Below are 144,179 nucleotides of genomic sequence, written 5' to 3'. Positions count from 1 at the left end.
CACCATCTGTTGCTTAAATTTGAAACTAAATTTTTTTTTCTTCTGCCGTACGCCTTCCGCCTTCTTCAATAACATGCCGTTCAAATTTGACATCATTCTCATCAGTGGTTCTTTTCTTATAGCGTTTTGAAACTTAAACTTTAATTATAATCACCCTGTACTTTAAAATTATCACTGGTTGTCATATTTCTAGCTAGGCAACTGCCTCATTAAGAGAACCGCAAGCACATCGGTTAAAAAAAGTTATTTTACTGTTACGAAATACATAAATATTTCCGTGAATGATAAAATATTAAAATAATATTTATATTTTAATGGTCACATATAAATCGTTGCTTTCATTTTGTTATTAAAATATTTATGCAAACCAATAATTTGCTTCATTCATATTGCATAGAATTAAAGTTGTCTGGAGTCATATTAGAGAAATGGAAACAAATATTCAGAGAGTAAATCAAATAAAAAGAATATTAACCTAAAATAGATGTTTAATATAATAAAACAATGTTGAAATATGAAACCAAATTGACTCTCTTATTCAAAGTGGGATCTCATAATCTGCACTGCCGATTGTCGCAAAATACCTAAATCCGCAACCATCAGAGTTATGAAGCCAATAAACAGCTGACAAATCAAAAGGGGAAAACCAACTGTTATTAATTTTAGCAAACCTACCAATCTATTATCTTTAATTGCAGGCCACCAGTACCAATCTTGTGGGGAAGTATACAAGAAAGTTTTTAGTTTCCGTTTGTGTCTTCGTTTTGTAATTATTGTGTTCCGTCGTATTCAGATAACCGGACAGACAAACTTTCCTGGTCTGTATTTTATTCAAAATTTTCTATAAATCTACAAATTTGGAGTAGATATTATATACAAAATTTCTTTATGCAAGAGACAAGCGCCTGAATAAAATACAATACAACCATGACAATTTTTGAAAGCTATTTAAACAGCTAGTTCCTCTCGCTATATAATCTATTAAAATAGAAATAATCTAAACATCTAATTTTTGTTTCAGATATGGCATGCATTCTTATGAATTAGTAGCCATCTTTGGAGACCAGTTGTTTCTCCTAGAATATTAGATGTGTTTGCTTTCAATTAAATCTCTAATGTATAACTTAATGTTCATAACCCTCCTCCTAAGAAAATATTTTTAAGCATCAAATGACACATTAAATCCGTGTTATTTCAATAGCCTTACTCCTGTTCTGACCATTGTACGTATGAACAATCCTAATAGAGATAAGTGTCAATGGAGTTATTAAGTACCACATAATGATGTAGTATATACATATATTACTATATAACCATCATAATGCTATTGAAACCATAAATGTTTGGATAATCAATTGAAGGAATAACGAAAATGGTTTGAATTTCAGGCCTAAAATGAAATATATTTTTTAAAAATGAGAAAAAAAAATCAAAAAAATTGCCGGAATCCAGAAAAAATTCGCATGACAATTAAATTCATATAATTAAAGAGCTTTTAAATTTTAAAATAGTTTAAAAATTTGTTTTGAAAAGTAATATTTTTGGAATTTAATGCAGAAAAAAAGTTAATTCTTCACTTAATTTTTAATTAAGTCAAGTTTTAATTAAAATTTCAGAAGAATTTCTTCTAGGTGTTCTCTTCTACTTACAGAAGTATGGCTGTGCCAAATTTTTTACTGATTTGTCTTATGAAGAAGCAACAAATCACTTATTATTTATAGAAATTTGGATTACTACAAATTATTTACTCAGTTGTCAGAATATTTTAAACAAGATGTATTCAATCATGCAAAATACAAATTTTTTCTAACTTTTAAATGCCTTTTTGAGCTGGAGATTTGGACACTCTTGTTAAGTTTGATGAAAAAATCAAGCAAAATATTCGATGCCATTATTTATATTAGAATTGTATTATTGTATACCAAAACTGTATAATTTTGTAATTTTTTTATATCTATAAAAATGATTTACTAAAAATTTTTTATTGAAATAATTTTATGCATATTTCTTTTAATATTCTTTAATGTTTAGAATTATCTTAGTCATTGTCCAATGAAACATTTTAGAAACCATTTAAGATTGCTGCAAATTAAGAGGTTTTATCCACTTTTGCAGCTAATGTTTCAGTCCTCTTTCCTAACCTCTCAGGAGTTGTCTATTTTAAGACTGTTAAAGCTCAGATCACGTGTTTCACTAGTTATATTTATATAAATATATCGTAATCGGAGTATAATGAAGACAAGCCTCAACGAAATTTCTAAAATTAGATATGCCGTTTGAGTAGGTTTAATATACATTAAATTTAATTGAAAGTTGATACGATATGGAAATTTGAGGAGATTGCTGAATAGTAAGTAATATAATAGTATTTCGAAATAACCGAAATTTATGAAAATTCTTTAAGTCATTCTTATTATTCCATAAATAATTTCAAAGCTTTAAAGTGGTATGGGGGAACATCCAGAAAGTAAGTTTTCCTAGGGCTGTAAACAGGAACAGAATATAATTACGTGAAAACTTTTATTGAAACAGATTCAGCTATAACGTAATACCACTGATTTTGTATCACTTGTCATACTGTGAAATGAATTTTTATCTTCTTATGTCTCAGAAGCCTACCGCTTGATGAGTGTCATGCATGTCTTTGTCACTGGTAAATTGAGCTGCTTCAGACTGAAAATTCTTCAGGGGAGAATCTTCATTCCTTCTTCAGGAGGTTTCAGAAGAGCAAGAGCGTGACCATAAGCAGGACCATCAAAAAGATCCCAGTAGATTGCATACAGTAGATATTTTTTGTTGGTTGTATTTAGTAGTTATTTAGAATAGTGCAGGAGATAAATTTTAGACTTAGATATGCCCATTCACCATACACACAACACTGCTTCATGCCCCTGCAACTATAACCCCCTGGTTGTTTAAACAATGTAATGAGACTGAAGCCCTTCACAAATACAGTTGTTCTGTTTTTATGCAACTGTGTGTTTTTTCCTTTTTGTTCCCCAGTGTTTTTTTTTTTTTTTGGCCTTACTTTATTGGCGTGCTACATATTATCAAGCTGATGTTGCTTTTATTTGAAGCATTTTGAATTTACGCGGTAACCACAATGTCTACTTCGCCTCCCCCAATTAAGGCTTTTGGATTAAATTTGTTTGACTGGGCTGTCATGACAGCAACACTATCATGAACTAAGGTTGAGTCCTAAGGGGCGTCACCAGCCACAGTATAACCCTTCCCGTTTAGAGCAGGTCCCGTTATCGATAGGAGGTAATCAACCCCATCATTTCTATACCCACCAGGGTGAAGAGAACCAACCACAATACCGGAAGCTTCTCATCCTCATTTCTAAAGTGCCCCCCCCCGGTGGGAAGTATTTAAACTGTAGTTATGAAAAACAGACCTATTTAGTTAATCTGCAGTCATGGAATAAAGATAACGCAAGGACTTTACATTCAATCTCTAACACTATATCAATTTAAGAACATTAGTTTGTGTATTGCAAATTTGGCCTCCATCAAGTCTACCGCATATCGAAATTTCGGTAGATTCGGAATTTTAATACACCACCTTATCATCCAGGATTTGGCATTTTGTCACCAGGAAACCTAAATTCTTAAAGAAAATTTTGACTATAAATTGAGTGTTAATTTCATTTTAAATTTTCGTTTTATTTTTCCTTCTAAAATCCCGTTTAGATATCTATTGTTTTTTTAAATGAAACTAATATATTCGAATAATAAAGTGCCAAGTTTTTTTTTTTTTTTTTTTGCAAATTAGAAAAGATTTTTTTTTAAAGTTCCTGTGAATTGTAAATATTTAAAAGCTTCGAAAATAATAAATGGAACACATTTTTTACCGAGGTCTGATGACTCCACTGGGTGGGTGCAGCAAGCCTGACAACTCCTGAAGGTTCTCATTGTTTAAAAATACTTATATTCTAATCAACAAGAAAACTTATAAAGTTACCTTATAGATAAAAATTAAAATTTCTGTGAATTCTAAATTTTCAAAAGATTCGAAAATAATACATAGAATACGTTTTTTTACCGAGGTCTGATGACTGTACTGAATGGGTGCAGCAAGCCTGGCAACTCCTGAAGGTTCTCATTATTTAAGAATACTTATATTCTAATCAACAAGAAACTTATAAGGTTACATTATAGATAATAATTAAAATTTCTGTGAATTCTAAATTTTCAAAAGATTCGAAAATAATACATAGAATACGTTTTTTTACCGAGGTCTGATGACTGTACTGAATGGGTGCAGCAAGCCTGGCAACTCCTGAAGGTTCTCATTATTTAAGAATACTTATATTCTAATCAACAAGAAAACTTATAAAGTTACCTTATAGATAAAAATTAAAATTTCTGTGAATTCTAAATTTTCAAAAGATTCGAAAATAATACATAGAATACGTTTTTTTACCGAGGTCTGATGACTGTACTGAATGGGTGCAGCAAGCCTGGCAACTCCTGAAGGTTCTCATTATTTAAGAATACTTATATTCTAATCAACAAGAAACTTATAAGGTTACATTATAGATAATAATTAAAATTTCTGTGAATTCTAAATTTTCAAAAGATTCGAAAATAATACATACAATACGTTTTTTACCGAGGTCTGATGAATGTACTGAATGGGTGCAGTAAGCCTGGCAACTCTTGAAGGTTCTCATTATTTAAGAATACTTATATTCTAATCAACAAGAAACTTATAAGGTTACATTATAGATGATAATTAAAATTTCTGTGAATTCTAAATGTTCAAAAGATTCGAAAATAATAAATTTTTACTGAGGTCTGATGAATATACTGGATGGAGGAAGCAAACCTAACAACACCTGAATAATTCTTCATTCTTTCAATCTGAATAATTCTTGATTCTTTTAAGATTTTTATATTCTAATTAATAGGAAACGTATAATGCTATATTATAGATGATAATTAAAATTTATGTGAATTCCAAATCTTCAAAAGATAAAAATGTTAGAAAAGTTTAGCATAAATTAAAAGAAAAAAAATAATTTCTCTAATGTCATTTTTTATCATTTTGCAATGTATTTCCACAGAAGAAACGCAATATCCAAAATTGATGAGCAATTTAGCTTCTCTGACAATTTTAACGCTCATAAGGTAAATTCATTCAAGAGAAAACATGAAAAAGATTCCTTCTTTTGAAGAATCTTTCTCGAAATCCCCGTTCAAATAACTACCTGAAAGAAAAGAAGAAACCAGACCGCGTCTCTTTCTGAGAAGATTTTCGCTAAAACAGTTTACACAAAAAAAAAGCGCCAGAATCGAGAAAACGCATCATTAATCTGAGTGAAAGAGTAGCCAAATCATCGGATTTTCAGCCAAATTAGGTATCCAGAAAGTAGGAAAGGCGGGCCTTTTATCCTGCACGACGGACGTTGCCGGCGAATATTCGAATTATGGGCGAATTCCAAAACAGAAATAACTGGCCTGTTGTTAACGCAGAAGCTCGCGAAATCGCTTTGACTCTTCTTCTTCTTATCTTTAAAAAGGGGGAGGGCATTCCGTCCTAAACATTTCCCCAAAGTGAAGAAATGTTCGCGCTTTATTGCAATTTTGCCGCCGCTTCCAATAAATATCGCTCGAAACAAGAAATTACACTTAAATTCCAGCGGCACAGAGTTCCAGAAATTCTCTTTTCCATTACCCGTTGGGTGGAGTTGAGAAGTTTCGGAATAAATTGCGCCTCTCTCTTTTGGATCGTCTGCTTGTAATTTCCTCCAGTGGATACTTTAAAGCCCGTTGCCAGGGTTATGCAAAGGATCGTAATTCCCTACTGCTTGATTAAATATGGCTGGAATTTTCCTTTGCACTGACCTGCAAAGTTATTCTTACGGGAGGACGGAAAGAAAAAAAATGTTTTCAAAATAAATTTCTCAATTTTTATTCTAAAATAATCGTCTGGTTATGATGAGAAAACATTCTTTAATGTATCACGAAAATTTTCGAAGTAATTTATTTTTTCTCCTCTTAAGTCAGGTGGCTTTCGCTTGTTGAGTATTCAACAAAAACTCAAATATTACAGAATAGTTTTGAAACTACTTTGGAGATATATTAAATTGTAACGACTATATTCAAGTTTATTATTTTCGAAGAACCATTGAGTTTAATCTGATTTCTATATTGAGCAATACTGTATCAGTCAAAATCACTTTTATTCAACGAATTCATGTTTCAAAATCCTAATTCAGGAGAACATAAATTCACCTAATAGAATAATTGCTTTTATATTTGAAAACTTTGATGTTACTGAAATTTTTGAATATACACATTACATTATGAAATCTGCCTGATATTATATTTTACAGTTACGAATCCATTCTATCGAATATATTTAATTTGTTATTGTTTCCTCTTTAAATCTTCTTTCTTCCTGGATTTTTATTTTATACATTTCTGATATGTAAGGTTTTAAAGAAACTTAAGTCAAATGTTCAATCCTTGATCAAATAATGCTGGAATTTTTATTATTAACTTTATTCATATCACGGTTCAAACATTATTTTTGCATACTCAGAATCAGTCTGTAAATAAATTTAAGAAAATTCTTAAATTTGCGTAAAAGAAAAACCCATCAGAAATCCTCGGAAGGTATTAGCACACATCTGGCTTTTTTTATCAGTATAAAATCATATAACAAATAAGAGCGTTATGGAAAGAATATGTGCGATAAATTTCTGATTTTTGGCTTAGAAAAGAAATGTACACTTATTTGCTGTTTATTTAAGAACAGTAAAGCTAGTAATTTAGATAATTTAACGATTTTTTTCCTTATCTCTTTCTATTCTCTTCTATGTTCTCTGAATATATAAATCTAACAAAGGTGAGATAACATACAGATAAAAGCAGCAAATTCACGAAGGTCACGGCAATCCCCAATCGTGCCCCCCTCCTTCCGACTCTCAGTTGGAAGTGAAGCGAATTTTGCGTTGATAATGCATTTTGGATGTCTTCCTTCCTACAGACTGGATCCGAAAATTTGGCACGATCTGCAGTTTTGGCTACAGAATTGCATATCAAATTTTATTTGTCTGAGACATTGCTTTATTGAATTATTGCGTTCATACGCATGGGGATACACTTCCCATTTTAGACATACTTTTAACGTTTTAGACAATCCAAAATTTATAACACATCCATAATTCTGATGATAAATACGTATACTGAATCTCATCCACAAACTTTTTTGAATTTTTTTGTATGTTTTGTTTATATACATACGCAGATTTTCGATAAATATTTACAAATTTGGTATTATGAATACATACCAAATCTCATTGTTTTACTCAATCCGTTTTTGAGTTATTATATTCATATAGTATAACATAGCCCCATCCTGCGCTCCGATGCCTATATCACTGAGTTATTTAACCAGTTTGATGAGCAAACAAAATGGAAGGAAAAGAAGGCTGAAGAATAAAGACTGAAAGATACGACAAACCATCCACTGGATTTCCACAGAGAATAACATCGAAGTCGCCTCCTAGAAAGCTATATTTAATGTTTTAGAAAAGTAATAATTAAAAGAAGGGAGCAAAAATATTTAAAAACAAATGGCAACAATGGGTTGAACTTACAGATATTTACAGACGTAACCTATTTACATTTTTTGAGGCCGATAGCTGTGAGTAAACTATATGGAAATTACTAATTGAAGAGAGGGAAAAAAATTGAGAGTTGATAACAATTGATAAATAACATTGAGAATATCTATATGACATATATAAACATATAAGCAAACATTGTAGGAAGAGAAATCTGTAGTTACTGTCTGCGTAATCTGGGTTGGATTTCTGCTAATTTTCTAAACAATTTTTCGTATTAGGAACTCTAAAATAATGAAAATCTGTAGGTTTAATTTTTTTTTTGATGATTACAAAATGTAAGGAAAATGTCTCTTCTAATATTTATTGTACGAGAGAAAAAAAGTCGCACTACACTAGCAATATGCATGCACTGTTGCAATTTGGAAAAATACATGAACTAGCATGAACTCGTCCGATTATGCGCGTCCATATAATGCGTTTTCCTATTACGTGAAATATATATCTTCCACTGTATGTGAATTCACCATGTTACTTTTGCATTACGATAACAAAAACATCTAACGATTTCTAAAACTGAATTATAAAATACTATATTTTACTTTTTCATATACTTTCCTACTTTCTCGTATTAAAAAAAAAACATTGTGAAACTGTCTAATTTTTTTTAAATCGACATTTTGATGAGCCTCCACGTTTTAGACCACCCCAAAATCGAAAAATACATTTTTGGAATTACGTCTGAATGTGAATGATTCCAAAAACACGATAACCCAAAAAGTCTTTGAGCTAAACATATGAAATTCGCTATGATTTCTGCAAACCAAATTTATAAGTTTTACCATATTTTGAACAAAATACATTCACTGGACGTTTACCAGTCCGAATGAAAGTAAACACGTTAGCTACATAACTTAAAGAACTAGATAGATAAAATTTGGAGCACAGATTTAACATTTAAATGTAGATCTGTGTCACATTTTGATCCAAATTTGCTAAGAAACTGACTTAAATTCGCAATAGTTTAAAGAAATGATATCTGGTATGTGATTTTCTAACTAAAATTGTAGGTATTGGTCAAATTTTTTTTAAATAATATTAAGAATAAAAAGCTGTCTATAATTCATATTATTTTTCTTTCAATTCTATTAAGTATAAAATGCTCAGTGGTGCAGGTTAAGTATAAGACGGTGCAGGATTCTTAGAGTAAATATCTGGCCACTCGTGGTGTTCACAACCTTGCCCAAAATCCCCAATATTAGACGAAAAAGAGGTGGGGAAAGGGACTACGTCTTTATCAGAGGAAAGAGATATCTTCCGGGATACCACTTCCGCCGGTTTTGATAGCGAATTGAAACGTTTGACAATTTCTATTACAAAACTTTCAACATGTGAAAACTATAATATCTGATTTTATGCAGAGTTTCAGTATTATTCGGAATTCAGAGTTTATTCAGTATAATAACTGATTTCATTTTGAATGAGTCTACATTAATTGATTTTCTCCAGAATCTGTCTAAGGAAAGGGAGGTTACTGAATGGCGTAATATAATGTCACTTACTTACAAATAATAGTTGTGTTCAGATATAGCATTAAACGATCATTGTTATTAATGTGTAATCGTAAATAAATTAAAACACTGGATTATTTTTTTATTTATTAAACTTAGAATTCGTTTAGAACCAATACCTGTGACTTCTCTGTTATTCGAAATCTAAATGTTTTTACAAAGTCATGTCATATTTTAGGAATGAAAATAAATTAGAAAATTCAGCATTTCGAATTTGTTTAGCCATATTAAAGAGATTATAAATGCTCATTTGTGGAAAGATAACTCGTTTTTATACTTTTTTCTTTGTTTGTTAATCAAAAATGTCTCATTGTTTCGCTATTACATATTAAGTAAACCTATTTACGTATAAAAAACATTGGTACATAAATACATAAAAACTGTGTGATTAAAAAATAATTTTTAATTATTTAAAATATTCCAATTTTTTTTATAAAAGTATATTAATTCATTTTTGGGTTTTTTACTGTACTAAAAGATTTAAATACTTCTCGTGCCGGAACTGCGAAAAATTGTGTTTCCCTTTTTAAAGTTTTTAAGCAGTCCCCCCATCAATAAAATTTTTTTAAGTTAATAATTTTTCTTATTACAAATTTATTTTCTATCTTTGGTACATTTGCTTGTATTGCTAAATATTGCTTCTGTATTTTAAGAACCATGATATTTGAATTTAGTTTCTGCCAATTATTAAAAGCTTTCTTTTACGTATTTTTTTAAAGACATTATTCTTCTGTTTATGGAAATACGGATTAATTAATTTATATAATATAAACGACATTAAAAATAAAATAATTACTGAATAAGAAAATACATACCTGATGTAAAATATTTTCAATAATTTGTCCACGCTAACATTTTAATGTTTGCAAACAATTTTCTTTTTTCACAAAAAGTGAATAATTACAAAATAAATCTTACCTTGTCTTTGTCTGAAAGTTGTCATTAACTGTGCGATCTATAAAATACATCCTTTGTTAAAAAATTGTTTGCATTAATATTGTATTTATTATATGATCAATATTTCCAACTTTAAATTTTATGAAATTTAAATTTACTTACGAGGAAATATCAGATACTGACTAAATTTTGTTCGATTCTTTTCAGTTTAGCTTTCTCAGAGTAAGGTTCAAAGCTGCTAGCTTATGTTCTTTTTGAACAGTTCATTAGTAATTTTTTTTTTTTTTTGAAATGCAAATTCGTCAAAGAATTAGGGAATTAAGACTTTTAAATTTAAGTGTGGAACCGTTACATTCCCAAACTGTTCTAAGAAAGTTGCCGAAGACAATGATGCACCTTGTTACTGATAGTGCACGACAAATGATTCATTTTTCACTAACAGAATTAGTTATCCAAAATAGATTCTGGCTTTTCTTTTGTTTACATCGCACGAGGAACTCCACATCTGTTGGATATTTATCTTGATTTGATTCTGCCAGTCAGTCGGATAATGCCAAAAACTCGTGGAAACATCAGCACAGGAGGAGGAGGGCACAATTTTGTCCCTCATCTAATTAAAACATTCTTTTCCTTCTAATTAAAACATTCCTGCTCTATCGGATCTTCGAAACATGTTGCCAAATACCAAAGAGAAACTCCGACGATTCATTTGCCGGCCTACTTAGTCGAACGCTTCGATGCGAGAGAGAGACAATTTCAAAAGCGAAAATGTGCTTGCCTCAGCGGAAGTTTAGAGTTTCGGAATGGCAGGTTACAAACAGCATTTCTCACTTTTTTTTATATATATAAAGTATGAAGATCGTTCATCTTCTTTGAAGACGCTTGTTTGGCAAAACGCCGTCGAATACCGCAAAGAAATGAGCTATAGTCTTGTTTTAGAACAAATATTAATCGTTATTCTGCTTTTTTTTAGGTATCTTCTTACTTCCTAGTAATTTTTTTTTCAACTTACAATTATGAGTATTTTGGCATGATTTTATGAATGTAATTTTATTAATCTTTAAAATTTATTTATTTCACTACGTTGAAGTTGATTTTTAGAAAGCGAATTATGATCAAATCTTTAATATAATGTTATAAAACTTCATGCCTTAATATTTATAGAAAAAGGAATCGACTTTCACAAACTTCTACAGGCAACCCAAATTTTTATATAATTTCCAGTTTTCAAATGAGAATGTTAATATTAAAATTAGTTGTCATTTTCTTTTTTAATATATACGTTATGGCTAAAATTATTAATTGATTATTATTGGTAGTAACTGGCAAAATTGATTAATTAGTTTGTGACAATTTTGGGTTATTATTGATCATAACCAATTAATCATAATAATTGTTACATACGCAAAAAAACAATAGGAAATAAAAGGCACGAAGCCAAGCGGGTAGCAAGCGTCGAGTCTTTAAAAAAGTCCTCAAGATTAGTTGGCGGCTGTGTTTTATGCTTTGACGGATTTCCAGCAAGGCATAGTATGCAACTGTTTAGTTACGTTAAGAAGGACCTCGCGCATATGAATTTAAAAACTTGATTTTCCGAACTGCCAAATACACAAAAAGTGTAAAAAATACAAATTCAATTAATGATGGAATATTAGGATATTATTAAAATTTTATCAAATATAATTGGCCAAATTCCGATAAATTTCATCACGCTCCATTTATTATTGAAGTATTTATAAATACCGAACTTCTCCTTCAATGATATTTTGCATGACCGTGACTGTCACGAAATTTTGAATCATAATAAATAAATAAAAACAAATTCATTTCCAAAAAGTTAAAGAAATAAAAAAATTAACGTAAATCATCACTATGCTGATTAATTTTAAAATATGCTAAAATTTTGAATGCTATTGGCAAATTCATTAAAAGAGGGGCCTTATAATGTTCACTACCTAGGGGCGCCAATGTCTAACAAGGGGAGGGCACAGGTTGGAAAATTAACTTCAGAATAGGATTTAATATAATGGTAGTATACTATAGGATGCTCATTCATTAAAATATCAAAGCGTAATAGCTAGCCAATTCCGAGTCTTCAGACTTTTGATATACTAAATACTAAAAAACAACATGCCTGTTTTGAAGCCCGATGGCGCATGATTCTAGGTAATTACTTCATACGTAGAAGATCCGAGTTCTGTGGTAGATGTATCTTACCTTTGCTTTTAAACTTTTTCAAAAATTATTTGAAATAAATAGATTATTTACAAATAATTTCAATTGATATACTTTCATCTTTTATACAATAAATCTGGGTTTATAACAGGGTCCGCTCAACAGGTACAAGAATTATAGTTTAGTATTTAAAAGAAATATAACTATAAATAATAGATGCATTTTTTAACAATGAATTTTCAAAATTATTTCAATTAATGATTTACAGAAGGTTTTAATTAATTTGTTACTCATTTTAATGTATTAATGATCCTTCTTCTAATATTTGAATTATAATATAACTTTTTAAAGTAATTAAAATTAATTAATTTTAAAGTAATTACTACTGAACAACAATATTAAACAGAATATTCTGTCTATATTACATTTAATTAATTAAAGGGCAGTATAAAACTTAAATATCTGTATTTCCCCATCCTTCGCCTGAGATGAACGATAAATGAATTTTGGATCAGCTGCCTGCACATTCAATAACTTAACGTCAGCTTTCTGCTATTTCTTTTCAATGTTACTATTGGAAATGTTTGCTTATATATTTAATGAATTATCAGCTGCTACCTTTAATGTGTGATATAAATACGTTTTCGGTGAGATAAAAAAATAATTTGCCACTATTAGAATCCAAAAAAATAGTGAAATCAATTTTTTTAAATGATCATAGTAATTTAAAATATTTATAACCATTAAAATTACATTTTAATTCTTTTTGAAATTAAATTATGAATCAAGTATTAAGAGAATAAGGATTTACTTTCAATAAAAAAGAAAAAGATTTCAACTAAAACTATTCGCATGTCGCTACTTTAATTTGAAATTATTTATAAAAACGCATCCATAATCCTAATTACTAAAGAATGCATTGACGACTGCGCTACTCGGATGTCGAGCAATGCGAGAACTTTAAGTTATAGTAAAAATTTGTAGGCAATTTTTCTCAGATTTGGCTTACTATTACACTTTGATATTTTAAAGAACAAACATCTTAAAGGAACTAGTATTATACTAAATCTGATTCCGAACACAATATTCCAACCCGTTCTCTCCCTCTTGTAAATCCGCCACTGATTTTAAGCAACTTCATTAATCTCATATCGAAATTGAATCTCATTTAATCTGAGCAAGTAAATGCTTCTGTTGAGTTTACATGATCACTCTAGAGGCGAATGGATCTGTAGGAACAGGTTGTGAGTAACGCAACTCTCATCGCAAGTTATTGTGGTTCGCACGTAACTAAATATTATAAATAATTATTAATGTTTTGTATTTGTTTAATTGTTATAATTGTTCATGTTTGTTTTTGAAGTAATTGCATCAAAAATATTTTATATATTATTTTGTGTTAAATGAAACTATTTTTTCTGCTGTTGCATCTAGCAACGAGATTCACATTGTAAAAATAAATAGAACGAGTGAGATGCTCACCGTTGCTTGGATTTGACGTAGTTTGTGTTTTTATTTTAATTTCTTTTAAATACTTTAAATCGTTGGTCGTAATATCCTAAAATAAGAAATGTTTATTTTATGTATCGAGCGTTTACAATCTGCACATTAAAACGCAGAGTCATACGCCGATAAAGTGGTGACCCGGAAACAGAACTGCAATGGCGACCAGCGAAAAACACGAACCGAAACTAAGTGCAACGGAAACTGCAGCTAATGGTGAAGTAGCCAAGGTTAGTATAAAAATACCTCCATTTTGGACAGAAAAGCCAGAAATTTGGTTTTACCAAGTGGAGGCGCAATTTTCCATTAGTGGTATTAAATCGGAGGAAACAAAATTTCATTATTTAATTGCGCAGATGGAACCAAGATTTGTTGAAAATTTATGGGATATAGTCACTGATGCTAATGAAAATAAATATACCGCTGCGAAGGAGAGATTGCTGAATACCTTTAAAGAAAGCGAAAATAGACGTATTCAGCGTCTCGTGTCAGAAATGGAGTTAGGCGATTTACGGCCAACTCAACTACTTCAAAAAATGCGTAGTTTGGCGACAGATGGGATTTCGGATAATGTGTTGAAAACTCTATTTCTTCAAAAAATGCCGGATTCCATCCGAAATATCCTAATCGTCAGCAATGAAGATATCCGGAAACTTGCCGAAATGGCTGACCGTATTGTAGAAATGCATCCGAATCGGGAAATATATGCTACATCTAGAGGTGATATACAGCAGGATAGTGAAATAAATAGTTTACGTTCACAAATTGTTTCTTTAGAGCGTAAAATCAACCGCTTACAACTTGAACGCAGTCGTTCAAGGAGCAGAGCTGCTAATCAAAACAATCGGGGGCGCAGCGCGTCTCGTAAACAATTTAATCCTGCTGGTAAGTACTGTTTTTATCATTATAAATTTGGAGCAAAATGTCATCCCGATAAATGCAAGAAACCTTGCGAGTGGAAAAATGCAAATTCGGAAAACTAGCATCAGCAGCAGACTTAACGGCGAGTTCTGCTGCGGAAGTAAATCAAGATTGCCGTAAATACCGTTTATTTGTCTTTGACAAAACAACGGGTTTGCGTTTTCTTGTGGACAGTGGAGCTGATGTTAGCATTTTTCCCAATACCGCAAAACAAATTTCAACTAGTGATTATAAATTATATGCTGCAAATGGAACTGAAATTGAAACATATGGAACGAAAGTATTAACCCTTGATTTGGGATTACGTCGTGAATTCCAATGGCCTTTTGTCATAGCAAATATCAAACAGCCAATTTTAGGAGCAGATTTCCTAAATCGTTTCCATTTGTTAGTTGACGTTAAGAATAAAACATTAATTGATGGAATAACTAACCTCTCTTCTGAAGGTAAAGTTGCACCTGCCTTAAACGTCAGTGTAAGTACAATGTACAGTGCCTGTAAATATTCAGATTTATTGTATTTGTACCCATCTATTACAAGACCTAATTTTTTTATTTCTGATGTAAAGCATACTATAAAACACCACATAGAAACTAGGGGACCACCAGTGTACTCTAAGGCAAGACGATTAGATCCGAAGAAATTAGAAACTGCCAAACAGGAATTTAAGTTTATGCTGGACAATAATATTATTTGTCCATCTAAATCAGAGTGGGCCAGTCCACTGCATATGGTCTCGAAGAAAGATGGATCTTTCCGACCATGCGGGGACTACAGAAGGTTGAATGACCAAACACTCCCAGATAGATATCCAATTCCTAGACTCGAAGATTTTCAGCACATTTTGCCAAACAAAGTCATATTTTCTAAAATTGATCTTTTTAAGGCCTATTTTCATATTCCTGTTGCAGAGGAGGACAAGAAAAAAACAGCTATTATTACTCCGTTTGGACTTTACGAATTTAACAGAATGAGTTTTGGTTTGCGGAATGCTCCGGCAACATTCCAAAGATTTATTCACGAAGTATTTCGAAATTTAGACTTTGTGTTTCCTTATTTAGATGATGTATTGATTGCCTCTTCTAGTCCAGAAGAACATCGTTCACATCTCAAAATAGTTTTTCAACGCTTAAATGATTACGGGCTTCGCATAAATGTCAGCAAATCAGTTTTCGGAGTTGATTCACTAGAATTTTTGGGCTATAAAATTTCGGCTAAAGGATCAAGGCCTCTGCCTGAAAAAGTAAAGGCCATATTAGAGTATCCATTGCCAAACACCCTTCAAAAATTGCGTACATTTTTAGGTATGCTAAACTTCTATCGTCCATACATAAAAAATGCTGCGGCAACTCAAGCCCCTCTTCATGAATTTTTAAAAGGTGCCAAAAAGAAAGATCAGAGAAAAGTGCCTTGGAGTGAGGCAACTGTAAAATTATTTGAAAAATGCAAAATGGATATAGCAGAAGTTGCAATGTTGACATATCCAAATTCCGATTATCCTCTGTCTCTTCACACAGACGCATCGGATTTGGCTATAGGAGCAGTTTTGCAACAACACGAACCTGATGGGTTGAAACCTATCGCATTTTTTTCAAAAAAGTTAAATGAGGCACAAACCAATTATTCGACGTACGATCGTGAACTTTTGGCTATTTATTTGTCCGTAAAACATTTTAAGCATTATTTGGAAGGTAGAGATTTCCAAATCTTCACTGATCATAAACCTTTAGTTTTTGCTTTTAAGCAAAAGAACGACAAAGCGTCGCCAAGACAGTTGAGACATTTACAGTATATTTCTCAATTTACCACAAATATATGTCATGTAAAGGGTCAGGAAAATATTGTCGCAGATACATTATCGAGAATTGCTAATGTTAACCTGCCAACTATAGATTATGATCAAATTGCTGAAGCCCAAACTGATGATGACGAACTGAAACAACTGCGACTTTACAGTAAATCCTTGAAATTTAAGCAGTGTCAACTTCCATCCGGAAAATCTTTATGGTGCGACACATCTACATCAAAGGTTAGACCTTTTATTCCAAAGCCTTTCCGTATGCGGATGTTTCAACAAATCCATTGTTTATCTCACCCTGGAATTCGTACAACAGTTAAAGAAATGTCATCACGATTCATTTGGTCTTCACTGAAACAGGAAGTTCGCAACTGGACACGGGCATGTCTACATTGCCAAAAAAATAAAATTTCGCGGCATACAAAATCCGAATTTGGAACTTTTAAACCGCCTGATGATCGTTTTAGTGTAATTCATATTGATTTGATTGGGCCGTATTCTCCATCGGATGGATACATCTATTGTTTGACATGCATCGATAGACACACATCTTGGATGGAAGTGGTTCCTTTACGGCAGATCACTGCTGAAGTTGTTGCACAAGCTTTTTACGAATGCTGGATAACACGATTTGGAGTACCTTCTCTCGTGGTTACGGATCGAGGAACTCAATTTACTTCAGAATTATTCAGAAAATTAGCAATCATTTGTGGTGTAAAATTACGGCATACGACGTCTTATCATCCCCAAAGCAATGGAAAGATAGAACGCCTACATCGCAAGCTAAAAGCAGCCATTAGATGCCACAACTGTATTCGATGGACTGAGTCGTTGCCTACAGTTCTCATGGGTTTACGAGCTTCTCTTCGAGACGATTGTAGTTTTACAATAGCCGAAATGGTATTTGGTAAATCTATCAAATTACCTGGTGAGTTTTTTGAAGATTCGAAAACTGTGTCCATTACAGATTCTTTTGTTGATAATCTGCGAAAACAGATGCAGTTAGTAAAACCAAGAATACCCAAGCAAAAATGCAAACAACACATTTTTGTTCCACAAGATTTAAATACAGCTACTCACGTATTTCTTAGGATTGATCGCGTAAAAAAACCCTTAGAACCGCCATATGAAGGACCATTTTTAGTATTACAACGAACGCAAAAATTTTTCACGTTATTAATAAAAGGTGAACATGTAAATATTTCTATTAATCGAATTAAACCAGCCTATAAATTAACACATTTTGACACTTCTGATGCTCCATTGCCATCAACTGTTAACAGTCCTGCATCTTGTGAACCCAAAAGAAGTGACTCAACTGAAAGGATGCAACATAAGAATGCATTAAGTGATTCAATAAAGGACGAGAAACTGCCTGCTTTAACCACACAAACGCGTTGTGGAAGGAAAATAAAACGACCTGTGCGTTTTACAGACGATGCATAAAATGTTGTTCTAGTGCATTCTATTCATATTAAATTTAAATGTCATTTTCAATTTTTTTTTCTAATTAGCGTAACTTCGTTACTGGCAAGGGAGTGATGTAGGAACAGGTTGTGAGTAACGCAACTCTCATCGCAAGTTATTGTGGTTCGCACGTAACTAAATATTATAAATAATTATTAATGTTTTGTATTTGTTTAATTGTTATAATTGTTCATGTTTGTTTTTGAAGTAATTGCATCAAAAATATTTTATATATTATTTTGTGTTAAATGAAACTATTTTTTCTGCTGTTGCATCTAGCAACGAGATTCACATTGTAAAAATAAATAGAACGAGTGAGATGCTCACCGTTGCTTGGATTTGACGTAGTTTGTGTTTTTATTTTAATTTCTTTTAAATACTTTAAATCGTTGGTCGTAATATCCTAAAATAAGAAATGTTTATTTTATGTATCGAGCGTTTACAATCTGCACATTAAAACGCAGAGTCATACGCCGATAGATCTATCTCTACAGGAAGTTTGGAAACTGAGTCATCTCATTCCGTATGATTACTCTTTTCACTTGCTATGTCCGGAGGTTAAGAACGTTGTCATTTGTCGGCAGATGTATGTCTATTACTAATGGTTTACAAATTAGTTGTTTGGACCTGATTAAAGTGGACATCCTGTATATATATTAAACCGTGTTGTGCCTCAGATAAAACTTATTTATTGAGTAAATAGTATGTATACATATACTGTAAAAAAATCATACAAAATTTTTTCATGTATTTATTTTTTAGAAAATACCATATTTCATAGTTATTTTATTTCATACAGAAAATTACAAATTTCTAGAGTCAATTTGCAGTAAAAGTTAACTTATTTTTTAATTTGACTTTTATTCAGTGTGATGGCAACATGCTGATAAAAGCTATTTTTTTTTTCATGCAAGCCTAATGCGCTCGTGCAGGTAAAAATTTTTTTTTTGTGCGAAATAAATTGTTGGAAAATTTGATTAAATTTTTAAAATCCATTACAAATATAAACGTAATTTATTGTTTTATTAACATTGGTATTATTGAAAAGATAATTTTTTAAACTTTATAATGTAAAAAAAAACATTTTTGTGCTGTAAAATTCTTTAAAGTAATCGTGAAAAGATATCAAAATTTCGCTTAAATTTTAACTAATGAAAATTCTGTACAACGCCAATCATTACATTAATATTTATTAGAATTAAAGATGGATGAAGTATGATTGTACATTGTTGGTACACAATAATATTTAAGAGAAGCTCGGTGTTTACAAAGCTGTAATAATTAAATGAACATTAAAGAAAGAACAGAAACCTTACCAGTTGTTCACAAAATGCTTTATTTCATGCTAATATTTTATAATTCATATTTTTTCACAAATTTATTTATTTGGCAACAAGGTTAATAGCATTAGAAAATAAAAGGCCAATGCCTCCTGCATAAAACTCAAAACATGATAGTGATCTTTGTACAATATTATATGCAAAAAATTAATCCCCGATGTGCCTACTTCTAAACTTTTAATATACAAGGACACCAGAGGTGGATTTCCAAGAAGATTATGCGGCTGCTTAAAGCCGTTAAGTTAAGATAGAACCATTTTTTTTTGGAATTTTATTTTTTTGCTAAATAAGTAAGTAATTTTGTAAAAAAATATAAATTGAATGAATAGTAAAATGTCAAAATAATATTATCACATATAATTAGCCAAGCTCCGATATGTTTCATTTATTATTATTATTATTATTACTATTATTGAAATGGATAAATTAAGATCTTCAGTTACAAAGGCTGATTCATTATTTTTATTTAATTAATACAACATTTATGAACACTAAGTGTTTGCTTTAATAGTACACATAAAAGTGGAAGTCGGCTGTCTTAAGTTTTAATAAATTAATAAAAACACATGCATTTTCATTAAATTGATAAAGTAAAATATCAATTTAAAATTAATTTTTATATGTTAATTAAATTAAACATGTGTTGAAATGTGAAGATAAACTGACTAAATATTTTAAAGAAAGGCTATAAAATTTCTAAATTTGGACTGATGTCTACTCAAATCGTATTCCAGTAGTTAATTACTAAACTGTAAAAGTTTAATTGAAAGATCGATAATAAAACTAATAAGATGACTAAAGGAATTACATATTATAATCTTTTAGATAATAAATATAATGTTGAAAAAATACAAATTCTATAATTTTATACAATTACTCAACCTAGTTGGTCATACTTAATAGAATATCTTCAGCGAAATATTTTTGGCATACTACCATTTTAAAAAAACAAAATTCCACTCTTCTGAGAATAAAATTGTCCTAATAATAAAGCTTTGAATTGCATTATTTTAATGTAATGAATAGAAGACTCGAGAAAGAGCTGTCCATTAACTGGCGGATAGTCCTTGATGTGGCTATTGAAAGAATATAAAACTGTGATATTTAAAGCTGTAAAAATTATTTTAATGTCACAAGAATGTAATTTTAAGTGGACCACAGTTGTTATCTTTTTATATCTTGAAAAAATTAAAAGCACATTTTATTTCTGTATTAAAATTTCTACCTAAAAAGAAGATCTTAAATTCTTTTTAACTGTATAGATAAATATTAAATTTTGAAAACGAAAAAATCGATATGACAAATTATGCTGATAATAAACTTATTGCCTTTTTTTTTTTATTTTCAAGCAAAAATTAAAACTATTTAATCAATACAAATGCACCCCATCGTTTTTGGTGCTTGTGAATATAGCTCAAAAATATAATTTTAAATCTCGTGATAATCATATATTGTAGATAATCATATCTACTTCGACCCGCCCTGAGGCGCACGGATAAATCTGAATTACCGGACCACCAAGACAGCATTAAAGGAAACAGGTTAAATCCTAAGTGCCATCACAATTACAGTACAACCCGTGGGTAGTACATCCCGTCATCGGTAAAGGGTAGGCGACCCCACATCATTTCTGTACACACCCAAGTTTCGAGAACCAACCACCATACCAGAAACTTCTCATCCTCTGTCTGAGATACCCTTCCTCTCCGGTGGGAGTCAACCTTGTGATATATAAAAACGGATCTTAATTTATTCAACGCAGTTTTGCACAGTACGAGAATCGATACTTTATAGGGAACAATAATTTTCGTTAATCGCAATTATTCAAGTTTTCGTATCGAATAATTTAATTTCAGAATTAAATACAGTTTTAATTAAATCTGCACTCATATACAGTTTTAATTGAATGCCACTCATATTCAATTTCTTGTCAAATTAAAAAATGAACAATATAAATGGCCTTATGATTAACTTGATATTTTTCAATAATCAATTCTTTGAGTTTATTAAAAAATGATCAGATTTATTAACGCTGTTCGTAAATACAATTAAGAAAAAATCATCCCAATTCATGTTTTATTAAAAGTTATGAAACGAATTGCCTTCTTTTGATTGATATCAATTACTGATTTCCATAAATATGCTTTTCTGTCTGAAAGTACATTTGCAATCATAAAATGATTTTTTTTTCATTCAAATGGTATGAATAGGAAATGAATGAGAACAGGAAAGGCTTAAAATTCAATTCAGAATACAAATTCAGGAATTCAAAACATATTGACATACGAATAGGTATGAAATGAACTTTTTCAATACAGAAAAAGTTACAGTACACAGATAATATATATATATATTTTTTTTCAGTTTAGGGAAGAGTCATATACTGATAAAAGCATAAATTATGTTTGTATTAAATAATGAGCTTTTAGATATGGCAACAGAACCTTTTGCCGATTGAATGAAGGAAAAACAGATAAATTAAAACGAAGATAGTAAATGTTTTATTTTGAATTGATTTTTAGCAAACGTCAATACTCCCAATTCAAAAGGGGAAATTAAATATTCTTTTATCTTCCATGGAATGAAAAGGAAAATGAAGGAGAAAAAAAAGCAAATGACGAAGAGATACATGACAATCCTTTTATCCATTAACATTGATTTTTTGCATCAAGTCAAAAGAATAAAACGTAATTGAAATTATATTGATTTTCTGTAAGGCACTAAAACAAGAATTTCAATTATGCATTGTATACATGCAATAAACTAGCATTAAAGAGGAAAAGTAATCAATTCTAGCGTTATATCCGAGCCTTGGTTGTCCCTCGTATTATCTTTTTTGATGATGGATCATTATGGCGCGGATTTTATGCATAGCATTTTCCGATATTTGCTTAACTTACGATTTTTCTTTCATAAGAGTAAAATCCTTTTAACAAAGAAGATAAAAGAAAGCAATGAATGTTCCTTTTCTGTTCTAAATGAGGTAGATTTACTGAGTGAAAACACTACAGAAATAATTCGACGTAAATTTTTCAATAAACCCTATTAATTCAAAAAATACTGCTGGATGCTTTTGCATTGTTACTCGATATTCTGAGTATTTATAATATCGCGAAAATATTTAGGGATATTGTAGAATATCCCTATAATAGAATTTTGTTCGTTGGGCCGATTGGGTATATTTTAAATTGTAACTTGTAAAAGTATGAATAATTTTGAAAGAGATATAAATGTAGGAAAAATGGAAAAATTCTCTACTTCTAATAAAGAAGAAATATCTGAGAGACCGAAATTCGCTCGGAAGGTTTCTTTTCTTTCTTTTTTTGTTTGTTTGTAAAATCGTGTTTGGATCGGAGAAAAAATTTAGATACGAATCTTATATTGATTACATACGAATATTTTTCAATCTTACAAGCATATGAATTGGTCATTTAAACTAATAAAAAAAATTACGAATGCACTTAGTTTAATATGTTATTCGAAACAATCTCCTATATTACAGTATCCATTATACAGTTTATCTGTCATTACTTATATTTTCGAACTTACACTCAGTTTTATCATCCTGAAATCAGGTCCGAGATGGCGCTATAGGACATTGTCAGCATGAAAACAGATAGAAAAAGGGTCTAATAGTTATAAAAAAAAGTGTTTTTTTGTGTATAAAATCGCGCTTTTTCAGAAAAGATACCTATATAGATAAACTTATAAAGGCGCTTTGCAAGCAGACTGTTTGACCAAGAATCCAATTTTATCCCAGATATATTTTGAAAAATGGGTATGTGCATGATTTTTTGAAATTTAAATTAAAAATTAAAAAATAAGATAGAGTTTATGTTTTTCCTTTATAACTTACAAAAATATTCCCTCACAAGAATGATTTTGGCAGTGTTTTGAAGTCTAAAAAATTACCTTTCCAATAATGCCAGTTTAGTATCTATAAAAGTGTTTAATCTTGTTTCATTTTTCAAATATATTTGTAATTATATTTCACAGCAATATTTTCATTGTTGCGAATAAATACAAATCGTTTTAATCGAATTATAAAGCAATGTATTTCCTCCAATACCGTATAGATTTTAATTTTTCGACAAAATCTAGGTAAATCTATTTAACTAAATGTAAAAATAATAATAATAATAATAATAATAATAAAAAACGACGAAATTCAAAATGTTGATTTTGATTTTAAATTTTAAATAAAATTAATTAATCATTCATCATTTGATTAAAATTTACTAATCTAACATTAATTTTAATTTAGCAAGTAGTATTCCTAAACTTAGTAATTCATTTAAGATTAATTAATTAATATAATAATTGCTTAGTTAAATTAAATTAATTTAATCAACAATAACTTATTTAAAACTTCCTTATTAAAAAACTTTCATCTTCAAACGAAAAACGTAACAAGTAAATAATTTAATTCATTAATTATTAAATTGTTCAAAACGAATTTTTAAAGTAATTGATAGTAATGATGGAAATATGAATTGCCACCAGGCATTGGTTTTATAAAAACCATGTAAGCCATTTTTTTTTCTTTGATGCAGCTTCCTTAAACATAGGCTAAGAACATAGTTGTGTAATATAGGGGGAAGAAACTAGATATTGTAATAGCTAACAATACAGCCTCCTTTCAGATTTTTCAACATCTGCCTCAAAAACAATTTAGAAACTTTATTGTCCTAAAAAAATTTACAAAATTTCGATCTCTCTTTCTCTCTCTCTCTCTCTCTATATATATATATATATATATATATGTTTAATCTGAATTTATTTTTTATTATATAATGCTTCATTTCTAGCCTCAAAATGAAATAAAATCTTTTCCATTTAAAAAGAGATTGCAAGAATTCCATATAAAAAGAGATTGCAAATTTTACGAATTTTTTTTTATTTCTAAAATATTTTTGCTAAATAATCTTTTTAAAAATGTAATTGACTTTTTTTTTATTCCTAGTCCTACAGAACTATTTCATTAAATTTTTTTCAAACTTAACTATTTATTAATTTTTAATTCTGTAAAATAAAGAACAGTAGCACTTACAAAGTAAACACTTAGCAGATTCTTAATATTGCTATTTGAAACGAACTTTCGTGGGAGTACTCTCAAACTTCAAAAAACTGAAAATGAAACGAGAATCACCCCAAAAAGCACTTCAGAACTGTCATCCGTCAATTAAATGACATTCATTTCCCGAACAGTGCACAGTCTATATTTCAACTGTCACTGCAGAAGGCTTTTCGCAGACGATTCTACAAAATAAATAAACGACTTCCAGAGCCTTTTTTTTTCCACCCACCCCCTCTCCTAAACGGAAACTCGATCTTCCGCTCATATTATGAGAAAGTAAGGAGGAGTAACCGTGACGCGAAATGAAACGGTTTCGCTTCGAGAAAGTAACATTCGAAAATATTCTAGTTATTTCGTAGGAATTTCATTTCTCCAGTTTTGTATTACTTCTTTCGAAGCTGCTCCTTGCATTTCGTAACCCGAAAACCCCTTTTCCGACGCCTCTGTTCTGAGCGACAGTATCAAATTTATAAGATTCATCATTTCAGCGCTTAGTTTCTTTTCGCCAAGTTTTTGCATTTAACGACGAATACTTTCTATTGAGGAGGAGTTTTGCTACATTTGGCGCCTTAGCGAAGATTTCACAAGAATTTGCTGAGATGGTATGCTAGGGTCTAGAAGGGAGTTTCTTAATTTGTGGGCTCAATCTTACAATAATGATGGCATGCTTTTTTTTTTCGTTAATCTTCCATAATTGTCAGCAAAAATAATTAAGACTAACGTTTACAGAATTTATTTAAAATTCGTTGGCTAACAATTTTTATTTTCATTCTTGTAATTTAATATAATGAAATTTAATTATATAACTAGTTGATAATCCTAGCATTACTATAAAATTTTCATTGAAATCTTTCTTATAAGTCAGATTCCTACCACCGGGGAGGGGGGTGCAGCTCATATACGAGAATGAGAATGGCATGGTGTTTCATTCTCGTCATCCGGATGGGTACAGAAATGGTGGGATTTGGCTACTTCCTACTTCCCTACTGATGAAGGGACGCGCTACTCTTCATCGGTAGGAAGTGGCGTTGTACAGCTGCTAATGATGGCCCTATTAGTACTCAACCTTAGTTACCACCAATGCTGTCTTGACGATCCGATCTGCCAGATCCGTGTGCCTTAGTAGCGAATCGGAGTGTTCAAGTTATGGCTATACGTCAAATTCTAGCGGGTACATCTCAGACATGAGATAAGAAGCTTTTAGAATGGAGGTTGGTTCTTGATATTCTTATTTCTATAATAACAATGTAGGGTCGAATCACCTCCTGCCGATGATGGGATGTGCTTCCTATGGGAAGGATTGAAACGTGACCGGTGATGGCCCTCAGAACTCAACCATAGTCCTCATCTATTGCTACCGCGGCATTCTGAGCATTCAATTTAGCCGTAGGCTTTCGTATAGGTCTGGGTAGCTTATGCTTATAATTCATAACATAATTAAGCTATCCTGGTCGGTGCCCACTACCTGGTCGATATAATAGGATGGATGGAGTTACATTCTTTTCAATGATGAGTCATATTTCCGTATACAGTTTTCGCACAAGCTTCTCTTAATGTGGGATATAGAGTGTTCACGACAGCTTCTATATAAATTTTCATGACGATTCGACTATTCAAATTTCTCAGAGCCGGTCTTCTATATGAAGGGGCCCTAAGCCATTTGGTACCCTATTTTTTTTGTGAAATAAAAAAAAAATAGAAACACGAACACATATTATTAATGTGTTTATTTAATGCGTGGTTTTATTTTTGCAATTACTTCAGAAAAATTACATTTTTTTTTTTTTTTTTTTTTTTTTTTTTGCAATTTCTTTTTCGATGCTTAATATAGAAAGTGCATTTAAGCGTTCTGAACACATGTTTGATCGAAGATTATTCTTTATTAATTTTAATTTACTGAAAGAGCTCTCAGCACTTGCTATAGTAACTGGCAACGTAAAGAAAAGTTTTAAAACAGTTAAAACATTTAGAAATAACTCATTATAATTATTATTTAGTATGTATTGCAATTTGTCTCGTACGTTATTTACATCTCTTTCAAAATCAAATCCCGTAGCAAAAAAATTTCCTGGATTAGGTTTTCATCCACATCTTTGTTATAAAACTTTACAAATTTTTGGAACATTTCTCTAATTCATGTTTTTCTAAAATTTTTATATCAGTGATTAATTTGAAATCAGAAATAATATTTGGTATACTTTTAAATCTATCTTCTATTTGTACAATAACAGTATCAATTACAGTGTTAAAAAAATAACACCTAAATTCCTCTACTGGGGTTTTTATAATTTCGTCTTCTGCTAATTCAGAATATAATCTTTTTCTTTTTCGAATTCGTTTTACAGGAAAATGTTCCGAAATGTTCCAATTATGGGCTAGCACTTTTGCTTCTTCTAAAAATGTTTTAAATTTTGTTCTTACATTTTGGATTTCAGTTTTAATTTTATCGACTAAATTGAAAGCCGAGTCAAGAACAAATGTTTTTGTTTGAAATAGTTTATTGATAGTATTAATTTTGGACAATATTGCAAACCATACTATTAAACACAAAATAAATGGCATTTCTTGTATTGCATCTAATAAACTTTTAGCTTCGGATAACGCTGTATTATCGTTACTTACATCAATAAATTCTTCTAGCGCCTCACGAGTTTGTTCAAACTGTGTATACACCGCTTTAACCGAATCTATTTTGGCTTCCCAATGATTGCCACATAATGGTTTAAGAGTAATGTTTAAATGCTTTTGTAGAATTCCCATCTTTTTGTAGATGCAGAAAATAAGCAAGATAAGCGTCATAATATCCCAAAAAAAATTTTTACAGTATATACTGCTGGAAGCGGCATCACAAATTAATAAATTAAAGAAGTGTGATCGGCAAGGCACATAAATTGCATGCGGGTCAAGAGAAAATATTCTTGACTGTACAGCTTTATATTTCCCTTTCATGTTGCTGTCGTTGTTGATGCTTGCCCTCTACAATTCATAATAGCTAAATCAAGTTCGCTTAATCTTTCCAATAGTTTTTGCAAGTCCTTCACCAGTCAGATCAGTTACTTCAATAAACCCTATAAATGACTCATTTATAATTAACCTCTTCTCTTCAAAATTTACATATCTAATAATGATTGAAGTTTGTTCCTTATGGGAAATATCAGGAGTCAGGAGTCTATTTGGATACTATAGTACATGGCTGCTTTTATATCGTGTTTAATTTTGCTACGGATTTCATTTCCTAACGCAGAAATAATTAGTTCTTGTGACCTATGTGCTAAATAATGCACAATTCTGTTTTTAGTATTTATTATTTTGTTTATATGATCCATTAGCACAGGATCGTATTTACTTAATAATTCGAATTAAAAGATTTTCCTTTATTAGATGTACTTATTATTTCGTGGGTTTCTCGAAGGGGAAGATTATTACACGCTAAAAATAGAATCACATCTACAATTCTTTGAAATAGTAATTCGAGTCGTGTCGTTTCCTTACTTATATTAACTTGATTTGTTTTATCAATAGTCGAACATAAATTTAGTCGTTTTAATAATTCTTTCCAAGCAATAAACAAATTAATATGACAACTAGAGAGTTCATGATCTTGTATTACAGTTTCCTCCAGTTATTATAGCCACCTATAAATCGTGTAGTTTGGTCATTTCCCCTTCTTTTGGAAAACAGTAAACAACAAAAACGAAATACGGAGTCTTGCGTTTTTGAATAAATTAACCAGCTGCGAAGTAGAGTTTCACCATTTCGAAATTATTAAAAGTAGTATATAGTGGAAAATGATCTACCTTTAGCATTTTTAGCAAAAACATCTTTGTGTTGCACAGGTCCGATTTTAATGCAAAACATTCTAAATTTATCAGTTGTAATACTTTGCCATAAACCAGGGTCAATTCTACACTCTTGATCATATTTGTTATTGTTATTTCCGTCATTATTTTATTTTCTGATTCGGTCATATTTGTATAAACACACGGTTCTTCAACAAATTTCACCGTTTCAACATTTTCATTGAAAGACTGTGTAGTTGGAGTAGAAATTTCTTCCCCAGTTGAAGTTTGAATTGTAATTTCTGAAGTTGAAGCAATTTCTTTTCCAGAATTACTTTGAAACCAAGAAAACTGATCTACTTGTGATTCCTTGTGAAGTTTAGCTTTTCTTCTTTTTTCTTTTCTGATAATTTTCGTTTTCGACACCCAGAGCGATATTTCATTGACATGGACATGGTTATATCTAACAGTATTAATGAGTTTATAGAATGAATTATCAAATTATTATATGCTATATTATAAGCTATTATCTAGTAGGTGAGGTAAGTGATTGTAAATCTATTTATCTTATATTAACAATATTTTACACACTTGCACAAGACTATAATATATTCTATTAACTTCGTATATATCCAAATCCGCCGACTGTTACATTTAAACTTCTTCCTTAATTCTTTTCATTCCGGTCAAGGCATGTGAAGCAGTAATGCAATGTGCATTGCTAGGAGTTGATCGTTTAATTTATCTTCGTTTTACTTTTTGTTTGAGCAACTTAATATAAACAAATTTAATAGCAAGCATAAAAAAATATTGCATTAAATGCAGAAAAAAGCATATAAAAGTATAAGCGCCCAGAAGTCGCACCGCTCTGTCTTAAAATGTGTGAAAGGGATTTCTTTATTCATAAATCAACTCCCCCCCCCCTTTTATAGGTATCACTGCGATCATTGCCTAATAACGGCGTCAGTTGAAGCTTAGTCAGCCACGTGGAAACAAACTTGTATACTTTCAGTACGTGTAAACGCTATTATTGTTCAAAACACTATTTTAATTCTTAATCACTGTGCCCCCCCCCTCAGTGAAGGGGTACGTGTGCATAGCCCCCGCCGCACCCCCCAGACGGCCGGCCCTGAAATCACCCCGAGTGGTTTGGCAGAGCTGCTGGGTAATTTTCTATGGTTATGATTATGCTGCAGTAATTACGAGTAACATCAAAAATATTTATATTAAAGGTTAAGCCATAGCATATCAAATAAATGCTTGAAAATTATATTAGTGTAAACGTCTTAAGCAAGAAAGTAATAATGTATTTTATATAATTATTCGATGGAGCTTCATCTTCATTAAAGTGTGAAAATATGTTGTTTCAAAAAATTTTAAAATCTCAGTTTTTCGAAAAGTTAAAAATTAATTTTTTAAAGAAGCTCAGAAGGCTGTTTTTTTTTCAAACGTTAATGCTAATTAAAAGAAAAGAAAAAAAAAAAAACTAAACTAAATTTAGTTTTAAATTTTCATTAGAGAAAAAAATGACGCTTAATTTAATTTATATAAATTTTAAAGACGTAACACATTTTTATAACAGAAATGCGAACGGGAGAAAAGTATAAGAAGCACTGAATTACAGCCGTAATTCAAAATTACTCAAAGTTTTCACCACAAATTCCAAAATTTAAATTTAGCAACTACTTTCTATTAATAGCCACTTACAAAAATTAATTTTCTCAAAGAAAATTAAACTGAAATTTTTAAAAATTCCAGGCAACAATTCAAGAGAAATTTCTGCTTTAACTATTTTAAACAATGATAAAAATGTTTTAACCAAGTTGCCTTTTTGATTACTGAAATATTTTGCAGTTGCCTTTTAATGTAAAAGTGTTTTAAATTATGTTTAAAAAAAATAAGAAATTGATGTTTAATAAACTGAAATGCATTTTACATAAATTACCGAAATGCATGCGGTAACATAACTCTGCTACCTTCTCTTTTGATACAACAAATGTTAACTTATTAACGTTAATAAACTGAAATGCATTTTACGGAACTGTAGCGGTTACAACAGGATCCCTCTTTCTACTGTCTCTTTTGATATAACTTTATTTTTGATATAACTTTTGATATTAACTTATTAACATTAAGGTATATTTACCGTTACCGTTAAACCCCCGAGGTGGGCACCTCGAAATGAGGATGAGATGCTTCCGGTATCCAGGGTCCACAAAAAGGTGCGGGATCTGGCTCCTCCCATCGAAGATGGGACGTACTTCCTTCGGGAAGGGTTGTACCATGGCCGGCGATTGTCTTTAGGACTCCACCACAGTTCCCGCCAGTGTTGCTGTTGCGGCGGTCCAGTCATTTAGTATTTTTTTCCGTGTGCCTTCGGGCGGGTCGGAGAGTCAGATGTATGACTAACCGTTACCGTTACTTTATTAACATTAAGGTATATTTCCCATGATCATTCTGGGGGGGGGGTCATTATTAGATTCGATTCTAAATGAGTGTTGTGTATTTTCGTGTTCGTGTTTGTTTGTTTTGTGAAATGTGGAATTTAGAAAATAATTAAATAACTGTTCCTGAAACTCATCTATTATTTTCATTTACCTCATAATGAGTTTCGTCTCTCTACAGAACTAATTTTGTTCTGTATGGTATATTTTTCAGATACAAATAACCGGGCAGATGCCGGGAATTATAATCAATGGAGAATTTAATTATTTTGCAACTTTAGACAGTACACATTATGTGACCTTTTTTTTAGAAAAATGTTTTGTGTAGTTATACATTTCAATACATTTAATGATTAATTTAATATGTTATTGATTTATTTTAGGTTAATATTTCCTTTATTTTTTTAAGTATGTGAATTTGTATTTGTTTTATTTATCTAATATGATTCCAGATTTCACGGCATCTGATTTTGAACACAATATTATAGAAGTTCTGTTTGTAAAATTTTGTATCAGAATCTAATGAAATATGTAGGAATTTGCCTAATTGTTCTTGATAAAATACTGAACAAATATTTTATCATTAACAGAGTTTGTATTTTTTGGGAACTTCTTTATTTGAAAACTAGAAAAATAAAGTTTTTTTAAATTGACTCGTTTGAGGATCTCTCTCAATTTAGCGACTCTAGATATTTTCCTAGACTGTCCATATGGAAATCCGCCATAATTTGTAACCAAGATTGGACTGCCTAGAGCCGACCTGAACTCCAGAACAAAGCCTGGAATGAACATTGCCCACCACCATTCTATTCTAAGTATTTTTGATAGTAAAATGTTCTACACCAATATATATATATATATATATATATATATATATATATATATATATATATATATATATATATATATATATATATATATATATATATATATATATATATATATATATATATATATATGTGTGTGTGTGTGTGTGTGTGTGTGAGTGTGTGCATATGTTAGTACACCAATATAGACGTGTTTTAAAAAACACTTCATTATTATTATTTCTTCTACATCTGGATGGAATAATATGTACAAAAAGTATAAGCATACTGTTAAAGTAATGAATGTTAATCTACAAGATATTCGGCATTATTTAAAAAGAATTAAATTTAAGCTATAATTGAATTGATTGCGGACGTCAATGTTCTTAATCCTAAGTAATTAAAAAAATCTTAATTTTTAATTCTCCTTTTATAACTTAACTTTCTACAGTTTTTTCTTAGAAAAAATTTAAGGCAGCTTATTGTAATAAATTGGAAAGGAATGTCAAAAATTTAAATTGTCAAGGTGTTTTTTAAAAATTTTATCCCCTAAAGAAACGAGATTAAAAGAATCAGAACTTTGACTGTGAAAATGAACTGAAATCTCATTTAAAAGCAATTAAACATTTTTTTTTTCATAAAAAAGCTATTGTGTGCAATATACAAGCCCAGTTTCTAATAAAGAAAATACAGGTGCAGTAAAAGAATTTTCCCTTTTAATTGTCTGACATTTCTTAATTTTCATAAACATAAAATAAATTAAAATTTTATAAGTTGCTGAAATCTGCTTTTTATTTGAGAATAAATTTTGCAGAGCACGGATTCAAAAAAGTGCCATTTTTTTAAAAAAATACAAAAATAAGGAAATAATCAAATAAGATAGAAGAATGGATAAATTTACATATAAATGCATAAATTTTAATGGTTATCGAAAAGATAATCATGCTCATGAAAAAAATGCTTCAAAATAATTCGCTTTACATTTCCAAATGTTAATATTATTATTATTCATGGGAATAGTAGATCTCTATTAAGTAGCATTTTATCGATTTACACTCTGCATTGCATTGGGTGCTAGGTTGGCATAATTTTTCATTCGCCAATGGCGAATTAAGGCGTTTTGCGATCCAAGAACAGCTCACATTCTGAGATCTTTCTTTTAATTGATAGGTCGATTTATTTTCATATTACAATATATTTTTAAATTAATCAAAAAAATATATATTTTTATTTTAGTTTGTTTGATTGGATACAGATTTTACAGTACCTTACAGAATCTTTAATATTGAAATATAATTCTCGCACCACTCTTTCAGTTTTTTCATTTCTTGAGAACACTTTCGTTTAGATGACTGAATTTTTTATGCCACTTCTGTAATTCATAGAGTTGCCGCCATTTCGACTTCCAGTTTTACATAATATAAATCTTTTTTTGCGGATTGTTGTCATTAGCACATTTCCATCAGATTCAATAACTCTAATCTCTTTTTCGGAGAAAATAACACATCTGTTGACTTTTGTTGTTTTAGAGACACAAATTAAATTGCACTTTAATTCAAGAACGCCAAATACATTCTTTAGAAGAATTGTTCTGGTTTCTTTTGCATTTTGAGCTTAATCCGAATAGTACCTTACCGAATATAACCGAACCATTACTTCAAGAACTCTATTCACGGCAAGTGCAATGAAACAGTTTGTTTTCTTGTTCATATCATTGAATAGTTTTTAATAAGAGAACATTTTTCGCTGTTTTAGTTACACAAATCAAATTGCCTTTTAATTCAAGAATGCACAATACATTCTTTAGAAGAATTGTTCCAGTTTCTTTTGAATTTTAATGCGAATAGAACCGGTTACTTCAATAAGTCTATTCGAGGCAAATGTAATGAAATAATTCGCTTCCTTGTTTATATTGTTGAATAATTTTAAATCGTTGCACATTTGAGAGGTAGCTCCGCTGTCTAAACACCAGAAATTTGTATTATTCTGGTTTATAGCCGTTATTGAAAGAAGTAGCACGCATTGCAATTGGTCATGTTTCACAAAGATGAATGAATTATAATTTCAACATGCATGTTTTCTATTTGCTATTTTCTTACATTCGGAATCTTTTATATCTGGGCTTGGAATAGTAGTTGCACTTCAGATTTCGGAAAGAGTTTTTGTTTTATCCTTTAGTTTAAATTCCAGTTTTCAGAGTTCATTTTATTCTTTTTGATTGAAGACTATAGAGGGCACTGTGATGTAGGATTTATTTTTCCTTTTCGAGCTGTGAATTCTTCCGGCAATTTTATTTTCAGAGCTTCAGGATTAGGCAATTCATCTCTGAATTCAGTGGCATGAGTGGCGGATTTCCGCGCAGGCGTTGGAGGCGATCGCCTCGTGACTTGAAATCTGGGGGGGCCTCAAAAACCTATATCGTAGTGCTGAATCGGCAAAATTTTTTTAATTGCAAATTTTCTCAGAATTTTTTTTCCCCTTTTACTCAGAAAAAAAAAGAAAGGAAAAAAAGAAAGAAACTAAATGAAAAGGAAAAGATTACACCAAACATGGCTGGAAATAACTATGAATGGAAAAAAACTTAAAATAAATAATTTCAAAAGTAGTGATATTCAAGAAAGTTCTAAGTTATATAAAAAAAAATTCTAAAACCTTGGAAAAAATCTCGAAATATTAAAACCATTTGTTCCGAATAAGCTGCAATATGATTAGCAAAATCATATGATTTGAATATTCTTGTTAACTGAGGGAGATACGGCATACCTGGACGACAGACGATCTAAATGCTTTCTTTTTTTTTCGGGAACAAATGAGCAACTATGTTTTATTTATTTGATTTAAAAGAATATCAAATGCATTATAATTAAAAAGAACTTTCTGTCAAATTTCAGAATATTTCTCTCGTGATTTATTTCAAATTTGTTTGCATATCCGTGAGATCTCTTTTTTGTTTCTTTGACTAATTGGCTCACAAGTCAGCAATTCTCAACTAGCATAAGATAAGGGGGGAGGAAAGAAAGGAAAAAAAAAAAGAGTTCTCTTTTACAAGAAATGTCATTGCCATTCCCTGCAGCTATAAAAAGTTGTGATATTGATCCCACTCTTGACCTTAGGCCGAGGGGATGACATTGTTTCGTAGAGTTTATGTATATTTTCGTTTCTGTCGTTTACATTTCTATTAAAGTATTTTATTCTCCCGTGGGTTTTTTTTCTTTTGGCGAATTTTTGAAGATGTCAGCTTTTTTACACATTTTTCAAGCATCGAGACAAACAAACGCCGTTTTTTTAGAATTAAAAATATAGTTTTTTTTAGCAATCATAAATATTTATTCAGTGCCATTTTTTAATGATTTAAAGATCATTCATTCCATAGTTTTCTGTATGTGTTAATTTTTAAAAAAAATTTAACGTATTTGATAACAAAAAATAATAACAAGTGAAATGATAATTTAATTTTGTGGCTTGCCATTTTCTTATTAATTTAATATTTTGAAATAAACGAAAACATTTATGAATTTTTTTCTAAAAAATCTCTTTAATAAACAAGGAATATTTAACTATTTGAATTCTCCCAGTTGAAATTTTCTGAAAACATACTTAATAACAACAACAAAATTTGAGACATTATTTTTAGGATCTATTTCCAACATAGAAAAAAAAGCAATTAAAAATATTCTTCATGCAATATTTTTCCTCAAAATATATATTACAAAAAATGGTTGCAAAAATTTTATTATTTTGGTATAAAAATCAAGCGAACGGTATTTATTACTCAGTAGACGAAGAATTACTGTTAACTAAATGGTGGAGTTTTTTATTAAAGTGAACTCAGTTATGGGAATGCTAACATTTATTAAAACCAAAAAGTTCACAATTAAAGTCTCTCATTTAAACCTTTTCTCTGCTGTGCTTTTTAAAAAAATTAGTTAGGTATTTTTTCCTTCATACTAGATCATGAGATTTTTTACTTCCTCTTTTTTTCCCCCATAAATATTATTTAGATTCGCCGGGGGTGGGGGGGGAGGGACCTGGCATGTATTTAAATCTAGCGAATTACATATACGTTCTTGAATTATTAGCCTCTTTAAATGCGTTATAATTAAGTGCATGTTGTGTATAATAAGTTTGTGTTATGTTTGTCACTTTAATATTTACAATATTCAAATCATAGATTGTTTCAGGAAATTTAATAACTGTCAGTCTTATGATTTAATGCGAACACTTTCTTCCTCGGAAAATAAAAGCCTGGGATTTTCTTAATTAGCAAAATTAAATGCTTTATTTTGATTATTTTTTAAATTTTAATTCAATGCTATAGAACGTTAGAAAAAATATATAGTTCTGACTCTTGTGTGTTCGTCCTCCTAAGTAAAATGTGCACACTCGGCGAATAAATTCTTTTTAATAATTAGCGTTCGGAAGCATTGACAGTAAAAGAAACTGAGGCAACATGAGCATTTCTTCTTTTTACACAGGGGCACATTTACGAGCTGGAAGGGTCCTGCAATTTGATGATGTCTCCACATCTGTGAAAAAGGGGGTTAATGTAGGCTGAACTTCCTAAATTTATATTTGAGGAAAATGAGGTGTCTTTATACCGCTCAATCCCATCAATTCTCATTGGACAAATATCTCAAACCATTGCCAACTTTTCAATAAAGGAATGAGAACAAAGATTTAGGAACAAAGATTAAGAATAAAAATTTAAACGATAAGAACAAAGACGATGCGAATTGTTGAAAAATAGCTAAAACTGAAACTGCTTTTAAAGAGGTAAGAAATCTTATTACTTTACACAGATTTATAATATTAATTATTTTCTTATAAAAACATAATTTTTTTAACTATTTCTAAGAAAGATCTGCAAACATAAATTAATAATAAATGTTCTTTATAAAATAGAAAAGTGCATTTAATGTATTTGAATATCATGAACATTTTAATTATGAATATCAATTCAATTTCAATTGGATATCGAAGCAGTTATAAATATTTTAGTCGTCATACTTTCTTGTCTAATATAACAATTTTAACTGTCAGAAATAAAAAGATTGTACTCTTTCCCGCATGATCATTGAAACAATTACTGCGATTTTGGTTTGTATATAATTATTGGAATTTGGTATATAAATTTGGTTAATGTGTATCAAATGTACGATTAATGAAATATTTATTCATTAATCGTACATTTGATACATATTAACTCCTTTTCTTTTTAATAAGTTAAATTCCATGAATATTTTAAAACGATTATTTTAGTTATAAGTTTAATAACCAGAGCAGAACCGATTGTTAATATAATATTAATGAGCTTACATTGACATGAAATATTGTGTTTCGCAATTATTTTATTTAAAACCTTATAACCTTTTAACCTTATATTATTTAAAACCTTGAAAGCTTTATTAGCTTATTTTAAATTTTAAGTTTTAAAATTATGTTTGCCGTTTTTTCAATTTATAACTATAACTTACAAATTTTTCGGTGTTAAAACTATCACCAAAATAACACGTTAATACTTTATATTAGTTTTCCTCTGGTAATTATATCGGTAGTTTATTTTAAACATTTTATTTCATTTTTAATCTTCTTGAATTGACAGCTGTATGATGCTCATCTCTCCTTAAATCCTTATCAGATTTCATATTGGAAGTTAGGAAAAACTTCCAGGATATTGAAACTGAAGCCAATCAGATTACTGATGATAGGAAATATAAAGAAAGTAGAAAAAGGAAGATAAAGTACCATTTTGATGAAAAGAAAGGAGAAGAAGCTTGTTTCGACAAAAAACAATCATTCATAATTAATGTTCATAATGTAGATACTCTTATTTCAGAAATTTCACAAAGGAGCATTATATATAATAGTATTTTAAATGATTTTCAAGTCTTGTTTGACGTCAACTTTGAAGAAAAAGCTTTTGACATTTGCATAAAGAACTTAATGACAAAATGGGGTGATGATATTGAAATACATTATTTCAAATAGGAAGTACAACATTTTATTAAATATGCAAAAAATGAAATAATTTCAAACCCAACTAATATGTATAAATTGATTGTGGATGGCCTACAGTCAACTTTTCGAACGTGGAAACAATTTTAAGAATTTTCCTCACCATGCCAATTTGCAATGCAAGCGGGGAGAGAAAATTTTCAATTTTAAAATGCATCAAGAACTATTTACGAAATGCAATGATTCAACCGCATTTAAGTAAGCTTTCACTATTATTCATTGAAAATGTGGTAGTATACCTGAATTAGATTATGAAAAACTTATCTACAAATTCTTCAAATTAAGAAAAGTGATATTTTAAATTTCTTATGGCTTTCAATACTTGTTTCTGTTTTTGTAGAAATTTTATTGCCATTATTTTTGGCGTCTGTTTCTTTTATTATCATTTATCATTTTAATACTTCTTAATACATAGTTTTTTTCTTCCTAGAAAAATATAATTTTTTTGTTATTATTTAGCATTATAATTTTTATCATCACCGTCCAAAAATATAAACCTAATTTTACTTTTTATATCAGAAAATATGTGAATAAACTGATTTTAGAATATCAGTGCATTTTGTGATATATATATTTTTTTTCGTTATATTATTTTGGAGCACAATGCTTCTTTTTATTATTTTTATCATAACTTTTTAAGAAAAAGACTTTTTAAAAGAAAAGGTGAAAATGTGCTTAATGATATGTTTTGTAGATTTTCAACTACATATAATATTTTTACTACTACAATACTAATACAATCAACTACATGTAATACTTTACTAATACAATCAACTACATGTAATATTTTTAAGAACTATTTTAAAATTTCTCGAAGTATTATTTTAAAAAAATTCTTAAAAGAGATACCATTCAATCCTTCCGTCAAAGGATGTTGACACTATTTATATCAATTCAAAGTTTTGTAGGAATGTAAATAAGAATATTTTCTCTTAATAGTTACTGAATAAAACTGTCATTTTATCCTTTTATGTTAACAATTTTTTATATAAAAACAGTGTCAATTTTATATATACATATAATGTAGGAATTTCTAAAAAGAAAGCGCAAAGTTAAAATTAAAAGCTAAAATAAGCTAATAAAAAATTTAAATAATTAAAAGATAAATAAAATTTTGATAAAAAATATTCACTGAGTTGTCCATCTTTTCCAGGTAACGAGAAAGAATTTCTAAAGTTATCTTCCAACAATTTTCTGTGTTATTTATTACATTTTTGCACCAAATTTACATTTTGCATCAAGTTTACCAGGATGTCGTATGAGTTAAGAAATTATCCCTTAGGGCTAGTTCACCTGTAGAATAATTTGAGATTCATTAATTGTATCAATTCCATTCATTAATTTTTCATGAAAATTTTTTTATTATTATTATTGGTTTTACAAAATAGTCTGATGTAAAATTCGTTTCTGTAGCTTTTAAACAAAATCTTAATTGAATAAACGAGTAAATTCAAATTCAAATTTTCTCTTTCTTTCTTTCTTTTTTTTCTTCTTTTACTTTTCAGTGTTCTTTATAAATACTATTAAACATTGCTTGTAATATTAAAAAAATACCAGTTAGTACATGAACTGCTTCCGGATTCTCAGCTAATAGCGCTTTTTTAATTTTTTTTAGTCAGATTATTTAAAGCTAATAAAAAGTAAAGAAAAACTAATAAATCCTGTAAAAAAGAATTTTTTTAAATGGGTAGTTTAAAAAGACATTACATGTTTACATGTTATTTGCTTCATGCTCTTGAAGATAAGAATGCTTCATTCAACAACAATAGTATTCCATGAAACAACAGCAAAATGCTACTGAAGCTTTCACGAAGACAGTGCTTGTAGAAATCTTCAAGGCAACAAATCGCTAATTAAATAACAGCCCAGCGTTCTTCATAAAAACAAATACAGAGTACGATAAGTGTTCAGTACTCTGAGAGAAAATTCACTTAATTGATTAGCTTAGTTCTCTCTCGCGTTTGTATAAGTTTTCATTACTGGGTGTATAATTTCCTAGAAGAATCTCATGCCCTAATAGAGATATCGCAGTAGTTCTTGTATTTTCTAGAATCTTTATTTTTGATGCCATGTCACCTAATGGTCGTTAAGGACGAGGTTATTGCTTTCACATCTATTTAGCATCCATTCAAATATTTCCAAAGCTCCCTTCCTTATTATGAGACTAACTGCACAGGGACGCAATATCACAAATTTGTGACAGCATGACTGTTTCTTTGTCCTTTTATGCGATCGTTTTTCCAGAAATAAATATAACATGAAATTTTTGGAAATAAAGAGATAGCTTCAAAATTTACATATGCGCGATGCTACCTAGACAATGAGCTGGGGGATGGCTGGGGGATGTTATGCAGCTTTAAAATTTTAATTTTCAAATATTTGTTATTATTTTCCAGAAAATTGAAACTATTTCTTTTTTTTCTGAAGCAAATCTTCAATTGAAAACTATCTTGGAAATGGAATCGTTATATTGCAAATCTGCAATATCCTGTCGAATATTTTTCAACTAATTAGTTAGCAAATGCAAAGGGTAAAAGAAGGCAATTACTGTTGCATGTATTGCAATCTTTCAGGAAACATGTTCCTTGTTATTCTCTGTGGATTAGAAGATAGCAAATCTAAAAATTTTCAATCATTTATATTTTTTCTTTTGATTAAACAACGCGGTGCAATCTCAGAAATAATGATTTGAAAAACATTAAAAAATAATTTCTTTTTCTGCCTTTGAATAAATAGAACTGTTTTGTGCAAATTTCGTGGTACTAAAAATATAATATGCAAGAAGCTGATTATCCAGTTAGTGAGTTTTATTGAAATGAAGAGTTTTGTGAAATTAAGTTAATCTTAAGAATTCAGCTGGTTTCTGTTTAAAAAAAACATTTAAGACGCCTACATAAATTTAAAATTGATTGAATTCGTGTCACGAATATGTTAAAGCTCATGGATTTTAAAACTACGGTTTACAAAATTAGACATATAAGTACAAAACGGGGCACTTAGTGAAAGTTACAAAAATCGATAACTGGTGGTAACCAATGCACTTTAATGCTCTAAAAGTATTGATTTTTATGCCATTAAGCGACCTTCTTAAGTGTTCAAATTATAAAAATTCTATTCTTTAATAGCTATTATTAAGCGCACTATTTTATGGAAATACCGAGCAATACATTCCAGGTGATTTTTAAAGAAGCAGTTACATAATGAAATACTAATTTTTCAACTTTGACTATGTGCTGTGCTTTTAAAATCAAAACTTTTTTGCTTGAATTGTATTCCAAACAATTTCTTTTTTCATATTACTTTCTTTGTGTTTAACAGGAAATATCCCGCCTCGGATTAGACAAAATAACTTTTAATAAATACTTGATTAGTATTAAATATGGTTTCCTGTATATTAGTCCGTGCTTGGAATGAAACTTTTATTTTCTTACTTCTGGACTTGTACACGGTAAAGCAAAAACCCATATTTTCTCCCCATCTATAAATACAATGGTGGGAAATTAAAATTCTTGTAACTAGTATTATTAAAATACGAAAACTCCTTGATCGAAGCGACTGGGAAAATGAAAATAAAGGATACGCTTTGTAATTATTTTCATCAAAGTTTTAATTTCAATTGCTTTTATTTAATGATAAACCATAAAATATATAAGTGAGATTGAAAAAACGGCCTTTCAAAGGAAATGATATATAGTATGAAAGTAGTGTGCTTTTTGTTAAAATATATAATAGATTTCCTCAGCATATTGATGTTTTTAATTAAGTAATTAATATATAGTTCATATTAATTCCCAAATCTGAAATTGGTATTCAGAATTTCATAAAATCTATTCGTAATATTATCCCGGATATTATTTTTTATAGCAACTTTAAAAAATTCACTTCACATCGTTATCGCATACAAATCAGTCATGCATGAATAAAAACATTATTTTGTAGAAAATTTATAGAAGTTCATTTCGGGAAAATTGTTTCCAGAATGATTTGCGGGAAATAATAGCACAAACTTGGATTGCTCTTCGATATTAGTATTTTGCTTAAGATCAGAAATTTCTAATGATTACCATTTCACATACGTTTACTGTTTGCAAAAGAAATTTATAAACAAATTGTTATAAAAAACCAATTCAGTTCATGAGAAACTAACTCAGTCTTCTCTTATTTGTTCATAAACAAACAAATGTTTAAATGTAAATTAATAACAGTATTCCAGAAATTGGAACAAAATATTATTCATTCAAATCCTATTCATCACAGTAGACTTCACATCAAGTGAAGTCATATCACTGACTCTCCGACCCGCCCGAAGGCACACGGATAAAAGAAAACTGAATGACCGGACCGCCGCAACAGCAACACTGGTGGGAACTGTGGTTGAGTCCTAAGGGCCATCACCGGCCACGGTACAACCCTTCCCGAAGGAAGTACGTCCCGTCATCGATGGGAGAAGCCAGATCCCCCACCTTTTTGTGTACCTTCCAGTGTGGCGAGATCCAACTACCATACCGGAAGCATCTCATCCTCTTTTCGAGATGCCTCCCGCGGGTTTCACATCAAGTAAAAAAAAAAAAAGGATGTTGAAAATAGAAAAGATATATAGGATAAGATGGCTGTGTTTATAAACATTGACGTTATTAGAATAATTTAATCGGCAATGTGTGTTATCTCTCGAATTTTTTTCAACTTAAATTTTGAACTAGCTGGAATGATCTCGCCGAAATTTTTTCGGGTACTCTCTAATAAATGTATTTGTGTATTATTTGTAGTAGGCCATTCGCAAAAATACAAAGGGTTCATTAGCGTGTGATTTTTTGGTGATTAATATACGTGGTATAGTTTGATGATATAGTTAATATACAAGCACCCGAACCTCGAACATATATTTTTTACGCGTTTTTTCTGACCGACTGAAATTAAAATTTGACAAAAGACTATGCATTGAATTTCATCTATCAAGTGCAAAGAATTTTCGAGTTATGCTCACAGAGAGACACAACTCCAAAAATGTGCTCTTCAGATGTGGGATTTCGAGAAATCTGAAGAACGGAAATTCGACAACATTTCGAGTTTCCATTTTTTCGACGATTTACAATATTTCATTTTTGTATAATTTGTATACAACGATGTAAAATTAAATAAATAAAAAAAATTAATTCTGCATTTATTATCGCCTACAATGAAACAGAACTTTTTTTTCTCATTAAAACATGAAAGTAGAAATCAAATCTTAAAAACTCAAGAATCTAATAGAAATTCTGTAAGCAAATCGGAACTTTTTCGTATTTAGAATTCGATTTTAATTTCAAATAAATATTTTGGAATCTTTATTTTTATGATAATTTTAGAGGCTTAACATAGTAATGTTTTCTAAGTCTTATGCTTTTCAAATTTAATTTTTGGAATCCATATTTTTAAAAATTTGTTTGACTTTTTTAGATGACAATAAAGGATATTTTTATTTAAAAAAATCGTTCTTACCTTCTGCTTTATAACCTATAACATATTTTATGATTAATTACTCTGAATTTTATGAATTCTTGTTTTTTTCAAATATTCTGCTAGATGGAACTACTTAAAGGGAATCAAATTAAAATAAATCGATCAATAGACAATTAAGTCCTAAAGATAAACAACACTTTGTTTTTATCGGGTTAAAAAAGTTGTTAAACATATCAGAGTTCTAGTACATCTGTTACAAAACTCCATCATTACAAGCATCAAGTATTAATAAGTTAAATATATATCTCTACTAATAATGAAGATGAATGCGTGGGTGTTGGCATTCTACAGGCCAGACCGTTCGACCTACAACTACACCCTTTCGCACATATATACTCTGGAGGAGTGAAATATTAGCATTTTGTAAATCTTAATTAGAATTTTAATTATTTACAAGTTAAGCCTAATTTTGGCGTTTTATCGCGATATCTTCCGAAAATATTACAGCATAAACTTACTTTTACATCGTTTCAAAATTTTTTTTAAAAAAATTGTCTTTTAATGACACCAATTCAGTAGCTCTGCAAATTTTTGCCGAGTTTTTGGCAAATTATCTAAAAATATTTTTTAGCCTAATTTCCAACAATAGATTACATTGTTGTTCTGAAATGTAAAACAAAGCAAAATATTGTTTTAATGCATTATTTATTTCCATTGTTGGAAGCCAAAGAAGAAGGATTCTGTTTAATACCTGAGTGTTTTACAAGATAAATAAAATAATGAAGATACATTATCATGGAATTAAGAAGACAGATGAGCCGGACATTTACATTTTTAATAGCACTATGATGTTATGGGACTGATTTCCATTAGAAAGATTCATGTACACAAACAGAAGTTAAGTAGGACTCTTAAAATGGGTTTAATGTTTGATAGTTTGGCAGAATCATAAATATGAAGATATGTCCAAACGATATAAATAATATTAAATAAGAACAATATATCCTGTTAACAGCTGATCGCCAAAAGTGACTAGTATTTTATAACAGCAGCATTCTAAAATCGTACTTTTTTAGTATACTAAATATACGTTTCTTTAATTTTGTTATTTTCTGCTTTTTCGTCTTTAATTTATAATTTCTTATAATAAATTAATTCAATTTCTTCTCTAATTCACTTTCAGGTGTCTGCACTTAAATGGAATTAGGATTTAATTAAATGATTAGCTAATCATTAAAGTTTGAAAATAAGAAAACAATGCACTGTCATCCATAACACTCAAGCATACAAGAATCCAAAATAGTAGAGCATCATGAAGTGAAGGAAAAATCTCATCTTCACAAGTTTGAAGCAAATCAAGTTAAAGAAAAGGGTATAAAAAAAGAAAGGAAAGAAAAGAAAGAAAGGAAGAAAAATAGTATCAAATTTTTATTTTCGATAATGGTTACCATAATCAGCAAAAATATAAACATGATGAATATTGTAAATGCTTTTATCCCATATTTTTCAAAGATATGATTCGAGAAATTTTTTTTTTGAATAATAATTATTTTCTTATAATAATTATTGATGCTATATATCATTAGCCATTACATGTAGGATCATTTGAAGCATGTTATAACCGCACATAACGTCATTTATCTCATAACACATCTACATTAGAAGTATGTTCTAGCTGTTGTATTTATTTCAAATGCTAAATAACCAAGACTTTGTATCTGCAGCAAATTGTGTATATGCAACTTTGTATCCGCAATTCAAAGTGTTTATATTTGTTTTGGACTTAATTTTCAGGAAAGCGAAAAATTGAAGAGTTATATTGAGGAATTAAATTATATAATAAACACGCAAAAATCAAATCATTTTAATAGGTTATTTTATTGAAATATTATAGGAATAAAACTATTTAAACTAAAGTTTATTAGTAAAAATACAATATCGTATCTGTGAAACCCTTTATAAAAACTTTTTTGGAAATATTTCATACATTATCATTTCTATAAATTTTATAAATTATATTGTGATTTCGACTTTCATTCAATTGGTTGTTGTAGTTTATTTTATTTTAATATTTTAGAAATAAAAGCGTTTAAGCTAAGTTCATTATTCAAATGCAAATCTGTATTCCCTGGCAAACTTCAGTTTTCCCCCTCCTTTTTCATAAATATTTAATATAACATCAAATTTTTCAGTTTCATAAAATTCATTCGCGCTTTTTATGAAAATAAATTAGTTTAGTCTTCAGTGATGAATAATTATCCAAGTTGTTTTGCATTTAAAATGTAGAACAATTCTGCTATAAAATTTTGTAATCAAAATAAATTATTCTTAGAATTAAAAAAATCATATATTCTTATTTTAATATCATTTGAAGCATAACATTAGGGAATTAGATCATTATTTTAAATAAATAGGACAGAATTTTTTTAATTAATGAACTTGTAGCAATATTTTAGGATTAAATTGTTAAGTTTCAGTTCTATAAAAATATTAAATAAAAAGAATAAATTTTGCATTACCCAACTTCTATAAATGTCTTTTCTCTATGAGATTAGTTTTCTGTCAGTGAAGATACCTTGAAATAAATAAATAACAGTTAATTGAAAAGTCAGAAGATTAAAAAAACGCAGGCAGCTTTCAAATGGTTCGATAAGTTATTACGATTCATTAAAATTTAACATTAAAAAATTAAAAACACGACTGATGAAAGCAGTAATTTTATTTCAGTTCAAAATTTAAAATAAAAGTTCTCTTTACACTTTCTCCAAGCACTTTACCAATTGGCAAACATTCTAATGTAGCATTAGTTTGAAGATAATTGTTCTTTACGGTTATATAAGCTTCTTCATAGATAAAATTAATTAGATAAGATGCCAAATATTATATAAAAGAAGATGATGAGGAGGCAGTTTTAATTACACATTGGTTACAGTGGCTGCTCGCACATTTTTTGACGATTTTTATGGCGTCTGGAGAATTGTCTAAATTTTTTTTTTTAAACTTCAATTTGATAACCTTTATTTTTAACTATTCTTCTACACTGTAGCACTTTCATGACGATAATGACTATTGTAGTATCCGAAAAGTTATTTTGTCATATTCATTTTGAATAGTTTTCAGTCCAGTCTCAAAAGGCTGTAAGTCGTCCAAGAAGTTTCCCTTACCTTTTAAAAAATAATTAAAAACTCTAAAATTCATGGGTAATGCATTAAAAGATTTAGCAGGAATATTAGTAAAATATATAGACTTATTATCCATTTTTTCCTATTTTTTTCCAGAAAATTAACAGTGCATTGTGATGAGGGGTTGATTGCCGTCTCTTGATACGTTTTTACTGATTGGCATTGTGAATGAAACGATAATATTTCAGATTTGAAGAAAAGGGATAAAATATGTTTCAAATAGCATAAGAAATCCATTTTATTATTTTTTTTCACTTTTCTTGCTTTTATTTTGCCATTATATATATAAAAAAAATATCAGCGAAATCAAATATCATTGGGAAAACGTTTTAAATATTTTTTTGGACTATTTGTTAAATGTTTTTCCTTTTTGTTGATAATAAATTGTCATTTAAATAAAGTAATTCCTCAATTGTTGCAACATCTGCCCACTTTTTTCCGGATAAATGAAGAAAGAGTTCAACCACATATTTTGGATTCAGCGATTTAATGTACAGAAAAACTATAAATATTATACTTTTTTCTAGTCTTTTTAAAATTATAATAAATGTTAATAATTTTTTACAGTTGATGCAGAACATTTTAATGATTTTTGCACAAATCTTTGGCTTGAGGATACTTTTTGGATAATAAGTATCCATTTTTTTCAATTAAAAAAGTGATCATTTTTTTTTCAAATTTTATTTTATTTTTGATTAAAAAATAATCAGAATTTCATCATGTTTTTAGAATAACTATCACCTTTTCCCTCTTTAAAGAATATTATTTCACAAAAATCTATTTTGAAATTTTATTTTCAACATTATAAATTTTATTTCCACGTAACTGTTTCTTTGATTTATTTAATTTTCATAATATTTTTAAATATATTCATAATATTACTTTGCATTATTTCAACTATAAGTTCATAAGAATTTGTGTAGCAATGATATTAAATACATTTTTTACAGAATTACGAATCCTTACTTTCATTGAAGACAACCTTGAATCACATCAAATGCAGCATCGATAAATCTGAGTAAAATATGCCATTAATAATTTACAAATTCATCTCTTTCACTAAACAACAAAGTTTTTCTTTCAAACAAATCCTACTCCTCATTTCCACCCACGCTTCATTTATCTGGGGCCGTGCTGCTAAAATGTATCTTAAGAAAGTTCAAATTATGAAACAAATTTCTCAGAATCCTCACAAATTCACTGTGGTTCATACGCAGCGGATTTAAAAATAACAACAATTGAGCATCATATTAAAGAGCTTTCTAGGAAATTTTTCTGCCAACCATGCAACAGTAAAATCCCCTACTATCAAAGATCAAATCCTATTTATTCACAACTCCCGAAAATATTCCTATCCATAGCCTACTACTAAACGGAGCCTTCTATTTAAACCAACTTAAAACGGTTTTCAATATTTTTGCTTCGACGCATACAAAGAAGGATACTTTTGCGGGTCATACGCGGATATCGTACCATAAGTTACGAGTCTGTTTATGCAATTTCTGGCTTCCCTCCAATTGATATTGTTATTCTTCATAATATTGCCTATAAGGAAAATCTCTCTGCTTCTTACATCTCTAATTATGATTATATTCTTTTCTACCTCATCCCTCAGAGAGAACCGCTATCAATATTGTTCAATTTAGTGATAAAATCAAGGATGTTTTTCCTGTTATTTGCTATACTGATGGCAGTAAAATTGATGGTAGAGTTGGTTTCGCATTTGTTGTTTTCAGGGGTGGTATTGAATCCGAGCACTTTCAATTCAGAATTCGTGATGAATGCACAGTTTTTGTAGCTGAACTCTTATGCTTAAACTTCGCCATCAAATGGATCGCTGAACAAAATAGTGTAATTTCAGATTATCTTATTTGTACCGATTCACTATCATCCTTGGATTCTCTGAAGTGTATTTCTTCGTCTAACAACATAATCGTTGAAATCCAAAAGCAAATTAAAAGCCTGAAAGATAAAAATATCTCAATAGTTTTTGCATTTGTTCGTGGACACACGGGCATTTATGGAAATGAGCGGGCCGATTGGCTTACTAAAGCTGCCACTAAGCGCAAAATCGACATTGACGTTAATATTCCTAAATCCTTTTACAAGAAGATTACGAGAGAAAAAATGGTGGAGTCTTGGAATCAAGAATACCTCCTTTCAAATAAAGGGAGCTTAACAAAGAAATTTTTTCCATCCATTAATAAGAGACTGTCATGCCATCATTTTTATACTAATTACAAAATAACCCAATTTCTAACTGGTCATGGTAACTTTAAAAGTTACTTGTACAAATTTAATTTGTTTCCGTCATCTTCCTGCGATTGTGATATTGGTGGGGAGGAAAATGTTGAACATGTGCTCCTTCTATGTTCCACGTTTGTCAAAGAAAGACAGATCCTAAGACTGGCTCTTAAGCACATGAATTTAAATTGGCCTACAGAGTTTCACCAACTTATTTCCACTAGAAGTGCTTTTGAAAATTTCTGTAAATTTATTGTTGACATATGTAATCCTTCATAACTGTTAAATTTTCTTATTTTTCTTTTTGTAATGTGTTACATACTTACTTCTGCAAGACCCGTGTGATACTTTGTGGTGCACGGGGGATTTATAAATGTTCAATAAAAAAAATAATAATAATATTTTTGCTTTATTTTACCTGCATCTCTTAAAACATCATCGTAACTACATAACTCTTTTGCTACATAACTTTCTACATTGCTACATAGCTTTCTACATTGCTACATAGCTTTCTACATCGCTACATAACTCTTTTGCTCTTTACTGCTTCACCACTGATATTGGTGCAAAATGCTATTATCTTTGGTGATCTTATTATTATTACTGAAATGAATAAATGGGGATTTTTAACAGCAAAGACTGTTATCTCCTAATGCCAGTGAGTCAGTATTAACAAATATTTTTAAAAATTCAGCGAACGAAGAAAATTTTGAAGATAGGGTTTATGAAAAACCGTTTTTTGGATCAAAATTTTAAGAGACGAAATTTCATGGTGATTGAAAGTGAGCTTGTTCCAAAGGATATTCTTTTAGTCGAATATTTCAAATAGTGCCCGAGAATACGTTTAATGTCATTTTCTGTATTACAGAGAGATAGTAAGAAGATAATATTAGATTTCTAAGTCCAAATTTATTCAATAGAACTGGGGTTAGTGATCATATTTTGCAGTCTATCTGAGTAGAAGTGCTCTGGCGCTAAGATTGAATCAAATATCCAATAACAACAACAACATAAAAAAACACTTTTTTGCGCGTTATCTTTTTCATCGCTTTTAATAATTAATAAGTTTGTAAATTAATATTAAGACAAACGAATAAGGACTAAAATGTTTTCCTGTAGTGGATGGGCAGCAATAAAATTGAAAAATTCTTTTAAACTCATGAACTGTTTGTTGACTGTATTATTACTTTTTTACCGAAGTTGCATTAACTGTATTATTAGTATTTCTACTTAAATATCAGTTGAACTGCGATTGTCACACAGAGCGTTTTACTTTCTTCAGCTTCACTTGTATTTTCTCACCCTCAGTGTTTTCTTGCAATTGGTTAAAAATAAATATTTATGTATAGTTAAGAAGAGGAGAACGTGATTTTCTAATCGAGTTAATACCTTATTGCGAACTAGATCTTAAGATTCTAAATGCCCAAATTCCATAGTGGGACATGATTTGAACACGCCTATGATGATCAGTTCAGGTCATGACTATGGACTGTAGTTATGATCTTCAAAATAAACATAGACATTACCTTCTTAAAATCTAAATCATAATTAGAAATTAACTTGATTTAGAAACTTGATTAACTAAAAAAATTATTTATTCTTAATCATTTGCCGAAAAAAGATTGTGCACGAGAAAATGCAAGAGGAGCTGGATAGAGTAACGCGTTCCTCATTACAGTCGCAGTTAAGCTGATATTTAAGTAGAAATTAATAATACAGTTAACAATGCAAATTAGTAAAATGAAATTTATACAGTTAATGAGTTACAAAGAGATTTTCAATTTTGTTGCTGCCAATCCACTGCACATTCAAGCAGAGGTTTGAATCGCTTCAAAAGAAATTTATTTAATAGTACGCTCATTTCACAGTTTTAAAATCGTCCTCTCTTGAAATTAATAACCAAGCAGTATATCATTTTTGCCATTTTTTGAACATAATTTTGTTATTAGCGTCTTTTATAAAGTATTTGATATTATAAATAATGGAGGCAGGCCGAAGACAAGCAATGGGGGAAAACCTACAAATAAAATATAGCAATAAATAAAATTGCCAATAAAAGTGCTTATGTATAAAAGTAATCTGATCAATCTAAAACGGAAAGGAACAAATTTTCAAAACTACAGAAAGTGTTCTTTTATTAAAAGAATGGTGGAAAATCTTAGGAAACAATATTGCACTGCTATAAAATTATATAGAAGTAGTCTGTAATTTCATCCTTTACTATCTATTCGTGGCACTTCTTTTCCTCTAAACATTTTGAAATTATTTTCCCACTTTCTTCCTGAAATGTCACACGGACTATTGTTGTGCTTGATCCGCAGATTGAATTTCGTGAAGGAAATTGAAGAAAGCGTCTATTTCGTTTCCAATGAGATTGCAAACAGTAATATTCTTTATTCCTTGCCACTCGCATCCTTTCATTCAATCAGGAGAGTGAAAGGTATGATTTGGCGAGGTTTCTTGGCGGTGCAGATTCCCGCCGCGCCAAGCAACCCTAACACAGCTGTTTCAGATCTCAAGCGGCACGTCTTCCGATTACAAAGCTGTTCTAGTTTTGGCTTCGTTGAGAAGTTGATTTCTCGCAGTGGGTATATTTTAAATCCATAATTTGAGCGCAACAAGTATGAGATAAATCAAACCAGTAAGTAGTTTGCTTTTACTTTTCTAAAGAATAATGTTTTGATTTGTTTACATGTAAAGAGCAAACGATTTTTTTAAAAAAATTCTTAAGTGAATAGTTGCGAAGTTTATGAAGTTACACATCACTTTTTAACTCATTTTTATAATTTTTACGAATTCCATTTTATGTTTTATTGTTATGAACAATACACTAATTTTTTTATTAATTATGTAAAAAAAGTTGTTAAACTGGTTTCGAAAATGATTATATTTTCCCATTAATATTGTAAATTATACCAATCTATTTTCTAAAGATCGATTGCAAATATTCATTTTAATATTATCATTGTGTGTAAAGTTTAAAATTAGTTGATATTCTTAATATTGTTGTCATGGTTTTAAAACTGCATGACAGTTTTAGAAGGGAATTCGTATTAACATAATAATAAGTCATAAAATAATTCCAATTACCTATATGTACAAAGAATGTAACATATGCATTCATTTTAAATTCGTTGTGAAATGTAAACATTCTTATTTGAAATAATATGAAGCAAAAATGTTAGATTGAATTTTTATTAATAACCAAAAACAAATAAATAAAAATATACCACATTGTTTATATATAATGTTAATGTACAATGTATTTGATGTCGGCAACTGTGTTTCAGTTTAAAAAATAAAAAAATCCATTTAAAAAACGTTAAAAATTTAAATAAGATTTACATTTTTATTATATGGCCTCTTCAAGTTTCCCGCATGGCCTCTGGCTAGGTCGGGGTATTGTTTGCATTACAATATGTTACATATTTTTAATATCGATTTTTTTTTTATTGAATTTCTCTTGAGTTTTTTTACAATTTTCTCAAAGTATTCTAAATTTTATGCTTTATTTTAAGAATGAAATGTTTTAAAGTGGAATGATTTTGCTGGAAGAATATAAAGTTTTTCCTGATAAATTCTATGCATGAGTTTAATTTTTTAAATTTAGTGATCTATTTTATTAAAAGTAATTTAGTCGAAAGAGAAAAAAGGAAGAATTAATAAGATCTCGTTTTTCTAAAATGTCGTTTCTTTGAAAGTAAAAATTGTACATATCGATATATGAACAGAAAACAAATTGCAAACTGACAGTACATTGATGAGAGAGATTTTTCCTGTCATAGAGATGAGTTTAAAAACAACTAAAATGCAATTATTATTATTTTTCTTCCTTTTCGAATCAGTCACATTTAGATGTATATTTTTAATATATATATTCTGTGATCTATTAATTAATAGGTATTTTTAATTGTAAGTTGATTATTTATTGGTTGAAGCCAAACTATGGAATTTTTTTGACTATTATATTATAGAAAGGAATTTTGTAATAAGATTTTAAATGGGAACTTTTGATCTTTCCTTGATTATTATTTTCGATTATCAACCATTTTAAATATTTTCTATTTTAAATTGCATTTCCAGTTATAGAAATGTGCAACATTGCTAAAAATATATCATCATAAAGTGAGTGGATAATTCTTTATCCTGCTATTTTTAACTTTTTAGTATAATAGAACTTTTCCCCCTAAAGCATTTTTTTATCCTCACTCTCTTGCAATGATTTTTTGCAAACAGAATAATTATTAATATGCCTTATGCGTCCCTTATGTATATATTTACCAGTGTTAAAAGTAATTTTTGAATTTGAATAAATAGAACGTATCTTCCTTCATTTCGGTTTTTCAATAATTAATTTTGCAGGATTTTTTTAGATGGCTACTCTCTCTCTCTCTCTTTTTCCCCCCCTCATATACAAAGAGAAAATATTGTAATCTCCGAGAATTCTGAATTCGAGATTTTTATGAATTTACATTTCACACTTTCTCTCGAGTCCGACAAACATTTTTTTCTAATTATGCCTGTCTGTCTGGGAACATGATAATCACAAAACGCATTGAAACAGAAGATTATTTAGTGATCTTCTATTTCAATGCTTTCAGAATTTGATGTACCGTCTCTACTCCAAATCTGTAGATTTCTTTTGAGTTTCGAAAGAGATTTAATAAGTCTGTCTCTCTGGTTGGCTGTCCGAATACAAGTAAACTTGACAACTATATAACGAAAAGAGTTATATTGCTAAAATTTGATGCACAGATTTAGCATCTAAAGTATAAATCCATTACAAATTTCGAACCAAATCCGTCAAGGGATTCAAGGCATAAGTCCTCAAATGAAATAAAAGCCGGCGAAATCATTTTAGTGGTTGTGACAGGAGAACTGGTTCCTCGTCCCCAACTAATTCATTGTATTGTGCATTTCCTAATTATTTTAGGAAAATATTTCATTAAGCAAATTTAAATTGCGCTGTAATTAAAAATGAGCATGAAATAAGTCCAAAAGATGTTTATTACTCGTTAATGGATAGAATTTAATAAACCAATAAATAGATACAATTTTTTTTATTTCAAAAAAACGTGACTTTGTTTTGGAACAATGATTGATGCTACTCTTAAAAGATTAACAGTTAAAAAAAGAAAAGGTTTTTTTTTTTTTTGTTTTTTTTTTAAATCCTCGCAAGAATTTGTCCGTTTTTTTCCCGTTATTTATGGTCAATCTGCATTGCACAACCAGGCAGTTTCTACACATTTTCTAACAATTAATTTAGTTTCTTGTTTGCACTTTTATCTTTTTCCCTGTTAATGCTTTTACTATTGGTTGGTATTATTAATTCACCGATTTCTTCATTCTTTATTTATCGATCGTCATTTGCGATTGAATCTTTGATTTTTTTTTCATACCTGAAAGTACTTCCCAGCTAATTATTACTTTTGCAATTTGTACGATTTCTTTCCCCCATTTTCAAAACTCTGGCAACGCAACCAATATTCTGTAACTTCCCGAGTATGAATGGATTACTAACATCGGACTGATTTAATGGAAACTGTTTAGATATCGGTTTGTTCGAAATCGTTTGCAAATCTATATCGTCTGCGTCTCTTATTTGCAAATCAATGCTGGATAAGAGTTCAATTATTAATATAGTGAAAGAAATCTTTAACAAAAGCTCGTGCTATTTGAAAATATCCACTTAAAACCAAACCGTCTTTTTTAAAATAACAGCTAACCGTTATTCTCTCTTAGAAAGGTAATCAGTTACTGTTTTTTTCTATTGACTGATGATTAGATAAAACGTTGCCGTTTGTTTTAACAGTTTTTCCTTACAACTGTTATACATTTTAACGTTTATTAAATAATCTGTTATACTGTAAATATTATCTTAGATATGATTGTCATAAATTTACCAACGCAAATATTAGTAATAAACCTCATGTGCATCAGTAGAATAAATAATAAATAAATAGAAATTATTATTTGTATTATACTTTAGATGTAAAATATATAATGGGTTGTTTATATTATATGTTTATTATAATATAAATATATAATGTTTCTATTATAGTAAACATATATTATATTATATAACTATAATATAATAAAAATATATACATATTATTTTTGTATGTATAGTATACAGTATCTCCTTGTCATATTGTAATAGTGAAAAGGAGGAGGTATTATGGAGAGGATATATAAATAGTCTATTCCATAGTATTGAATGTTCTATATCTCCTTGATGTGGGATCTTCTGAATCTATATTGTTCACACATAAAGCAAAACCAATCCTAAAATAGAATTGAAGCAAATAATGTTCTATTAACAGAAAAAATCTCAATGCCAAATACAAAATAAAAATAATTCTGAAAGAGAATATAGGTTAGAAATAGCATACATAATATAATAAACCAGCTAAAATATAAAATAATCAGTGGCATTGATCTTCACGACATTTCCTCTCATATTTTTTTTTAATATAGGTCTTCCCCTCTAGTCCCGTTTAAAATTGTAGGCTTTGGCCACAAATGCTTGTGGAACACTGCGAACAATTGTTATGAAATGTAGATCTTTGGCGCGAATCTAACATTTTTACTTAATCTATCTTGCGAATATGTAATTAAAACGGTTTTTTTTTGATAAATTAAAACTAAAATTTGAAAGGAACTACATTTATAGTCACAAAATCGCATTCCGAATTCCATTCATTTAAGTCATGTTTACAAGTGTGCAAAAGATCGATAGAGTGTCAACCTTTTGACAGATTTTGTTCAAAATGTTTTAAGAATTTGCATTTCAGATTTTGAATCTGTGTAAAATTTTATCTATCTAGTTATTTACATTTTGTTGTTATCGAGTTCATTTGTACTCGAACAGTAAGACGAACAGATTTGCTCCATATAGATCTCACTCAAACTTTGATAGAAATTTACAGATTTGGTCTTATGTCCATATTGCAAATCTCATCCATCTAGTTGTTGAGTTATCTTGTTTACAGATAGACACTCAAAGAAATAAATTTCAAAACAGTGTTTTCCGAATTCACAAAGATATGAAATGTGGTAATGCGGTGTTCGAATTTTTTAAAGTTTACAGTACTTTCTCTGTATTTCATACATAAAAAAGTAATAAAAATTACTGATTTCAGGTCATTGATCTTTGCTACAATGCAGCATTAAAAGTGTGTATAAAATTTGAAGTTAAAATAGCTAAGCTACCGATAGCTAATTTTATTCACTCTTAGATTTATTCGCAGACCAATAAATCAATGAATCTAAGCATTAAAAAATTGTCTGGGTTGATTAAAGTCAAAACAAAGGTGGTATTTGCGTATCTTATAATGACGCAGACCAAAAAGGCGGAATATGTGACCAGCTTTACGAATTTGATGAACTTTTTTTAATTATAAATCGTAATAAATTTACTACAAAAAAAATCTTTAACATTACTTAATTGAAAAAAAAAAAAAAAACAATCAATACATGCATGAACTTAAAAATGATGAAACATTGTCTTGTGATCAATAATCCATGGCAACCCTAAAAGAACATTGTCACAACTAAAACCATCGGGAATGTTCCTCCCTCGACTTTGTATATTTAGGCAATACGGCGTTTTCTATTCTTTTTCTATTTTTTCCCCCTTACTGTATAACGGAGAGGGTGTGATAATTCCTTAAGATCACTATAGCCCGTAAGCGTGCCTCTCCATCCTACATATAATAAAGCAGTACGGCATGTTTAGTGCTTCGTAATATAAAGAATAAAATTTAATAAAAATTTTGGGTGCCTTCTTTTCAATCAATTAGAACCAAAATTTGATACAGGCTTTTAATTTTAGCCATAAGACCGCATGCCGCATTTTATTTATCTAAGTTGTTGCGTTTTTAAGCGGTGGCGTTCAAATATTTGTACATGCAAATATTCATAGCAGCAAATGATCCTCCCTTTAATAGAATTGGTCAAAATTTGACACATACTTGTAATTTTGATTATGACTTTTTATATTAAATTTCATCCATAAAGCTGTTTGCGCTATTGCATACGAACAGACAGACAAACTTCTTTTGGACGGATTTACAAATTTGATGTTACTTGATTTGATTACTTATGACATATGGAGAAGAAATAAATATCTTTATGTTTTGTATTTTTGTTACTTGTAAGAATCGACAAGTATTATTTGCTAATTCAAACAGAGAGAATCAAATAATTTTTGTTTGAAAAATGGCACAATATGGGACAATTATAATAATGATAAAACCTAAATAATTGTGATAGAGAAAGTTTCATGTTTCTAAATTTTGTATGATTTCTATTGTTTTCAACACGAAGTACTTGTCATGATTCAAGCATTGTAGTCTCGGGAGAGTTACATTTTATTGCGCAGTGATGCATTTCGTCATAGCTTAAATTTTGATTTGTTAAAATTAACTTCTTATAATTATTTATTTTAAAATAAAATAAATATTAGATATTTGTTTTGGTGTTGTTGTAGCTAATAAAAGTTTTTAATTAAATCTGTTTAAAAACTTAATCTTAAAATGAAGTTCTTTTGTTATATATCTTGCATTAATTTAGGAATATTTTCTACGTTTTTCGGTATTTTAATTTATGAAAATTTACGCAATTGCAGTTGGGCAACGAAAATGCCGTGATAGTATTAGCAGTAGCGATTCGCTTATATGGACTACAGAGTTGCAGCATCTTCTGGGATAATTTTTTAAAGTTGCATTTTTGTTTTTTCGTGTAATTTGTTTCTTTTTTACTAAGAAAGTTCGATCAGTTTTCTTATCTCTTCTCCTCTATGAGTACGTTGACCAACAAAAAAAGTAGAAATGTAATAAAAATGTGAAAATAAGGAAAGGAATGAATCAACAAACAAGAGAAGCGCAAGGCAGGGCTGGTTTTAGAGAAAATTACGAAAAAATCGCTGCTCAAGCAATGATTGATTTTTTGCAGACATAATCAAATCTTTCAATTTAGAAGCGCTAGAACTGCAATCTGACCAGCCTCAGCTTGGAATGTTGCAAATGAACTCCTTTCTTTCACTCTCATTCAAGTTCACTTTTCTTCTCTCGTTTTTTTTTTTAAATCTTTTATTAAACTTTTTAAGAGTTTTGGTTGCAATTTTTGAAACAAATTTGATTTAATGGATATTCATTTTCTTTTGTTAGAGATCAATCGTTGAAAAAAAGTACGTGGATTATTTTCTAAACTATTATTTAGATGAGTATTTTTTATAAGGAGGTAACAATTATTATTAATTATTACATTTAAAAAAAGCGACGAACGTTTATTGCAGAGCATTTATTACACATTTTATTTGATATTCATTTTTGGGTTAGTTTAATTAAGTGGCAAAGGCGAAGTAAAAAGTGCGTGATGAAGGGGGGGGGGGCAGGTTTTGGTCTTTTTTCTGTTGAATCATCAATTCGCCATTCGCATAATTTTCAGTTTTCAAATCTACAAGAAATTAATATCGCACATCGGTTATTTAATATTTTAAAAGGCAACAAACTTCATATCTGGCTATAAAATAAAAATTCGTTGGATACGGCTGGGCAGCTTTTTACATTTTCTTATACGCAGTATAAATAAAGTATAGTTATCATCAAAATCATAAAGAAGAGAAAGAACAGTGATCGTCAAAGAAATCGTTCGAACTCGAGATTTTGACGAATCTTCACGTTTTAGAACTCCCCGAGTTCGAAAAACGCATTTTTAGAAAATGTCTGTCTGTCTGTCTGTGATAAAGATAACTCAAAAACGCTTTGAGCTAGACGGTTGAAATTTAGTATACTGTCTTTACTTTAAATTCGCAGATTTCTATCTCCAGCCATTCGAATATAAGTTAACGCGATAACTACAAAACGAAGAAAGCTAGATAGATAAGATTTGGCGCAAAGATTCAACATCTACAGTGTAAACGCCACTCAGAGTTTGAAACAAATACAACTGTGGGTTGACTGTCTGTTTGTCTGTACTTTCAGAAGCAAGTAAACGCGATAATTCAAAAACGCACTGACTTAAATATATATGGGATTTTATGACTAAAAGTGCAGTTTTGTGTCAAATCTTTGTTTCTATCAATTGAGAGAAATATGTCTAAAGCAGAAATTCAATTTTCGGATATTATTAACGCTTGCCAGGGATTAATCGCCAAGTATGGCACGATAGATTCAGTAAAAATAATAAATTCTCGCCAAAAGTTAATATTCCATAACTATTGTACACCAATGCCATGTAATGCTTTTTCTGGCCTGACAAGTTTGTTAGAGAGTATGCGAGAACGTTTTGGGGAGCCATTCCCTCTTGTTCTAAATTATAATTTTCTGATAAATAATTTTTGAAGCCCTGCTAATTTCTGAGTAATAAGTCACCACTAAGTGTTAGATTAATATATATATATATATATATATATATATATATATATGTGTGTGTGTGTGTGTGTGTGTGTGTGTGTGTGTGTGTGTGTGTGTGTGTGTCATTTCTGTAATTATTCTCAAGAAAATTTTTAAATTAATTTATGCATAATTAATAATTATTCTTCATACATTTTTTAATTTAGATAATGCTTTAAACGTATCTTTTAACATCTGTTACATTGTATTTTCGACTTATCATCTCTCTTTCATAAACTGTATTGAAAATTTCTTATTTTTTGCTTTTCTGAAACAGCAATAGAAAATTATTGTTGATTTAAAAAGACAATATTTTGAATTTTTTTCGCTATATAATATTTTTTGTCCTTTAGAAGAAATGCAGGAAAAATAAACAATATAACTCTTTTCGTATAAGTAGAAAAGAAGGATTCAAAAAAAGAAATCGCATTACATAGTTAATGGATTTAAATATTACATGCGAAACCGAATGACAGTAATTATATTTATGAATTGGAAAAGACAGTAGATGCTACTGCAGTTTCATACTGTCTGTGCACTGGTCATCCCGGCTGACACTTTATTATTTTGTACTCTTAAGATGGATCGGTGTAAATAGTTGTTGTTACTTATGGCCTTTTATAAGCCGGCTGACGAACTGTCAGCGATTTAAGCCGAGTGCGCAGCAGCTTCTGAGGACGAAGGCCCATAAGCACTCGAGTTCAGAAGTCGGACTTAGAGGATATAAGATGACATACACATTCGCTTGCACAATCTCTTTTCAGGGTTCATTCACACACCTCACAGATAGAACATAGGGTAGAGAACAACCACGCCCGAACCAGGACTCGAGCCCGGGACGCTCAGATCATGGGAAAGACGCGCTACCCCTAAGCCAAGTCGCCGGCGTTGTAAATTGTATATTACATTTCAAAATGTCTAAAAGGCAAAGAAGCGCTAAAATATGAAACACATCGACAAGAAAAATAATTATTAAAAACTAAAAAAAGAGAAAAAAAATTAAAAACTAATAATGAAAAAAAAATAAAGATAATTTCTACTTATGATTTGATATATCTTCAAGGAGTGATGTGTCAGCCTTTTACTACAAATCAAAACTGATTTTCTATTAATTTATAGTTTGTCAGCTAAACTCAGAAGTTTTGAAATGTTACATTTGGCATGAGGAAAGAGAGAAGGGGTGTAGAATCGGCAATGCATGGAAAATATTTAATGAAATTTCGTTGATGAATTAGAAGTTGTATTCTATAGGGATGCTTGTGGGATCTGAAAAACAAATTTCTCATCTATTTATGCATGTAAAATCAAAACACTTATTCTCAAATTTTTAATTACACGGCATACTCAAAAACGAGATGGAAGCATTCACTCATAAATGGAGGAAGATCTTAAAGGGCGTTAAAGGGTGTAACATTTAACTAGATCTATTTATTTCCCAAAAAATTAATTTCAATTTTTCGTGTAATTTAATAAATGGTTATAGTAAAATAGTAATTAGTTACGGTCTTGATTAGATTATAATTCTGATTGATTATTGGCAATATTAGTTCATTTATATTTCTTTACAACAGTTAACGTTTTCTTTCTCGTGACGATTGTGCGACCTCACCGAGTCATATTGTGTCTTTCCTAGCCCTGACTAGCATAAAAGCACTTTCAAAAAGTTGAGATACACAAGTGCGAATGATTTGATGACCTTGATCGGATTTTGTCTGGACTTCGAAAAACTGGTAATTAATTAAAAAAAATAACGGGATTTTATTTTAATGTCACTGAAATGGAAATTTTCTCGTTTTAAATGTTCTGTCTAAATCCATTGCTTTAAATTGTTTTAAAATAATTTACCGTAAAATAATCAGCATCAGAATGATGAAAATAAAAAATTCATCTGATCATTCAAAACATATTTTGTTCAGAAAAATTATAAACTGATTTCTGTATTTTTCGTTATTTTAAACAATGATTTTCAGATTAAGATTTTAAGCTACCGCACGTATACGAAAAAAAAAAAAAAAAAACCCTACCTTTTTTGTCAATACTATTTAAAGTAGCGTTTTTCTAATGCTACTAAGAGGAAAGAAAAAGGAAATTACCTCCTTTGGCGTAAGTAAAATTATATTTTTTGAAAGAATCATAATTAAGTTAGAATCTAAGTCGCGAAATAATTATTAAATATTTAGTCGAAAGAAGAGAAATAAAATTTAGAAACTTAAGAGATTGGGACATTTTTCATTATACTTAAATCTGTGTATATTAAAAAAAAAACACTTCAAAATATGAAATGAAGGCATTTTCATGCAAAACCAATAAGAGGATATTTAAAAATTATTTGATGTAGTTGATATTCTATTCTGTCACTTTAATTAAAAATAAAGTTGCAGACAATCAAAGATGTTTTTATAGCAAAACATTATATCTCAAACTATATTTTACATTTAGTTTTCTATGTTAGGAAAACTTCATTTTTTGCTCATGAATATTGAAACATAAGAACAGTTTTTTTTTTTTTTTTTTTTTTTTTTTTTAAGTTTCGCGGGGATTTATTAAACGATTAACTTTTTGTTAATATAAAACATAAATACATTTTTATTCTAAATAATGCCGAGCATATCATTTAGCAGGTAATTATTTTTTATTAAAAACTGATTATATAAAAAATGAAAATCAGTTAAAAATGGAATCCTAAACAGAAATATATACATATGTATTGTCAGGGAGTTTAGTCAGACCGAAAATCAAAACGGAATAAATGATGATAGAGTGAGCGAAATACTTTTGAATAGCCATCTTCTAAGTTCAAATGGTGATAGATCTGGTAATCATGATGGCCGTAATACAGTGTTTATATTTGTGGTGGTGCATCAGATTACAGTTAAGTTATGAAACTTAGTACATGCTGTAACGATGGATTGTTTCAGCATTGTAAGACGTTTTACATTATGGGTTGCAGAATGCGCTAATAATTTTTTTAAATTTTATTTTATATTTATTTATTTCGAAATAAAGATTAAGAAAATTTACTTTTTACATTGTACCATCAATAATATGTCACAGTTATGCATGTGATCCAAAGACTATGATATGCAAGGATCTCCCGAATTTTGCACATGAATCTCATTATGTTTGTAGATAGGTAATGCCAACTAAATATATAAATATAAATCATTATCGAAAGTGCTATTCTTTCTTTGCAAGAAAGGATCCAAAATTTATTGCAAACATGAAACATCGAGTTTTTTAAATATATGATTCGGATAATGTTCACAAACTTACTGATGACGATCTTCTCAAATGATTCAAAGATTTAAATGCAGCTCTGCAACACTATTTGATTACATTGACTTATTTAATGGAATTGAAATTTGTCTAGACTTTTTCTTTTTAGGATCACAACATGAGAGGTATTGTAATATTCATCAAAAAATTATTTATTTGAATTGTATCTAAATTATTGCTCTTAACAATTATTGTTGAATCTGTCGGAAAGCCTTTCTCAAAATTGAAAATAACAAAAAAATATCCTTGAATTCAACCAGAATGATTTAATTTTTTTTGACATTTTATCTATGGATCCGAATTAAAAAATGTATATATGACGAAAGGTTATTAGTCTAGAACCATTAGTCTCCTTAGATATATTATCAATCATATTTGAATGAACCAAATTATTAAATTATGATGAATATTATCAATAAATTTGTTACAGAATTTGTAAGAAAATGAGACAAAAATAACATATACTGTTAACTGAATTTAATCATTTATGATTTTCTTGTATTAGTTACGGTTACTTTTATGATTGAAATATTAATTTTATAAGTAATATAATTATTAATTATATTAGGCAATACAGTGTTAATTATATTAGGCAATAAGTAATATAATTATTAATTATATTAGGCAATTCAATTATTTATCATTTTAAGTTCTTATAACACAGATTTATATAAAGTAATAAATAGCAAAAAGCAATAAATTATTAGTTTGCTGTATAAAATTGGCTTCCAGGTTCCGCAAATTATTTTAGCTCCATGCCTGTTTAGATCCTGCATGTTTCTAATTTTTCCATACTAATTCATACTTTTTAAAGAATGATTTAAAATATAATTAAATATTACGAGTGGTATTTCAGAGACAAATAAATAAAGATGTTTCGTAATATTATTATAGATTTATAATATCTTTCTGTTGAAAAATATAAATGTATAATTTAATGTATCTGTAATGTCTAATAGGAATGGCGACATTACTAATAAAAGGAGTTTTTTTTATATTATGATCCTTTCTAGTTTTTAATTCAAAAAATTAATTAGTTGATTCATTTTACCGAAACCTTCATTAAAATCTTATTTTCATATATTTTCTAATATTTCTGAGCAATATTTGAAGAAAATCTATTGAGTAATTGGAATTTCAATAGCGTACAATTTATGAATTTTTACTTTTATTTATAATATATATTTAATAAAATTTTAGTACAAAGTTGACAATAACAATTTCTATTGTATCATATGTAGGCATGTACTATATATTATCTTTAAATATTATATGTACTGCAGAACACTATATTTTCTGTTATGCAATTTCTATTTCCTATGTTTCAAGGGACAGTCATAAAATGGCGTATAAATGACGAAACGCATAATGGAATTTCTCAGGAATATTTTTGAGTATTACAAAGTTATTGTTACTAATAAAATGAACATGAATATAATAAACATAATGAACACTTGAAATATAATGAACTAATATAATGAACATGAATATAATAAACATAATGAACACTTGAAATATAATGAACTAATATAATGAACATGAATATAATAAACATAATGAACACTTGAAATATAATGAACTAATATAATGAACACTTGAAATTTTTAAGTTTTTAAGATAATACAAATACATTACTATATAGTATCGAAAATATTAATTAGATTTTAAAATAAAACAATTATCATAAAATGAAATTGCGCATTCTGATATTTATTGCATTATTATCAGATTACTTTATTGCATTATTGATTACTTTATTGCATATTTTGATTATTAATTTTACATTTCTTTTTTTTAAAGATTTATATACATGCTGATAAAGGTTTAAATTTGAAAAATAATTATCATCTGACGTATTGATTGTCTGTATGTATTAAATGCAGCATTAAGAGACGAATTATGGTCATAAAATGCTTTTTCATTAGCGTTTTGATTAATAAAATAAATGAAGTTTTTCATTCCGTCCCTAAAAGGAGAAATATTTTATTCACATACTTCTTCTTCATCACTTAAATTAATTAAACAGTAGGGAAGAGAAGCTTTCTGGGCCCCCCCCCTCTCTCTCTTATATAGAAAGGAGAAATAATGACTGGGTAAGAAAATCGACGAATTTTACAAAAGAGGGAGAGTGGTGTATTACCGATGCTTTACCAGCTTTGCTTCGCTGATGCTTTATCTTAGCTACGAATGAATCGAGACTTTGATGAAACGATTTATTAATGTGAAATTTATACATGGTGCTTTATTGCACATTATTGCTCTTTTTGACAAAAGTTCAGTCTGTATATTTAAAATAATTAGGAAACCAAAGATCTACTCTCCCAGCACCAAGTGCATGTTCTACTCTACAGAAGTGATTTGCTTAGCGAGAAATATTTAACAGAACGAGTGCCGAAGAGATAATATGACAATACAGCTGGATTGACGTGTATCAGTCTGTGCTGAGCGCTTGTTTGAAGAGAACCCCTTATTTCTGTGTATAAGAAGCTTTAGCTGGATAGCGTTGTTGAACGCGACCTCGAGGGGTTACAACAGTGCCTGCAGAACCTTGATCATTGAGATTGTGTATCTCATCAAGATCATGGGGTTAGAAATAGATAGCAATGACATTGATGATTTGGTGGACGAACATAACCAGAGATCCCTAAGAACTTATGGAGCTGAATTCTGTGTCACCGCAAGAAACTGCGGAGGCGATTTGATCAGGAAAGGAAAAAATAATAGATTCAACAAAGCAAGTCTTCCAGCGAAATAAGAGACATGCTGAAAATATGAAAAATTATTGCATCATATGTTGAGCAGTACCTAATAAGTCAGTAGCTATGCGTACTACAAATTTATTTAACAGTAATGTTGTGTTTCATTTGTCCATATATTGAAGCAAAGGCAAATATCTTTAAACAGTTTTCGTTAAAAAAAAAAAAAAGACAGCTTGAATTATAAATAACAGAGAACGTTATTTATAAAGTTGTTTGAGTATTTCTTTTTCAGAATGGAACAAACGCATTGTCTTATTTTTCATGGATTCTTATATAAATAATAATTTCGTATAACAAATGTTTCGCATTACGAATACGATTCTGGTACAATTAAGGTACATAAGGTTATGCTTGTTAAACGAGAAATTACCTCGCTGTACATTCTATATGAAGATAAAAACTATGACAGTATCTTCCAGCCCCATATATTGATATAATTTCACTAGTTTTTATTTTATTTGAAAGATTATAACGTTTAGATATGTCTTAAATGGCACCCTGTCTCTCTTCATTTTCCAGATATATAGAAAATAACATTTTGTCAGTGCCTTCAATCTCAATAACTACAGCGATTTTGCTAATTAATTTCGCTATTTTATATGAGTAGCTAATCAATCAGAATGCTCCATGTTTATTATGCATCACTTAAATATTATTTGTTGGTTGCCGTAGACGCTAGTATTTATATGTTTTATGTTTATTAATTATTAATGAAGTTTTAATAGACACCATTGACTTTCCCCTTCAAAAACAATCAGACACGATGATAATGCAAATTATATTGGGACACGAATGATTTTCTGAATACTTCTACATATTCGGAAGGTTGCAAGACAACACGTGTATATGTGGGGAAATAGGCTCAGTTTAGCACTACATAACAGAATGTGTCTAACTCAATGAAATTAGAGGAAAACTCATTATGGATAGTAATTTGAACACAGTATTACAATACCATGGAAATTTAAAAATATTAAAAGAAATGATGGAAACGATTTCTAGGCTTTTACCAACAGTTTGAAAATTCTTTCAGCTTTTGTTGACCATTGTTTCTTTATGCAAAAATTTGGATAGTTAATGAGTATAACAGCCAGTCACAACAATCTCTATTGATACGGTTTAATTCTGTGGTAACGGGGTGACTGCCTGTAATTAAAAAAAAAGAAAGAAAGAATTAGATAATGGAATATAGCAACAACTCATGTCTGCTGTGAACAACATGCTAATGGAGCAGCATAATGATACACCAAGCAATTTTTTAACACCGATTTGTCCCTGTATCTGGAAAAGAAATCCCTGCCAGTTTCGGAAATATATAATTTTCTAATGATTTTTAAAAAATCATCTTTATTTGACCGATCCATCGCATGGTGCCTACTCTTAAATTTGTAACAAATCATGCATTTATCGAGAACTGCTCTGCTTGGAAAGGGCGTCATGGCCTTTTACTGACAGGCCATGACGCCCGGTATCTATATCGAGATCTTGCAAGAAAAACAGGTGCTGAGAACTACAGATTTAGGTCTCGGTGGGTCGTGACGTTTCTTCTAGAGGGACAATAATTCCAAGAATGTCACCTCATTACTCGCGTTTACGACAAAGATTTGTCACATAACCGCAGCCTCTAAATCTGAACCACAGGGAAGAATTCACGGAATTCGAGGGTGTAGGAAGTGAGATAGAAATGTTTATTTATTTTTGAAAAAAAAAATAACCATGCATTTTCAGTTTCTAAAAAGTTTGGGAAATTTAATACTGGGAAAATTACAAAGACTAGCACGATAAGGTTAAAAAAAAATGAGATTCGAACTTTTTATCTAAAATAAGATCATAGCATAATTATGTTTCTTCTACATGTATATTATTTTTACAATTTTATTCTTAATTATATATCAAAGATAATGTGCTCACACATAAAAAAATATCTATACTATCATCTGCTATGGCTTTGCCTCCTTCCTTTGTGTCCTTCCTTCGTGTCTCTGACATTTGGAAGGCTAGAGATCTAATGACGTCAATAGCCAATCAATCTTCTATGAATTTGTAATAAATAAATAAATAATAATTGTAATAAAAATAATAAAATAATGTTAAAAATAAATAAATATCTTATGTGTGTATAAATGTGGTAATTTATGCAGTAAAAAGTACTGTTGTCAAATTTACTTAAATTTTTTTTCAATACTTATTAAAATTAGAAAAAAAAATTGGTAAAATGTGTAAAAATGGCTTTTACGCGATCATATATTTCAAAATTACTGAGGAAAAACATAAATTTCGATTCATTTCTAATTAGAAATCTAATTAAAATTTTGAAAAAATTAGTGTTTATTTTCTACTCAAGAACTAACTACGTGACAAATTTTGTAGCTCTAACACTAACAGTTTGGCTCAGTAATTTACAGATAATATCCCTTTATAAATATTATTATGTTAGGAAGAGCATGTTATATTTGGACTTTTCTGCAATGCGTTTGAGGTGATTCTGGTAACCCTTAGTATGAACTAAACCTTTTCCATAGGACGGTTTTTAGACTCGCGATGGCTTTTTACTTAGATACTGGCTTCAAGTTTGTAGACTTCTAAGACTGGAAATTCCACAAAAGCTTCACCATATGTATACTTGAATATACAATACCTTAAATCTGATGTTTAGGATCAAAAGTCTTCCTATTGTCGTGATTTGAAAGTTTGGAGAAGAAGCTCCGGCTCAAGTATCGCTTTCGTCATCTGATCTCTGTTCAAAATTACGAATCCTTCCTCAAAATAGATCTAAAATTATTCCGATTCGGTCAGTTAACTCAGTTGTACAAAATTACGGAAAGTGCAAATGTTACAATAACAGAATCTTTCTCACCGTCTTTTCATAAGGGTGCTATATCCAACATGCTACGATACCAGATGTTTTTAACTTTTTCTAGACTGTCATTTCCTTTCACAAGAAAAAAATTCCTACGCCCCTTTTTCCATAATAATTCATCATACCAAATATCAAAATATTGCTGTAGATCATCTAAACCTATTTTGTTTGTCCATCTATCTCAAATTACAAATAAGAAATGAAAGTGACCATAAAATGCAGTAACGCATTGTTTATTAAAAATTTAAAAATGAATACAAAATCAATAATAAATGAAAAGAATAAGGAAACGGTTGATATTTAACAATTTGTTAATGTCGATTCCCTTTCCGTTTACATCAGCCACAAATTGCCGCATTAATTGATGTGTGGTCTGTTTATTTCCTTAGACAATAAATAAACTGTTAAATTGAACCGCTCTCACCCAAATACGATGAAGGAAAAACAATTAAATCTCTACCGTCTCCATGGGAGGCTCCAGCACTTATTGGAAGGGGACACAGCTCCCTTGGAAACATAGGTACTGTGTTCAAAATTTCTCTTCCCTTATTTAACTAATATATGTTCAGTTCAGTTACATTAATGTCCCGTTTTAAAACAACATTAAGGCTATTTTGGGACGAATCTCGGTAGTTTTCAACCGCGGTCAGATGACGAGGACAACACCTGAGCTGGCACCCCTTCACCAAGCTTGCGTACTATACCAGTGGAGGGGGGGGGACGTTTAGCCCCTGTGGATTTAATGTCACCACACATGCTTGCAGGATGGTCTTTCGGTGGAATCGGGTCTCGAACCTGGAACCCACCGGTTCCGAAGCTTTACCATCAGGTCACCACAGACTTTAACTAGTGTATGAGGACTCTAATGAATTTTCAGACTATTTAATTGCTCTCTTCTCCTCTGATACTCTTTTTGCATCATCACATATAGGATGGTTTGGTTGATTGTTAATAGAGGAGACAAATATAATTATTTTATGCACAGGCTATCAAAGGGGACAGCTGGTTTTATTTATTTATTTTATTTTAAAAATTCAAAAAGGAAAGAAAGAAACTGCTTTTTTCTTAATCGATTGCCATAATGTATCTGTTAAATGGAATATTTCTTTTTACAAGTAAAATTATGTAAATTGTTTTTAGATTTAATTATGCAGATAGATGTAAAATGCTGCATTCCTTCTAAAGATTCTTGAATAATTTGGAGATAAAACCATTTTTGTATTTTATTTGTGTTTAACTCTTTTATAAACTCAAATCTTCAAAGAATCGGATTCGAATTCAGAAGGAAATCTGAGTTAGATGAGGCGATATACGCTTTTAATATAAACTTTAGAAGCAAACTCGATTGCGGAACTTTATTTAAAAACATGAGTATTTTGATCAGAAATGAAACACTTTTCTATTCTTACAATGCACTTAAACAAATATTCTCAGTAAATTTTGAAAAGCCATCAACTTTGATGAAAAGTAATATAATTTGAAAAAATATCATAGTATGACAAAAAATAGTATTATATTGCTTTAGTAGAAAAAGTTTTAACTTATTGATTATGGGTCATTTGATTCTCTCAGCGGAGTTCAATTTTTTATATTCATTTTTTATGTGTGTCGTCAACTGATATGTATCGCTCACACGTCTTGCTTTTCTTTTCGGTATAGGTTATTTTATCCCTTTATCTTTTTTTAAATCTAGATGCATTACTTATACTGAATATTTTGAATTATTTTGCAACCGCCTTTTTTTTTAATTACAAAAGTATTTCATGACTCGGCATAAGAAAGTATTTTTTTTTTCCTCGTGATCCCACGTTTAATAAAAATTAAAACAGATGACGATATTAATCTATATATATCTCTTTCAACTTATTTTTATCTTCGTTATGCACGGCCAAATATTTTCTCGTTTTTGGACCAAATTTGGTACAGTAAATGGATTAACACGAATGAAGTTTATATTGTAAAAATTATTTTAAATTCGAGTTAGTTTTTACTTATTTAATATTAAATATTGGCCCTTTTGTGTTTTTTCTACGATATTTCATCTATATTCTCATAGGAGAACTATAAATTTTATATCTTTTTAATCTCTTGCAAAATAATATATTTCAAAATATAAAGAAGAGAATTCGGAAGGAAATCATGTGCCTTGAATAAGTTGTTTTTACTATGTAAGTCGTTATAACTATAATTCCAGTTTTGCTTATAACATTGAAAGCATTATCAATATAGGATCAGTACAGGATGTCAAGTGCTTTCAGTTTGCCATATAAACCAGTGGGAGTGGTCTCTAAAACTTTCTTGCATCCTTTCTAATAAACTTGTCATGCCAGAGAACGTTTTACATGGCATTGACGTAAAGTAATTACGAAATGGTTTAGTTATATTAACGTCCCGTTTGAAGCAACACTTGGGTTATTTTGGGACGGACCTCGTCATTTTGAACCGCGGTCAGATGACGAGAACGATACCTGAGCTGGCACCCCCCTCTCCACACCACACTAGCGGTAGAACGTTTGGTAAGGACGGATTTAACGTGCAACAGACCCCCTTAAACGACGGTTCTTTCGGTGGAATCGGGTCTCGAACCTGAAACCCTCCGGTTCTGAAGCCGAGACCTTACCACCAGGCCACCGCGGCCAAATAATTACGAAATATTAACTTTTGGCTTGAATTTAGCACTGATACTGAAACTATCGTGTTATCCTTGGTGAGTTATTTGGTTTATTAATCCCTGGTATGCGGTTAATAATTTCCGAAGATCGAATTTGTGTTTTAGTCGCGTTATTCTCATCCAATTGAAACAAAAATTTGACACAAAATTGCACTTGTAGGTTACAAAATCCCATACCAAATATTATATATTTAAGTGATTGCATCGTTGAGTTATCGTGTTTACATGTTTCTAAAAGTACAGACGGTGAGACAATCAATTCTTTGTTGGATTTGGCTCACAATTTCATAGATGTCTAGACTATAGATGTTAAATCTGTGTACCTAATTTTATCTATCTAGAATTTTATCTTTTTGTTTTGTAGGTACCATGGTAAATTATATTTGAATAGCCAGACAGACAGACTTCCTCTGGACGGATTTTACTCAAAATTTATAGAAACCTACTGATATGGTGTAAAGATCGTACACCAAATTTCATCTGTCTAGCTCTAAAAGTTTTTGAGTTATCTTTGTCATAGACAAAGTAAATCAAATGTATTTTCCGAGTTCAGAGAGGTCTAAAACATGGAGATTTGTGAAAATCTCTAGTTCAATTTTTTTGATAATTACTATATTTCCTGTATACTACGTATACGAGAAAGTAAAACGGGGCCGAGACAATCACTTGGTAGAGGTTGCACTAATAAAAAGAAATGTAATTGCTTCTGCTTCTAGAACTATCTGTAATTTAAAAAAATATAATTGCAAACAAGACATCTTTTTATTTAGTACAGCAAAAAGATTAAGCAAAAGAAATTTCCGTTTGGTTATAAAAATTAGTGACTATATTTGTTGGGGTGGGGGAAAAGAGAGATAAAAAATTTGGTTCTTGAAATGAACCAAATTTCATCTAATTAGTGATAAACAAAATGTAATTTGCCTAAATAAAAGATTAAAATGTTTCAAATTGAGTTCAAAAGAAGTTTTGGGGGCTATTTTGTTTTGTTTAATATATTAAATTAAATAGCAGAGAGCGCTATCATTGTGTTCATAGCTTCGAAACTCAATTTCGCGATCTTTCTTGAAAGCTGGATCTATAGTTGAGCAATTCTAATCCATGGTTAAAGAAAACTCAAGCTGATAGAGAAAGTTTCTCATTACGCTAAATTAAAATTTCTAAATAAAGAACCTAAAAACAAACAAACGATGATTCCTTTAAAAAAAATCCTTAGAAACAAACAACAGAATTTCTAATCTCTCTAGAAACTACTACTTTTACCAATTGTCCAACACTTAAAATGCGCAATTCTAACTATTTCTAATTGTATAACTACTAGTATATATCATTAAACTATATTTATTGCACTAATTGAGATGAAACCCCAAAATCCGAATTAAAAGAAAATAACTTCCATTGGACCCTTCAAATATGATTTCAATTTAAACGTAGCCGATATATATTTTAACAAAATTTATTTTAAACAGCAATACTTGACATTTTTCTGTAATGCATATTTAGTTTAATTTTTAAGTGATTATGTTTTTGAATGATCGCGTTTACATGTTTCTGAAAGTATAAACCAACAGACACGTAGGCCAACCCACAGTTTAATTTCGCCCAAAATTTAACAAATGTGTGACGAATTGAATTGAGCGAGGATAAAACCTGAAACCTTGTGGTTTGCAGCCCAGTGACATGACCACGATACAAAAGCAATTGCTCGGGTAGCGTAGCTGTTAATTGGCTTATAAGCTATTCACCACATACTCTCCCTCCAGTGAATTGGAGGTGAAACGAGCGATATGGCTGTTGAGTGGTGATTCTAATGCGCCTGCACCCATTTGAGTAGCACCAAGCGTTATGCGAGTGTGTGTGGTTGCTGATGCTGTTGCTGCGTCAAGCGAGTCTGACGACTTTGGGTTGCTGTCGGTAGATGGCGCCACAAAAGTTGTACGAAGGATGAAGATTCATCGTCCGAGGTCACCAATATGGTGGATTGGATGTGCGAGGATAGAACCTGGGACCTTGTGGTTTGCAGCCCTGTAACATGACCACAATACAAAAGCAATTGCATGGGTAGCGTAGCTGTTAATTGGCTTATAAGCTATTCACCACAAATGTCTCTGCTATAGATATTAAATCTGTGTGCGGAATCTTATCTGTCTTGCTCTCTTCATTTTGTAGTTATCGGGTTAACTTATGTTGTTTTGGAGAAACTTTTTGTTTTGATATTCTTATTTATGTTCTCTTCCCTTTTTAATTTTCCGTTACCGTACAGTCGAATAAAAACGCAGTACCCTAAATTATGTCGTGTTTTATACATAAGGCTAAATAAATTATTTAAATTATTATTAATTATTATTATAATTAATAATAATTATTTAAAAGATGACGCAAAAGCAAAAGGATGATCATACGCTCTTACTGCAAATAAAAATTACCGTCTTTTCAATAGTATTAATGTTCAGTCCCATTTAAAATGTATGATGCCATATTCATAAAAATATTTGATGCGTTTTTAATGATCACTATTGTTTATCTCAATGATAAAATCAATAAAGACAGAATAATTCGATAAATAGTCATATGGGATTTCTCCAATTCACATATGATGTGCACTGAAAATAAATGTTTAACCCTGCGCTTAGCACAGCGGTCATAACATTATTTTTAATGCGAGTTGAACTGAAAGAGTGAGCAAATCAAGATTTAGTAAGGTATTTTATTTGAAAAATTTATAAGTTCCAGAAAATAAAAGAGATATTTTTATTTAATTATCACTCTAATTCATATTAAGGTAAACATGATCTTTTAACTGGAAGAGCTAAGAAACACTACATATTAATGGCTCAGTGTAATTTAATAATCTCAAAGTTGAATGACGTAGTAAGGAGTTAGTGGCGCTTCCGAAATAGTATTATTTTTTCATCTCCAATTTTTATCACTGACTCAACAAAGTAGTAAATGATGCTCTTATTTTCTCGCCCCTTCCTCATATTTTGCTTCAAAAAGTGGTGAAAATGCACTAATGTTTTGTCTTTATAGCACCTCTTAAAAACAGCGCCCGGCCACCTCGGTCGTAAGGATCTAATTAAAGGTCAATTTTAAAGCGACAGAAAGACTATTTTGGGACTGAATTTTGAATTGTGATCAGATGACAAAGACATCATTTGAGTCAGCAGCCCTTTCATCAAATTTCCAAGCCACATAAGCTGGAGGAAATTCAAACTTCTGCACCATATTTAACATATATTAAGTCCAAATACACGACGTATATATAGGTGGAATTGAGGTTTGAATATGGAATACTCTTGTTACCAGATCTTATCACCAAGTCATGAATGGATCAGATCTAAGTTTAAAAATAATTTAACGTATGTCAATATATAAGAGCTAACATAATTGTTCTTTTGTAGGATGAGGTTGTAAAAATCTAATTACTAACCTAATTAGTCACCAACATGAGCTCACCATCAATAGATGTGGCTGAGACGAAAGAGATTGCAGCAGATAAAGACATTGACCCAAAACCAATGGTACCACTCCGCCAACGTAGATTCCCTGCATCTTTTTGGCAAGAACCTTCGATAGTTCCTACAACCACTACTCAAGACGTTCCTCACCAGATGACCTCTCCATCTCCTAGTCAGACTTTTCCAATGCATCCCTGGACAATGACCACTTCCACTACAAGTCCATCGACGTTTTTACCTCAGCGGCTCTCAGTTCCCAATAATTTTGCACTGGTGCAATACCCTTCTCCGATGTGGATCAGGAACCCCGTGAATTTCTGCAGCTGCCCCATTTGTCTTAACTATTCGTATGTGATTCCGCGCTTTCCAGATGCGTATAATGGATTACGATATAGACCAGCACTGAATATGGCACACTGTTCCAGGTCAAATTGCTCTGATCAGAGTTGCAAATTATGCAGCACATCAAACAGTTGGCATCCAGATAGAATTAGACAAGCACGTTTGAGAGCAGCGAGATATAATGCTCTTTTGGACTAATAAATGTAACATAACGTAAGTGATTTATTTGTTTTATTAGATTACCTACCGCACTGTAATCGTGAAAAACAAAGCAGAAAAATTCTACAGGTTATAAAAAGAACTCTAAATTAAACGAAATATTTTTATACTTGAGTAGTTTTTCTTAATGCCATCTCCATTTTTATATTACGGAAAAAATAAATAAAAAATATAAAAAATTCCAAAGAATTTAAATTTTAGTAAAATTTTTAAAACTGATTTTCATTTCCATTTCTATATTGATTTTTTAATCACTCCAAAAAATTTTAATTAATTTTATCTTAGAACATCTAATTTGATTGAAACTTTTATTTAAATTATTTTTTAATATTTAGGTGTTTTAAAAATGAACCAAAATTTAATTTGGGTTCACTTTTAAATTATGTACTTTTATGCTTAATTGAAAAAATTAAGATTCAAAATATAGCTTGAGTAAAAATAATGAAATCTATATATTATATCAATATATATAATTAATTTAAAAAAAAAAAAAACCTGAGTTGCAAAGACTTTTTTCAGGATTGAAAAATGAGGTTCAGAGTTCTGATCAAATATAAAAAAATGGGATGAAATTCATAATTTTACTAGAATCATTTATGTCATTTCTTTCCCAATTATTTATTCTTGGTTATAATTGTAGAGTATTCTAACTACAATTTCTTGCAATGTATTTCTACACATACCAGTTTGAAAAGGAGAATTTTCCCAATTTGACATAAATTTCAATTAGTTCTTGGAGATACATATTGTTAAATAGGCTTTTGTTCTTTAAGAGTTTGCATTGTGTGAGACCAAATAATTTTATGAGTTGTGTTTGTATTCCAAAAATTCTGTTACTACTATTTCTAAAAGAAATCAAAATCAGAAAGAATAAGAATTAAAAGAGTTAGTTTCATATTTGTTTTAATGCAATGGATGTATTTATATTTATGTTAAAGAAAGTATATAATTGTGTTAACTTATAATTTTTGTATATACTCAGTGTAAATATCATTACTGCTAAAAGTTTGTTTTGCAATTTTTGAAAAATATATGTAAAACTTATTTATTTATTAGTAAATCATTTATCATAATTATGTAAATATATGAAGCATTAGCATTATGTACAGTGTATATTTATTAATAAATGTTTATGAATGTTACTTATATTTAAAAATTAAACTGAAACGTTATTTGTAATATTTGCACAATTTTTGTTTATTAAAAGTACATTCTGATGTTTACTATTAGAATAAAGAATGCAATATCATGGCTATTTTAAATTTATTTAAACCATCTCTACTGAAAAAAAAATGTTAAAGTAATAGGGAAGTAAGAAGTAAATTATATATGTTATACATGAATTAATAGTGTAAGGGTAAAATAAATTGCAAGTTGGATTTAGCAGATACACTAAATCCCTCAAAACAAGCTCCAGATCATTCAAAGAAAATTTTTCAAACAATAGTATAATTCTATCAGATTAATATTTAATTACATTAATTTTAAAAATATTTTTGTTTCATTAAAAATTTCATTATGGATCTCAATTCATTAAAATTGCTTCAAAGTTATACATTAAGTGTAGCACTTTAAATTTTGTATGGAAAATTTATGAATTCTCATACTACTAAATGTTATTTTAAAGTGTTTTGAATCTAAAAAAATAAACTAATACTGGATATTTCAATTCAATTTTTCGAATAACATGATATTTTCCTAATTTGTTTAATAGCATGATTACTAAATAAATTCAAATTCTTGCACTACAAATATTCATTTTGTAAAACTTGTGGCTTATTGTTCACAATTGTTTCGCCCAGACTTTTCCCTCTGAATTTATTATTGTTTTTAAATCTTAAATTTGATATATCGAATTATTAGAAAAAAATATTATGAGAGTTTTCATTACAAACAATGGCTTGCTTTTACAATTTAGTTTGATAAACCACCAATAAAGAAAGAAAATATTTTATTTTCTCTTTATACAAATGTAATTTTCAGTATACAATCAATAGCTTACTTATTCACATAAGCAAGGATACAGAACAGATTTCTTGGTTTAGGAGTAATCACGATTCGCACTGAGTAAAAAATAATTACGACATCAAAGTTTACAAATTAAGAGTAGTTGAACATTGGCACTTAAAAGTATTTGATGTGTCTGTAAAAAACGATTACACTAGAAAAATAATAACTATTACACATATTTAAATCATAAAAGTATAATACAGCATTAGTAATACATTATCCAACTGGATGTTAATTATGATAAGAAAAAAAAAAAAAAAGTGATTGGTGCAATGGTATGCAAATTACTTGGAATGATTATCATACTTTCTGATAATGTATTAGAAATGCATAAATCCTGAAATCAATTCACATTTTTGCATAAGATTCGAAGAATTTTTAATTATGAAATGCTTACTCATTTTACTTTGAATGGTAATACTTAAGAGAATTTAAAAAGCTGCTCAATTTCACAAATAAATTAACTTTACAAAATTCTATCTGTTAAGCAATGCAATATAAATATAATTTACATAAAAAGTGTTGATTATTGTTTAGTGTATCAAATACAACAATAATCATCCACTAAAATGAACTATTAGTAGATTCAAATTTATTTAAATAGAAAATCCTTAGAATGTGCAAATTATCTAACAACTTTCATTAGTAAATACAATTAGTAGGGAAGTTTGTTTAATAAGAATTAATTTGCAATATAATTTAATTTGGAAAGATTTTAAAATATAAAAAGTTTTGATAGAAGAAATATACTATGAAAACTTCTAACAGAAGTACCAAATTGATCAGCATTTGAGAAGAGGAACAGTGCACTACAATGTAGAAATGTGCCACAGAAAATTTCGGTTACTTACATTATAATCAGAAAATTTTAAAGTTCATTAATTTTACAGGGATGGAATCACATGAAAATTTCCAAGATTTCAGCAATTAAAATATTTCTAGAAAAAGCTTCCCATGATAAAAATATACAATCTAGATGAAAAAATATCTTCAGCATTACAAGATTATACATTTTATATGCAGTATTTACAATTTAGTTTTTTTTTTCATCAGTGAACTTATTGATTCAAAACAGTACAGGAATCTTTCTTTAGAAAGAATTCAAAAAAGAAATTATTTCACAAAATGTACTTAGTGTTTTATTTCAGAAATTTAAAGTTGTATCACCTAATGATGGTAACGAATAGGAATTACTTGCAACTCAGTATAATTCACTGTTTGAAATAAATCACACACAAAAACAGAAATAGACATTAAAACTTCCACATGAATATAACTGAATATGACATACTGTGATCAAACATAACAAAATTTTAGACATAAATAATTCTAATTTACAACAACAAACATATTTCAAGATTTTTACCTTTTAAATAATAGAACAATATTATACATTTCTTTTATATTTTAAAACATAACTACTTTACTAAACTTTACAATTAAAAATGATTGCGGTTTAACTTATTTTACATCTGACATGTAGATTAACACTTGATGAGTTTCAGTCCTGCATAAAAAGTCCAGAACAATGATGAGAACATTTAATTACAAAATCAAGATTTCATTCTATTGAAGCTGTGATTCAGCTGTCTTCTACAGGTGGAACGTTAGGCATGACTTTTAAGGATCCTTGAGTTAAATAACCAGCAACACTAGGTGCACCTAAAACAAAGAAAAAAAATTATTTCTATAACATACTATATACTAAAAAAAAAAAAAAAAAAAATTATACCAAAAATTATTCCATTAAATTTTTTAAATTAATAGGCACACACAAAAAATTTTATTTCACAAGTTAAAAGTTTGGATAAATATATTTTTCCATTTTTATATCTAAATTTTACATAATAGAGGAAATATAATGAAACCAATAAATACAGTGAAATATTTTCATAATTTTATCAAGTTCAAAATTTGACCTAGCATTGTAATAATTTTTCACTATTGTTTTAAGTGAAAACTATTATTTAAACTAAAAATTCAGAACAATAAATCACAACCTTTTGTCATTTTAGAGGGGGAGAGATAGATTCAGTGGCTTACTTTCTGTTCAATCATGCTTTTCGAAAGATTATAAAAGATTGTAACATTAGCATTATAAGAACAATTTTTAATAAATCTGTGTAGATTTTTGCATTTGCTGATGATATTGGTATTGTTGATTGGATCTAGGAAGTACTTAAACATGTTTCCTTTTCTTTTGAAGTTGAAGCAAGTAAAATGAATCTTGCCATTTATCAAAATAAAACCAAATATATGACATGTACAAGTTTTAATAATTCTTATTATGAAACAGGATAATACAATTTGAAATTATCAATAGCTTAAAATATTTAGCTATTGATAGTTTTAACATATTGAACAACATAATATCAGAAGTTCACATTAAAATCCCATCTGCTTAAAGATGCTCTTTTGGGAGAGATTTAAAATCTAATTTCATCAGGGTGAAAAAATCCTGAAATTACTCATTTATAAAACTTTGATTCGGCCCTCTCACATATGCTGTTGAAATATGGGCAATGATTGAAAGAAGACAGGAGAGACTTCAGTTACATTTGGAAGCGGAATTTAAAAAATCATATTTGGTGCAATTAAATGTGATAATTATTGGAGAAGAGTCAAAATGGAAATTTAAAAACTATTTAAAGAGCAAGATATAATTAAATCTATAGGATAGAGGCGGAGCAATATAGATGACTGAATGGGCAGGTATCTTAATAAGATTGGATGACAATCAACCCAGTAAAAAAGATATTTTTTCTAAAACATTTGGTATGAGAAAACGAAGAAGGCTAAAATTAAGCAGATTGACAGCCTGGAAAAAAAATTGAAAACTATTAAGGTAGCAAATTGGAATATCTTAGCCAAGAACAGGATGTCATGGAATGCAATTCTGAGGAAGAAAAGTGCTTATTAGGGTTGTTGCATCAATAAAGCAGAAGTAATAATTTCAGATAATATTATCTTATAAATTAGTTCACTTCATTTAAAAATGAATAAAACATTACCTGTAAGATATCCACTTGTTTGAGTATCATTAATGAAAAGATCATGTTTTTGATTCTTATACTCAGCCCATACTTCAGATTTGTCTAATTGTTCAGTAATCTGAAAATAAATAATCACAAAATAAGAGTTACTTCACAGTTTAAAAGATAACTAATGAATTTAAAATAGTTATACATTTAGTTCATAACAAGAGATATACTAAGACACTCAAAATTTAATTCTTAATAAACTATTTCTGAAATTCAAAAGATATTCTAAATAAGGCTATGATATTTAGTTTCTAAAGTTATGTACAATATAATAAATATCTCAGATTCAAAAGAATATAATTGTAACCTTAAAGATAAGAAGCACCCATCTCAAGGAAAAAAAAAAACTAACTACAAAACAATAGAGAATGATAAAATGAAGGGGTAAAAAAAAAAAAAAAAAAAAAAAAGCAGCAATGACAAGACGTAAAAATAACAAATGAACAATTAAAAAAAATGCTTAAAAATGATCATAAAAATTTCTCTTTTTAGAAACTCAAAATTCTCAGTTGAGAAATTTAAAAAATAGAAACTTTTATTATTTACCTGCTCTCCATACTGCAATGATAAGCACATAGCTTTCAAAGCTTGTACAATTTGAGCTTTAACTGCAGAAGTGTTGCCTTCTAATTTCTTTTCCAACAAATCAAGTAAATATGGCACAAGTTTAGCTTCCAAAGCCTGAAATAAAGCAGATGATGTACTGTAATGCTCGTTTATAAATGATTATATCAAGAAGAAAAATGCACAGAGATATTTCATATATTCAGAATATAAATAAGTAACATAAAGATAAAGGAGCATTAAAAATTTGTTCTAAAACTTTATTAAGAATGAATCAACATATTTTCATCATCAACACCCACTTCACATAATTTTATAATAATAATTCAGTTAATTTATTTCATAATTTTATCGAAGCCTATATTTGGCATTACAACAAAACATAATTTAGAAAAAAAAAAAAAACTGAAGAATAATAAAATTAAACAGGATATATATATATATAATTTTTGCAGTAAAGATTAAATAAATTTAAATTTAATATTTCAACCTTCTTGAATTAGATTGTTTTTTCAGATCTAATACAAATATGTTACAATACACTGATCAAAATTTTAAAAACCTAATAACTCAACCATATTTGTTTTACTTATGAATTTCATAATTTAATCCTTTGAAATTCCTTGCTTCTTGAAATCTAGTTCTTTAAAAATCCAAAACATGTGAAAGTAAAGTTGAAGATGTTTATTTGCTCCATCACTAAAAGATTTTTCTAGAAATTTCATTTTTGACTGCTATGTATGATTTTCACTTTTTTTTTTTTATCTAAAGATAAATTTGGTGCAGAAATATAACTTTAAATTTTAATAAGCATACAGATACCATGTTAAAATCATTGCTGCGCAAAAAAAAAAAAAAAAAAAAGTAATAAATTAAGAGTTTAGTTTTTTAATTTCTTTATTTCAAGAGTTTATTAATCTAAATAATTCACTACAAACAATGTATAGTATTTATTAAAATTTAAGAGAATTTTCAATTTTTTTAAACATAATTAAAGTCATTTTCAAGGTCATTAGAACAAAGTTCTAGAACCAAAAACTTGTTAAAATATAAGTAAGTACATAACAAATGGTTATTTCTCGAGTAAATACCAAAATTTATTAAAAATTTCACAATGACAGAAGAGAACAACAGGCAACATATAACAGATAATTACTTGGACAAGGTATTCTCTGACTAACTGATATTAACTGTTTGCAAATAATGTAAATTTACTTCTAAAAGTAATCAACTCTCTTTTGCCTTTCAATTGCTTTCGACAAGCCCACAAATATTATTAAATACAAAATGCTATGGAAAAAAAATATGTTGAATTTTAATGAATATAGCAATCAAACATTGAATTTTCTAATCAGTGGGAACTTTCACATTTTTTTAGAAATTACATTCTCTGACTTAAGCAGTCCATTATAAGATATAACATCTGCAAATTATCATAGATTAAAAAAAAAAAAACCTATGAATGTTTTAATTTTTGCTTTTATAATTAAGATTATTTCAAAAACTGAATTAAAAAAAAAAACTTCGAAAAATACTTTATATTTTTACAAACACATTTTTGAAAAATCAGTGCATTTTATTTCTTTAAAAATAATTTCTGATGTTTTGTTTTCTATTAATATAGTTTATAACAAAGTGGTTAAATTTATAGCTTGGAAAGAATTTGATGTGGCGAATTCACCATTTTTATTTCTTATATCTAAATGGGATTCAAATGTGTCAAACAATATCTCATTAATAACTTTTTGAGTTAAAACTTTTCAATATCCAATCATTTCAGAAAGATCATTTAGCAGTTAGCAAGTAGAAACTTAATATAAATTGAGTATCTACTCTCAAACCTTTACTGGAGAATCAATCAACATTGACAGTGAGAGAAGAAGCAAATCACTATCAAAAAGACAAGATTGTTCCACCCCATTTTATGACCCTCTTTAAAAAAAGATAAGGAAATAAATGTATGCTGCATAATAGGCTGTTTGTGTTACATTTTAAGAGGGTTAATATCCAATGATGCTATTATATTTTAAATAAAGGATAAATAATTTTATGCTGATGAAATGAAACATATACAAGAAAGTTATTGACACACTTGTTGCATCAGATCTTCTGAACAATTATGAAAAGCATTATTCAGAGCTTCACAAGCTATTCCCACAAGATCCCGCCTTCTTGTCATAGCTTTCATCATTGGATTGATGAAACTACTCTGGGAGAGGCATTTGATGCAGGCCTATGAATAATAAATATAATATTAACAAATATAATATTTAAAAGACAATAATAATTTGATTAAATTATTTAGGAAAGTAGAAACTTGATTATGTGGACTTCTATCTAAGGATCTAAGGACTAAGATGTAATCTTATTAACCAAGATACCAGAAAATTGAATTATATATATATATTTTGAATAAAATAACCAAATTTTTTTACTGAATGGTGTTAAAGTTGTGACTAGAAATGATTTTCACAATGCAAAAGCTTAAAAAATTCATACCAACCCAGTCTGCCCAAATGGGTGTAGTTCCATAAATGAGAAGGTTTGTAAATGAGAAATTTTATTAGATACAAGGCCAGCTTTCATAATTCAGAAAATTATTTAGAAGGCAAAAAAGCAACATTATATTTTAAGCAATACGCTGATAAAGAAAAATATTGCATTTTTAAAAAAATAGAAATATGGAAAAAATAAATAAATAAATAAATATGTGCATTTTCATGTGACTGGGGAAGGGGGGGGGGTACTTTAAACTTGACAAAATATTTTAGTCTAATGAATAGGAGAAAATATTTTTTAGAGAATAACCTTAAATAATTAGAATGGAAATGCAAATGAAATTCAGAAACTTTATGAACCTTCTTATCAAAATTTAAAAAGAATTAATTTTTAAAAAATGATGTAAAAAGCATGCTAACCAGTAAAAGAATCATTACAATTTTACTTGTAGAATTCTGTAAATATAAACAAATAATTTTGAAAACCTTTTACAAGAAAAGAAGTCATGATTTAAAAGCTAATCACTCTCTGGTCTCTAATTGAGTTTTCAATTATCCAAGGTGACTAAGGTCTAATAAACTGAATAATCAGATTTCTACTGTATATATATATATACAAGGTAAATATGGCTAAATCATTTTTATATTTTTAATTTCTTGAAAAGATGGAACAAAGTGTTTATTTTTAAAAATTTATTTACAAATACACACTATTACCTGAAAATACATAACAATGTAAAAGTTTTTAATTGAATTATATAAATATATGTAAAATGATCGGGATTAATTATAATCATATTATTATTATGATTATAATTAAAGTTATGATTTTAAAAATCGATAATTTTAAAACTGCTGGTCAGAATGACTTGATATTTTAGTAAAACAATCGTGAGGCAATGGAATTTTGTTTGGCAAAGGGGAAAAAAAAAAGTTCCAAAATGTGCCGATACATGGCGCTGTCAAGGGAAAGCCCAAAAATGGATTCGTTAAATACAGGAATATTGTTAGCCAAAAGAAAACAATACAGTTCAAGGGTTTACTAAAAATTTATTAGCGATAAGACAATTTATTGCGACAACAGTAATAATGACGAAAAAAAAAAAGTGCCCTATGGAACAAAATCTTACTAATGAGTTATTAAGGCATAAGATGTTTGATATGTCCTCCACCTTGTTCCGCTACTAATTGGAAGCGCAAAACGGCATGTTACAAAACAGATTGGAGGATATCTGTACTGATACAATAAATGTGGTGTGTGATGCTTGCCTTCAAGTCTGCTGGTTTCTCAATCCGTCCGCTATAAACAGCATTCTTCAGGTATATGCAAAGCCAGAAATCACACAGGTTGAAATCAGAGGAACATGGCGGCCACGTTGTCAGAAAATAGCAGCTTATGATCCTATCATCTCCGAAACGAGCACTCAGCAGCTGCTTCACAAGAATAGCAATAAGCGGAGGAGCGCCATTTTGTCTGAATATTGTGTGATCAATGACACAGCTGAAGTGCCGGAAGGACATTCTTAGGCAAAAGTACTTCATACCGCTTGCCAGTAATGGTGCAGGTAACAGGACCAGCTCGAAGAAAAACGGACTGACGATAAATGCTGCCGTTATTCAGCACCACACAGTGACCTTTTCAGACTGAAGAGATAATGGCTGTATCTGGAACAGATTCTCGGTCACCCATATCCTGCAATTTTGCGTATTTACAGAACCGTGCAAATGGAAGTGGACTTCGTCAGACCACAGAATGTTCCATGGCCATCCATTGTCTACTTCCATCCAGGCAAGAAATTTTAGTGCAAAAGATTCATGTGCTTCCAGGTCAGCAGATAGTAACTGCTGCACGCGAGTTATCTTGTACGGATAACAGCGCAAGACGTTCCGTAGGTCTTTACGCACCATGCTCATCGACATATCCAGCATTTGCCAACTCCCCATGCACTGCTGATTCCAGCATCACTGTTAGTCTGTTCTTGTAATGCTGTAGCCACATTTTCCACTGCCGCAGCTGAAACTGGTCTCCTTCCTCTACCCCATTTCATGCCAAATGAACCGGTCTCCTTGAATTTAGCAATCATTTTTGGAAGACTATTTGTGGTTATTGGATCCGATTTTTATGGATTCCAATGTCCGAAACAATGATAGCTGTAAGTGCACAGTCATTGTTCTTTTAAAAAAGCTTCAAGAGCAGAGTGCGATCCTTCATAGTCAGAATCATGATAAAGCATTCAGACAAAGAGCTGGTGCTTTGCATTTTTATGACAACTATGTCTGCGGTACACATGTCACGGATAAATAATTCGCATATCTCCAGACAATGTGATCGCTGACAGCGCCATCTATCGGCAGATTTTTGAACTATATTTTTCACCAAACAAAATTCCATTGATTCACAATTACTCTGCTAAAATATCAAGTCATTCTGACCAGTAGTTTTAAAAGTATCGATTTTTGAAATCGTAACTTTAACTATAATCACCCTGTATATCTTAATATATATAAATTACGTGTCACATGGTTTGTCCACGATGGACTCCTAAACTACTTCACCGATTTTAATCAAATTTGCACACCGTGTGCAGTTTGATCTAACTTAAAAGATAGGATAGCCCTTTTTTTGAATTCTTAATTAGAATTTTAATTATTAATTAAAAACTAACTTTCCCGCCAAAAAAATCGTTTCATTTTCTCCACCGCCAATCTTATCTTAATATATATAAATTACGTGTCACGTTGTTTGTCCGCGATGGACTCCTAAACTACTTCACCGATTTTAATCAAATTTGCACACCGTGGGCAGTTTGATCTAACTTAAAAGATAGGATAGCCCTTTTTTTGAATTTTTAATTAGAATTTTAATTATTAATTAAAAACTAACTTTCCCGCCAAAAAATCGTTTCATTTTCCCCACTGCCAAATGAGTACGGCTTCAGTTTTTTTCCCCCAACAGTCATGAGGCTAGGCTTAAGATTTTTCGGCTGATTATCTAAAACGATTCTATTTATTTTTTTAATGTTTGATGCATTTAAAATTAAACATTGTTAATGAATCGATCTTTCAGATTCATTCTTAAGTACTTTTGAATTAAAATAAAACAGAATAAAGGAAATTAAAAATTTCTAATCTGCATAGCGTTACCCCAACTGGCGTAGAAAAACTCAGGCATTTGCATTACGTTTCGAATCCGAATGTTCGAATTATTTATGATCCTATCCGAAAACGTTTCTCAGGAATAAGATATCATTTTCCACAATTATTTTTTAATGCATATAATAAATTTGATACGTTGCAACGGATAAGTATCACGATCTTATGTTTGAATTTTGTATTACTGTGCACGGTGGCAATTCTCAGAAATAAGATATTTTATTTGAAAATGATTAATTACAAACGTTTTAACGGATCACTGATTAATATAACATACTAAAATTCTGCTTTTTTTAATTATAAAGAAGTTTGGAAAAATACTTGGAGGTGCACACGGATAATTATTACTTTTCGTTTTGAATGAATTCCGATTCATTATTTGACTGTTTACTAAGAAAAATGTTGTACGGCAATAACATTTGTTACCTTCATTGAATTTTCAATTAAATGATTTTATTTCTTTTGTTAAGCATATCGTAAAAAAGGTAAGTGAACGAGCCAATAATAAGTTCCTCTAATCGGATAATAAAAAAAAAATATTAACTCATTTGTATGCTAAATGAAATTTAATCTTTTTTATATAAATTATTGAAGATATGATAATAAAAAATGGTTACAATAATCATTTCAGTTTTTCATTTCTTTACTAATAAACTGCATGTACGTATCAAGTTATGTCAGCTATCATTCACTTCAGCTACAATGCTTATCATTATTTAATAAATGTTTCTAAAACTGATTTCATTTTGTAAATGAATTCTGAATTATTGCAACAGACAAATGTATCAATGACGGAATAAATCTCATGGCAACTTCATGTGTGGAATATAGAACTTTTTTTTTTTTTTTTTAATCTTTCCTTTAAGCTGAGGAAGCCAGAATCGGTATCACTGAAGTTAGAGGATTTATTATACATCATAAAGGGTTTATACTAAGAAGGAAGGTTTTAAGAAGGAACAAATTATTTGTTCATTATTTGACAGTCACAATTATCTCTTAGCTCCAAGCGATTCTAACAGATGGCAGTATCTGTTGACTGGATTGAGTAAGTATTCTAACAGATGGCGCTGTGTTAAAAGTATCAACGTTTCACATAAGCTACAATTTAATGGCATAACCACCACGTGTTGCTGAGGCTAAAGTATAAGTTAAATTTATTTCGTAGTAAACGCAATACAATGAAATTCAATTGTTCTTACTTTTTCAATTTTTGGTATTAGCATAGCCGACCACGTGTTATTTAGACTGAAGTATAAATTGAATTCATATTAAAGTAAAAGTAATACAGTGCAATTCTTCTTGATTTTTAATTATTAGTGCTTCATTGTTCAACAATCTTTAATTAAAATGCATGTTTAAAACAATCATTCTTATGGCGAAGTGTTGAAACACTTCGATTGGCCATAAACATGCACGTACAATTGCAAAATGATCCATCAGCACAAATATTTTCTGAACAATTACTAGATATTGGGAACGGTAAAATAGAACTGCAACCAAATACGCAATGCATTAAACTGCCAGACAATTTCTGCACTGTTCTTGAGGGGGAAATGAATTGATTCAGAGTATTTTTCCGGATATACAGAGTAATTACTTGAATCATAACTGGCTCAGTTATCGGGCTATTTTGGCAGCCAAAAATGTTGATGTTGACGAAATTAACCACATAACCTTCGATTAAAGGTTGGTTCACCTATTATTCTCCTGCGTAATTTGAATCCATCTCGATTATGCAACGGTACACGTTTAGTCATCAAAAAGATCACTGGAAATATACTTGAAGCTACCATTTTAACTGGAAAGTTTAAAGGAGAAGTGATCCTGTTGCCCCATGTTCCGATGATACCATCAGAATCTACGATACCCTTCAAAAGGTTACAGTTTCCAATTCGTTTAGCTTTAGCCATGTCTATAAATAAGTCTCAAGGCCAAACAATGTCCATTTGTGGTTTGGATTTGGAAAATCCATGTTTTTTTCATGGGCAACTATATGTTGCATGTTCATGTGTAGGAAAACCGTCAAATCTATTTGAGTTAGCTAAAGACGGATTAACCAAAAATATTGTGCACCGATTAGGGCTAAATTAAATTGAAATTAAAAGTATTTATAATTCAAAATAATAAACATTAAGATAGTTTTAAATCTTTTATTAATAAACATTAATAAAAGATTTAAAACTATCTGCCCTACCTACCTCATTTATAAGTTTAAGTGTTACGTGTTTTTTACTAACAACTTTGTAATGTACTCATTTGTTACAAACTTGAAAACAAAAAATAAAGAAATTTAAATTTATTTTTTTTGTATTGATTTTTGCTCAATATCAACGGTAGTAGAAAATCAATCATGGAGGTCCCCATGTTTTTTTTTTTTACAAATGGCATCTGTGTAAAAAAAGCATGGTGGTCCCCATGACTGGTGTTCTACCGTTTCCCTTGAATAGTTTACTACTATGTAATATAACAAAAACCTTAGCCACAGCAACGAGTGGCCGGGTCTGCTAGTATATATTTAAAACAAAACGATTTGAAAGGATAACTCACTTCAGAATTGGAAAGCTGTCTAACAATTTGAAGACAAGAGCCTGATATTGAATCCTCTGGTCTGAGCATAACTTGCATAAGTCTAGGAATATGGCCTAAAGCAGGTATATGGTCCAGCAGAGAAGGCTGTGCTGTTAATAGGCACACCAGAGCTTGTGTTAAAGTTTCAAGGAGTTCATTCTAAATATTGGTAAAATATAAAAGGAATGTTTAATTAGAGTGAACAATATTTTATATTGTTTACAATTTCAGGAAACATAACTGGTATAACAAAGTATATATATATATATATATATATATATATATATATATATATATTATTAGACTTTCTTAACTGCAGAGGTCAGAAAAAGAAATAAACCAAGCAGAATAGATATAACTGCAATTTATCAGATTTGAAATACAAAATGATATATAACATGAATAAAAAGAATTATAATTTTTAATATAAACCAGAAAAAAATAATCACGAAGTTCTTCGATTTATGATGATTTAAAATTTGATATTAAATTTAGTATAGACATTTATTTTTACTGGTCCTTTTATTTTACATCCCACAATATTTTTTTAAAGGAGTATAGAAATAGTTTACTTTGTTATAGAAGGATTCTGTTGTTCTTCAAATTCAAATGATTAATTGACAATCATTAATAGAGCATTAACATAACTTACAACCAAATTCTAAAATATGACATAATATTATTATGTAAAATGTTAAATCTTACATTTACATTATCTTTAGACATCACAGCATTTATTTTATCCAACAATTCAGTAAGAAATTCTTTGGGTTTTCGAAGAACCCATGTTGGATTTTGAATGAAGAGCCGCAAATAAACTCCTGCTACTATAGTTTCCTGGTTTTCTGGAAGACTTAAACATGGTTCATTTGGAGGCTGTAAAAAAATTAATGCATATTGAAATCTGGTCACATATTTCTAACCTAAACTTTAAGATTCAATTCTTCAAAAATATCATTTTATACAAAGTATCAATTTATTTTTTAAATGAATTCTTTTTCACAAACAATAACATAAAACCTCAGAAAATTACAAAAAATATACAAAAAACACCTCAATGCACTTGTTTAAAATTTTAACACATATAACAGGAATATACAATTAATTTTACTATAAATTTAGTGAAATTACTACTTTTTTATAGGAAACTTTCACTTATTGATAGTAAAAAAAGACTAAAAATGAGGAGGCAAAGAAATCATAATTATATGCTTAAAAAAAGTTCAATTCACTACATTGTAATTTTATGAAATAAACTTTTATTCACTCAATTCCTAATTTGGCAACTTTGATTTTCTTGATAAAATTACAATCATAATTAATGCAATATTAAAATATTTTATTCATAATTTACCATAAAAAAGATAAATTCAGAAATAAATAAAATGCCCAATTTGAAAAAAATATTTTAACACATAGAAAACTTTATTTTATTTTTGAAAATAAAATAATTAATTGCAAGAAGAAAATTATAGGAAAGATAAAAGAGATATCACTACTTTCATGACATTTTATTACATAGTTTAAAAAAATTACTAACCTTCCATTGAACTTGAGGATCATCTTTCTGTATTTTATAATGCCTACGTAAAAAGGTATGAAATTAGAATTCAGTAAGATTTCAAAAAAATATAATATTACAATTTTAACAAAAATCAGGAAATTTAACAAATCTTTCAAGCAAATCCATTTTTAATAATTGTTATTCTGAATATTAAAATAAAAATTTTATATCAAAACAAATTTGTGAGGTCGACTGTATTTATTGACAATATAATTATTATATTTCTTTAATTCCCACATTTAGGAAAAGTTCATATAATTCCCAATCTAATATATATTTCTCTAAAATTACAAAAATTAAAACATAATATAATAAAAATTTAAAGTATGCAAAAATAATAAAAATCTAAAGTATTGCACTAGGAATTCTTAAATTTCAGACTGTAAGTGTCATAAAATAAATTAATATAAATAAATTTTGAATATTCATTAGGAAAATTACACTTAACATGCAGAAAAATATACTATGAAATTTTACAATATTTATTAAGTAAATAAGTTTAAATTTTATCTAAATTTCAATTTTGTATCATTTTATTAACATTTTAAACTGCTCATTGTGTACTGTTCTTACTATAACATTGAAAAGAGTTTCTACAGAGACTTTTTGTCACAAATGTTTATTGAATAATTTGTCAATATTTATTTTATTCGCCTATTATCTAATATCTCTGAGGGACAAATCAATGATTCAAAATTTTCTGAGGTTGTAATTTTAAGAAAAGACAGAAATAATAAGACTCTGTTTCTGGTAATAAAAAGGTATCTGGAAAAACGTTTGTAAATCTTGTGAAGTGAGTTATGTATTATGGGCAGATGTTTTTTTTCATTACATTGTTGTTTATTTTAAATAAAATAACAATTGAACTTCACTCTGCAAATGAATCAGACAATTAATATTTGAAAAATTTCTAGTTGTGTCTGCTCTTTTAAATGTTTTATGTCATTATGTTTTCCTAAAAGGTCCATTACAATGTTCAAGTCAAATAAATTTCCATTTCTCCCCTCCCCCTACAAAAAAAATGCAAGATAATTATACAATGAGCAAGAAATTATAATAGTCAATATAAAGCAATTTTTGCATAGCCAAATTTAATGTTTGCATTAGTGTTTTTCAAATAAAAAAAATTATAAACTTCAAAGTATTTTTATTTTAGTAGATTATTTAACTGTAAATATTTTTGGAAAAGTTATTCAAGGGCAATTTCTTTTTTTTTATCATTTTTTTTCTTTAAAATATAATTATTCATACTTTTTCAAGAATTCAGGAAATATATAAAAATTATTTAGATATTACTGTAAATTAATTAGAATATATTAAACACTTACTCATTTGCTAATTTTTGTACAACAGAGCACAAATTTTCACGGGATTCATCATTCCAAATTAATTCTGGATTTTCTTGACAACCTGTACAAATATTATGTTTAAGTTGCGAGTTTCTTAATTAAAGAATATTTGATTAAAATTAAAAAAAGAGAAAAAGTTTATAACAAACCTTCAAACATATGTACAGCCGTTTCAGGAGAATCTTTCATGGCATCAAGAAATAAAGTAGGTAAAAATTTAGATAAAGTAATGCGTAATTTTGGTCCAATCAACTTATCTGAAGTCATTTTTCCTAATAAACCTGCAGTTAATTCTCGGATAGTAGGATTTGTGGCATTGCAAAATAAGTCTAAGAGGTATATCACAGCACCTGGGGAAAGGAAAAAGTCATAAATAAAAATAAAAGATAAACAGAAAATATTTAAATATTTCTTCAAGGAAAGAAATTATATATTATTCATTAAAGGAAATTTAAAATATAGAAGAAAAAATCTCAACTTATTCATCTATTCATGTATCTCCAATGTGCTAATTTAATTTTGAGTTGTTTCTTTTCAAGAAAACAGCATAATAAAATATTTTTCTTCAATTCAAAATTTAAATTAGATAATTCTAACCAGGAACCAATAAATGTTCATATGTTTGCAATTATTCAAAAATGAAATGAAATCTATAAAAGTATAAGCTCAATATAAATAATTATTTCTATAAAAGTTTCAAAAGAAAATGGTAATTAGTTTTAAAAAATTTTGCAGAAATTTTTAGTAATAAATAATAAACTTTAAAATACAATGATTTTTATTTATTATCAAAAGGTATCTTGACATTTTATATTCAAGGAAGCATTAACTGTCTTTTAAAAATGCATGCATATTAAACTAATTAAAAGTAATAATTTTAACTATTTTCTTGTGAAAGAAATCATATCTGCATTGCAATAAATGGTATGAAATATAAATTATTTATAATTATTTTCCATGCAATTACATGTATATTTTTTAAAAAAACACTCCGATTTTTTTAAAATAATAATTTTGCAATTCTTACTTTTTATTCAATAACATTCATAATTGACAGTAGTGTAGATTATTTTAGTTTATCAAAATTTCAAAACTGCAATAATTTGAACTTCTTAAGGATATAAAAATGTCTTAAAAGACAGATGCATAGGAATAAGCTAGAATAAAAATATAAAATATACAAATGAACACAAATAATTTAATAAACATCATTTACCTTTAGTATTAGCATCTTTGACTAGCTTGCCATTTGACATTAAAGGCAAAAGAGTTTCCAATACTGTTGTTTGACCTGTTGAATAAACAGTGTACATACATTTAAAACATTACTGAAATATTTAATAAAACAGAGCAATAATTTGAATCCACAGATCACTTTTTCTTAATTGCAGTTACACATGATTAAAATTTAATGAAAAATTGTTAAGATGTTAAAATGGATATGCATAATTATATAGAATATATAAATGGATAATTATATGGAATACATAATTACATAGAATATATAGGAATTACATAAAATATATAAATGGACATGGACATTTAACAGTATAATTAAAGTTTTTAAATGACATTAAAGAGAATTTTTTATATGATATTCCTTGCATTATAAAACAGTATTTTCCCCTAGAAATTTAAAGTTTTCAGTTTTTTTAATTTATAGACAATACTACTTATAAATAGGTATTTTATATAGTTTGAAGCCATATATTATTATGTAAAATGATTTAAGGATTAATGATGCTTAAGTATAAAATAACAGAAGCTGCAATGATTTATTTACAATTTAACCATTTAAGAAAAACCACAAATTAATTCATTCTACATAGTACATGCATATGACGGCTAAAAATACTTTAATCTTTAAGTGGTCAAATACATCCTAATATATAATGAAATATCTTAAAAATATAAAATATATTCCTTGCATTATATAAACACAGTCGAACTTACTAGCTGAGTTCTTGAAAGAATGAAGAACAAGTAACAGGTAAACAAGGACATCACTAGCAGCTATATCATTTACACATTCTTGATTACTTGTCACGCCAGCTATAACCTAGAGAGATAGTAAAGAGAGTTAGAAGTCATTGATTAAAGTTAAAACATAGTTGCTGCCTTGTACAGAAGTCTTGTAAAAATTCAATAATTTAACTGGGCTGAATTTCTAAAAATCTGAGTGACATTTAACAATAATTTTTTAAAGATACAAAATTTTTTATTATGATAAGTCCAAATAAATAGATGATTCACTCCAATAAAATATTTCACCAAAACAAAAACAATTTAAATTTCAAAGACTAAAAGATGCCATTGAAAAGGAATTATCACATTGACAATATTTAAAAAAAAATAATTTTCCTTGTACGAGACAATAATTTACATATAAATGCTATTAAATGTGTTAGTATAATAATAATTGAAATATAAATCATGCAATGATATTCAAGGTATACATCTTAATGTTTAAAAATATAATTAGAATTTTTATTAAAAATTCAAGGAAAAATATTATTAAAAAAATTTATACATTTAAATACAAATATATAATACTTACATCAATTGCAAGAGCTTGAACTCTTGGGCAATCATCTAACCTAAGAAGACTAAAAAGAAGCTTAAAGTGTCCAATGCATTGCATCTCCACACCTATAAAAATATTTATACAAAAAAATTAATTTAATTAAAGATATTCACAGAAGTTAATGAATTTATGCAAAAAATAAATACATAAATAAAATTTAAAAGACATGAGAAGGAAAATAAAATATTTGCACCTATAAAAACGAATGTATTTACGAAAAAACGTTAAGCAATAAAATGCAATGATTCATTTTTATAACTGGTGTCAATCCCAATTGCACTTATTTTAGCATATTTAACCTATGATTAAAGACTTATGATATGGGGAAAATGTTCATCTTCTACTGGCCAAAGCAACTTGAAAAACTTAAGTGGAACTTGAGACTGAAATCTGATTTAGCTTCAATGTACTGGGTTAAGGTGCCTTCCTGGAGGACTTAGAAGGACATTGGTGAATGTTTAGTTGGAAGGAAAACATTCAAACACTACCATAACGATTTATTTATTCTATTTACATCAGTCTACCAATTTTTTAATAATTCTGGTTAAGAATATAGCTAGAAGAAAAACTCACAATCTTATATTTCCTATTCAGGTTCTTCAGTCATGCTATGGCTTAACCCATCAGGCCATTACCAATTATTATTATTTACAAATTGACTTCACAAAAATAAAAATTAATTATTAGGATAAATTATTGAAATTTAGAAGCATGAACAAATAAAAAGTTTGGACATGCAAATGAAATTTAGATTTCATTTGATGGTTAAGAATATTGAGAGAAATTAATTTTTTAAGGAATCAGAATCTGGAGGCTATTTATATATTTATCAAGCAAATGAATTATTATTTAAATTTATTTGAATTATTATTTTAAATTTAAAAAGAGAAATAAGAAAAAATGCAGTTTATTTTCTAAAAAAAATAATAGGATATGTGAGTAAATAATTCATGAAATACAGATTAAAGCATGAGAATTATTATAATGATTAAAGAATTCAATAAAATATATATTATTATAATTAGATGATAGAAGATTCATAATATACAAGTAAGTCATGACTGAAATTTTGTTAAAATAATATCAATGACAAAGAATTTTTAATTAAAATCATATTTACCAGGATTATTTTTTACAACATTACGAAGAGCTTCCAATGCCATTTCTACACTTTTCAAGCGAGTCTGATTAGTTTCTTGTTTTACACCAGATGATTGTAATGCCATGAGAGAATACAAGTATTGGGCTTGAGAGCTCAAGTAATCTAAGAGTTCCAATGTAAAATATTTGGGATTCTAGGGGAGAAAAACACACACATTAACAAGCGAAGCAAAATTTGAAAAATTTAATAGCAAATAAATAGAAAATGAGCAATGCTGTAGAAAGCATTAAAAAGAAAGGAAGCACATCCCTTTCAATTTGAATACATCAAACTCTTACATCAATATCAAGTATCAATTTTGTGTGTGAGAATGTATTTTAACAATATCCAATGAACAGAATTTAACAATTAGGTTCAAATAATGAAAATTAACAAAGGAGTGACAGATGAAATATATATTCATTTTTCTGTCTGGAAAGCAATATTCTTTATTTGAATAACCGATTCAAAATGAAAATAAATAAATAAAAACATGTTTTAAACACAAAATGCTTTATTCATAAAAATATATCAGTAGAGAACTGCAAAGTATAACAAAGAAAATTGTTCATATCAGCAGAAGAGAACAGAAAAATATTGATTTCTTCTTTATTTTATTAGCACAGTTGAAGAACTCTAAAGCTATAAAAATGACTTTTTCTATTTTTTTTTATATAACAAATTATTGCATGTGGAGTTTAGTACGCATATTACACAATTTTAAGAACAAATATTTCAAATATAACAAGCCATTCTGCACAATGCAGAAAGATACAACTTTAAGTGTTTTGGCAATTTAAATGGTAAACTCAAAATATAGCAATAACTTTTATCTTTAAATCATATTGTTGAAAATTCAGTAAAGAAAATTTGACAAATATTAGAGAAAAAAAAAATGAAAATTTCAAATTTTTACAAGTGCTGAAGCTCCTCAACTGCAATGAGAGAAATTGATATATAAACCATTTGGACATAAGCAAAGTATTTTTCAATCTCACTCACCTCTAATGGAAATGTGGGTTGTTCATTATATACACGTACAAAGATTCCACCAATAATAAGTTCAGAAGCATGTGCAGAGAATTTGAAGTCACTGCCATAGGAAGGATCACATTCACCCTGTTAGGGATAAAAATATGTAGCTTAATTTTAAGAATGTATTTTTACAGAAGCAAGAAATAAACAAATATACTTACAGATCTTATTTTGTCCTTTCGTTGAGTTTTTAAATATTCTGTTAATTCAGCTCGTGTTGCATTGTCCCAAATAAGATATGGATTTTCAGTGTTACTATTCAATATTTTCAAAATCTGGAAATATAAACACATATTAAAGGTATTTTGTTAGATTCATTTTTAATTGCAATCTTTTTAAATAGCTTATGTAACTACATAGAGTTCTTAAAACTTTCTGTCGAAAAACGTTCAAATATAAATTAAATAATAAAATTATAAAAATGCATTTAACAGAACACTGCTTCATTTAAGACTATATTAACTAGAATATTTTTACAAAAATATGAAGAAGAAAGTACTGCTGAATATATTCATTGTTTGGAATTAGATAGATTTGAATTAAATATAGATTCAGAAGAAGAAAAATTCATCAGTACTCATTATGTATCAATTATATTTTAACAAAGAAACAAATGAAACATTTTATAGTATATATTAATTAAACAATTTTCTGAACTGTCTGCAAATCAGATTTATGAAACAAGGTATATATGTCAGTTACTGGACAGAAAATAATATTTATTCCTTACAGAAATATAATTTAGTATGAAAATGAAAAATGTCATGACAATCATATTTATAAACATTCCTGCCACTTTGAAACAGTATGGACTATTGAAAAAAAAACATTTAAAAACTCAAACATTATGTAGATTACATCAAATCTGATATTTTACATTTCAAGGGCAGGAAATTAAACTAGTAATTAGTGCTTTCATACGTCACAATAAATGCTCAATAGAATGGAAAATCAAATTTAAGATCAAATGAACTTGGACATGAAACTTAGCATTTAAATTATTTCTGCTCTACTAATTGATGAAAAAAATGCATAAAAATTTAAAAATATTATAACTTACTTCAGCTGGCTCACAACGACTCAACTGATTAACCAAATATGGTGTCAAAAGAGCAGTCAAAGACATATGTACAGCATCATTCTTTGGAGTTTCATCATCTCCTGTGCCGTAACCACCTAATCTGCTTAGTGCACGTAAACTTAATTTAGCTAGCTGATTTGCAATTTCCTAAAAGAAAAGTTTATGTATTAGTTATCATTTGCCTGCCTAGAAAATGCAATATTTCTATTTTTATTAATGCATTCATGAATATATATATTTTAAAAGTAATTGCATTGTTTTCATAATAGGAAAGATAAAAGTTTTAAAATAATAATAATATATATATTTTTTCAGTTTATTTGACAACATTATAAAAAGTTATATTACTCTCTAATTACATTATGGAAGACAAACAATTTGAATCTATTTGTAATCAAAGGACACAGTAGCTGGTAGATACTATGAATTGTATATGGACAATCCCATTCAAAGTAGAAATGCTTCACATGTGTACAATTAAAATGAGGGATTTGTTAATGTGTATAATCTTTTTAATTTAAATGAGAAACTATAAGAAGAAAAAAAAATTATCTAGTTTAAATCTGACATTATATTTTATTAATGAAAATATAAAAGTTAAGGCATATATTTGCAAAACATTTATTTCTAGATGTTAGAATCAATAAAGTATTTGAGAAATTTGAACTCTAAATAAGCATTTATTCATTTACCTGCTTGTTTGATTCTTCATCCCTCTGTACACCACCTTCTTCGAGTGTGTAATCATAGTTGAATAAGAAAATTAGGAGATGGAAAAGAACACCAGCTTGGTACAGATGAGTCTGAAGTGCATCATTGATGGCTAGAGCACTTACACATTCCACAACTACTGTACACAATTTTGTTAAATGCTGCAAAATAAAAATTTTGTTAATAAAAAAGGAAAAAAAGAATATAATCAACAGAATTTTAATAAGATAATACAAGTGATGTGTGGTTTATCCTTTATATTACATAAAATAATGTAATATAAAGGATAAGCCGCACTTCACTTGGAAGAGAATTCCAACAATTAATGAATAATAATAAATTTTAATTAAAGAATATTATACATGGTGCACATAAATGAATATCCCAACTTTGCAGGATTATTTTTTTAAAAAAAAAAGCTAAACAAAAACAATTAATGGATAATAATAAATTTCAATTAAAATAATATTACACAGGGTGTACATAAATGAATATCCCAACTTTTTAATGCTATAAAAAACAGGGAAAAAAGAATAAAATTTTGTTCATTCGAAAAAAAATAATAACATTTAAAAAAAGTTTAAACACAACACAGATGAAGTGTTCAGAGTGAACCTCTCCAAAAATATAAAGGATATAGAGGTAGTACAACTCATCCCTCATTTAGTTAAGTATATCCAATGAGACGCTTTGAAAGGTTGCAGATATGGGTGTCTTAAGTTTATCAAAGTCAGTTGGTAGCAGTGAAATAAACACCTAGTCTTTCTGTACACTCATAAATGAGTTGTACTCAACCTTCCAATTATTATTTTTAATTTCAGATGAGAAGCAAGAAAAGTTTTTATACTTTCTTTTGCATTCTTTTAATAGTCCTGCAAAATTTGTACATTCTTTTACGTACACTTTGTATAATAACATTAGAAAAAAAAAATGGCAGGATATAAATATTAAATAATCAAGGCAGCAATTAAAAATCAGTTTGTATCTCAAACTTTCATTTTATGGCAAACTAATTCAACATTCCCTATTTCTTTTTATAGAAATTAGCAAATATTGATGCAGTTTGCAATGATTATACTATGGACATATAAAGACATTGACAGTTAGATACATTTTTGGAAAGTTCTCAAAATGTATTAAAATTAAATAAATGAAAATGTTTTCATATGAAAAAAATTCTTAAAATGTCATGAGCATAACTTTTTTTAAGATAACTATAAGATAGTTATCTTAATAATTTGTTATAAAACTTCTGAAATTAAACAAAGACAAAAAAAAATAACCAATGGAAAAAATTATAAAATGTACATCTACAGATAATACATAAAATATTCTCATATTAAACCATATAAGAAAGAAATTCTTACATCAAAGTATAAGATTCTGCACAAATCTCTAATCATATCCGGCATTTCTATCATACGTTCTCGGCAACCTCTGAACTGAGCAGCAACAGCAAAACAACGTGATATGTGAACACACACTTGAACTGAAAGATCTTCAGTTTTAGATGACTTACTTAACACTCCAACACAGCGAGAAAATGCTTCTTGTAGAGCCTGCAATTATAACAAGAATATACCTTTTTAATATTCTTAAATGCAAATTCTATAAGTATTTAAAGTTTTCATAAAGCATAAGATACAGAAAAAAGATTTGATTCTCCAAATATACAAATAAAAAATACAAATAATACTTATATACTCCAATTAATTTTTGTATATCCAATAATATTTGTATATTCTCCAAATATACAAATAATATTTAAAATAATCACATGAGAACCATATTATTTAGGTAAAATGGATTACATATTATTTTTAAAAGGTTGAACTCTGCTCTTGGTAAAAATGAAAATTTATAAAAAACTTAAATCTATTGCAAAATCAAAAATAAAACTTTTTTAATGAATTTATTAGACATCTGATTGCAATGTAATGGAAAAGATAATAAAAAAATATTATATATAAAGAGAGAGACAGATTAAAGATATTAATAGGTTGAACTAAATAGTTAATATTTATATAGACCATATAATTTAATTATATTTGGCATCTTTAAGTCATAAAAATATGTTTAAATCATACTATCAAAACAATATCATCAGCTGAATCTTTAATTTTTAGGTGATAAGAGATTAAAATAATTTTTGGATAACCAAATGGCATCATGATGATGACATAGCTAAACAAAAACAGGATCTCTTTTTAAATCACTTTGACCAATTTTTGAAGACTGAAAAGATGGAAACCACTCATTGGAATTTTAAAGCCAATGATTCATTATAATGACAAAAATGGTATTATTAAATTATGCTTTAGTCAGGTTTGAGAATCTGTTATATGGTTTTACAGCTATTTATTTCTAATAGTCAGATAGCATAATTTCAAAATGAAATATAAAACAAATAAAGCAAGCATTAAATAGTGTAGAAAATAAAAACTAATCAAAAAATTATTTTTGATATAATACATTGTGTGTAGCTGAAAATTTTAAGTTTCTGTGATAACAAACAAACATAAGTCCTCTTTGATTAAACAGATTACAACAGTCTGAAATTATAGAATATTTCTTTTTCAAAAGCATACTGTATATTATCGCAGAAGCAGTTTTTGTATATAATGTTATCTGACAAGCCTATAACTTATTTTTCATTGAAAATGTTCAATGAAAAAATAAATTCCTTACTAAACTATAAAAATTATATATTAGTTTAAATATCATTAATATGTACTCAATTATTGTATCCAATAAAGTATCACATCCAAGAATTTACTTTTGAGATTATTTTACAAAGTTTAAAATCATTCCATCATAAATATTTAAAACTATTACTACATTTGAATTATAAAATGTAACACAAAATCATTTTCAGATTTAATGAAGCTTTCAATGCAATTATAAAGCAAGAAGAAGAAGAAGAAGAAAATTTAATACAGCAGTTACAAATGATTATAAAAAAAAGAGAGGACTGCGAGAACAAAATCTGCATCAATTCCACATTCATTCATAGTATAAAAAGTAACATTTTAAAATATTCAGAGGGAATATGTACTCAATTCGTGATAGATTATCACAAAACATTAAATGACAAATAAAAATTAACTGAAAATTGCTAAATTGTATACTAACTTCTAGACCTCCCTCTCTACGAAGTTCCTCAGCATTTAATGCTGAACAATTAACAGTATGATATGCAGTTTCTGCTGCAGCAGCAAGGAGAGGTGCTGATTTGGAGAACAACTGAGAATCATTCGTTTCCATTCGAATAGTTTTTACCAGCATTGGGTAGCCAGAATACTTATATGGATGCAATTCTAAAATATAAAGAAACTTAGTACTTATAAGACATAAAAAGTAAACAAAATTTATTATAAAATAAAATATTTTATTCAGTTTATATAAATTAAATAAAAGCTTCAATTATAAATCTAAAAAGTAATATTTCTTTGAACAAACAGAAAATATTACATACTTATTGAAAAAAATGACTTGGTTTATGGAATAGTTGATTTGTAAAAATGAGGTAAATATGACAATGCTTTACGATCAAAATTTTTTAGGGTTGATTTATAAATTCATATTTGAAAACTGATTTGGAGATTATTTAAAACTATTAATTACATTAGCTGAATAATATAAATTTACTCTGAGCAATCTTTATAAGATCATTTTTTTTTTTCCTAAAAAAAGGACTATCTCTCAGAGTACTTTCTGCTTTCAAACCTTATCTAACCATCAACTCCAGCAAAATCTTTCTCCCAAATATAAAATATTCAATTTATACAATTTTTCACCAAAACTCCCATTCTCAGATTCAAATCATAACTTTCTACTCAACTAAAAAGTGTTACATATGACTTGAATTAAAATTTTAGAATTTCATAAATTTAAGAATTTTTAGACATAAGTAGTTTATATAAGGACAATAAAAAAAATAATCACCTTCTTTATGACGACTAAAAAGAATAGTCTGTGCTTTGAGTATCAATACCACATTGTGTGGATCAGGACCTTCACATTGTCGAGATGATTTACTACACAGAAATTCATAAGCTTTGTTCACATTTTCAAATATTTCCTGCAATCAGAAAACATATCTGCTGAGCAAAGGAAAGCATCACAACTGCTCAATATTATGCTATTCAGAAGTTTTAATTAAGATGCTATTTTATCACCCAAGATGCATATAAAATTGTACATTTGATTAGGAAGATATTTTTGTGTTATTTTTCATAACTTCATATTATCTTTTCAAAATCTAAGAATTATCAGAAACATTATTTTCACATAATCATGCATGCATGTAAAATTAACCCCAATTTTTACAAACAATAAAAAAGAATTTGTGTATTTCTCATTCTCTTGTGTGCTGTCATTCTTCAGGGCAGACTTTTTGACCTATAGTTAACCTGAATTAGGTACAAATATACTTTGAAGAATGAAAATGTGCATCGCAGAACAATATTTTTAAATTTTAATTACTATTTAAGTTTGTTACTTATTAAGCCAGATTTTTTGTTTTACTGTATTAACTTTTAAAAATATTACACAACATTTTTTTAACTATTTTAAAATTTAAAAATTATTGTAATAATGATATCAATTTTATTTTTGTGTTTTTTCTTAATTCTTAACAATTTTTAAAAGTATTTTTTTTCTTATATAATTTTTGAACAATATGTTTTGTTGTTGCAGCGAAACTCTTAAATTGTTTTCATTGTTTGTTAGTTTTTCAAATATTTCATTACCCAATATTTCTCCATAGTTGAAAGCAAAAAATTTTGTTAAATATTTGTGCAGCTCATGTAAGAAATAAGAAAATGAAGTTGCAGCACTGAAAAAGTTAAAAAGAAGATCTGGACAGCTGATATTTAATAGCATTATGATGTCATGGGGCTTTAGATGATTGATTTACACAATATAACAATAAGGCAATTAAAATAACTTGTCTCTAATATTGCAATTTGATGTTTAAAAATACTTTTTGTAGTAAGTCATGAATATTAATATTATACATACGTTATTGGAAATTACACAAAATTAATATTCCCAAAAAATCAGTTGATTAGCAAAGGCAGCTAGGTCAATAATAAAATGCATGACTTTTCAGAAAAAAAACTATAGATAGAACAATTAAAATCAGAATTGAGAATGATAACAATGAGCCTCAAAAATTCCAAGGCAGGAGGATCAAATTTCATCAGTATAGTAAAATACTTTAATCTCTTTTGGAATTAAAAAGCACTTAAGAAATTATACATACAGATTACAGAATTTGGAAATTTGCAATTCACTTTTAAATAATTTAAAATGTCCCTTTAGTTTTAAAAAAAATATGATAAAACTGTAATTCACAAATATCAGACATTGCAAACCAAGGCATCCATCAAAGAGATCCCCAATTCTCTTTTCTAAAACGCTAAATTTTGTTCTTGCTTGCTTAGATTAACAGCTAAATTGTTTCAAACATGTGGTAAATATGGGAGGAGGGGGGAGAGCCCATCAAATTTTAAGCAAACAAGAGGAATAAAATGCTATTCATGGTTTGAATAAAAGTGATTTAAAAAAATTTACTAAATATAATTTTAAAAAATTGTAACAGGTTCAACAAAAATACATCAAAATTAAAAACAAAACTAATTTAATATTTGGACACATAGCAATAATCCTAAAAGGTTCTCAATCAATTGTGAGAATTTAAATAAATAGGATTAAGAAAACTGATTCGTAAAAATCTTCATAAATGCTAAATTTTTTTTAAAGCTATGATAAGGAATTGCATGTGTCTAATACTTTGTCTATGTTAATTTGTGAAAAAGATGTATCCAGTAGTTATAAACAGACCAGGAATATATATATATATATATATATATATATATATATAGTAAGGAAGAAAATCTAAGTTGAATTTGTAGATGGGGTGGAAATAATGGAGGATTGAAATTTTATTTCTCTATACTTTTATTAAAATTAAAGGTAGAAATCTGAAACAGGAGACAGATTATCACATAACCAAAATGGATAATTTTTCAAAAGTTTCTCAACAACTGTGATAGTTCAGAAGTTAATGGCTGAAAAGCGACAATTTTTTTAAACACCAATAAACTTTATGATTGAAAATTTAGACATCTCTTAGGAAAACACTCATCAAATGCATTTTCTTTCAATCTTTTTTCTCTTCATACCTCTAGTTCTTATAAAAAATCGAGAAGGGAATTGAAGGGGGAGGGGAAGATTCCCTACATCTCCAGAAAGTCTACTTTCATCTAGCTTTCAAAAGGATATCTTTCTATTTTGGTTTATTAAATAAATACTCCAATTTGCAGCAATATATTAGTTATATTTGAAAGCAGGTCTTTAGTTAAAACTTTTAGTCATATTAATACAAAGAGAATTGATCTATAATATGCTTCCGGCCTAATATTTAGTGAATCTTTAAAACAAATGTATCTGACTCCTATGGCCTATAAAGCCTAGATATTGCAACCAAGGTGGTAATTTTTTAGGAATATTTTTCTAGTTTCTTGATTCTAAAATGTTTGCAAATACCTTAGAATTAGTGAATTCTTTAGATTGAAAACAATATTATGTCCCTAGACTGAAATCCTAGATTTAGAAATTTTTGTTGTTGTCAATGTACACCCATTTAAAATTCCAGAAAATCTCTGGCAGAGAATCATAATGTCATTTGCTTAGTAATAAAAAAAAGTAAAACTTTAATAAATAATTTCCATTAAAATGTTATATTAAATGCACTAATTGTTAACTGCCAAAAATTTTGAAGGGCAAATCTCTTTTTGTGTATTTCTCTAAACTATTAGGAAGTTTAAAATTTAACTGGAAGCATATCAATTACAAATCCATTTCAGTATTTAATTTTTGTAAGTATAGTACATTTGGATAAAAGATCTTATAAATATAAAACTTACATGCAAGTATAAGGTGATCTTATTTGAAACAGAAGAAAATTATACCACAGAAAGCTAAATTAAACAGTGAATGGTAACTAGACTTAAAACAGTTAATTAAGTTTCTTATTTGTATTAATTATAATAATACAGTTATTCAGAGTATTTTAATATTTATTCCATCTAGGGATTGCAATACCGGTACTTTGAGCCATTTGTACAATTTTGTAATACCGGTATACACAAGTTTAAATACCGTTTTTTCGGTATTTGCTGGAAATTTTTTTGACTCCTAACAGTACTCCTAATGATGGAACCATTTTTGAAACTGAGAAATCCAACCCAAAAAGCAATAATCAACTTTAATCTGAAAATTAATTTTTCGACTTAAAATCCAGAAATGTATCAGCTCTACATCCAAGTTGTGGCATCTAATTTATTAACAGCTAATGCAACAATAAATTTCATACTGCAGTCACTGAAAGAACAGCACACATCACTATCTGAAGAATTATATATTAATTGAAAAGAAAGCTAATTTCAGAAGAAAGGCATACTGAAATAGAAAATGTCTTACGGTATTTACATAATTATAATGATTTTAAAAATGAAAATGAAAAAGAAGAAAAGAGACTAACAAATTCAAATCTGATAAAGTTTATAGTAAAACTTTTTACCCACAAACCTATCCACATTCAGAAGAATTTGGTACAGTTATCGAAGATTATGATGATACTAATGTCGATAGTGAAAAGGAATGAACTCTCTTGAACAAAAATTAGAAATTAGCGATAAATAAAAAAATGTCAACAAACCAAAATACAATACAGAAATCAGCTATATCCAAAACCATGTGACGAGAAAACGATTTATTTGAAGATGAAGGATTTAGAAGTAAATACTGGAAAAAGTATATCACACACTGACCACCAACTAGGATAGATGCCGAAAGAGCGTTTTCGACAGCTGGTAATTTTTGCACAAAATTACGTTCCAGGCTTAATGACAATACAATTGATGCATTATGTTTTTTAAGATCACATTTCAAAAAATTGAAATAGTACCACAGACTGAATAGTGATATTTACACTTTGTGATTTAAATAAATAAAACTATTTTATTATATACAAGATGTTCCTTTACTTATTTGTGATTCTTTATATACTGTTATAATTTATAAGTTACAAATAATTTTTTGTGATATTTACATTCTCCAATAAAACTGGCAAATAAAACAAAGAAACACCTGTGTTTTCTTTCTTTTTCTAAAATTTCTACTACCGGTATTAAAACCGGTATCCCGATATTAAGATTTGAAAAATACCGAATACCAGTATTGAATTTTTGGTCCGATATTGCAATCCCTAATTCCATCAAATATCCTGACATCTTAAATATATTTATTCAAGAATTACAAGACATAAAAGCAGAGAGAATAAAAATTAAACCAAACTTTAACAATTAATACAGAATAAAGGTATTTTGAAACATTTTAAATTATATCTTCATATACAGAAAGTAATAACTTACTCGCCCATCAGGATTTTTATCAGGATGATATTTCTGAGCTAGTTTAAAGTATGACTTGCGGATAACACTTTCATCAGGCCTGAAAATAAAAAAATATAATTTTAATATTAATATTCTTGCATAATAGCCATATTTATAATTTAAAATGTTTATTATTTTTCAAACATAATTAAAGTGATTAATCCATTAAAAGACCATAAAAAGATTATTTTGGGGATTCAAAATTCTCAATACATACTGATCCTCTCTTTTGAGACCAAGAGTTTCATATGCTTCATCTACAGATAAAGCAGGTGGCTTTTTCTCAACTTCCTGCTTCCAGGCTTCAAGAACATCTTTTAACAATTTAACCTAAAAATAAGCATTGATAGATATATTTAAATTCTGAAGCAAATAAAAACATTCAAAATACTATCAAGGGATGCAATTCAAAATTAATGCATATTTGACAGTAAAATAAATTATTAGTGTATGGAACAAAGAAAATATAAAGCATACTTACTGGATCTCGTATAGGCCATTCAGGGAATTTTTGTGTATCACACAAATGGCGCAGATAGTAAATGTTGCAGAAAAGTTCATTTTCTAATTGAGGATACTGTATGACAGGTATAGCACAGTACTGATATAAAGCTTTGGTGTTGGAGCGTAATCGGGGAGTAAATTCAGCAATATGTGAAGCTATCTTTTCTATCATGAGCCTCCTAAAATATTAATAATATTGATCCTTACTTCAAATCTATAAATATTTTTTTACCATATTTTATGTGAAAATGAAATGATAAAAAAAGTTATATTTTTAGAAATCATGAATATTACTGAACTGAACTTATATTTTATTGCTTTCCTCTTCATTTAAAAGATACAGTCACGACTGATTCTTACTATGATAAAAATTCTTGGCAGATCAAAATTCATTTAACAAAAAGCAATAAACACATGTTGGAAAAATATATGTTATTCTTAATTTCTATTATACAAATCCTTTTCTTAATTTGATAAGATTTTTACTTAAAATTCAGTTTAGGGTTTAGATTTCTTGTAATGTGTTTGGCTTCTAAATAGAAATCTTCAACTGCATATAAGATATTTAGTTGAAAAGGAGATGTAAAAAGTGACATAAAAAATAAAAATATGGCAAAAAATGATGGAATTTCAACAAAAATAGTAACAGTACTATCTTTAAAAAAATATAATTGTCATTTTTAGACTTTTAAAATAAATTTCTTTGATAGTTTAATTCCTTTAAATCTTCTTTACCCCCCCCCAAATGAGCTATGAGTTAAGAAAAGAAAATAATAAAAGAAGAACTATTAAGAAAAAGAAAACAATAAAAAGTTTACAATCTGCATTTCTGTTTATTGAAATTTCTAAATGTAATTTTTTTCTAGGAATCTTCAAGTTTGATATATAGAAATTAACTGTATATATCAAAGTAACTACAAATTTAAAATATAACAAAAAATACATTTTCTCAAAATATTTTACCTCATTTCATTGCTCCATATTGCTTCTGGTGTATCATATTCACCCAAAAATATTTGAGCAAATTTTTCAGCACCATGGTTTTCTAGGTAACACACCATGGCTTCAGGTAATAATTGTCCAAGTATGCTGCGCTGCATAATTGATGATGCTTGATTCTAAAGAAAAGGAAGAGGAATAAGGAATATGATAAGTAAGTTGCTATAAGATGAATTCTAATTCATCTAAAAATTTATAAATTTGCAGTCATAAAGACAGCAAAGCCATGCAAGATAAAAGAAAATCAAATTATTCCTGCCATTTCATTTTATTCTTCATATTTAATATAAAAAAACAAGAGATGCTTAAAATATATGCTATTGCTTTTAATTATGAGCCTTAACTAAAGATTAGATTAAATAGAAACTGCAATTGTATCAGATCACTGATTTATACTTATAAACTTTCTAAAGTTTGATATATAATTGAAAATTCTTCAACATAATTTTTTTCACACATTTCTATAACATACAAATCAGATACAAGACAAATAAAAAAATGTGGGTACTCCTTTTAAATTATATACTATAAAAATAGCAAAAGGAAAGGCATCATAGACATCCATAATTGCCAAATTTTTTCTAAAATAGCTTTAAGTCAAAATTTTGAATTAAAAAAATTGACTTAAAGACAATAATACAAACAGAAACAAGTTCACTTTTCAATTACGTATTTACAAAAGATATCCAAAAATCGAGCAAGCATATTAATAAAAATCTTAATTCCTGAAATCAACTTAAATTTTTTTAAAAAAAAAAAATGTTAGTTTCATTTGGCTTAACTATAAGGCATTATACACAGACATTATATACATATAAGGTATTATCACTAAGACATTATACACAGTTTTACGAATTAATAAGCATTAACTTTTAACAAATAGAATAAAATGTAAAGGAATTTCACAAATAATATCCCATTCTGCATAATTTTCTGGGGAAAAAAATGGATATATTTTATCCAAAAGAATATTGATTTTTTAATTTAAAGGGACATAATGCATAATATACAATTTGTCAGGGCATACCTTTTGTTTCAATTTGTTTTTATTTATGTTATAAAATCCATGCTGATTTCTCTTATTTTAAAATTTTCAGCAACTTACTTATTGCTTTTTTTTTAACGAAATTAAAATTATGAGCACATATTTTCTTCTATCGTACCAGCATAACCTCACAAATCTGCATTATGCTCAAACACAAGAAAAGAAGAACTTGATGATTTTAAACTAATCACAATAAATGATAAACTTATGCATTAAAAAACAACAGAAAAAATTACCACAAACAAAAATTTAAATACCTCTTCGCAACGAAATGCTTGGCAGGAATGTGACATTTGCAACAGAGAACCAATGGGTAATAAATTTGAGCCTGTGTACATCAGAATAAAGAAGAAGAAACCAGTCTGATATAGTTTTGATATGTCTGGATTATCAAGCATTATATGAGTCAACAATATAGCAACTTTTTCAACCAAAATTGGATCAAACGTTAACAGCAGCTGGAAACAAAATATCATTTATGAAATTAAAAACACAAAGCATTAAAGTATTAAAAACTAGCTGATTCCACAATGAAGAAATGACAAAATTTTTATTTAAAAAAATTATGTCTGGCAGTTTGCTTTAAAAGGCAACGTAACATGATTTTTAATACAAAAGCATAAAAATAAAGTAAAAGAAAAGAAATAAAAGAAGTGCTAACATTTTTTAGAGAATCATCTTTAAAAAGTTCATGAATATCTTGCTATATACAAATATGGCAACTTCACAGTGTTAAATATATTAACTTTTATGAATGAAAAAATAAACAAAGTCATATTTAAAATTACATAGTAAAACAAAATATGTTTATTTATATGTTTATGTAATAATGATAATAAGTTTATATTTTTATGATAAATTCTATATGAAATTTGCTTTTATGATTCCATACTGATACAGACTTACTTTCATGAATTATTTCCTTACAGTAAAAAATATGCTACACATAAAATTTTACAAACTTGTATTTGCATAAGGAAAACGATAATTACTTTAAAAAAAACATTCACAAATTGGTCAAATCATAAGTAGACTGGTTGCATTCAACTGTTTATTATACATATATATATTACAGTACCCCAAAATTTTCTTTCTCATCACACTATGAATGGTCTTACTTGGCTCTGCTTGTTCAAACATGCCGGCTTATCAATTAACTGTCTACATTATCGGTTTCAATCATCCCAGAGCTCTTTTACAGTATGTTTTGTTTGTGCCATAATCTTTTTAAAGTATTTTATCCACAGCTTTAAACATGGGTAGCGAAAAGCAACATTTGCAGCATGTTATGATTCATAGTTTCAAAAAAAGGTGATGGTGCAAAGAATACTATTGATGAGATTTGCACCTTGTACAGGGATTGTGCTATAACTATTACAACTATCCGCAATTGGTTAAAAAGATTTAGAGGGCAAAATTTTAATCTGGAAGATGAAGTCCACAGTGGCCTCCCAAAAACGGGGATACGAACCTTATCAAGGCCACGCTTGATAAAATTCCACAATATAGTGTGCAGGAAATAGTGAATGCCACTAGGATTCCCAAAACAACAGCGCATAATCACCTAACCGATGAGGCGTTGTTTTTCATCATGACAACAGTTCATCTTACAGTTTGATTGGGATGTTTTACCACATTCTGCATACTCTCCAGACCTCGCTCCATCTGATTATTACTTCTTTCTGCCCTTAAAAAATTCTCTTTGCGATAAGCGCTTTAAATTCCTCAACGAAATAAAAGCGCACATCAGGGATTATTTCTTGTCCAAAACACAACAATTTTGGAAAGAAGGCATATAATGAGGCTTCCTGAGAGATGGAAGGAGATAATAGAGCAAAAGTGTTCTTATATAACAAAATAAATAATATCTTAAACAGTAAATATTGTGTATTTATTTTATATTAGAAATAGAAAAGAAACTTATGGGACACCCTAATATATATTTCTGTTTTCACATATCAGTTTCATCTTCTATCATTAACATTTTCTCACACTTAAGATTTTATGCTCATTATCCTATAATCAGACTGTATTCATTTTCTTATGTTTCTTTTTAGCACCCACAGAATCATTCATAAGATTCCTACAAAAAGCTAAAATTTGTTTGAACTGCATCATGTGCAGAAATTTAACATTTAATTTTTTATTCATGCTTACCTGAATACTTCTGAAAGATAGATTTAACTGGTAATATGGAATTGCTGTCAATTTATCACAAATGTAAAAAAGTATTTTTCTCATTCCGAAACTCATAAAATACCAGTAAATTTATTTCAAGTTTATCAAAAAATATCTAGTGTAAATTTAAAAGTAGGTAAAGATGAATAAATGAAGTGCAGATATAACATGCTTCTATGGTAGACTGCACTAATGTTGCATAGCGTCAGCACTAATGTTGCATTGTTGCATAATGTAATGTGGATTCAAGCAGCGAGCATTATTACATGTACATGAAGCTTAATGGCATGCACCTCATATATTGGGAAACAAGATAGCTTCTAGAAAGTTTCTGTATAAAAATGGAAGATTCATAACAATTAGATAAAATATATGGTCCTTGCAGTTATATAACAATTAAAACTTTAAGGGCAAATTCTTCTTGGAAGATATATGATAAATTATAATAAGCCTGAAGTTATGAACTGTGTAAGTGAAATGCAACTGAATATGTAAATGTATCCATTCTTATAGCATAATTGCCTATTCATTCTTCAATGTTCTATTTTCAACAACATTCCATTACAAGATCAATTTATTTTGATTTTCGCTACCTATGTTAAATCAGCCATTTTAAAATCTTCTATGTGTCTCCATATATATATTTTGTAAATCAAAGAACTATATAAAATTGCTGCTCCTAATATGTAAACTCTTATAAATGTAACCAATTTCATACATGTCAAAAAAGCTATTCTCAATATTAGCGTTAATTTAGGAAATCACCACAAAATATTTCTTTTAATTTCAAAACACTATTTTTGGAGCAAGTTTGACATATAAAAGAAAAGTACCTGAACAATATGTGGCAAGCATGTTGCATCAGAAAGCAAACGCTTAGCTCTAGGTAATGGACGTATCACAGCACCATCAGAATCTCTATAAATAATATAATTATATCATAAAACCTTATCCAAAAACAAGCTTTACTAACTTGTGCAAATGAAAATAAAATAAAGAAAAAAATAACTAATTTATACATGATTTTTTAAAAAATTTAACTGTAAAAATTATAGCACATTATTTGAAATTAATCAACACAGCAAGAAGAGTTAGAAAGTACTGGTATTCAGATCTCAAGAATGTTAAAATATTTAACACAAAAAACATTTAATTATTTCTTGCAATGCTACTATACATTTTTTTTAAATATTCTTTTCCTTCAAATAGCCACCAAGTTTAAAATTTTAAGTTCAGTAGACACATTTAAATAAGTTAAACTAAATGTAAAATTTTTTTAATGCTCACCGACTAGGAAAATATTCACAAATTTGGATTAACATTTTAAGAATTTCGTTTGCCAGATCACTTTCATTCATCAAAGCATTTCCAGAGGCCATCAAAGTCCATTTTAATTGAGGAATCATGTGAACTGGTTTCCAACCATCCATGCCTTGAGCCCAACATCTGGTTTTGGGATGAATTACTCCTTCACTCCACAGGTCTTTAATCTAGAATGAAAAAATTCCATAAATACAAACAATAGAAATTATATAAAAGTTAAGCACTAAGTCCTAAAGAAACAAAATCTATAATAGCAATAATAAAAATAACTGCAAACTTATGAAGTGAAATATGCATTACCATATATAATATTTAATCTGAATTTTTAAAACACAAAGGCATTTAAAATTTTTGAAGTCATAAATATGAAATCTGAAATGTATACCAATTGGGGAAATTAACTTTATATATTTCAGAATATATATAATTTCATACATATCTTGCTTCAACTATAATTCAAGCATTGAGTGCATTCCTTCCATCTCAAATTTTAGGTGATTCTTATTTCTTCATTTTAGATTCCTTTTCAATACTTCTTTTTAGAATTGCAAATAGAAATAGTTAAAAAATGTGCACAGGGAAAAAAAATTTCATATCCTCTTATAAAAAAATTACATGTGCTTGATTTTCACACAAATGTGATTGACATTAATAAAAGTTTATACATTTATTCTGAGATGTTCTATCATAAAACAAAAGATAAATATCTTAAAAATTGAAAATAGTCATAATAAACTAATATCTGACAAAGGGATGATTAAAATATTTTATCCTAAAAGAGAATTTTGAAGAAAATACAGTCAATTAAAAACATGAATCAATTCCATTCTATTTCATCACATTTTCCATTCTCTTCATCAACATTTTTTCAAACAGCTTATTATATATTATTACACTCAAATTACACAAAATTACACTCAAAATAACTATAATACATAAGTAGGTGCTTATGATTTAAAATAAACATACTTCATTGAAACCAAATGGTCCATGACGTTCCTTTTCAGCATTTCGGTAATACCATTCTTTTTCAGTCATCATCATCATTTCAGGAGATGCTTCAATAACATTGGTCTAAAGGAATGCAATGAATACTTTAACAGCAATAATATCAAAAATATTATGATAAAGGAAATTCTTAAGCATATTAAATCAATTTTAACATAAATAATTTAACAACTTAAATTAATAATTAAAATAAAATAGAAACTCTATAGAACATTTGCTACTCAATCTAACAATAATGACATTATTTTCATGAAATCAATTAATATACATCACCTGAGTTGGAACTGTAGCACGACTGGTATGCAAATGAGCTAAAGTCAGAAGATCTACTAAAATTCTCAAACCACCTGCATCTATTACTTCTTTCACATTTCTCTAGAAAAAAATGCAAATACATATAAGTAAATAATATATGTAAAAAATATGCATTAAATTAAATTTATATTATGATATTAATAGTTGATCTAAATATTACATCATTTACAAACGTACATATTTTTCAAAAAAAAAAAAAAAAAAAAAAAGTCACAAAATTTTGAACATTAAAAACTGTTTGCAAGAAATAAACAAAGCAAATCATTTAGAAACTCAATAATCTAATATAATAAAAATCAGACAACATAATTACATTTTTTTAAGAGCTGCAATTGGATATTACAAAGGGAATTAAAAATTGACAAAAGTTAATATGACATAAAAATAAAAAAATAATTACCTTGTATTGAATCAATCTCCCAATAAATAATACTAACCGATCTCTCTCAAGTTTATCAGCACTCTGGAAGAAAGAGGAAATAAATATTACTAATTATTATTATTCAAAAATAATGAAGCTAAGAATTTAAATGCAGCAAATAATTAAAATGGTAAATAAGAAAGCATTTACAATACAGTTTGAAACATAATTTAAAAAAAAAATTAATCTATTAAAATTTTAATATTTTTATCTTTAAAAGAATATACTTTTATAAATATTTTAATTTTCAGAGAATGTAATGGTGAATTATGAATCAATCCTTTAAATAATAAGATTATTGATACATCATTCGCAAACATACATATAAGTTGGCATAAATTTCTAATATATAAGTGTCCATCGCATACTTAAGCATTTATTTTCCTCATATGTAAATTCAACTGCAGAAAAGCATTACATTTTATCAAACATATATTAGATTTACTATTAATTATTATTTTAAATTTTGATAAAATATTTTCGACTTACTCTATCTAACATACTGACAATAAATCTTGTATCATTGAAGCCACCAATTTCTTCGTGATGACGACCATACACAATTGCCATAGCTTGTAGACACATTGACTTCATAGCAGGTTTAGGAGACAGAAGAAATCGGTGATAAAGGTCATTAAAAAATTCATGACTGAAAAATAAAATGACAGTTTGCTAAGAAAATTATTAATATTCATTATTTACTTTCATATAAAAAAAATCAAAAATGAAATTTTTAAAAATTATACATCTAAGTTTTCTTCAAGTTTTTATTGACTGATTCAATTGTTAGGCATGAGTATCTGGTTTAGCCATGTTTCTTTGACATTTGTCACAAGAAAATAGATAAGCAATCTCTAAAATAAAATCTAAATGAAGTTAAAAAATAACAAAGCAATCCATTCCACTATCTGTTAAACGTCATTTCTCAGTATATCCTAACAATTTTTATTCATCTCTAATAATCAAGCCAAGAGCTTTTAGAAGATGAATTTCAAAGCTTACAGAGGACAAGTAACTGTAGCGAACAAATCATAGATATCTGAATAATTCTATTTGAACTTTTAGTTATTTTTTCATTCTCTTGCATGGCATGTAATAATCACTGAGAATAGTATTCAGAATATTGAAATGACTGGAACTTCATAATCTCAATGAGTAAAATATTGTAAAATGTATATTTATTATAAGAATTCTTGCAGTTGTGTTGCAATTTGTTAAAGAGTACTTTTAATGAATTGACATTTTTAATACTCACTGTAATAGGAGGGTTTTTTTTCATTTAATTCATTTCATTTCTTAAATATAAGAAAATTGGCAGACACTACAAAATAAAAACATAGGCAACATTGCTACGTATTTTGTGTAGTCTCCATCGTGCCAACTTTTGCGGCACTTGAGTATATTTTATCCATCAGATCATGATTAGGAACAAAATATTTTAATGAAGTACTTGTATAATGATCAATCTGAGGGGAAAAAAATTACAATTTCCAGGAATTATTTGAATCAACAAAACAATGCCACATTTAGTTTTAGTATACTTCTCAAAAGAGTCTAATTGGAAAAAAAAAAAAAATTCTGCAAATTTAATTGTTTTCCTAATGATTTTTAAAAGATTTTCTTTTCAAATTCATAGATATGTATTTATAATAAGTAATCATGGCATTCAAGAGGACAATGTTTTGGTTCCACCGAATGGAGAAAAAAAGAGCCAGAATATAAAAGATAGGAGAGAGAAGAAACGGAGATCTACTACTTTTTGCTTTGATTTCATTCCAAAACTTAATCTTAATTATGATTTCAATTCTATTGATGTTCACCATGTCTGAGGCAAATTTATCTGCATATTTATGAATTGTTAATATAACAATATTAGCTAAACTATTTATTGTTGCGTGTGTGTGTGTGTATAGAAATGGACACAAAATCTTTTAAAAGACTAAGTTAGTGAAATAAATGGAAGAAGTTTATATAAATATAATTAAACATCAAAAATTTGTTTACAAAAATAAGTGAGTACTTACGATTTCTTGATAAAAGAGCTACCAGATGTATCCTTATCATCTTCTTCAAGAAGAAGCCTTAAATAATAATCTCCAATTTTAATTTCTTCAGCTAAGGAGTTATAATGAACTTCAAATTCTATATGATTCCATGAAATAGTTATAGTCCTACTCAGATCTCGACATGAGCTGAAGTCTCTCATTTCTTTTTCCAGTGCATCTTTTAATTCTTCTCTTGTCTGAAATAATCATTTGAACTAAGGTTATGTTTTGTTAAGAAAAAAAATGTTGCATAATTTAGTAAGATTAAATGAATTTAGTTATACAGATGAATTAAATTCTAACATGTTTCAAGGTACAATTACTTTTACAAAGAAAACTTCCAATTTCACATTTTTTTAAAGTTAATATTTGTATCATCAGTGGTCTGTTATACAACAGATGGGAACTGTTTCCATTTTACAATAGAAATATAATTCAAAGTATAGTACATGGTTTCACTGACTAAACGATTAACTCCATTATTCTTTTCAATAAAAATGATATAATAAAGCAATTGTAATCCTTGACATTAAAAAATAAATTGCATACAAATCATTATATCAAATATATCAGACATGGGTGAAATGCCATTTATTAAATAATGTGATATGGTAAGTTTTTGAATGATTTTTTTAAAATCTACTTATTATTTAATAAAATTTGGTAGGTTTTACAAATTATCATCATTTTTTATATTTAATATAACAGAATGAATTTGAAAATGCACAGATATTACTAAACATTGCCTTATGAATACAGAAATAACTATAAGAAAATAATGAATCACATTTAATGATGGATCCCTTCTATCAATATTCCAAGTTTTAATCAAAGGAATTCTTACTATGGTTAATAATTTTTGAACAAAAAACACACCTAAAATAACAAATTTGCAAACAAATATTAGAGGGGGGGAAAAAAAAAAAAAAAAAAAAAAAAACGAAACGCAGAAATTAGTTTTTTATATTTTGAATACATTAATTACATTTACAACATACATAAAAAAGAAGTAACAAGGGAACAAAATATACTAAAAGAAAGGGCAAATATTTTTGCATAAACAACTCCAAGAAAAAAAGAAAAAAAAAAACTTTTGATTTTGGAAATTGTGGAAAAAGTACAAATGATGAATACATTTCAGAGTGTGTAATTTAATAATTCATTGAAACACACGCATGCACGCACGCATACATACACACGTTTCTGATATAGAGTAAATTATTTTTCTAAATTTTCTTTAAATTCAGCAATAGAAATCGCTAGACTGAATATATTTTGAACTTATTAATTAGCATTTCTTTTATGCCATATGTTTCAATAGTTAAAATGAAATAAAATATAAATAAATTTACATTTCTTTTGGCTGTAGAATATTAAAATAAAAAGATTATATGAAATTAATATTATTATAAGATAAAAAGAAAAAATGTAACATTTAGTTTATGTATTTTTACTAATGTAATGACTAATTATATTTAAAAAGTTAGATATTTTCATAATAAAGCAAAGTAAAAGAAACAAAAAATATACCCTATAATTCCATATTAAGTCAGGTTTTGTGTGATCTTGATTGAATTGATAATAAAACATGGGCCAGTTTGCTTCAGGTTTCACTCTTTTTCTCCGTTTTCGCAACACTACCGGTCTCTGCTGGATTTTATCCTAATGAATAAATAATTAATAATATTACAATCAGCATAATTCAATAATCTTTACTTAAAAATTAAAAAGTACATAAAATTTATTTTTGAACTAATTTATTCTTTAATTCAGATAAATCAAATTTACTAATTAGATATATTAGCAATAACTCTAATAAATGTTGATGAAATCTATAACATTAAGTATAAAGTGCTCTGGTAAAAAATTTTAGACATTAAAACTGAGATGCTTTTATTAAGTTACTAATAACTAACCACAATTTATCATATAGTTCCTTTTAAAGAATATTTAGTAACAATTCTTCATATCTAGTTAAAATTTTTAATCTTTTCTAACCAAGGCACAATATATTAATTTACATCTTATGCTAAAATTTTGATAATAAAACAGAATTCATGCATATATAAGCATGCATGCGATCATTTCAAGTGCAACATGCAGAAAGAAATATATAAGCACTTTATCATTATAAATCAAATGATAATTTTCTAAAAAATCTTCTTACCTCTGGAACACTTGATGTTCCAACAATTAGCTTGTAAAGAAAATAAACGTTTTGAAATATTGGAAACATTGCCATTATTTAAGCTAATTAAAATAAATAACCACATAGAACTAAAATTGAATATACTGTTTTAACTTTTTTTTCTTTTTGTGTAATTGTAAGTAACCAATTAACTGAAAAAAACAATTTTAAAAACAATTTTTCAAAAATTCATGAAGGAAACAAATTTACTTCTTTTTTCGGAAGCCCAATTCTTTCTCTCCAATGCTCCAAGACATATTCCAGATGCTTTTCCAGAACTTTCAACGATTGTGGAAGCTGTTTTGTGCCAATTTGACTTTGATCCTAAATTAATAATTTTAAAAAATCCATTATCACTTGAAAATGTTACAATATTGAGCAACTTCAATCAAATTTATTAATGAATGTATTCTTTATTCCATAAAAAAAATCGGTGAATATAATAATAAATCAAATAAATATTTTCATAAACATAAATTAAATTAAATTCACATCAAATATTTGATACTTTATATATATATATATATATTTACTTTTAATATAGCAAAATATAGATACTTACAACTGCAATCTTTAGATTATCTCTAATATTGATATAATCTGTTGCTTTCTCAGGAGGATTTTCAGTTGCATCTAAATATGAGAGTAATCCTGCAGGCTAAAAATAAATAAATAATATAATAAAAATAGGAGTACATTAATGAGGGGGAAAAAAGTTATCCCACACAGTACTAAACAATTCACCTCAATAGAATTTTCAGATATTGATGTAACTTCATTATATAGTAACACTGTCAGTAATATTATTGATATCTTAAAGAAATTTCGAAACCAAAGAAAGAAAAATATCTCTAAAAATAAATTGCTTAATCTGATGGGGGAAAATAATGGATTACCATGAATTCTATAAATAATCCTTTTAAATGTATAAATTTGAAATGCTCAAATGAATGTTAAATTTTTTAAGAAAGACCTCATCATCATATGTAAAATAACCTTTTTTTCCAAGTTTCAGGATTAATTATTTACATTCTAACTGAAAGTTAGAATGCAATAGATAATATTGGAAGAAATATATGTTAAAGTGTTTTACAATATATAACAATGGAGTTTGTTCAGATTCATTTTACTACATTAGTGACAATTTTTTCCCTTCAAAACAAAGCAAAAAATATTTCTCAAAAAAAAAAAGACTCTATATAGTACAAATGTTTTAATTGCATTTCAGAAAATGATGGAAGTTTTTTTTTCTTAATGAGTGACTTTTAATAACAAATAATAATAATGACAAATAATAGGTGTGCATTAAAGTAAATGAGTTTCTATCTGGACTGTATGAAAGCGAAACCAGAATCAAATAACAGTGAATGAGAAAAAGTTAAGAAAAATTAATAAAGCAAAATTAATTTTTCTTAACTTTTTCTCATTCACTGTTATTTGATTCTGCATAAATTTTGGTGCTTTTAATGGCTGTTTTGAAGGCAGTCCCAAATTTGTGTTACCTAATTGTAGATTCATTTTCTTTCTTTCAGATCAAAATTTTCAATGAGGGAAAAAAACAAGTTTTTAAAATAATTTAACGAGAGGATGCAGATTTGCAACCTAAATGGATAATATGTTAACAGAGTATATATTAGCAAATCAATTTATTAATTTACATAAGAAACTAATTTCTAAAAATTCTAATACTGTGTAATTGTACTCTACATTAAGTAAATAATTAAAATATTTTTTTCAATTTCAATATTTCACATTTACATTTAAAATAATAGAGATTTATTTTGGTTTCATAAATACAATACAGGGTAACAATAAATCATATTATCATATAGATATGAAATTGAAATTCTTTGTACAAATGCTGTCAGTAAAAATATTAGCCTTCAACTGGTATAAATTTCATTATACTTTGAATTTGTTACACATTGCACAGGTTTGTGAAGTAGAGATATGTTTCTGCATCTAAATTTCGACATTATCATAATAAAGTCACTAATTTCAAAAGCAACTGAGAGGACAACAAAAACAATTTTGTATTTTAAGCATTAATAGCATGTCTATTATGAACAAGTTACTGAAAAGAAAATTTTTTATTCCTATCCCAAAAACATCTGTTTGTAACTGTACTATAACACTGTTTTGCTAGTAACCCATTTGGGGCTACTAGCAAACATGCTCTTGTAAAAAGTATTCAAATGCCTTTTCCCTGTCATGTTTCAATAAAATGTTAGCATTATTTCTTTAGTGCCCTCTTTACCATTTTATGATCTTTTTAAATGACTCACATAGGGATACAGCAATATAGTGAAGTTGTTCATAAAGTGGATATAATACAAACCTGACTGGATTTTAAAAAATCCAAAATTCATCCATTGATATGTTATAAGGTAAGACTCATACAACTGAGAATTAAGTTTAGGTTCTTCAAAACTTCAAGAATCTTGTACCTTCACTCATAAATAAGTTAAGTTAAACTAGATTAAAATAAAGTCAAACACTTATATATATATATAAGTGTACATACACAAAGTCAACACACACACACACACATATATATATATATATTTAAAAAAAAACATGCAATGTTTGGTGGAAGAAATTAACTCTTCAAAGAACAGAGAATGGTTACTGAAAATTAAGGCCAGCTTAATTACATTACTCAAAATCAAATTAAACTACATATTGTAGTATTTTTACAAGATGCAAAATAGCAAATTCATTATCATGATGCTGGGATGAGTTTGAAATATAGTAAAATACATTTCAGGAAAGAAAAAAAAAAAAAAAAAAGGTAACTAATAAGTTCCAGTAAATGACTCTGTATTAAAGGTTCAGATTTGATTTGTCTTTTAGAACCTTAACTAAAAGGTTATTAGAAATCCAATTTTTGGATTCTATTCTTTAAATTACCTTTCATTATCAAATAGTTTAATGTTTTTAGTTTTATAGACATATTTTATTTAAGTTTAAAGAATGTTATTTAAAATTCTGTAATGTAACAAAAACAAAACTGTCAGATTTCTTACTAAAATTCTCTGCAGTAATCCCATAGCTGTGGGGTGACCTGTAATCCATAAACCAACAAGATGACGTGATAGCTGTTGCATTGTTAGAAACCTTGTGTCAGTACTTTGAGTAAACATAGCAATATGCAAGTGTCTAGGTAAAGCACCTTCAGCCAAGGACAATTCTTGCATTTTTGCTGAAATTTCTGCATCCCCTTCCTAAATAAAAAAAGAAATTCACTAGACTTTATCTTCTCAATTACAACAAATTAATTGCATTGAATTGCAATGTAATGCACAGCTTAAATAATACTATTAATTTCAAGCCTTTTTAAAACAAACAAGACACTAAAATTACAATTTTCATCAGTAATTATTTATGGATGATAATGAAAAAATAAGTACAATAAGTTTGCTATAAAAGAATAAAAATTTACAAATAACAGAGTATCTCAAAACTTTAAATTAAATAAGAATAACCATTTCTATAAAAAAAAATATTGATTTAAAAAAAATATAACATTTTTACATAGCCACATTGAGATCGCCAAAATGAATCTCATCCTCACAAGTTTTACATTTTAAGACAGTTTGCATGAAATAAATATAATTCATAGTTGATGCTAAAATGAAATAAATATAGCATGCAATCAATAATTATCATATGACAGTTTTTTTTTTGTAAATTTTATTAAGAAATATCAGAAGATAATATTAGTTTCCAAAAATAAATTGCATATTTAAAAAAAATGCATGAAAAAAATATGTTTAACTAGTTAAATATGGTGAGTATTTCTTGAATTCAAAACTTACCTCTATAATAGCTTTCATAACAAGACCAGCTCCTTTAACAATAGCTAAGGAAGTATGCTGTGAAGATGAGAGAGGCATACATGAATTATATCTAGTAATTAATAGCAAGTTATATATACACGTAATAAATGCTTTAAACTTTAATATTTCACATATGAATGAATGAATGTAAATTCTTACTAAGGTACACTAGAGTTCTGTCCTCACAATCATTTAAATGTTGAAATCATATTCTATTTACATCGAATAATTAAATGTATATATTCAGTGATAAAGCTTCAGAAATGGTAAAAATCAATGAAAAAGAGACTGACGACATCTGTCAATGAATTAAAATTTTAAGATATCAATAAAAAGAATTAATCACTGTAGAAGCAATTTCATTAAATACTTATTTTCTGAAATATCTCCTTAAAATATATTTTCAGCTCAATTACATTGAAATTCTTTGGTTTTAATAAAGATCGGTTAAAAGTTATAATTTTTGCATAGTTAAAATAAAATTGATTAATTTCTCAGACTTTAAAATCTAATAAGAAATAAAGGATTGGCCTAACATTATTTTCAGATATTCCATAATAAGCTACTATTTTAAATTTCAAAAACTGCAACTATTAGTAAAAAAGTCCTTTATTTTTTTAACATTTTTCTCAGAAAAATGCACTCATTTGCATCCCTTTCCAAGGCTTTAAAATAAATTCAAGTACAGTAAAAAATAAAATATATATAGTTCAGTAAAAAATAATTCAATACATTTCTAAAATACCCTTTAGTATTACCCTATACCCTATAGTATTAAACAACTATAATTCATAACTTTCACAAAATTTGTTAACTGGGACACATTTTGAATCCCCGGAAATGTAGATTAAGTTAAACATATTCATTTTCATTGCAAATTTTGATTTTAAAGAGGCCATTAAAAAATTTTTTTGATTAAAAGCTAAATAATTCAAATGATATTTGAAGCATAATGCTATTAAGAAAGTGAGAGAGAGAGAAAAAAAAGAATATTCACTGTATTCAAAAGAATTTAACACTGCATTAACACTTTCTGCTATATATATATAAAAAAACATTTTGAAAGTAAATATACAAACATCAAATAGATATAAAAAACGATATTTTAGGAGATAAACTGATCATAGAAACAATTACCTGGAAAAGTCTGAATAAATGACGACCATAATCGGCAACCATTGATAATAAAGTATCAAAATGAGTTCCATCAGTAGTTTCACTATATGGAGCACATAAGGCAAATGTCAAAAAATCCAGCATAGCTGAAACTACTAGTGCTCCTGTACCTTTATCCTGCATAACAATGTAATTTATCACAGAAAAAAATGTTTATCCATATTTTAAAATTATAAACATTTATCAAGCTTATAAGAACCAGATTTATAACTATTTGTTAATGTAAAAATGTCTAAAAATTTGCACTTAAAAAAATCACAAGTAGCTAATTATTAATCACAAGTTATATTAACTATTCAATAATTTTGAAATACTGATTGAATGCGCTTTTCTATTTTTCAATAATTAATGCCAAATGTTAAAATAAAATCATACCTGAAAATGAGAAGAATAGTAATATGCAGAATACTTTTTAAATTATTATAATTATACTTCAAAATAATGCTCATTATACAAGGTTATTCACTAAGTATAATACCCTTTTGTACAAAAAGTATATCTATTTTAACACTACTTATCACTAACATATTCCTTTTTACTTTTTTTTAGAAATCAGACAACATCATTAAATTTGTTTCTAATGATTTAATGCAAAAAGTTTTATTGATCATTAATATTATTTAAAGATATTCGTTTTAAAAAAGGTTATTTAAACTGTTCATGAAAGTAATACAGTTTTTCCAAATTTCAGGATAAATCTTTATTTATACATAGCACTTTAAAATAGAAATTACAATTTAATGAAACAATCACTTGAATTTAGATTTCTATTACAAGATAATTAACATCACTGTAAATTAATCACTACAATAAAATTAGAAATTAGCCAGTCAATAATCTTTAGTAAAAATCAATCACACTAATACAAAATACACACTCACAATTAATACAAAATCACATTGGAAATATTAAAAGAATTAGTATTTAAACTTCAAATGGGTGATAATTTTATCTTAATTTTTTAAATATATATATATATATATATATATATATATATATATATATATATATATATATATATATATATATATATATATATATATATATATATATATATTGCATGCAATATATATATTGCATATATTGCATGCATATATATATATATTGCATATATTGCATGCATATATATATATCTCCATGCAACATATAGCATGGAGATCCGTTACATTTTTCAATATAGTAGGAAGTAATTTATAGAAAAATTACATCCTAATTATGCATAATAAAATGCATCATATATAACGCAATAAATAAATTAAATATTTTTTAAAGAATTAGTAATTAACAATTATAAACCTAAAATGTCAGCTGTTTCCTTCAATAGATAAGTAAATAAAATAAAAACTTTCCACTTACTATATGCGAAATAAACATTTCAAGTAGACTTTCAAGGAATTTTTTGGAAGACAGCAATGAGCTTTTGTTCAATTGCTCTTGTCTTAAATCATAATCATCATGCATGGGCTAAAATAAAAATAAGAAGTTGACATAAATTACAGTGAATAACAAAACTAAACACTTTACATTAATTTATATGACATTTATAAATCTTAAAATATTCTTCATAAAAATACCAGAAGAAATCATGTAAAAAGAACTGCAGTTTAATTCACAGAATATTTTTAAATTAAAATTTAGTTTTAATATTTTTTTAAAAGCTTTGGCTAAAGTTTAACAAATTATAAACTTTTATGAAATAACATTTTTACTGCAAAATCTTTGTGAAAATTGTGTACTCATATTTGCAAAATCACATTTACTAACAATGTTTTATGACAGTATTTTATTTAAACCTTTGGTTTAATTTTGTTATATGCAGATAATTCATCAGATTTATTTTTCATTCTTTTTTATCTTTAGCCAATAGTTCATATACAAATAAATAAATAATATTTTCTGACTGATCTTATCTATTTTAGGATCATGCTATTTAAAATAATTTTTAAACAGAAAAATACTAAAAATAAGAAAGAACAAAAAGATATCACATACATTTTTATTCAAATGCAAAAATATATATTATTAGCAAAATTCACTTTTTATAATTTATCCATAAAAATGTTAAATATTTTCATCCTGATTCAATTACTACATTTTGTGATATTTTAAGTTTTTGAGCTAAAAGAAATATAAATAAATACATTTGATTGAATAGCCTTTACCTGCATTAAAGCACATAACATATCAATGCTAGCATGTGCAACTCCAGAGTCAGCAATTTTAAGTGCTCTCACAACTTTCAGCCCTAATTTTTCTCTAAATCTAAAACCAATATAAAATTTCAAATCTTAGGATTTATACTTTTCAAAATGTAAAATATGATATAAAAGTAATATTAATCATATTTTCATATATGAGATTAAAATTCAACATTCTGGTTTTTAATATTTGCTTGGATTTAATAACTTAATAATATTATATTAAAAAATCAATAAAATATATAACAGTTTTATTATCTAGAAGGAATTACAGTTTGAAATTCGTAAGCAGTGAAAATCCATTAAGTAAATGAAATGTCTCTTCTGTCAGAATAAAAAATTAACCAGGAAATATATTTGAAAGAAAAATACATAAACTAATTCATATAATAAATGTGTTCCAATTTCATAAGTTATACAAGAAAACTTAAAAGATCATAACATTTGTATAACCCTTTTCTATTAGCATTTGTGGTAAAATAAACATAATAGTTGTATTTCAGAAAAAAAGTTTCGTGCAACTATAAATTTCCCATTCAAAATAAAAGCAGAGTAAGTTGCTTGAATTATTGTTGCAATATATTAAAGGAGATATAGCATGTAAGCTTCCCTATTTAAAAAAATTTCAAGAGAAAATGTATTTACTGTAACATATCAAATTTATTAACAATAAAATATGAAAGAGATAATTTTCATTTATATCACTAAAATGTCTTGTTCAAAGATGTAATTGATTCAAAATTAATTTTAATAAAAAATATTTAAAATAATAAAATTATATTTAAATAATTTTATTATTTTTAATAAAATTATATTAAAAATATAATTATATTAAAATTTATTTATAAATTATATTTAATTATTTAGCATTAAGTGCATAATAAAACAAAACCAATCACCACACAGATATTGTTTTACAAGAAAACACTGCAATTCTTCTTCACTGTGAATGTAGAATATTCACAGTAAAGCATGTTTTACAGAATATTTTTCTTTTAAAAAATAGCAAAACAAACTAGACTAAAATTTTTTTTAAAAATGTCATCTTTTCTTAGGTTCTCTTTTATTTGAAAAGTTATCTAGCGTAAAGAAAATATATCTGTGGGGAAAATATTTCTAATTATTCGATACATTCTTCAAGTCGTTTGAATATTATTAAACACTAGTCATATTCTAAAAATTGTCGCATGATGAGCAATATGGTAATTGAGTATTCAAAATTTAATGTTAATGAATTTTTCAATATCTATCATTTTTATATTTATGCATAATATTATGCATTAATATAAAATTCTAATCAAAGAAATAATGAATTAATTATAATACACTGAATTATAAAATAGTTAAATGATTCTGTTTCCTTTGACAGTTTATATAAAATAATAATTTTTAAAATCACATTTCTTTGAAATTTATTTATTTCCTTTAAAATCTATTATATAATTGCTTTATTTATGTAAAAAAAATTATTCTTTAATAATTATAATTAATTTTCAAGAACTTTATTATTTTAGACATTTTTTTCAAAGATACAAGTATTTAAATAAAACATTTTTATAAATTTATTAAAATAAATAAATTAAACAGAAATAAATTCCAAACATGTTGATTAAGTTAAAAAATTGTTAAAAAACTAAAGTAAATTGACCAGTTATTGAAAGAATGGCTCTCATAATGTGCATTGATTGGTGCCACAAAATGCCTATATACAGCATTAATGGTACCCCCCTACACACACACCACCTCAATTTTTTTTTTCAAAACTAAAAGCACAAATCTCTTCCAAATTGTCACTGGACAAGCCTATAAATCTATATATACCTTTTTTTTTTTTCTTTCTCTACTTTAGTAATCACTGCTTTTATTCAGCCTTTGTAAAAATGTTCTTTATACATATTAAAACAATGACATTATATCAATTTTCCCTTGCTTACTTGGAATAATCATTTTATTTCTCACTTTAAATATACATATATATGCACAAAATATAGTCACAAAACTCACGAAGGAATTTGAGTAAAAGTTGCAAATCCCATTTTTGAGGCAACTAATCTTCGAATGCATTGAAATTGAGCTTCTAGCATTTCAGGTGATTGGTCATCCCCATCTCTTTCTAAGAGAGCCAATAACGCAGGTTGTATAAGCTTCTCCTTGCTCTGCAATAATTTTATTATAAACATTTTTTAAATCATGCAAGTAAATATAAAATTAATGATTAGTTAAATTTATTACAAAATTTAACTCTTAAAATTAATTAATATTTTTCATTTTCTTACAATATGAGCATTGTTTTCCTCCTCTAGAAAAATATCTTATAAAATTATAGCCTTTCAAAGACATTAAGAAAATAAGGGTCATATGATAATTTACCTGGAAAATCTATGAAATCATTATATATTCTTTATTAATAAAAAAATATGCATAACCTTCTCTATGTTCTACTTAATGATATAAAAAAAATCATCAAAAAGGCAAAGTTGCAGATTAAAACCAGAGTATTTCACATATTTCTATTGATTACATAAATAGGTATACATTTTTAAAATAAAAAAGAGGTAAAAAAATTGTTTGTTAAATATACATTTATAAAATGTTGCAGTGTTTTAAGTAATTTAAAATAACATTCTGTGACAAATTACTTCATTTTTTTAATAAGTAAACATAGTATAGTTTCAGGCATAAAAATAAAATTTACTTTATAACAATGGCTAAAATTTCTCAAACATATAAAATTTTGAGCCTCCATAAAAGGTTGAAATTAGAAAATGAGAGAAAAAACAATGTAACATAACAAAATTATAAGGGTAATTTATAATTCCTATCATACATAGACTAAAGAATGAATAAATCAAAACTTGCCTCTACAGTGGCATGAACTAAACCTTTATATGAAATGTTGTTATTAAACTGCACAACTGCTCGAGAAAAATCCCATCTAACTAGAAGAGAAAAATAATATTTAATAAAGAAATGACAAAAATGATTTTGAGAAAGAAATATTAAAATATATTCAAACATATTACAAAGATTTGAAATATACTTTGAGCAAATATGATCATCCTTTTTTACTGAAAGCGAAATTTTACAGTTTGATTGTGTAATTGTAATAAAAAATAATTAATAATAATTGTAATAAAAAATATTGCAGAAAAGGGAAAATATCAGTCCTTAAATTCAAACCTTATAATATATATAAGCTTATAATATATATGTCTATATAATAATTCAGAAGTTCACAATTTATTTAATAATCTGATTTTAGAAATTTATAATCTCTAAAATAGTTTGTATACATGTTGGCAATGTACAAAACAGACCATTTGACTTAAAGCTACCAAATTGGGGACAGATATAAATTGGACAGTGTGACAGTGAACATTGGAATGATTATTTATAATTTTAATCAATTTAAAAAAATCCTAATTTTAGCATTTTTTTTTCAGCAACTTCTGAAAATATTATTGCACAAAAAAGATTTTTATACCATTTCAAAACTCAAAATAATTATCTTTTTAATGATGTAAATTTAGCAGTTGTCTAATTTTTTTAATTATATATATATCAGCCTACTTTTTCAACATTACATTGCAGTCCTAAAATGCAAAACATTTTCATCTATTGTTGAAAGCTAGTAAAAGTTAATGAAGAAGGATTCTGTTTATATAATGAATAGAAAAGTGAAGTTACTGCATTGCAAAGGTTAGAATATAGATAAGCCAAACAATTATATTTTTAATTGTTTTAATGTGTCACGAGATTTGTTTCAATTAAAAAAAAGTTCACATATACAATGAAAAAAACAAATGTAAAACTATTAAAATGATATAGTTGGCATATATATGGATTATTAAAAAAAATTAGTTTATTGGTGGTATCATGGATATGAAATTATGTCTAAGAGATTTAACTGAATTTAAATATAATTAATATACCAAGCAAATCAGCTTGTATTCCTTGTTGAATTCAGAATAAAAAAAAGTTTAATGGTAAAACTGTTTTTGCATACCTTTATTTAACTTATTTTATGTTTGTAAAAGTAAAATGTTGTAATCATTTTTTCCCCCCACTATTGCTTGAAATATAAAGAATCCTGAAATTTTGTACAAATATGTCTTCTCAATGACTACGCAATATTTTAGATATTTTCAGAAATTAATTATCATGTAATTATTCAATGTTAATAAAATTGATTATTTATGAATAGTTGATCTGTTAATGAGTTTGTGGAAAAATTTATTCAAAGGTTCTATAATATTTAAAATAATGAATTATAAAATTTCTTTAGACTAAAGCCTCACACTTTGTTTTTAATGTCCATATTTTTAATTAAGAAATATTTTTAAATTTTTAATATATGCCAATAAAAAATGTGCTTTTAAAATTTTTAAATGATATTTAGGAAAGAGTTCCTTATCAACTTTGACTTTAAAATAAATAAAATGCGCAGAAATTTATCAAATAATATCACAAATTACAGAAATTGTTTTTTTATCAGCATGTATTTAAAATTATTCTCAAGTTAGAAGTGCTTACCTGTTAAGTATTTTATAAATAAAGCAAACAAATAAAACCAAAAGATTGACATAATGAATTCCACTTTGGCTAAAACTGGTCTTCAAGGTCAAATATTTGACGTGCTTTTCTTGTACTTTGTTTCATTAGTTCGCAAATGCATTTTCTTTGCTTCATTTAGTTTGCAACTGTTATTATCATCATCCCTACTTTTTTATTCTCACTTTTTTTAGCATCTGATATTTTTGACACTGTTAATCACATTAGTAATTATTAATTTCGATTGTTGAATATTTATTCAAGTCATTCTTTCTATTCACTTCTAAAATGTCTGATAAAGTGCTATCACTGACCATGCTGCATACACCTTCAAGACGAGGGAAATCAATAAAAAGTGCAGCATGCAGAAACATATTAAATGTTTATTTTAGATTCCAAGAAGAAATTTCTCAAAATTTTATCAATGAAATCGTTGATAAAGTTTTGCATCTTACAGGTATTTCACAAAGAACAGTTTTCCATTTAAAAAAAGAAATAAAGACATCCAGTCCTTTAGGCACTCTTGAAAAGAAACAACCAGGCTCAGTAGGTAAACATTCAAGGCTTGTAAAATATGATGACTTTACATTGTCCTGCATTCAATGAAAATTCCATGCATTTTTTTCATAGAAACGACTCAACATTAGATAAAGTTTTAAAAGATGAGAATGATGATGGATATATTTTCGAAAAACATTAGCTGAATAACACTTTACAGAATATTGGAAGATTTTTTTTTCTTTTTTGGAAAACGATGAGACGAAATGAAGTAACTTTAAAGATTTATTATAATAATGTATCAATAATATTGAACAAAATAATGAAAATAAGGAAAGAATTAATTCTCTGATTTAAAATGATAATATAATAAAGTTAATAAACATTTACTATTTGGCGAAAAATTTGCGTGATAAAAATTTCGCCAGCAATCTGCATTTTTAGTAATTTTGTACTTTAAAGTAACCCACTTCACCTGATGACGACTGCGATTCGCTATGCATAGAATATACACTACTGCCAAGTTAGGCAAAGTATAGTTCCTATTCTTCATTATGATATATTTTTATCTATGAATATATGTTATCTTTTATAAAAGCGAAGATACCATACAAACTATACTTTACATCCTATAAACAATATCTACGATTAAAATATCATTATCCTCTCAAATATATTTATATGAAATGCAAATAAGAAAATCTAGATTAAATACAGGTTTTTCATGCATCCAATTATGAAGAAGCATAATTTTAAATTTAAATATTCAATCTACAAATATATTATTTACTCTTTTTAAAATAGTTCTAATCCACTAGGGTTCAAATTTTTAAAAAAAATTGTTTGATATATAAAAATCTATTTCTATGTGTGATTTATTTAATTGTTAGTGTATATGTACTGTACAAAAATTAATTGAAAAAGAGTATAAATATTCAAAACATAAAACATTTATGATGCAGCCTTTCAACGATAAATGAACATGGATTCTTGACAAATTTCCTTCTTCTTTTATATTGATATGATATTAAATCAAGCATTTAAAATAATTAGTAAACAGAAAAGCTGAGCATTTTTAATTACCAGGTATTGATACTAAAAATCTGAGATGGTTAGTTTCAATTTCCTCATCAACTGGAAGATAAAATGGACCAAAACGTTGTCCACGACATGTTGGCTGCATTTTGACATGAACATCGCAATTCCCAGAAGCTCTTACTCCATCCAACAGTGTAGCCAGGAGAGCATCCCTAAAAAATAACAACATAATAATGAAATAATTAAAAAAAGATGCATAAAAATTTAACATAGCAATAATTAAACATTTCAATAACTTTATAAATAACCTATATAATATATATATATATATATATATATATATATATATATATATATATATATATATATATATATATATATATGTGTGTGTGTGTGTGTGTTAAAGAAAATGAAAAATAGCAGATACTGCAATAAATAATTTTTACAATAAATATAAAAATAGTTTAATTTTAAAGATAATTTTAAGCAGTTTAAAAGAAAGATTAATAATTGAGAGAATTTGTAAAAATAGTAGGAGTATATTAAATAAAATTAAGATAAATAATAAATAGTATAAAAATGAGAATCTTTTTTCAAAGCAATTAAAAACAATATGTATAATAAAATATAAATTAAGCTATAGTAATTATAAACATTAAAATCTTTGTACAATTGCAGACCACAATTATGGTGTACCGACAGACCACAGATTTTACATAAAATTATAAAAATCAATAATTTTATTTACAAATATTGAAAAACTTGACAGAAGAAAAAAACATTTCAGAGGTAAAAGATTGTTTCAGATCAATTACAATAAATGCTGTAATAAATAAAAGTGAGATAAAAAAAATTAGGATATGAGAACAATGCCCATTAACTGGATATAATGACACTAATATCATGCTGAAAGAATGCTATTATGTAATTAATTCAGGATACTGTTACATTCATAGATTCAACATATGTGGAGACATTTCAAATATTATAAGATAATAAGTGAATGTACTTTTCAATTAATAAAATCTTAATCAATATAGAGTTAAACAAAAATAATCTATGGTATATTTATTAAAAGGTATATTTATTATTGGTATATTTATTATGGTATATTTATTATGATATATTTATTATTTAGGCAACTCAGAAAATAAGTCTAGTATTTATTAATAATAATATTATTATCCTAATATATAATATTAATAGTAAGTCGTAAGAAAATGATTTTAATAACAAATAATAGGAGCACTTTAAAATAAAAAGCCTTATCTTTTACCTGTCACTTGATGTATATGATCTAATTTGGCCAGTGACATATTCAACACGAAACTTTTGTGGATTATCAGGATGACGAATCAAAGCATATATCTAATAAAAAAGAAGTTATTTATTATTATACCCTTTTATATAGATTTATATTTTGTGCTAAACTGAATTTTTAGTTTAAGTAATCCACTAAAACACTGATTTTTTACTTTAAATCTCCCACATAATTCTTTATATTTTATCATCACTAAAATTTGAGTAACTTAAAAAGGAAAAATCAATGCATTTTTTTTTTTTTTTAAGAAATTGCTTTAACTTTGTTTCCTAATGGAAAAACTATGTATATTATTATAAATGTTCTTTAAGCACTTATTTTTTTTTTATTTATGTTAGCTCCATGGCAATACCTGAGTTAACTCAAATGAATACATAGAGGAGTTAAAAAAAATAATTAAGGCTTCCATAAACACAGTAATTATTCGATAAAGTAAGTTTTAATCCCATTTAAGGTTTCAGCTGTGTGACATATTTTTATTTTCATTTTCATATTTTATGCAAATCTACTTTGATAGGAAAACCTGAATGAAAAATTTTCACAATTTTTTCACTAGCTGTTGCAAAAACAAAAAAAAAATTATATCTTTTTTGTTAAACAGAAAAGAATTTGTAACACAGTAGATAATGGACTGAATTTGCTTCACACACACTTTAATTAAGGACCTGAGCTGATTCCACATATGTTTTAAAAAGGGGGGGGGGGTATTCTGCCACTTGAGTATCAAAAGTAAATAAATAAATAAAAAGTGAAATGATTTCCATTCTTAAAAATGAGTAGAATCATAAGAAATAGTAGCAGAAGTAAATGGTACTCGTGTGAAAGCTTCCTGTCATGTTAACTCAATGATTTCCAATTTTTTAATAGTTCCCAAGGATGTTTTTTGCCCCCTTATCAAAAACTGGCATAAGCACACTAATGTTTTTTCTTTATGGTACCTCCTAAAATAGGGGTCTTGCCCTCTCCCTTCTCCCTGATTACTATGCCAGTGATCATAAGACAAAATAAATAAATAAAGTCTGAAAATAAAAAAAATTCTATACAAATAAAAAAAATTGTCTTAATAGTAATTTTAAAATTAAAAAAAAAATGTAAAATAAAAAATACAAAACACACTTACAGAATTTAATGGTCTAATAGTGACTATAGAATATGTTTGAGGGTCCCTTTCAATTAAACATGTCTCTGTTAATCCTAAAATTCTTTTTACAGGTTCCTGTAATAAAGAGAAAGCAAACAATAATTTTCAATTAATATGCATGACAATGTTGTTTTTGCTGAATATATACAGAGAAATTGTTAATATAAATCGATACAAACACTTTTTGATTATATGAATTACTTCAATTAATACAAATAATATACAACATAATGTTGTTGTTTTTACTGAATGTCATAGAGAGATCGTTAACATTAAGTCAATGCAAACATTTCTTGGCTCAATGAATTAAAGATAAAAAATGAGTAGATAATAAACCGAATTCTAAACAGTTTATGAATATTAGGGAAGCACTATTAATTATGGATACAGAAAATATTTTATAAAACAATTTTCAAAAGCATTCCAATATCAAAATAATTCTTAGCATAAATATATAGGAACTTTATTATGAGGTCATGGTTTCCAACATAAACATGGATAATCACGCTTTCCAACATAAGCATGCCACAAAATGATATAGAAAATTCCATTATTGAAAAGCAATCAACAAATACACACACACACATTAAAGAAAAAGAAGAAAAAAACTTGTTGTGGGCATATTTTAACAGTATGATATCAAAATTAAGCAACATTTAGAAAATTGGAAAAAAAAAAAAAAAACTTTTTAGATTTTATTAATAAAAAATGATTTTACAATTAAAAAATGATTTTACAATTGCATTAATAAAATATTGAGCACTGTCAGTATCTATACACACATGTTTTCAGCATCAGGTTATACTTAGAACATCCAATAAACTTCAGTGGACTGCAAATGCTCATTATTCACTTAAAAATCTATTTTACTTGCAAAAACATTAAAATCAGTGACCACTAATAGAAAAACATATGGGGGAAAAAATCCTCCAAAGAATTTTAAGAATGAGAAACAACTATTAAAGAAATTTTAATTGAAGCAACATGCAAGTTCTCATAATTTTTTAATCGGGAAATTTTTGTCTTTTATTAATATCAAATTTATACATGAGCAGATTTTTTTTTGAAACTATTAATCTAAATACACTTATTCTTGTGGTAAAAAAATACAAAAAAGAAAAGATGGCAGAGTTTATAAAAATAGACTAATATATAAAAAAGGTTAATATGCTTATAATTTAATTAAAAAATTATAATCAGTCAATTCATAAAAAACAGGTTAGCTATTATATTGAAATATCTAAACTATAGATTTCTTTACTGCAAAATTGGTTTAGCTGAAATTATTGTAGATAAGCAATTAATTAATAACAGCAGCCTATGTTACAACCTATAAATAATTAAATTTCTGCATTATAAATTCATTGAATATAAAAATAGTATTTAATACAAAAAAAAAAAATCCCCACATATGATTATTTTATCTCATCTAATAATAGGCAATTGTAGTTGATGTACTCAATCTGCTTTTTTAAAAATATTGTGAAAAGGAAGAAAATATACTTACACTATATCTAAGAGATTCTTTATGGACGATAAAGTCAGACACTGATGTAATAGCTTCATCTGAACTGTAAAAAAAAAAAAAATGAATTTAGTGAACTTTTTTTTATATATATTTTTGAAATTAAAAAGAAGGTTAAAATATTAAGCATAAATTTACAAAATTTTTAATTAAATCAGTTTATATTTTTAAAAAATTACAATGGAATTTATTTTAAAAATATTCAAAAACTTTCAACATTAAAATTTTTAAAAAAATCAATGAATACATTATTCTCCAATAAATAAAATTAAAATATTTAATAAAATATATTTTAATTTATACAAATTTTGAAGCTACAATTTTTTTAAGAATATTATAAAAATGCACAGTACAAAATTAATTGACAAAGAAAGAATTGATTATTAAAAATATAATAATATTGATAAAAATTACAATAAATAAAGTTAAACAGCTCAACTAGAAAAGACATTTGAAAACAATGGAAATAAAATACTTTCTAACTCATTCAAAACAAATGTTTTAATTAAGTCTATAAATGTTCTATAGATCATATCAAAGACAAAAAAAAATTAATTAAAGTAATTTTTATTTTAAAAATTATAAAAATAATTAAGACTAAATGCTTGTTATAATGTTTAGCTAATACCTAAATTTTCCTAATCTTTTTTCCCAAAATGAATTGGTTGTCATGGTTTCTTTTGCAAGAGGTATACACACTCCAACATTATTCACAGCATACTCAGCAGCTTTTTTCAATAGCTCATCTCTTTTATCACAAATGAAAAAATGCTGAAGAAGAAGCAATTAATTAATATCAATATCGCAAAAATGAGCTAAAAAGCAAAATTGAAATAACTTTTTGATAAATGATAGTTCCAAATTGTTTTTCAAAATATTTAATTCTTAAATAAAGCATAAACAATCTTTTATTACATAATCATATTACAGAATAGTAGAACTGAATAACTAATTTCTAACCATTCTAAAAATACAATGTACAGATAAAATAAGTATTTTAAAACAGCATTAGAAAGAAATGAAAGCACTGAAAAATCAGATTGTGGCAAATTAAAGAAAGGAATAACAAAATACAATTTATAAAGTCTAAACAACATATTTTTAAAAAAAATCAAAGCAATGCATTTAAAACTATACTTTAAAATATAACAAGCATGGAAATCATTCATTAGATTAATAAATTATATTCCTTGGTCTTAATTTACATTTAAATGAAGCAGAAAGCTAAAACAACAAAAAATTACCTGCCGTCCAAACTCATTGCATACAATCACAAAACCACCTTCACGATCTGATATAGGAACTAACTTTTCTATATTTTTATAATCGTATGATGCTATTTCATTACCACTAGTGGCATCTTTTTGGATTATTGAGGCAGGGCCAAGCTCTAGTATAACTGGAAGAGGATTATCTGACCAGTGTAGCTTTGAAGCTCTATAATTCTGAAAGACAATCAACTACTGAAAACCAGATTTGCATAAAAATTAATAATAAATAAATTTAAAAAAAAAAGAAAAGTTGAAATAAAAAAATTTAAAATCAACAATATATAATTCATATAATCAAATATTGTTTTGGTTAAAAGTTACTATCTCACATTAAACCATGAATTAAGGATATATGTTAATAATCAAACTATATATAAATTTTCAAAAATGAGCCATTCAATATGATGCAGTAATTTATTTGTCAAAATATTTTTTTTATAACACAAATTTGTGACAACAATAGAAAACTAGTTACAAACATTTATGAAAATAAATATTTGAAAGTCTCTTAAATTAATTTTCATCCAAAATAATAATAATGAAATCCGATATACTGACGATTTCTTATGTTTATAAATATCGATAACTGTATGTTATTGAAAAGTTAACAGCTAAAAAAACTATTATGAACTGAATTTTTGATTTAAATTGCTCTATCTACAGCTTGCGTGATATGGCTTTTTTTTTTATAAGTGAAGATGTGTTTATAACATTGATATAAAGAAGTATTGCAAATATTATTTTATTAATATCAAAATTCATTTGATTAAATTAAAAATAATTATGAGAATACTTACTGCTGTTACAAATGCTGATTCAGCAAATTTATTTCTGAACCTCTAAATAAAAAAAATAATATATATATATTGGTAAAAATTGTATTAACAGTATAGAGTTTATCTAGATTTTGTTAAATTTAAGTCAAATTTCATATTATTTAAGAATAACATAAGGTAAATATTAAGTGTTTCTAAATGTTTCTATTTAGATAAGATACATTTAAGCATTATTGTTGTTTCCAAGCCCATTGACAAAGTCAGTGATTTTCAGCCGAGGTTTAGCATCTCTTGTTTTTCAGTAGTGCTATCTAGGGCCAAGAGTATGACTTAGCTACTCATGCGTGAAAACACTTTTTACAGGGTGGAATAATACATTTCCTTCATTCATCCACAGATTGTAATTTAGATCTGAATGAGAGAACAATCACTTCTGAATCAGTAACCCCAGTGGTATTGTTTCAACTTGGAGGACTTTATGACCATGACAGGTTTATACGTGCACCAGCCACCTTATACATGGAGAGTCTTCAGCTGGCAAGGTTCGAACTCACTACCCAAGGAATGCAAGAATTAAGAATTATTACCGAAATAAATTTATCTATCTAATCTTTAATAATTGCCAACTCATAAAAAAGATGGCCACTTATAAAAATATAGATTGTTATATTCATAAAGAATAATTTTGTATTATGTTTAACGTAATGCATAAAGTGCTTATTCATCATAATTAAAAGTCAGTAACTTTTTCGTAATATCAGTTTTTGATACATAAAAAGAAGGATGGAGGAAAAAAGTTTTCCACTTTTCAAGTATACATTTATAATGGTATACATTTTATAATGAGTATACTGACATGGCACTTTATATTTCGATGGATTAATAATTTCAAAATAAACATTTCAAACTAGATTTTGCATTTTTTTTAGATAAAAATGCTAATGAAGTTTCTTTAAAATCAAACAAAAATTGATTGATTAAATATAAAGTTTTGGAAGTGCTGTGGTTTCCTTTTCAAAAAACTATTTATCATATCTGATATATTTATATACTATTGTTTAATCTTCCATGGACAAACAGATATATATATATATATATGCTTTTAAAATGCCTGAAAGCAATTAATTTAATTTTAAAATTGTTTTAAGCAAATCTCTTATAAAATACTACATAATAATAATAAAAACAAAACAAAACAAAATTCTTACCAATGCTTCAGTAAGTATTTCAGCTCTAAGTTCAGATGCAAATCTCATTGATTCACTTTTTCTGCCCTTCTTCATATTGATTACAAATTCATCTGTTGTTTGACCTTTTACTGTTGGAGTTATGCTAATAAAATCACTGTAAAACCACTAAAAGAAGAACAGATATATAAAATTCAAATTTTTATAAACCATTTCATAGAATATCAAATAATAATAAATCACACAAAGTAAAAATGTGCCAATGAAATAAAATTTAAAATGATGAAACCTTTAACAAAAATTGAAAATTCTGTATTAAAATTAAAAAATACAAATATGAGTATATTCTTTTTGAATTAAAAAAAAAAAAAGGCAATTGGAGTCATTTTATTTTTAAAGAGGTAGGTATGTATGAAGTTATTGAATGTTTTAAATGCATGTTCTCTGATTATAATTCTTTAAATGTGATCAAAATTATATAAATTCAAAACTTGAGTTTAAAAAAAAAATAATCTGAGTTTTACGAGATCAAAGAAAAATGTAGGAAGATTCTATTTTCTATTTTAGGAAATACAAAATACATAACAGCAGCTATAAATCAATTATGTCTATAAAGGCCAACTAAATAAAGAGGTAATCAAAAATGTTAGGAGATAAATTAAATACAAGTTAAAATGTAAACAGTTCGACTTAAATATAGATGATAGCATAAAAATGAATACATATTCTAATAATATCTGTTTCTGATTTTGTCTTTGCAAAGTTCTCAATTTTTTGAGAACTTTAAACATAAATTTCCTCAAAAAAAAAAAAAAAAAAAAAAAAGTTGTGTGCAGCATATGGAAATTACATATTATTTAAACTGAGAGGAATTGTTCACATATGCAAATTATATGTTAGTGACTAGTATGTCATATATTGTTTTAATAATCAAAAATTAGCTTAATAAAATGTATATAAGTTTTCCGTTGATTGTATTTATGTACTGGCATAGATAAAAGCATTTTAAATTATCTTTATAAATTTCTTTTGACTGTGTGTATGTATGTACATTAACAGAGGCATTTTTCAACAATAACTTTTTTTCGTGACTGATGCATGATATGAATTTCACTCATGAGGAAATATTAAAAAATAGGCCAAATGAATAATTTTTGTTTATGTTTGTGCATCTCTGTAATTTCTACTTTATAAAAAAAGAGTTAGAGCATATAAATTACTTCATCAATGAGTTATAAATATTTCACTCAGAGGAGACCTATTACTTGAGGATTAAACAATAAACATGTGTATTCCTTAAAATAGAATTCCTTGTTATTTTTTTAACTAATTCCTCAACATTCTATTTAATTTGTTGCTCATCTTTACATTTCAGCCATTTTTTCAGGATTCAGAATGATTTTAGAGGATTATAAATATTCAAAATACTAAAAAACAAAACAGCATGTGAAATCTGAGGTTCTCTGTAGCCTACAAAAAAAATTATATAGATATTATAATTCTTCAACAATAAACAACAAAATAAAGGAAACTGTAATAAAAATAATCTTTTTGACAAAATTAATATCAGTAGATGGAAATACAAATTGAACTGACAAAATATATAAATTATTTATAAAGGAGTTATCTCCAATGATGTAACTTTTCAAAAATTACAGCAGCTACATATTGATAAATTTGTCACATAATTAAATAAAGTTAGTGATATTTCTTTATATATTCCATTAAAAGCTTATAAACCATGACATTGCAAGAGTAAAATGAATTGCTTATTAAGCATTATGAACAAAATAATTTTTAATAATAAAAGTATATTGGAACATATTATATCTCAAGTTGGGATAAACTGTGATTAATAAGGTTTATTCCTTCAGTTTTCTTTATTAAATAAATAAACATAGCATTAATTTTCTCATGTTCTATGTTACAAGTCAAGTAATTTTAACTAGAACTTTATTAATTTTACACATATTATCATAAAAAAAAATTATATGTTACACAGCTTATTAAGAAAGATTTATATTGCAAGTATATAATTAGCTAAATACTGTCAATTAATTTTCTATTGTGCATTAAAACACTGAGTATTATCTCTGATTAATAAATATTTAAATTATAAAATTAAACATTCCTAGTGAAAGCTATCTAAATTGAGTTTCATTATTATGGGGGGGGGGTAAAACTAATGAAAGCTTGAATTTGGTTTATAAATTTTAAAAGAAAAATATTTCATCCAAATTCTCTAGTCAGAAAAGAAGGGGAAAAAATTTGAAATAATTTTTAATACATATTTTTTTATTCTTTCTAAATTACAATAAAAATTAAGATGTACTCTCTTTTTTTAATTAATTACAACAATTTTTTAAACAAGGCACAGAACTTAATTATGCATTAATGTCACATATTTAGTTTAGAATTTAAACTTTCATATAAAGAACTCACCTGATTTGTAACTTCCAATTTATTAGGACTGTAAGTAGATATGCCCATGGTCCCAATAGAAAATATTCTTTTGTACCTAAAAGCATAGAAGAAATTTTTTAATGCAATTTATCAAAGTCAGAATTTTAAAGAATTTTTCAAAAGTTAAAAAATTGAATTTTTGATAAAAAGAAGATGAAAAATTATAGAACAGAACATACATATTCTAAAAAAATGTAGAATATTTATTCAATACTTATTGCTTATATAAAATAAAAAAGATTAAGTTAATGGTTTTTAACTTAATCTTTTGGCTGAATGAATCTGGCTTTTGATGAAATCTGAGTACAAATGGAGAAATATGTATCCAACATTTTCAGATGTTAATGAAAACTAATAACTATATAACATGGGAAAAAAAAAAACTTTATCACCGTAGAATTTGAACCTATCTTTTCATTCATCATTTGAACATATCATTTTTTTTTTCAACATTTCTTTAGGAAAAACAGTATAAATGTCAAAAATAGCTAAAAATGTCTTTCCTTCTGAAAGAATTGTTTTGTTTTGTTTTTTTATCATATAATTCACATTAATGACATTTTCAGATCATATGAAAAAATGGTTTTTGGAATACATCACCAGAATGTGAGAAACAATCAAGATAAAAGCAGAAATTAATATACATTTCATGAAAAATTAATCAAAAAAAACTGACACAGGTTAATTAGAAAACAACAAACACAAATTATTAAGACCCACTTACTTCCCCTTCCATGAAAGTTTTGTAACAACAAAACAAGCCACATCTTCATTGTCTTTCAATGGATTCATTTTCTAATATTTACACCTAGAGATCAATTCATGGATCAAAATGGATATTAAATAAAGATGTGAATAATTATTACAGTAAAATTAATGCAATTATATGAAATATTTCAATTATATGAATATTTCCAATAACTTCTAGAAGAGTGAAACTACATAAAATGCAATTAATAAGACTAATTATACTTAGAGAAAGATATTTGTATGATTAAGGAAAAAGGATTCTTAATCTAATTATTAGAAAAATTCTAATAAATATCTAATAATCATATTTCATGTAAATAGGACCAATACAGACTTTCTGCAAGATACAATTTCAATGATTTATTAATTATAAAAACAGAGAGCTATATTTATATTTAAAAATATTTATATTTTAATCTTAATTCTGATGCAAAATAATAATAATACCAAAAAAAAACGATTTTAAAAAATGTCAACAAAAATGATAACAGAAATAAATTAAATAGAATAATCAAATAATTTGTAAAACTATATTATCCTTGAATGGCAGATATAACTACATCAACAAGAAAATGTCTAAAAGTCACAGATACTAAGAACAAGAACTTAACATGCTTTTATTTTAATTATTGAATTAAAATAAAAGTTTAAGATAAAAAGAATAAACAAAATATAACCTGTTAATAAATAGAACAATTATTAATTCATCAATTATTAGGAAATAAAACAAGCCAAAAACAGTATCCCTTTTTATTTATCCTTGTAATTATAAAAAGTGACAACTTGAAGAGCAGAAAAATAAAATATATCTCTTTATAGCAACTTGCTATTTCTGATCAAAATTAATCATGAATATCATTTAATTGCCACTTCCATCGGAAATATCTCAAAATGATTTTTTTTTAGTCATCTTAAAAAGTCATTCAGTCCGATTTATCAAAATAAACAATGCAATCTGACATAACAATCATGCATGTATCAATGGCTAATCAAAACATTCGCCGCAAATGAATGACATTTCTTTCATGTTTTACGGAATATAACCAGTCTTGTAAAATACAATTTTCATAATATTATCTTGTTATATGAATCAGAATTGGAAACTGATTGCGAGAAAACGGCACTCTGCATAGCGCAGCTGATTTTAGTTCCAAAAAAAGTAAATAAAATCTTATTTACAAATCAATATAATACAATCTTTCAAATTAAATTATTCCAGTTGTTAAATTACATTTAAAAAGCACAATCGCATTTGCGCAAAATAACAAGTATTACCTTTTGAATAGTTTTCTACAAGTTCATACATATATCTGTGACCATCAATTTCTAATAATCATTTCTCTCTTTCACATGAACTTTAAATGAAAATCGATGTAACATATACATTTCTATAAAAGACATCGATGAATCTAAGAAATATTATATTGCATAGAGATATATATGTTTATTAAATTTATTTTTAAATAGTCTAGGTTTACGGACATAACTTTATTCAATTATAAACACCGCTAAGAAAACCAAAACTTGGAGGAGGATCACAAAAACTTGAAGCAGGCGAGTCACACGAAAAGTAAATAAAATATTGATGACGATTAAACTTCGATGTGACTTGAAATATGTGCTGCATGTCAAATTTTAAGAGTGGGGAAAATATTAAAAAAAAATAATAATAATATGTGATTCTTTGAAGTAGGAATTTTTATTAAAATATCTAGTTTAGTATATATGTCTCCTTATTGTTTTTTTTTAATTTCATAAAGAAATTTTGTTTGCGTTTAATATAGTTCTAGTTTGACACTATATATACTATTACTATTGGTCTATTACCATTATATATACTATTGGTCCAAACAATTTCAAGAATAATTTTAAAATTCTTTGTTATTCTTACTTTAAAATTTTTTTATATAGAACAATGTGCTCTTAAAAGAGAATAGATGATAAACGAAGGACAGCATGCATGGATCTCGAGCTAATTACCTTGGTAAGGCATGAATAGCTGTGCATCATGTTCAATCGTAATAATATTAAATTTTACTAACCACCTGGTTAGTAAGATTCAGCGTATGTAGATAACAATAAATATAGTTTCATTGAGAAGCTGGAACGGTAAAAAATTATCAATTTAAATTATTACGCTGTTGTTTGGTCTGTATGGTGTTTCGATAGGGGAAAATAAATAAATAAATAAGAAGAACCGCCAGATAAATGATCTCGCAACATTTTCTCCAATATTAAACACATTTTAAGGACCCACAAGCAACTTCTGAGGCTTCTTGTAACAGAGTTTTAGTTTCATAACCCAGGGATGATGTGTCTGGGACCCGATTCCATGGATGCCTGGTTATGGAATCTGTTCTGATTTTTCATATCGTTAAATAGCATAGTGAACGTTAAAATTATCAATGTTTAAATGTGTTTCTGTTGGTGTGTAGCAGAAACGTA

The 144,179-nt window shown here is 27.7% G+C and overlaps 2 protein-coding genes across 3 annotated transcripts; one reads left to right on the top strand and one right to left on the bottom strand.

Annotated features, from left to right (window-relative positions):
- Positions 1-50,785: 50,785 nt before the first annotated feature.
- Positions 50,786-74,444, top strand: LOC129985131 (uncharacterized). Its single transcript, XM_056095049.1, has 2 exons — positions 50,786-50,875; positions 73,596-74,444. The coding sequence occupies exon 2, from the start codon at positions 73,641-73,643 to the stop codon at positions 74,190-74,192; it is 552 nt and encodes a 183-aa protein (XP_055951024.1). The 5' UTR covers positions 50,786-50,875; positions 73,596-73,640; the 3' UTR covers positions 74,193-74,444.
- Positions 74,445-76,147: 1,703 nt separating this feature from the next.
- LOC129983730 (dnaJ homolog subfamily C member 13-like) lies at positions 76,148-143,287 on the bottom strand. 2 transcript variants are annotated; one of them, XM_056093328.1, is made up of 54 exons: positions 143,010-143,287; positions 141,709-141,792; positions 140,964-141,039; positions 138,543-138,689; positions 137,356-137,397; positions 136,532-136,732; positions 135,916-136,058; positions 135,270-135,333; positions 133,742-133,837; positions 132,577-132,668; positions 131,346-131,512; positions 128,073-128,152; positions 127,218-127,369; positions 125,178-125,277; positions 124,372-124,479; positions 122,977-123,132; positions 121,819-121,875; positions 121,027-121,224; positions 118,563-118,658; positions 118,211-118,324; positions 117,980-118,009; positions 117,343-117,474; positions 115,792-116,009; positions 114,257-114,416; positions 113,747-113,809; positions 113,305-113,406; positions 112,993-113,097; positions 111,988-112,190; positions 111,534-111,618; positions 108,780-108,980; positions 107,442-107,596; positions 106,456-106,657; positions 106,192-106,304; positions 105,954-106,032; positions 101,458-101,593; positions 100,645-100,829; positions 98,880-99,071; positions 97,494-97,673; positions 96,781-96,948; positions 95,882-95,995; positions 95,688-95,804; positions 94,665-94,839; positions 93,518-93,609; positions 92,914-93,019; positions 92,177-92,251; positions 91,110-91,310; positions 90,940-91,021; positions 89,588-89,630; positions 88,753-88,923; positions 88,027-88,206; positions 81,921-82,061; positions 79,811-79,945; positions 79,235-79,334; positions 76,148-77,885 (listed from the first exon to the last, which is right to left on the bottom strand). In XM_056093328.1, the coding sequence occupies exons 2-54, from the start codon at positions 141,774-141,776 to the stop codon at positions 77,806-77,808; spliced, it is 6,678 nt and encodes a 2,225-aa protein (XP_055949303.1). In that variant the 5' UTR covers positions 141,777-141,792; positions 143,010-143,287; the 3' UTR covers positions 76,148-77,805. The 2 variants fall into 2 exon arrangements, with proteins under 2 accessions (XP_055949303.1, XP_055949304.1); XM_056093329.1 differs by lacking the exon at positions 117,980-118,009.
- Positions 143,288-144,179: the final 892 nt, after the last annotated feature.

Source organism: Argiope bruennichi, chromosome 9, assembly GCF_947563725.1.
Source record: "Argiope bruennichi chromosome 9, qqArgBrue1.1, whole genome shotgun sequence".
NCBI classification, from domain to species: Eukaryota; Metazoa; Arthropoda; class Arachnida; order Araneae; family Araneidae; genus Argiope; species Argiope bruennichi.
This window is presented reverse-complemented; position numbering and strand designations above follow the sequence as displayed.

Excerpts from the sequence above, each read along its gene's own strand:
- LOC129985131 (XM_056095049.1), top strand. The coding sequence starts at position 73,641 with ATGAGCTCACCATCAATAGATGTGGCTGAGACGAAAGAGATTGCAGCA.
- LOC129983730 (XM_056093328.1), bottom strand. The coding sequence starts at position 141,776 with ATGAATCCATTGAAAGACAATGAAGATGTGGCTTGTTTTGTTGTTACA. Across the intron at positions 131,513-132,576 it reads TCATATACATCAAGTGACAG|GGATGCTCTCCTGGCTACAC; the intron begins GTAAAAGATAAG and ends GTTATTTTTTAG. Across the intron at positions 112,191-112,992 it reads GACCATTTGGTTTCAATGAA|ATTAAAGACCTGTGGAGTGA; the intron begins GTATGTTTATTT and ends TTTTCATTCTAG.